This window comes from Sinohyriopsis cumingii, chromosome 13, assembly GCF_028554795.1.
Source record: "Sinohyriopsis cumingii isolate HCF-2022 chromosome 13, ASM2855479v2, whole genome shotgun sequence".
Lineage (NCBI taxonomy): Eukaryota > Metazoa > Mollusca > Bivalvia > Unionida > Unionidae > Sinohyriopsis > Sinohyriopsis cumingii.
In genome coordinates this window covers 47,119,325-47,263,503 of record NC_142973.1, presented here as the reverse complement: position 1 = coordinate 47,263,503, position 144,179 = coordinate 47,119,325, and the positions used below count along the sequence as shown (strand labels likewise).

The 144,179-nt window shown below is 35.3% G+C and overlaps 1 protein-coding gene, 1 long non-coding RNA gene and 12 other non-coding genes across 18 annotated transcripts; 8 read left to right on the top strand and 6 right to left on the bottom strand.

The window, feature by feature from the left end:
• The first annotated feature begins 54,410 nt into the window (after positions 1 to 54,410).
• Positions 54,411 to 63,894, top strand: LOC149785445 (uncharacterized). 2 transcript variants are annotated; one of them, XM_089979272.1, is made up of 2 exons: positions 54,411 to 54,543; positions 57,285 to 63,894. In XM_089979272.1, exon 2 carries the CDS (start codon positions 57,294 to 57,296, stop codon positions 59,190 to 59,192), a length of 1,899 nt encoding a protein of 632 aa, XP_089835398.1. In that variant the 5' UTR covers positions 54,411 to 54,543; positions 57,285 to 57,293; the 3' UTR covers positions 59,193 to 63,894. The 2 variants fall into 2 exon arrangements, with proteins under 2 accessions (XP_089835398.1, XP_089835397.1); XM_089979271.1 differs by lacking the exon at positions 54,411 to 54,543 and adding an exon at positions 54,694 to 54,863.
• Positions 63,895 to 76,118: 12,224 nt separating this feature from the next.
• On the top strand, positions 76,119 to 112,340 carry LOC149785439 (uncharacterized). Of its 4 annotated transcripts, none has more exons than XR_016413507.1 (3): positions 76,119 to 76,265; positions 82,235 to 82,400; positions 112,220 to 112,340. It is a non-coding gene; the product is annotated as an uncharacterized LOC149785439 (long non-coding RNA). The 4 variants fall into 4 exon arrangements; XR_016413506.1 differs by lacking the exon at positions 112,220 to 112,340 and adding an exon at positions 87,290 to 88,211; XR_016413505.1 differs by lacking the exon at positions 112,220 to 112,340 and adding an exon at positions 84,551 to 85,090.
• On the bottom strand, positions 89,212 to 89,282 carry Trnag-gcc (transfer RNA glycine (anticodon GCC)). Its single transcript has one exon. It is a non-coding gene; the product is annotated as a tRNA-Gly (tRNA).
• Trnag-gcc (transfer RNA glycine (anticodon GCC)) lies at positions 92,574 to 92,644 on the bottom strand. The gene has a single exon. It is a non-coding gene; the product is annotated as a tRNA-Gly (tRNA).
• Positions 99,598 to 99,669, top strand: Trnap-agg (transfer RNA proline (anticodon AGG)). The gene has a single exon. It is a non-coding gene; the product is annotated as a tRNA-Pro (tRNA).
• Trnap-ugg (transfer RNA proline (anticodon UGG)) lies at positions 107,259 to 107,330 on the bottom strand. The gene has a single exon. It is a non-coding gene; the product is annotated as a tRNA-Pro (tRNA).
• Positions 108,763 to 108,833, top strand: Trnag-gcc (transfer RNA glycine (anticodon GCC)). The gene has a single exon. It is a non-coding gene; the product is annotated as a tRNA-Gly (tRNA).
• Positions 112,341 to 115,396: 3,056 nt separating the features above from the next.
• On the bottom strand, positions 115,397 to 115,468 carry Trnap-ugg (transfer RNA proline (anticodon UGG)). The gene has a single exon. It is a non-coding gene; the product is annotated as a tRNA-Pro (tRNA).
• A 1,432-nt stretch (positions 115,469 to 116,900) lies between these two features.
• On the top strand, positions 116,901 to 116,971 carry Trnag-gcc (transfer RNA glycine (anticodon GCC)). The gene has a single exon. It is a non-coding gene; the product is annotated as a tRNA-Gly (tRNA).
• A 6,548-nt stretch (positions 116,972 to 123,519) lies between these two features.
• On the bottom strand, positions 123,520 to 123,591 carry Trnap-ugg (transfer RNA proline (anticodon UGG)). Its single transcript has one exon. It is a non-coding gene; the product is annotated as a tRNA-Pro (tRNA).
• A 1,433-nt stretch (positions 123,592 to 125,024) lies between these two features.
• On the top strand, positions 125,025 to 125,095 carry Trnag-gcc (transfer RNA glycine (anticodon GCC)). The gene has a single exon. It is a non-coding gene; the product is annotated as a tRNA-Gly (tRNA).
• An 8,035-nt stretch (positions 125,096 to 133,130) lies between these two features.
• Positions 133,131 to 133,201, top strand: Trnag-gcc (transfer RNA glycine (anticodon GCC)). Its single transcript has one exon. It is a non-coding gene; the product is annotated as a tRNA-Gly (tRNA).
• Positions 133,202 to 140,014: 6,813 nt separating this feature from the next.
• On the bottom strand, positions 140,015 to 140,086 carry Trnap-ugg (transfer RNA proline (anticodon UGG)). The gene has a single exon. It is a non-coding gene; the product is annotated as a tRNA-Pro (tRNA).
• Positions 140,087 to 141,519: 1,433 nt separating this feature from the next.
• On the top strand, positions 141,520 to 141,590 carry Trnag-gcc (transfer RNA glycine (anticodon GCC)). Its single transcript has one exon. It is a non-coding gene; the product is annotated as a tRNA-Gly (tRNA).
• The last annotated feature ends 2,589 nt before the right edge of the window (positions 141,591 to 144,179 follow it).

Genomic DNA, 144,179 nt, shown 5'->3' with positions numbered 1-144,179 from the left:
ACCTGATTTCACAGCAGCCACTTTCTAGAGACAATAGTCTCTGAAAACATTTGTCATCCTCCATTCATTTGTCAGCATCATCAAACTTGTGAAGCCAACTCAAAATTGTCAGGTAGGACAGCTTTGATATCAATCAGGCAATACTCTTGATATCAATCAGGCAATACCCTGATATCAATCAGGCAATACGCATGATATCAATCAGGCAATACTCTAAGAGTGCCCAGATTTTACAGTATGCTCTTTGCACAGCAGCAGAATTATTCTCCTGCTCAGACATTTTTAGCTACTGTTGGTGACCTATGTTACATTACACCTATAAATCCACAGATGTCCCGTGTGCTGCATGTGCAACTACAGTTAATATTATAGAACATTTTGTGTGTTGATTGGCATTTAATTTATTGACACATTCAAAGAAACAAAGTTGAATGAAAATATTCAGAACTATTCAAATACCCCTCACATACGATAATGCATTAACTGAGAAAATGAAAAAATGTGGCATTTAGATGTGTACTTAACCATTGGAACTGTTGCACCATAAGCTGAGTCTTGTGGTCTGTATCCACTTGCTATAGGCCCAAGTGTGGGTCTGAAATGGGTAAATGAAAACAATTTTATTCAAATTTTAATCATACAAATGTTTTCTATGAATTTATATAATGGCTGATGATCTGTTTGCTGAATCTTTACATTTTATTACTGCAAATGTCTGATGATCTGTTGCTGACTCTTGTTACAGCTTGATGACATTTAATTAAAAGAAAGAAGCAAAAACAACAAGCTTTGTAAAATTCAATAAACAATTTATTTCCCTTCGACACACAGTGAAATTTAAAAGGAACTTACACTATTGTGAATTAAATCCTAAATGATTCTAAACGTTCTATCACAAATCCAAAAGAACAGTGTCCGGAATGAATATTATTCTTGAATGTTCTGATGTATCAATAGTCTTGAATAATTTGATGTGCCAACAGTCCTGATGTACCACAATGATATAATCCAGAATGCTTTTGAAAGTATTCAAATAATCCCTCGGTAGTGTTGAAATAAAAAATGGCAATGAGGAGTTTGCAGACCTGCCAACTCTAACAAGACCTCAGTCAGGCAGTCAATTCTTTTCCATAAGCCAGACCATCTTTCAGCATTGCTTATAACAAAATGTAATGTACTGCTACTGTCAACTTTGAAAATAATATGCATTAAAAAAGTTTGGAAGTGTGATTCAAGACTTATACACAGATGGTAAACATTATGTTCAACTCAAAAGCTTGTAAAGTAATTTAGACCTTAATTACATTCAGTACAGTGTCACATACTATCATTTCAAACCCTATGGAGCCCAATGGCTTCTTGCTATCTCTTAACTTGATGTAATCCTTGGCTTTTATCTCCAACATCACATGGCTACAGCAATCATCTCTCCCACCACGAGACATACTCAAATCAACTCATTATGTCCTACAAATGTGATTGTCGCTCTTCCTGCTTTTTGCTATCAGAACGTTTTAAGAGGCTTATTATTCCCTTCAACTTGAATGCATTTCAGGAAATTCTACAAGAAATAGCTTGAGCATACAGATGTTTAGAATGAAAAAATCTGTCCAGTTTAAAGTATCTAAGGTACTCCTGTAAAGTTTGTCCGACTCCCCGGCTAACTTCGATGAATCTAATACAAAACCTAAATCTGAATCACATATTTCTCAATGTTTGCTTTTTTTATTCCTGAAGTCTGTATTTTTAGGGTCATTTCCGTAAGACTTGTAGTCAGATCGTAAGGGTTAGCAGGTCTGACTTCTAATTCCAGTAAATAATTTGAATAAATAATTCCTCTCAAATTTTAACTGAACTGAAAATGATTCCACTTATAAAAATGTCAAATATCAGGTAGACAGTAGAATTTCCAATGAAAACAAACAAGGCCCTGAACTCAAATCCAAGTAAACATATTTTTGTTTTTAAAATGACAGTCATATAATTAACCTAATCTCTTATCCTCAATTATGGACAAAGGACTGAAACACAATGCTAATTAAACATACACATCACACCCTACATATAGATACATCGAAGGCACAAAAAAAACCATGTTCCTTTTGCACTGGTTTTAAAAATTAGATCTAAGTCATTATTTTGCTTTAATAACAGTACTAAATACTATAAAACTGTCTCTTTCGTCAGTTTGACTTTAAAACAGTCTCTCTCTCTCTCATTCTTCCTCTGGTCAGTTTTACTTAACTGTTACCATCATTCGTTAAGTCCAGAGACATCATGGGATGACAAGTGAGAATCCTCTATACTCACCTTTTCACAGATTTGTGCCCCAAGGAAAGTGCACACATACTGTTATGACAAACCATATTTTTATAGGTTATTTGGTGTGAGTTCAATTTCAAGGTTTTCATCCACAGCAAATTATTTTTCTCTCTCACTTTAGATTTCTGCGCAGTTTGTTCTGCATGAGAGGTGAGGTGGGACAGAATGCAGAAAGGACTGCGATGAAGCCATATTAAATTCATTTAGTAAACAGGGTTTATTAATCCTTTTTATCATTATTTACATACGTCACTAATGATTAATGAGTGGAAATTCATCACTGATCTAGAATCAACAGCACACTGTTGTGAGAATGTTTATATATATATAATGCATATTATTATGCCATGAGCGGATCACAATTTGATATACCAATAGTACTGGTATAAACTGCTTTATACCAACAATTTAAAAGTCATTTTATTTTTAATGTGATATGTATATATGTACGTGCACATATATATATATATATATATATATATATATATATATATATATATATATATATATATATATATATATGTATATGTATATGTATGTATATGTATGTATGTATGTATGTATGTATGTATGTAATGTACTAAGCACTTAAGCATTGGGGTAAACCAGCTCAAATAGATGCACAAATCAATTTTGGGAATTTTTTTTAAAATCATTTTTTTAAAAACATAATATATATTATAATGATTAATATATATAATTTACTAAGTAGTTCATGTACTGGCTAAACCAGCTCAATCAGATGCACAAATCAATTTCAAGAAGCAAACAACTAATAATTGTCATGGTCATTAAAGATTAAAAGTATTTTTATAAGGGAGGTATCATTTTGCATAAATTCCCCACCTTCAATATCACAATATGTGTATTGAAATGGCAAAATTATCAATGTATCAACACACTGGTGAATCATTTCACCCATGTGTGTGGTGTTGGAGTGGGGTGTGAGGAGGGATGCAGATTACAAAAAAAAAGGTTTGGTTTCAGGATGCAACCTCATGACGGGTGGAGAGAGATTTGTCAGTCACTATAATAATGGAAAAGGGTGTTAGTTTTTATCCCTCCCATGACCAATACCTTAATTATGATTGTATTTAAAATTCTCATAACATACAATCTGTTCTCATATTAAATTATTTTTCTGGATAAATAGTAAAGACCAAAAGAGAATCTCTGCAAAGCAGGAAGCACTAATGTGTGTGTGTGTTTGAGTTTGATTTTTAACATAGCTTTGACAACTTGTTTTAGTCATACCACTACAATGTCTGTAGTGTGGCAGTTTATAGTGATGTCTAGCACAGGGGCATCATGCCACAGACATGTAACATCAGTCCCACCCAGTCACATTATCCTGACACAAGGCCGACCAGTCCTAACACTAGCCACTTAATGCTGAGCACTATGTGAGGCAGCTGTTAGTACCATTTTTATAGATCTTTGGTATGACATGGCCAGGGTTGAAACCCGCAACTTCCCACATCCAAGGTGGGAACCCTAACCACTTAGGTCACTGGAGTGGTCAGATGCACTAATATTTCTATAGTCACATGCAAATAAATGCCCATGTGTGTGTGTGTGTGTGTGTGTGTGTGTGTGTGTGTGTGTGTGTGTGCATGTGTGTATGTAAAACCCCTCAAACCTGAAAACCTTGGAACCACGTCGTTTTTTTTTCTTCAGTTTTGAATCATTTTTGGTTTACTGGAGTATTTGTAGATGTGAAAAATAAGTTTTGTTTTCTAAGCACCATTGTGACAAATAATTATTAGATCATCAGTGTATGTATACGTAAGTGGGCACAAAATTAAGCTGTTTTTATTAAATACATGTATTTAATGAAGAATTGGAATACATGTTCTTTCAGAAAATCACATCCTATCACATACATGCAGTGTACCACATAGAAACAGTCCTTGTCACAAGAAAATATCTGATGACAATGTGATACATTTATAACTTTACAAAAGCCCCTTAGAATTATGACTGGTACTCCACAATGTTTAAATACTCCATATAACTCATAATGGTTACAATTCAAGAGCCTGGATTAAGGAAGGCATGGAGCATTGTCCATTTCTTCATATATCTTTCTTTAACTCATGTGGCTTGTTGTTGATGTTGTAGGGTTTAACGCCATTTTTCAGCACACAATAGGCTATACATGGTGGCCATTATTAATGGTGGAGGAAGAACCCGGGAAATCCCCGGAAAGAACCACTGACCCTTGAGAAGCTACTTGCAAGCTGTCTCACATACCCACATTGGCCAAATCCAAGACTCGAACCCACACAGACAGGGGTGAGATGGCAGTGATCCGTAATGGAGAGCGATTTAGACCACTTGGCCACTTGGGGCCCCCATGTGGCTTGTGTTTATGACTCCATTTCTTGTGCCATAAACAATAATGCTCATCCTTAGCAATCAAAGTATTTTACTCTCTGTACAAGATCTAAAGTTTCAGGTCATGTCAATGAGTGAATCTGACTTTTAGAATAGTTAGTCTCCATCAGGAACTTAGCATCAAAAGTAAGGCCACATGTCAGGTTAATTAAGGCTCTCATAGTTAACTAAAAAAAGATGCAAAGATGTCCTAATATTGATCAAGTATGTAAATAAACAGTGTCGATCACAATTAGATAATACGTTGTTGTTGTTGTGGGCTTCAGCGCCATTTTTCAGCACACAATAGGCTATGCATGGTGGCCAGTATTAATGGTGGAAGAAGAACCCAGCAAAACCCCCAGAAGAACCACCGACCCATGAGAAGCTACTGGCAAGCTTTCTCACATTCCCACATTGGCAGAATCACAGACTCGAACCCATGCAGACAGAGGTGAGACGGCAGTGATCCGGAACGCAGAGCGCTTTAGACCACTCGGCTACTAGGGTGCAAAGATTTCAGATCACTCTATTGTCAGCCTTAATCTGTGTTGATGCATGTGTCGATTATTGTTTTAGTCTCGAGTGCCCTTGGGACATTTTCTGGGTCTTTGTCTCACAGAGCGGCCCATTACAGTACTTTCTAACCATAACTAATCTGTTTCAGCATGCGTCAGGAATTTAGCAGCTAAACATGCATTTTCTTTTAAATCCTAAAATTTTAATGAGATGTATTTCCAGCAATCCATGTCATTATGCTAGGAGTTATGGCCCTTGAATGTTTGTTCTCCTAATTATGCCTTTCCAACAAGAGTTTCTGTTTAAGGCCCTTCCTAACAAATGAAGAATTCTTTGTGGATGCAAGAATTCGATATCAGATCGAGTAACAAGTTAGTGATAATTTGATCAAAAGGTAACACATTTTCAGAAGTGTAAATTGGTATAATACATTTTAATTTTTAAAATGTGATGTTTGAAAAGTGTGTTTGTGTGTGTATGTGTGTGTAATTTGGATTTTTAACATAGCTTTAATAATTTATCAGTCATATCACTATGATGTCTGCAGTGTGGTAGTTTATAGTGATGTCTAGCACTGAGGCATCATGCCGCAGACATATAGCATGATGTCCCACCCAGTCTCATTATCCTGACACCAGGCTGACCAGTCCTAACACTAATCTCTGAATGCTGAGCGTCAAGTGAGGCAGCTGTTAGTACCATTTTTGCAAGTCTTTTGGTATGACTCAGCTGGTGATCGAACCTATGACCTCCCGCATTTGAGGCAGATGCTCTAACCACTAGGCCATCGGAGCAGTTATGTTTGAAATGTATATATAAATTAAACTTGTTAGATGCTATGAGATGCAATGTATTCACTTGAGTTTGCAAATTATTAGGTATATGTACAGCACTCCATCACTATCAGACCCTTCATTACAATTAGGCAGTTCAAATTGTAAAAGGCAGGGCACAGTCATCAGACCCTTCATTATAATTAGGCAGTTCAAATTGTAAAAGGCAGGGTACAGTCATCAGACCCTTCATTATAATAGCAGTTCCTGGTAATAGGGAGGGCACAGTCATCAGACCCTTCATTATAATTAGTTCTTGGTAAAAGGCAGGGTACAGTCATCAGACCCTTCATTATAATTAGTTCTTGGTAAAAGGCAGGGTACAGTCATCAGACCCTTCATTATAATTAGTACTTGGTAAAAGGCAGAGTACAGTCATCAGACCCTTCATTATAATAGCAGTTCCTGGTAATAGGGAGGTCACAGTCATCAGGCTCTTTATTGTAATTATATAGTTCCTAGTTAAAGGTGAGGTATTATCATATAGCCCTTCATTCTAATTAGACAGTTCTTGGTAAAAGGCAGGGTACAGGCATCAGGCCCTTCATTATAATTACACAGTTCCTGGTAAAGGTAAGGTATAGTCATTAGGCCCTTATTATAATATGACACTTCCTCGTAAAGGTAGGGTATAGTCATTAGGCCCTTATTATAATATGACACTTCCTCGTAAAGGTAGGGTATAGTTATTAGGCCCTTCATTATAATTAGACACTTCCTCGTAAAGGTAGGGTATAGTCATTAGGCCCTTATTATAATTAGTTCTTGGTAAATGGCATGGTTTAGTCATGGATCCCCTTTCATAAAGTAGCAGTAAAATTATATGTATCAAGTACAGTGGAACCCCACTATAACGCGATAATTGGGGTCCCAAAAATTGTATCATGTTAATAGTGGGGTCGCGTTGATGCAGGGTTTTACAGTATTTTACATTTTTAAGAGAACAACGTATTGGCACATATGCATTTATTCATGAATAATGTATATCCTGATTAGGGTATCAACACCATTTGCTATCGCATCGTTGCACAGAGGCTTCAAATATTCAAAAATTGTGTCACGGATCATTGTGTTGGAATTCAATGTCAAATATATAGCATGAACAGAGTATTCACACTGTTTACTTACTGTATGATATCGTACCATTATGGTATGCAGTTGATCCATAATACATGTAATTCCATTGCAAAAATTGCATACATATTTCAACAATGGGAAAAATAACAGCAAAAACTAGGTTTAGAAAGACAAAGCACATGTAAGGTTCATTATGTTTCAGGGTCTATGAACATACTGCTAAAATTTTATCATATTCGTTTCCATGTCCATTTATCCATTGTAAATTCCCAATAATTAACACTTGTACGCCTAATCATTTTAACCACTACAGCAGGAATAATTAACAAACAACACATGCTTTAAGCATGCACATAGCTTTTACTTCATATTTTGTGACTATCAAAAGAAACCTGTGAAAAATACTTTTATAAAATAAATTAAGCTGAACGCATGTACAATTTCATACCCTTTCAGTTTCCAGCTAATAAAGTGAACATTATTTACTGGTCAACTGATTGTGTCTAATAACACCGCCAAGCCCAGCAAACATGGCGGCTTCATTTTTTTGAGGTTTATGAAATTGTGATAATCTTTCATCAACCACCGTATTCTCTGCGGCTTGGTTGTGTATGCAGTTAAAGAAGAAACACTTCGGCTATTGTTTGAGCAATGATTGTACACAGAATTAATTGAAGACAATCACAAAGACGACTTACTGACTTTACTCATGGATCAGTAATAACATTTCCGTAACATTTATTTTGGCATAACACTTCAAGAACCTGGTGCAATTGTTCAATTTCAGAAGCCACACCACAATCATATTATATTCAATTCATAGATGATCTCTTCCCCAAAATGATAATACATTTTTTTATACACTATTTCACATACTTTGAAGGAAGAATATTTTTGTGTGTTCTCATCTAGAGACTGGTATTCAAACTGCAACTCTAGGCAAGGTTCTCATCTAGAAACACTGGTATTCAAAATTACAACTCTAGGCAAGGTTCTCGTCTAGAGATTGGTACATGTATTTAAATTACAACTCTAGGCAAGGTTCTCATCTAGAGACACTGGTATTGAAATTACAACTCTAGGCAAGGTTCTCATCTAGAGACTAGTATTCAAATTACAACTGTAGACAAGGTTCTCATCTAGAGACACTGGTATTGAAATTACAACTCTTGGCAAGGTTCTCATCTAGAGACACTGGTATTGAAATTACAACTCTAGGCAAGGTTCTCATCTAGAGACACTGGTATTGAAATTACAACTCTATGCAAGGTTCTCATCTAGAGACACTGGTATTGAAATTACAACTCTAGGCAAGGTTCTCATCTAGAGACACTGGTATTGAAATTACAACTCTAGGCAAGGTTCTCATCTAGAGACACTGGTATTGAAATTACAACTCTAGGCAAGGTTCTCATCTAGCAATAGGGTATTCAAATACACACACACACACACACACACTGTACTTAATATGTAATATTGATTTTAAGAGCAGCATACAATTTAAAATTATCTACAACTCAACAATAAGACAATTCAGGTAAAAATTTGATGGAGGTGCTTGATAAAAGGCCACAGAAAGACTTCAGAATTATCTAATATAAAAAAGTCATTTTTATTCTTAAAGCTTAATGTTAACAAAAACATTTTTCTATATGTAGGAAATATATAAATTTCAGTTTGCAAAAAGTGGCAAATGAACCATATTAAAAAGGGTGGATGGTGTGTTTGAATGTGTCCTACAAACTTATTTCAAACCATATCATAAAAATGAGTTCATATTTTAAATTCAGCACAATCAAATTATCATATACAGAAAACATTCTGTTGTCATATAGTCTACAATTTGTGGAAAGATCATCCTCTGTTGTTCTAAAAGCTCTCTCTTTTAGTAACACTTCCAAGAAAAACATTGTAACATCTTCAAAAATGTGCATGCACAAGCAGCCATTTCTGACATCTCAAGTTGATAACAGTGATGAGGAATCATCCCACCCCACCCCACCTGCAACAATGATGGTAAATTACTCAGGCAACACCAGGGGATAGATTAGGAGGCCAATGTTCTGTTGTGCAAATTAAATCATAATTCTAAATGCAGGTTGAGGCCTGAATATTTCCAGGAAATTGAACATAATTTAGTAAATGTGATATTGATTTTTGCATTGTTCCAACTCTGTGGTTTTAAAATGAGTAACAGAAAAGAGCAAAAACCAACAAGTTTAGTAAAATTTAAGAAATAATTTATTTCCCTAGAATACAAATTTAAAATCAAAAAAAGAATTTACAGTATGCAAATTAACCCCCCCCCCAAATTCTAAAAGTTCACAAGTCCAAAATTATAGAGCATTCCAAAAGAATTCCAGTGGTGCTCTGGATGAATTTGAATCATGAATGTGCTGATGTCCAATTTTTCTTGTTGGATAATTAAGTCAATGAAGTTGACAGTGAGTGATAATGTGATACAAAAGTTTATTACCATGGTATTTTAAGGCTGCATGCACCAAATGACTAAATTGAAATAATAATGACAATGACAGCATCCATTTTGCCACCCTCATAAAAAAAGGACTGTTGATCATCCAGAACGTCCTTTTGACCTGGGGGTTGGGAACCACTGATTTAGCTGATCAAGTGTAAACAATGCACACAAACATATGAAATAATCACACTGCTGATGAGCCCAAATCAATAATTTCATTTCTTTTTGCACAGCTGTGAAGCAAAAGAAAAGAAAATACCCACGATGGTGTTATAAAAAATTCTTATCTGATGAAGTTAATTGTTACGGTGATTAAGAATATATAAAATTAATTATAGTTTAAATGAGAAATATTAACATGAAATTTATTACATTAATTTAAACACATTCAATGTAAATGTTCATAGTTGTGGTGACATAATTAGCAAAGAACAAGGACTCCATAAATTTGACCAAGGAAGCCGTTAGGGCCCCATTTCTTGGAAGTCTGGAGAAAACACTGAATAAAATTCTGCAGTAAATTCTACCTACCTGCTAGATGGCTGAACAAGTCTACTGGTGAAGTTAGCAGAGTTTGTGAACACTGGAAAGCAGTAATTGCTTCTGCGAGTCTCTGTCAACATAGGATTGTAAACATTAGGAAGAAATGGCCACCACACCTGGTGTTGTGCAGGTTGATTGTAACTGTTACTGAGAAAGACAGGTTGTATGGCATCTTCATTTCTGGATGTAGAAGATGCTGATGCATAATTGCCACTTAGATTAGCACTAGGGTGGGCAGTCATTTGCAGATGTGGACCACCCAAGTGCCCCATAATATGATTGGCTGAATTCCTATCAAGTGAACTCTGGGGGAAAAAAACCAGTTGGGCTGGTTTGCTGTCATTTTCTGTCCCACTGGGATGTACCTGGTTATTACCATTTTCTGTCCCACTTAGATGTACTTGGAAACTGCCATTTTCTCCACCACTTAGATGTACCGGTATGTGGTTATTTCTATTTTCTGCTCCACTATGATGTACTTGGTTACTACCATTTTCTGTCCCACTTAGATTTATTTGGTTGCTGCCATTTTCTGTCCTGCTCAGATGTACTTGGTTACTGCCATTTTCTGTTCTGCTTAGATGTGCTTGGTTACTGCCATTTTCTGTCCTGCACCGATGTACTTGGTTACTGGATTCATCTTGGTTAAGACACTCTGAATAACATAACGCTAGCATTATGAAATCATGCCAAAAAGGAATTGTGTATTTATAAGTATTGTCAGCTGCCCAATCATGTTCAAAGTACATTAATAAATAAAAAAAGTAATAAAAAAGCAAGCACTGCAAAGTCTGTAAGTTATGGGATACGCAGAATCTTAAAACCAACATATATACAGTGAAACCTGTCTTGAAAGACCACTGCCATGTGAGACCACTTGTCTTGAGAGACCACACAAATGCACAAATGTATTGATTATTATTATATAGCATTGTGACCTGTTATGAGAGACCACTTGCTCTGAGAGACATTAAAATTTTTTGGCAGAAAGGGTGGTCTTGCAAGACAGGTTCTACTGTACATGCTCACAAGTTGATTCCTGCTGGGAAATCCTACACAGAACCAAATATGCAGTCACATAATGTACTGGCAGATCTGGATCTATGCTGCTTGTTAAGAGTAATCATTAGAACATAAAACACAGACCCTGATCTGCAGGCACGTTATGCAACTGCCTTTCAGGGTCTATTGTGCTGGGTATATATAGTACCGTTCTTTTGAAATGAAACTTTTTTTAATAACCAGATAAAATTACCCTCACTGCTTAGCAATTCATGGTTTATAAAATAACACTGGACAACAAATTTTTACAAAAGTCATGTTACTGAAATAAAATTAGTCAATTCTTATCAATTTTTATGTGCTGAACACGAATATGACAGTCAAATTGCAAAATTGGCTCTAGTTTTTTTGTAATCTGCAAGAAATTAATGTTTACATAACGAAATGCATTCCAATAGTAAAAGGTCAACTGTAATAGCCTACCTATAAAAAATCAAGTCATTGACTACATCTTAGATTTCTTCGCCTGTCTCTTGTACAGCTGTTCGGGAGCATCTCTGAGGAGTGTCCAGCAGTAGTCAGCCAGCATTGTAGTGGACCATTTTCCCTGGTATCTTTGTTCCATTGTTGCGATATCTTGATGAAAACGTTCGCCGTGTTCATCACTAACAATACCACAGTTGCTAGGAAAGAAATCCAAATGGGAATGAAGGAAGTGAATCTTTAGAGACATATTGCAGCCAAGTTTCTTATACTTCATCAACATGTCTTCTACTAGTTCCTTATAGTTTTCTGCCCTAACATTTCCGAGGAAGTTTGTAGAAACTAGGCGAAAAGCATTCCATGCTTGTTTCGCGTCACCTTCCAGCAAGTTGTTGAACCGGTCATCTTTGAAAAGCTCTCGAATCTGAGGACCCACAAAAACTCCCTCTTTAATCTTTGCTTCGCTGAGTCGAGGGAATTTTTCATGCAGGTATTGGAATGCTGGCAAAGTCCGGTCAATGGCTTTCACGAAGTTCTTCATCAAACCTAGTTTGATGTGAAGGGGTGGTAGCAAGATTTTCTGAGCCTCAACCAGAGCTGGGTGTTGGATATTCTTCTCTCCAATGGCTACATTCTGCCTGTGAGTCCATTCCTTCCTCATGTAGTGCATTTCCCTTGCTCGGCTATCCCACTCGCATAAGAAACACATGTATTTTGTATATCCTTGCTGCAGTCCCATTAAAAGGGCAACTACCTTCAAATCACCACAGAGGTGCCAGCTGTACTTGTTATACTCAATGGAATTCAGTAGCTGCCTTAAGTTATCGTATGTCTCATTCATGTGGACAGCATACGCTACTGGAATAGATGGAAGAATGTTTCCATTGTGCAAAAGCACAGCCTTGAGACTCAGTTTCGAAGAGTCCACAAATAGTCTCCATTCTTGTGGGTCATGAGTGATTTTTAAAGCATTCATGAGGCCCTCAATATCGGAACAGAATATCAGATTACTTTCCTTTCTGAAGAAAGGCTCCAATTGCTGGTGGCGCTTTCGATATGCAGTAATTGTGACATCTTCTTCTAGAAGATTCCATTGTTGGAGTCTTGATCCTAGCAATTCTGCCTTGTTCTTTGATAAGTCCAAATCACGAATCAGGTCATTTAGTTCTTCCTGTGTTATTCTGTGTGGGGTTGATGATGCACCACAGTGAAAATCTGGATCACTGCATGCTGATGGACCAGGAGAAGAACAGGTCGACTCACCTTTGTCTTCGTCAGATGAATCAAGAGAATATTCTGCTGGAGGTTCTGGAATAGGAAGTCCCTCACCATGTGGAACTGGTCTCAATGCAGACGGAATGTTTGGGTAGACTATTCTCGACTTCTTTCGCTTCGTTATTCCGCCGGAAAGAGGAGGAACCAAGCAGAAGTAACAGTCATTTAGGTGGTTGCTTGGCTCTCTCCACACCATTGGGACTGCAAACGGCATTGATGACCTTTTGCAATTCAACCACTGTGAAAGCTGTGTTGTTCATGTAGCACAGCATATATGCGGAGCCCAAGGCTTGTCTTGGTCACCAACCTTGCATCCGAAGTAAAGATGATATGCCTTCTTCACTTGAGAATTGATACTTTAATTCTGGTTGGCAAATGTCACTTCCCCACAAATATAGCAAAAATTGTCCGCGGTATTAACACACTTTCGAGGCATTACTGTTCTTTATTGTACGTAAATGGATAAAATAATAAGTTTTATGTAACAGTAGCTTGAACTGTCTCGCACAACGTCTAAAATATTTTAAATGCTGAACCTATCTGATTGGGCTTTATATAGTACACTGCTTACGTCAGCTTCAGCAGCCGCCTGGCATTAGTATAATAGGCCTACACATGTATAGTACACTGCTGACGTCAACTTACTTCAGCAGCCGCATGGCATTAGTATTGCATTGCATCAGAAAATGATGCAATCAACTGTGGATGATGTGAGCATGATGTTATTATGCAATGTTACATCATTATTCCGGATGTTGCTGCAGTCCTACTGGAGAAATTTACACAGTGAAACATAGAAAATGAGGTATATGAATATCTTCAAAACGAGAGCCAATACAAATTTTTCACGGTTATATTCGTGTTCGGCACACCAAAATACTACAGATTAGGGCCTTTTCAAGTCAGTAATGATTTCACTGTTGACCAGTGTAAACGATTTCAACTAATTTTATACCAAGTGAACACTATAGTCCTACAAGGTAAGACACATCACCAGATATTTTTGTTCTGGGTTGTGATGGGTCTTACTGCCTAATTAACGGTACTGTGTTTTGATGTTGACTAAGTGTAACAGAAGTCAAATTTTCAGAAATGTCACACACAACTGGCAACTAATAACGATGCTTTTCTACAAAGTAAAGTTATAATGTTTTTGTCAGACTTGACTTACCCTGATGTCTTTTCTCTAATAAATTCAAATTCTCACAAAAGAAATGGACCTATTTTCAAGTTTTGCTGGCCTACATTTCAGTTGGCTGGAAAGCCATGAAAGCCAGGAATGCCAAAATCAGGATAATTTGAAATATTATTCTTTAACGAAATTTAAAAAAATATATTATGCCAGTTGGAACTGTAAGCAATGTTTATTTTGTTCAAGAAACATATCCCCCACTTGAACCTACTTTAACCCTTTTTGGCATACCTCGACTATCGTCGCATTGCAAAAAATTCCAATGCATGTGAACGGAACATGAAAATGTATCCATTTGCTAGTGTCCTATTTTCATTCTGCCAGGATAAAGACAGCCAGTATGTATATTAGTTGCACATAAATTAGTGGAAGAGTGTAGATATAGGCTGCCAAAACTGAGATGTTCCTGAAAGTTTGACTTAACTCATTCCAATGTCAATCGACATCGGAACATGCAATACAAAGCCATTATTTGGGTAGTAAGACATAGCACTAAAACACCAGTTCATGTTTTGATAGTAAATGTGTATTATGTATGCTTCAATTATGTCACAAATGATACCAGTGATGGAAGCTAAACTTTAACTTATCATTGTGTCCAAGGCACTGACATGTGAATCAGTCATTTCACTTCATTATTTTATTATTTTTTATGTTTATAATTATTGTTCATTTTAAAATCCAACGATTTTTTTCTTCATTTGATAAACAGAATTTCACATGGGTACTCATTTTATACGAGATTTCTGAACTCCACCAATATTAATTTGTGCTTGTTAAGGTCTGTACTAGTCCTACAATGCAAGACCATCACCCACACTCTTTCTAAGCTCTGTACTAGTCCTGTAATGCAAGACCATCACCCACCCCCTTGCTAAGCGCTGTACTAGTCCTACAATGCAAGACCATCACCCACCCCCTTGCTAGGCTATGTACTAGTCCTACAATGTAAGACCATCACCCACCCCCTTGCTAAACTCTGTACTAGTCCTATAATGTAAGACCATCAACCACCCCCTTGCTAAAGTCTGTAATAGTCCTACAATGTAAGATCATCACCTACCCCCCAGAACAAAAATATTGGGTGATGTGTCTTACGTTGTAGGACTAAGGTCTGTACAAGACAGCTACCACTACAACTTATTTTAATATTGTCATGCAAAATGAACAACCGTTTAAGACCCATTTTAATATTGCCATGTACAATGAACTCCATGTAAGACCTGTTTTAATACTGTCATGTACAATGAACTCCCATGTAAGACCTGTTTTAATACAGTCATGTACAATGAACTCCATGTAAGACCTGTTTTAATACTGTCATGTACAATGAACTCCCATGTAAGACCTGTTTTAATACTGTCATGTACAATGAACTCCCATGTAAGACCTGTTTTAATACTGTCATGTACAATGAACTCCCATGTAAGACCTGTTTTAATACTGTCATGTACAATGAACTCCCATGTAAGACCTGTTTTAATATTGTACAATATACTACCATGTTATTGTTATTATTGTGGGGTTTAACATAATTTTTCAGCACACGATAGGCTATGCATGGCGGCCAGTATTAATGGTGGAGGAAGAACCCCGGGAAGAACCACCGACCCACAAGAAGCTACTGGTAAGCTTTCTCACATACCCACATTGGCCGAATTCTAGACTCGAACACACGCAGACAGAGGTGAGATGGCAGAGATCTGTAATGAAGAGCGCTTTAGACCACTCGGCCACTCGGGGCCCAATAATAATAATAATAATAATTATAATAATGCAGAGGAAAACAGTTCAAGTTTAATACTCCCATGTAAGACCTGTTTTAATATTGTCATGTACAATGAACTCCCATGTTAAGACCAGTTTATTTAGTCTTACTAAAATTGTTACAAAACATTTATACAAGAACTTGTATATATTATTGTACAGAACAGTCTGTCCATCTCACACAGACAGACAGACACACACACACACACAATGTCCTTGTCCATTATTGTGCAGGACATATGAAACTTGGGTCAGTTATGGTCATTTGGGTATAGATATGCACACTAACCAGCACATTCTGAATTTTTAAATCTCCCCTAGTGGTGTGGTGGTGATTTACATCCATTTTAAATTGTTCAGTCTTTGTCTCTTGTCTGAAAAATGACTGGTGTGACCAACAACTGTCAACAAGTTAGACTTGGACTCTAAGTCATATTCAGGGTCTTTCTATAGGCAACCCCTATGAAAAAAACACCCTGAGTAATAATACAGAAACCACCCACTAACCTCACTCCCACCCCAACAATGGGCATGCAAAGACAAGTTTAATTACATGCAACTGAATCTGACCCCAATGTCCATTCCTGTCACAAAAACATAGGCCAATGTCACAACTTTAAAACTACCAGTATTAAAAACCATGTGCACACTGGACAATGAAAGGACAAATTATCTGTGCAACTGTCAGTGACCCTGGGACCCATCCATGTCCCCAGAAATACTGGTGATTGACATGGCCTTGTGCTCCATCTTTAAACCCAAAGGGTCATAGCTTGCAAACTAGTGAGACCCCACCATATAACAATATACATACATATCCCACAATAACTTGCACAAATTAGTGTCCAAAAATATAGACCCTAGCATATTAAGTGAGGGCACGAGTTGCTGTTACATAGTGAAGACAGCCCTCATGTACACAACTTATCTGGGGTAGAGAATGTCACCATGTCATTGGTGACTGACCTTTGTTATGCAAGATTGCGGCTTGAATCAACACCGAAGGGAACAAAGGGACAGCTATCTTCAAAGGGACGAAGTAACTGGTGAAACTGGAAGAGGATGTCTATTCACACCCAAGCCACGGCCTAGCAGCGGGAGAAAGAAATTTGACATGCGCATGAGAAACTAGGCAGACTACAGTTCAAAGAGACCCCAGTATTAAATCAAAGCTGAGTTATGGAACTATGGGCGGGGCACCTGTCCGAAGCAGACATTTATTCTACAGGTCATTGTATGATCACTTCAGTATTCACCAAGATTGTGACCAAAACAGGTCTAGTAAGTTATCGAGTGAATTCTAATAGGTGTACTCCAAATGCACGTCATTCATAAAAGGGAAAGCAGAAATTCAGACTTGAAAAGCTTCTTAAAGAGAACCTTTCGATGCTGGTTTGGAGTTGTTTGGGTTGGACTGAGTGCCACACAAAGGTGATGAAGTTAAGGGAGAAGTTGTTATAGAGGTCACGGGACCATAAGATAGAATAATGGAAGCAGAAGTTGAAGGGAGACCAAAGAATGGAAGTGGAGGAAGTCAAAGGGTCAAGGATGTAGTCAAGGAACAGAAGGGGTACTGGAAGACCAGTCAAGGAAAAGGAAACAATACAGATGAGTAAAGTAGCAGGAATAGGTGGAAACATGTTACACATCAGATGATGATGTTGTTGTTGTAGGGTTTAATGCCATTTTTCAGCACACGATAGGCTATACATGATGGCCAGTATTAATGGCTGAGGAAGAACCCAGGAAAGCCCCGGAAAGAACCACCGATCCACGAAAAGCTACTGGCAAGCTTTCTCACATACACACATTAGCTCATCCTAGACTCGAACCCACGCAGACAGAGGTGAGATGGCAGTGACCCGTAATGGACAGCGCTTTAGACCACTCTGCCACTTGGGGCCCCATCAGATGATGAAACTGGCAGATTAAATAGGTCAACTGAGTGGAGAAACTGGAAATTTACTTGTGTTGTTTGATTATTTACATCTGTTATTAAATTGTTATTCCTCACATTTTATTTTTTGTATAATATCCACCTAGATCGTCAGCATTGCTGACTTGGGGCTTGGAGCTATATATCCATCTATTTAAATTTTTTAAATTGTACATCCTCCTATGAGATTTGCAATAATACCCTAGTCGACAACATTACAGTTGCCATGGGAATCTGATAAATAACAAAGGAATGGATATCAACAGCAAGAAGAGACTGGTGATTGGGAGGTTGTCTAAATAGTTCAATCCTTGTTTTATAATTGCCATTGGGAACAGCTGTCAATAAACTGCTTCTACAAATTAAGTTGCTTGATAACTAATCTTGAATTGATCATTAAAAACATTATTGCAAGAGGCTTCAACATTCATCATATAAGTACCAGCAAAAACATTATGTACCACATCACTGCTCTTTACATGTCGAAATTTCTGCTGTCAGTGAGACAACCTCTATGTGCCTATTCAGGAATTTAAAGCTCACCAAAAACTTTAAACTTACTTCTCATTAATGAACAATATATGTGAAACTTAATGCATTTCAATTGCCCTTGTGCTTTGTTCTCTTGCTATCCCTGTGTGTACGAGTTGGATAAACATCTGATACTTTAAGTTATGAACATAATATTTAAAACCATGTTCAGTTGGTCAAATGATCTGACATGTCACAACACTGATTGCTAACTTACAACTTACAAACGTATTTTATCCTACCCCTTGATTTGATAAAAATAACGCGATAATATAAAGCATGTCTATTTTTAACTGACTGTAACAATGCAAAAAATATTTACACAAGCCCGATTAAAACACAGCCGACACTTAATAATGTTCTGAAATGACACTTTTCACATCTGAATACAAAAGGTCATGTGGCAGTTTTAATGATTATAATATAACTGAAGTAAAAGATAATTATACTGATATGAAAAATTTCACCTAGCAGTACTTATTTATTTCTTAAGTGTTGCCACCAGTAAGCACCATTAACACTGCAATAGTTAGCATGATGAGGAAAATGTCTTCAACTGAATCATTTGATGATCTACCATATTTTTCCAATGACAAACCCATGCATGATAATGGCACATCCCCCACTCTGAAAAGTTTTGGCACATTTGTTTTAAAGATAGCATTATCCACCTACCATATTTTATAACAATGTCTTTTAATAGAAGAAATCTGGCTGTGATCCTTGTGCATGAGCTGTAGTTACTATGCAGACATGGAAAGCAACCAAGTTCTATGTCCCTGTCTTGAAGGGAATTAAAATAAAAGTGGAGAAATGGGGAAGAAATCTATTAATGACATTGACCTTGCAGATAAGATATTCACTATGATACATGGAAAAACCTAAATGTACAGCGAGTCATCCATAAACATAAAAAATCTTTTCAGATATAACGCTGAATTTAAAGCAACCATGAAATACATGTATTTACCTCTGACCTTAAAAATGAAGACTGGACCCCAAATGTGAAATGCAAAAGACCTTCGACTGACAAAATACAAGTGTACAAATTTTATTCACTGACTAACAAGTTACAGAGTGGACAGGAAAAAAGTTCATTATACCTAAAGTGTTGGCCTGTGACCTTGATCTTCAAGGTAGAAACCTAAATGTGGTACTTTACAAATATAAGTTTCATAACTGGCTTTAATGTTATTCAATGGAAAGTTAAGTATGAAGGAAAAGTTAAAATAGTGACCCATGAGCTTGATCTTAAAGACAGAACCACCTATGTTGTGTGCATCTTAAAGACAGAACCACTTATGTTGTGTGCATCTTGAAGACAGAACCACCTATGTGGTGTGCATCATGAAGACAGAACCACCTATGTTGTGTGCATCTTGAAGAAAGAACCACCTATGTGGTGTGCAATACAGTTGCTAATAATGATGGGTATAAAGTTTTATCTTTTAATCTCAAATGGTGTTGGAGAAAAGAAAGCAAAGGAGAATGGAAAACTTAAAATGCTGACCCATGACCTTGACCTGAAAGATACGAATTCTACTATGTACAAAACACTTTCTGATAAAAACTATACAAAGTGAAGTCCAATAAGCTGAAATGGATCTGAAGTTATAGAAAGCAGAATGGAAAACTTGAAATGTTGGTGTCTGATCATGGCCTCCATGACCTTCACTGTAGTACACCAAACAGCTTCTGATGATCATCCATTAATCTCAAACTTTAAAGTTTTACACCGGAATGGAAATTGTGATGGAAAACTTAAAACAGGATCCCAAATACTGCAGGCAACACACTTTTAAAAGATAATGTAAAAGTATGCCATGTTCCATTCCACAATCTCAAACAATTCTAACAAGATGGAATAGAAAGTGTTGTAGTTGCTGTTGTATGGTTTAATGCCATTTTTCGGCACACGATAGGCTATACATGGTGGCCAGTATTAACGGTGGAGGAAGAACCCGGGAAAATACCGGAAAGAACCACCAACCCATGAGAAGCTACTGGCAAGCTTTCTCACATACCCACATTAGTCGATTCCGAGACTCGAACCCACGCAAACAGAGGTGACATGGCAGTGATCCGTAACGGAGATGCATACTATATTAGAAACAAAAATATATGCCAATGCTTATTACATTATATATACCAATCAGTAAAATATAGTTCTATATAAACAAACACCTACCTACAGACACTAATTTTAAAACCAATGCAATAGGAAACATTTTTTGGGATTGCGTGCGCGCGCCTAAACCAAAATGCATCCTTGCTGAAAGCTTGTGGCAAGCTTGCGATAAGCTTGCTGAAAGCTTGTGGCAAGCTTGCGATAAGCTAGTTTGATGTTTATAAGCTAACATGGATGCTTGCGCAAGCTTGTACAAGCAAGTGCAGGCTTAGGCAAGATAGCTGGATATAACTGCTAGCTTGCACAAGCTTTCTTGTTTGCTTCAGAAATTAAAACTAGCTTGCACAAGCTTTCTTGTTTGTTTCATAAAGTAAACCTAGCTTGCACAAGCTTACTTGTTTTCTTCAGAAAGTAAAATTAGCTTGCGCAAGCTTGTTTTCTTCAGAAAGTAAAACTAGCTTGCGCAAGCTTTCTTGTATGTTTCAGAAAGTAAATTTAAACTAGCTTGCAACAAGTTTCTTCATATATATATATATATATATATATATATATATATATATATATATATATATATATATATATATATCCATTGCTTGTGAAAGTTTGAGACCATGTATCCAAGTAGCAGGCACCATCAGTGTCATGCCCCTACGAAAACAAATTCATGACTTGATGAACAATCATGAAGTGTTCATGAAAGTTCCTCAACTAAGTTCATGAACTTCAAGAATTTTGATGAATCATGTACTTGAAGTTCAAGAACACACTGATGAATTTTTCTGAACTATTATAATATCTCTGAAGTTCCTGAAATGTCATGAACTAATGGTTCATGAACAATTCAAGTTCTTTGATGCAATACCATGGTATTTCTTTAAAAAATGTATATTAAATATCTATATCATTATATTCATAAAATGTTCATGAAAATTTATCATACAAACTTCTCACAATATTAGTGAAATTTAAATAAAGGTGAATTTTTTCTTCTTTTTTTAAAATGATATACTGTATAAATGTTCATTCAGATCTTTAATTCAATACTTGTGTACTTAACCCGAGTATTTCTGGATTAATATGGGAAAATATTTTCTGGCCAGCATCAACAAAATGTATTTGCTTTAAAAAGCTTTCAATGACTTTGTCCTAACGTTTTTTTTTTCTTCTCTCCATTAATGTTATAAACTACATATTCTATTGACTTAGTCACTGGTTGCCAAATTGCAGTAAAAACCGAAATATATTAACAACGATTGTCCTGATTGGATGACTATGAAAAAAGACGTGATATGATTGGTTAATATACGCGCACGATTTCAACAGTTAAGCTTCCTCAGAAACCAAACATCATGCAGATGGTTAGGCAAAAACCTCGAACAAAAACCGTGGACTCCGTGGAATGGACAGATGAGAATATTTTCAATATCATTTTTTTAAAGTAAGTAGAAGTGCAGAGAAGCGATTTTGAAGAATATGAAGGAAATGATTTGGTGAGAGCAAAATTAATCGGATAAGCGTACCAAGCCAGGATGACCAAAATTACGGTGAGTATCTTTTTCTTGGTCATTCGTGATTATTTCAGTAGAAGTTATATGGATATTTTATTGGTTTATATATGTCATCATATTATTTATAACTAAGCTAATGACACGATTTTGTTCAGACCTAATTTAAACTTGCTCATCGAAGTTTTGAAAATCACTAAACATTATCACCCCCCCCCCCAGTTCTCGATACCAGACGTGGTACGATATCGATAGGAGTTGAGATGTTCGAGATCGTTTTCTTTTACATGACATCACTATTTCTATAATCTGATGTAATTTGGTAATTAAAAAAAAAACCTTAAGAAAATAGTTAATGCGTGAAACTGTTCACAATAAAAGTGCAAATAACAACGTGATGAAACCGGAAGCAGCTATACGCAACATGCGGAGTTGGAGTGGATGCATTAGTGACATACTAAGGGCCTATACCACACAAGTCTGGCGTTTTATCAATAAAAAATGGCGAAAATATTTGAAAGCATGAAATAACCGTTATCTGTAATATATACGGTTATTTAGTGTAACGATGTTGTCAAAAAAATTGTCATATTTTACTGAATAAAACATCCGTCTCCTGTGACTATACCTATGGCTAGACAGATTCAGTTAATATAAAACAGTGACAAAATTCTGCAGTAATATAAATGCTCAGTATTATGTGTAAGGGATTAAATCATTTTTGAGTTGGATCATATTATTCCAGTAAGTAAAGTGGGGTACAATGATAATGTGCTAAAAGCTAAAAACAATGTTGATCAGAAATTATCTGTAATTAACTAACTTTACCTTTTTTCAGACCAGACAGCAGAAAAGTAAAATTGTTAGAGGATGAAGTTTGTAGGTTAAGGAGGAAAATTTGAAAACTGGAGGATCCAAGATGGAAGAGACATTAAACTGTGACTGCTGCAACAATGTTAAAGATCCAAACAGTAATCGGATGGAACAGCTTAAGTTGCAGAAGGAGACATTCAGTAGTGACAATGGACAGGATTTGATTAAATTATAGACCCTGAACATCTTCACAAAAGAGTTATCAGACAGATAAGTCTGTGGAAGAAGATTGATCAGGAGAAACCCCAGCTGAAAGACAGCCCCATGACGATGAAATATGCTTCAACAGTTGATTGCAGGCAACTGCCCCAATATCTCTTGAACATTTTTCAAAGAAAAATTACAGAACATACAAAAAGTGTTGCTAAGGGTAAAAAAAAAAGAATATCACTTGTCAGTTTAAATTTATACTGTATTAACCCCATCCCCCATCTAAGGTTATTGTATGATTCAGGATGAAATAGGTATTTGTGACTTGTCAGGTAATCATATTTTGTTTTATAGGCACTGTTCATGAAGTCATGAATCATTGAGAAACTTTGTTCATCATAGTTCATGAATATGTTCATGCACTTGTTCATGAATGATGATGATCCAATTTGTGGACTGTTTTCAGTTCATGCACATTCTAGAATAATTCATGAACCTTTTGATGAACTTTCATGAATGGTTCTTGAACCAAGTTCATGAACAGTTCACGCCAGTTCATTCATTATTCATGATCATTTCATAGGGGCGTGACACTTGCAGCTAGGGGAACACATAAAGCTTCTGCAGACTTGGGTAAGCTTGCAGTGAATGAATAAACTTGAACAATGGAATTAAACTTAATATTTTGGCGGAACAGATTTGTTTTCCACTGCATTGCAACTATAAGATTACATTATTTAATCATTAAATATGCAGATTACTTCATTGGAATGAAGTAAAACTTTGCAATATATTATGATAATATGGCCCATTTTTTTGGAAGGGGGGAAAACACAATCATGTCTGATTTTTGAAAGCGCAGATGCTTGTAGCAAGAAATCTTTGCAAGCTTGCAACAAGCTAGTAACAAGCTTGCGCAAGCTTGTGTATACTTATTGTACTAGGTAAATAAATAACAAGCTTGCGCATGCTTGTGCAAGCTTGTGCATGCTTATGACACTTTTGTTAAATAAGCTTGCGCAAGCTTGCTGCAATGTTCCAAATACAAGCTTGCTGCAAGCTTTATAAATAAGCTTGTGGCAAGCTTGCTGCAAGCTTTAAAACAAGCTTGCAGTTTTGGTTTGGGGCGCATGCATTCATTGTGTGGTGTGAAATGTTTGATAAGGAGGTAACTCAAACTTACTCAAACTTACATCATGACATACAAGTCTAAATACATCATGACATGTATTACCATTTGCATATGCAATAAAAAATTAGGGAATTTTGGATGTTTTAATTTTGACAAAATATGCCAAGATATATTTTACACCAAAATGACCAATATCTGATGTCCAATTGGTAAGATATTATATATGTCAGATTAAAATATAATAAAAACTGCTGTACACCTGAAACCTTTATCCAAAAGCGACAAAGTCATCTACAAAGAATGACACTTTCCTGCAAATTATTCATAAATATTTGTAGAATATGATGGAACCAATTTAAAAACCTTGTATTTTAGGATTTCATGATCTTAGTGGTTTTGTGATTAACTGTTAGACCAATTTCACAGCAAGTTAACTTCTATTTGCAAAAATATCAATCAAAGAATGGTTTTGATTTCTTAAAATACAAGACTGTCTATTCCTAAAATACATGCACTTTACTCTAGACTTCTGAAAGCCAAATTCTGAAAAATGTTTCCTTACCCTGCTTCACAACACTGGTGTCACTTTTCCTTGCATGAAGTATATTTGTTGTGGCATCAAAATACTGCTGTCTTTGGTACCACAACACACACCAACATGGTATCTGTGAGGTAACTGTCCCACACAACATACAATAGTTCCTTGTGGCATACTGGGCTGAACCCATGTACATTACTGAAGAATTTGAAGAAATGGGCAATCCTTCTTGAGAGAATGGTAACTGGCTCTGAGTGAAGGTACCAGAAATAAACTTGTTACAATTCTGTGAAGGGTTCCTGATTAAATGTACATATTCCATTTTGTTGTCCTCACCATGTCTGACATCTATTTGCTCTGATTTTAAAGAACCTGGCAAAAATGCAAGATTTTGTGCTACCATTCCATAATAAGTCATTTCAGACCTGCCTACAAGATTGAATCTTGACCCAGAGTTATCATCCTTGGATCCAGAGTTACTGTCCTTGGATGAATTTGCTATCCCATTTAAATCTGAGTTTAGAGGTTGCAATCTATTGGCCCATTGTTGCCAGTGTCCATCAAATCTAGCCTCATTTCTACAACTAGCAGTCGAATGGGCAGCAGGATTGGAAAAAAAGGAAGGTGTATAAGAACTTCCATTTTGAAATGGAGAATAGTTAGAGTTGTTGCCCTGTGAACATTCACTAATGGACTCGGACTTGTTTCTGAGGTAATCTGGTCTGTAGGATGGTTCCGTTGTATAGCAGACACCATCATCATCATCAAACTCTGAGAATTCATCACCAGTGCTGCTAACAGAGTCCCACATCTCCTTTTCTCCGCTAAGTGAGACACATGTTCCAATTTCCCCAGTAATGGAGTCTGCTCTATGTCCATGACCTCCATTGCCATCTGTTTGGTAACCACTGTCACCACTGACATGGAGTTTTCTCTCTTTGCACAGTATGTCAGGTTCACTAGTCCCATGATGAGATTTGAGATAATAAGCACCATACTCGGCCCCAAATCGACTGTGGTTTTGCTTTAGAGAGGTGGTATTTTGTACGACAACAGGTGCTTGATCCCTCAACACACGTGTTTGAAGACAATTTGAATTCGGGACCAGATCTGCATTATTATTCTTTGCAATACTAATCAAAGGTGAACCAGTGGATAAACAATTTGCTGGAGAACTCACCCTCTTATGTCTATTATCTTTGGCAGAAAAATGCGAATCTCTGGATAAGGTACATATTTCACCATCAGTGTGTAAAGGAGATGGAGAGATCCTTTGGTAAGAAATGCTTTCTTCCTTTTCTTTTGGACTGAAACAAGGTGGAGGCTCTAATTTTGGATAAGTTCTAAGTTCACTTGAGTTCTGATACCCATTATTCATGTGGTCTGCATAGATCTGAGGTGTTTTAGTTAATGGTTTGTTGTTCCAACTGTCATTCTCTTTAATATTATTTGCTGGATTTAAATTGGTATCATTTGGAACATTATCACAGTCCTCTGTGGCATCATTAGTTTGATCTTTTAAGCTAATATGGATATTTTCTTTATGTACAGAGTTGCTCAGTTCTGAGATACATTCTCCAGTCCAGCTACATGTGGCTGATGCATCCTGGTCCCTAGGTGTATGAGAGAACAAGGAATCCTTAGAAGGCATTTTAATCTCTGTGTCCTTGGAAATGTTTTCCCTTTGAACTGAGCCGTCACTATCAGCATATGAATCGGACTCCATCTTTTTGATGATATCCCTTTTTGCAGTCAAACAGATCTCAACTGCCCTGGAACCATGACTAACTTCACAAGGGCATTGATTGTCTTTATCATTAAGACAGTTTCCAGCATGCCAATGTCTCTGACCTTCACCTTCTTCAGATCTGGTATATCTCTGTTGAAGAAGTCGTCTGCTATTGGAAAACCACGTTTTAACTTGGTTATAGGTCACTCCACTTTCCTCTGCCAGCATTTGCTTCTCCAGTTTATTTGGGTACGGATTCAACCTGTGCTGATGTAGCCATAATTTAAGCCTTTCTGTAGCATGTTTGGGGAGATGCCTTTTGGGTCTTATGCCTCCGGGACATATGCTTTCTGGAGGTGGGTTTCTGAAATGGCAAGTTTGTACCTTTAGAAGAATTATGCAAGGGCCTCCAAACACTTGGCCTAAAAGAGGCTGCCAAATATTATATGATTGGGTGTAAAATGTTGCAAGGTCAAAGCCTGATCAGAACTGATCTCAATGGTTCTAGAGATGTAAAATGTATATTTCACATGTTTACAATGTAAGCCAAATGTCTTGGGAGGCAACAAAAGCACAATTTTGATTCAACAGATAAAAAACAACAAAAACAATCCTAGAAAGTCTGTTCTACAATGACTCAGAGGTTTCAATAATATAAATGTCAAAAATATGTTTACAACCTTGTTGTCATGGCAATTACTTAAGTGGTTGCTAGGCATTTGTCATGGGCCATTAAGTGGTTGCTAGGCATTTGTCATAGCCATTAAATGGTTGCTAGGCATTTGTCATAGCCATTAAGTGGTTGCTAGGCATTTGTCATGGCCTTTAATCAGTTACTAGGCATAAAAAAACAACTCTGCTGAACACACAAGAATAATGTTTGATCAAAACTGACCTGCTGGATTTTGATGAGATATTATCTTCAGTATTGTTTTGTTCACCTAGTTTGGTATGAGAGCAAACTGTTGTTAGGGAAGCTACTATATACACACTAGAACTGAAACAAGCAACTGAATATCTTTTGGCAAATACTGAAATTGGTATTTATTTACTCATTTGTTTACCAAGAAAGTTAATGGTAGCATTCTGTAAACCAAACCAGGCAGAATCCTGATCCTGATAAATCACTTGAAATTTCAATGCCAACTCGCAAGTGAATCAAAATGCCAAAATTCTTCAAAGTAACACTGCTCACAACAACACAATTTCATTTCACTCTCATGGCAGTACTATTGAAAGCTGATGAAGAACACATTATACTAAAGATAACATGTATAGCCTATGGGTTATAAAAAGACAACAGAGTATTAAGATTGGAACTTCAATTTCTTCCACTGACCTCTATGCAGATGATACTACACTGTCTGAGATGAGTAAAACCAAAACAGCATTGGAAAATAACTTACAAGATGCTCTCAACAGACTTTAAGTATGGTGCAAGGAAAACAGTATGATCATAAATACTGAAAAAACAAATGCCCTACTAGTTACAACACAACAAAAATGAGCAAGACTAGATAGCAACAAACTCCAGGTTCTTTTTGACAATGTGAGCCTCAATATGACCTCTCAAGATAGAATTCTTGGTGTATTCATGGATAACAATCTTACTTGGTCTATTCACATTAAACATATTTCAAAAAAGGTTAATTCTTATCTTTGGCTACTGAGGAAAATCAAAACATACATTCCTCTTGAGTATAGGGTCATCTTTTATAAAAGTTATATTCAGCCATATCTGGACTTCTGTAATGTAATTTGGGGTAATACCTCGAATTCAAACATAACACTTTTAAGACTCCAAATGAGGGCTTGCCATTTAATTCTAGATCAAAGTATAGAAAATTTTCAGGATGCAATGAATAATATAAAGGTTTTAACAGTACATGAAAGAATATTTCTTAGAAAGGCCAAATTGATGTATAAAGTATCCAGAAAAGACATTCCTGTCTATCTAAGCAATATCTTTCACCAAAGAGATGCTGATGGCACTCCAAATTTAAGGTCCATAAGAAGAAAAAATTACATTATACCAAGGCCAAAGAAGGAATTGTTTAAAAAAAAGTTTTAAATATACTGGTCAACTGGTATGGAACAACATTCCCAGTGACATAAGACAGGCTCCTAGCATTTCATCTTTTCACAATCAATGTCTTAAATGCATGAAATCTTTAGAAAACTGAACAGTTCTAGTACAAAAAAAACGCCTGCTTTTCTGTAATTTTACATCATTTTTCTAGCTGAATATTTCAATGCATATTTTATGTTTTATATATGTTTATGTTTTCACTGATGCCTGTGCATGTATTCCAGGCTTGATACTTTGAATTTTAAAATTACTTAATTATTTAATGTCAAGCCAGACTCTTCACATCATGTTGTATATACTGTATATATTGTACATAACAGATAGAAGGCCTCAAAGTAGATTAGTTCTGTAACTAATTGAGTTACCTTCTCTAAATAAAGTCTATTATTATTATTATCATTATTATTATTATTATTATTATTATATAGTCTTGAATCAAAGCCTAATCTAGGATGCATGTCAACAGGAATTGTTCCAACTTGTCTTTTCTCAAAATTGCATTTTTATTTAGCTTCGAGTAACAAAAATGTTAACACTGAGGTTAATAAAATTTTTAACACTGATGGTAATCTAAGATGTCGATAGAAGTACAAACAGATGGAGAGGCAGACAGACATGCACACAGACATAGAAGTACAGACATGCACACAGACAGAAGTACAGGCAGACAGACATGCACACAGACATGAAAGTATGGACAGGCAGGCAGACAGACAGATATGCAGATATGCATATGGACATGGAAGCAGAGACACATGGACAGGCAGACATCATGCACACAGACATAAGTACAGCCAAAAGACAGACATGTACACAGGCATAGAAGTACAGACAGAAGACAGACAGGCACACAGGCATAGACATGCAGACAGGCATGCACACAGACATGGAAGTACAAACATACAGGAAGACAGACATGGACTCAGGGCTGGAAGTATGGCACAGACATGGAAGTACAGACACAGGCACGGAAGTGCAGACAGACATGCATACAGACATGGAAGAAACAGCAGGCACATAGACATGCACACAGAAAAAGTCATTGAGGTTCTGACATAACATGTGTGCCAAAAACAGCATAAAAATGAACCAAATGCATGAAATTTTGATATCATATTTGTAAGATTCAAGATTTTGTCTTCATTAAATACCTACTGAATTTAGAAAATTCACCCTTTTTCCCCCAAGTGAGGGACTGGGGATTCTAAGCATGTAAAATATCTGATGGTCACCCAGTCTAATTAAGTGATTCCCCCCCCTCCAGTATCTCCATATTAAAGCAGTGATCCCCCACCTCAAGTCCTCTATTACTCTATTAGCGCCATAGTAAAGCAGTGACTCCACCACCTCAAGTCCTCTATTACTCTATTATTGCCATATTAAAGCAGTGACCCCCCACCTCAAGTCCATTATTAATCTATTATTGCCTTAGTAAATCTCAATTTGTTTAAAATGCATTCATACAGTAAAACTAAAAATATTTAGAAGCATAAATACAAAACTGCGTTCACGTTTTGTTCTGAGTCTAGGAAAGAACTCATTGATGTGGCTTATGAATGCATATCAGCCTGACAGCTTTGATGTATTCCCACGACACATGTGCTCAATAGCAGTATAATGTATTAGGAACTACTTTGTAAACGAATCGTGTATACTCATGTAGTAGACACTTTACGTTTTGCTTCATTAAATTTGTTTCTGAATAAACTAAAGCAGCTGTTTCGTAGACTGCCACATACCAGCTGCTTTGCAATATTTCGCGTTAACTTTTCTGATACAATGTTTTGGATTTTGGCTAGCGACAGACCCCAGACAGGTCATAAAAATGCTGGGGTCCCTACAATGAGCATGCAAGTGACAAGGCATAAATGTATCTTCTTTAGCTGGTAATAAGAATGGCAAAAAATAAATTTAGTTTTACATACTGAATTTCCTCAAAATGTACTTTCTTAGTTCTGCAAATCTGAATTACATGAACCATGTCATGGGTTCTAAAGCTTAATTTAAAACACATTAATCAAAATTGTACTGTAATTTCAACTACCTTGCAAGTGCTTGTTGTTGTTGCTGTGGGGTTTAACACCATTTTTCAGCACATGATAGGCTATACATGGCGGCCAGTATTAATGGTGGAGGAAGAACCCGGGAAAACCTCGGAAAGAGCCACCGACCCACGAGAAGCTACTGGCAAGCTTTCTCACATACCCATGTTGGCTGAATCTGAGACTCGAACTGCGTAGTCCGAGGTGAGATGGCAGTGATCCATAACGAGAGCGCTTTAGACCACTTGGCCACTCGGGGGCCCCCCCTTGCAAGTGCAATAACATCCTCCTTACTGCACTCAAAATGAAATGAACATTAAGTTCATTAGCATCTTTTTAATAATTGCAATTGAAAGAGTTCATATTTTTCCCACATTATGAGTCCATTGATGTTCAATGACAGAACAGAAACACACATGCAGATGAGTCATAATGCTGCTCCCTTGCTGCTCAAATCAGATGTACTTTAGGTAGAACTGATACAGTTAAATCCAGTCCATAGTCACAAAATTTAGTAGGATTGACAAAACTACCAAAACTATTAATTCCAGACCAAATGGGATTAAGTTGTTGCAATGTACATTCATTCACAATATGACTCTAAATTTCAATTTTAGGTAGACCAAAACGACAATTTCTATCGAAAGTGATGTTGAGTGCACGAATAAGTTCAAATTTCTCTGGACGGAGTTATGTGTGCATTAATATTGTTGTTGTGTACTGATGAATCTGCACTTGTGTATTTAGTTTGGAATATGGCATAAATTCAGTTACTTTGTTACTTAAAGTGTATTTTTCCTTATATAATTAAGCCTTAGGTAGAATAACAAAATGAGCATATAATGAAAAAGGTTACTGCATTTTATGGAAAAATATGATCTCGTTTTGCTGGATGCATATACTGTACTCTCAAGGTCGTGCAGTATATTGTTATGTATATCTGATTAAATTTATATTTACTTTTATTTTACTGTTTGTTTAACAGCTTTAAAAATTTTTTTATATTCTATTACATGCTATTATAATATAATCTTATTTATGTGATTTGGAAATTTTTCAGAAAATATGTTTGACCTGACTAATTGTAAACACCTAAGGCTGACCTAGTTCCTGACCTTAATTAAAAATTAGCAACACCCACATGAACAAGTTCTTTTTTTAAAATTTATTTTTATTGTGGGAATAATAAGGGTGAGATCGAGGCAGTATTGGATACTTGACCCTAGACTTGTAAATAGTTTTAGTGAAGTAAACAACTTTTTTTTATATTTTATTTTTAGAGTAAAATGATTGGTTTTTGTCAGGGATATGTTGAGATTATGTGATGTAAACATGATCACATGACCATCATACGGGTACCTATTCTGCATCTCAAAATTACTGTATAACCATTGTTTTAGAGAAATAATCTCAGTCTGGGCTTAAAACACTTATGTCAAGTCGTTTTCTTCTGTGGTAGCCAGTTTTCAAGTTATATGTTAATTTTCCTTCAGATTATTTGGATTAAAAAAGATTATTTTGTTCCTCTGGAAATATTTGAGTGCTTATACAGAATTCTAGAACAAAGACATTTCTTAACAATTTTATTCGGATTTTTAAGACTGGAGTGTTATTTCTTGTGTTTCTACAAGGAACTGTAGACAACAGCACTGTACAGGATACAGCATACATCATCCCCTTCCATCTTGGATTCTTCGTCAGGACTCGAACTTGAATTCATTAGAACATTTCATTATTAGGACTTCTAAAATTTAATTTGTGGATTATTCTTGGATTATTTTTTTGGGATTTGAGTCTTACAAATGTAAGTTCTTATTTTTTCATTTTTACAGAATTTTTCCAAGGAAATAAATTTGTTAAATTTTTCAAAGCTTGTTGTTTTCACATTTCTTGTGTTACTGGTTATTTGAGCCTAAACACATAACATAAGAATATCCATCCGAACAAACTTGTTCATATTTTCCCATCCATATGCAGTAACCTACAAGTCCCTGTCTTGTTCAACTGATATACTTAACATCTGAAAAGCGTTATATTTTGCAACATCACATCATACCTTTTCCTGACCCGAAATCTCATTAGGGTTGTAAGAGGCTTTTTCAGCATTTCCTCTTTCTGTCTGTAATGAGCTTCATCCCAGAGTTTTAGCAGGTCTTCTGTATTGGTAAATTTACCATGCTGGAAAAATAAATGTATCCATTACTGGTTCCACAAATGAATGTATGATTCCCAAGAATAAATCTTGTCCTGTGATAATACAAAGCTCTTGATTTCCAAATCAGTTATCCTGAACTCCAGCTAGACTGGGACTTGGGTTGGTTAGTGATTTGGAATGATTTCCCACTTGAATCTCAGAACTTAAAGTTGGTTCTGAGTTTGAGTGATATTTTTTATAACTGTAGAGCTGATTTGAACCAAATTAGTTGAATCATAAGGGTATTGAAATAAACCAACAATTATTTACATTTTAGTCCAATTAGACTAATTCCAATTCGTTCAAAATTATTGGTTGGTGTCGGAATAAGCAATCAAATTACTGAAAATAATTTTGGGATTTTTTTTGTTGCATAACTGCAATTGTAGGATGTTTAATAATGTTTAAAATACTTAAGCAGGAAGAAAATAACTGAAGAAAAAAAAAACATACCAAGAACTCCAACTATTTCAGCAGTGACATGGTTCAGCAAATTAAGAACTCTTTATGCATTGTCTAATCGATTAAAAGTTAAAAGTTCAATACAGTGAAACATGTCTATGGAGAACATACAAGACCACACAAATATGTAATTTATGGGCAAGTGTCCTTTGTAAAGAAGTTAATATAGTGAAATATAAAAAGATATCGATTATTTGATTTATCTGCTGTGGCAGGTTTCACTTGCTTTGAATATTTCAGATTATTTGACACTTCTTGTAAAAACTGAAAATAATACATCAATGAGTACACACATCACTGAATCAAATTTATTTCTCTGAGTAACTGGTGCTATCTCTACCATGGCAAGAGGTCAGTTGTATGACATTGAAATCCCATCCATGGTATGGAAGTATGGAGGAGCTCCTCTATTCCGGTGCATATGGCTCACACTTTCTCATGACAGTCCATTTCACCACAATCCAGTAGTGACTGCCCTTTTTCCTGTGCTGCATGTGCCCCTTTGGATGATTTAGATTTTTCTCTTGTAACCTGTCACACTACCTGGTACCATACATATCTGTTTGCAAGTTACAATGAAATTGTTGTAATATCTACTATTATTAATTATTACAAAAAATATTGTTTTTCAGATCCCTGTTATTAAGCATCTTTAATTTCCAAAGTTAATGCATAATTCTGGAGAATGCAAAATAGATGTATTTTTAAAAGATGACGATCATAAATTATTTAAGAACTGTTATTTAACTGTTATTTTTATATTTTCTTTAAATCTTGTTCTTTGTACATTTAAAAAAAATTTTTTCACCACATTTATAAGAATTTTGAAACCTTTAGCAGCCTGTAATTTACTAAAAGTCAAATTCTTACATTTCTTGCTGAAGGTAAGCTCTGATGAGATTCTGACATGTCATGTAATGTGGTCCCCCAATGTTTGCCTGAAGACAACAATGTCTTGCCCTAATGTTTGCTTGAAGACAACACTGTGATACCCTCATGTTTGGCTGAAGATAACAATGTGGTGCCCTAATGTCTGCCTGAAGACAACACTGTGATACCCTCATGTTTGCCTGAAGACAACAATGTCTTGCCCTAATGTATGCCTGAAGACAACACTGTGATACCCTCATGTTTGCCTGAAGACAACAATATGTTGCCCTAATGTCTGCTTTAAGACAACACTGTGATACCCTCATGTTTGCCTGAAGACAACCATGTGTTGCCCTAATGTCTGCCTGAAGACAACGCTGTGATACCCTCATATTTGCCTGAAGACAACAATGTAGTGCCCAATGCTTGCCTGACAAAGACAATGTGTTGCCCTAATGTATGCCTGAAGACAGCAATGTTATCATACACACAGATGAACACTTGTTAACATTATGTTGATGAAGAAGAAACCCAGTAACCTTGAACAATTTGTTTCTTCAAATTTTAAACTGAGTCAAATGTTTTTTTCTCTCACAGAATGATAGCTTGAAAATACCATTTAAACTACAGTGGCTTTTTAAATTATTAGAGTTGTGTATATTATACTACAAAATCATTTAAATTGTGACAGTTGTGTATATAGCATACTACAGATTTTAATTCTGGGAGTTGTATATAACATACTACAAATTTAAATTATGGGAGTTGTGTCTAGCATACTACAAATTTAAATTATGGGAGTTGTGTATAGCATACTACAAATTTAAATTATCGGAGTTGTATATAGTATATTGCAAATGTGCCAGGTCAGATTAATCAGCCACAAACTAGTTCAATCTTAACGATGTAATATCGGGGGGAAAAAACTTGAATTTTACTGGCATTGTGTGTGTGTGTGTGTGATTGCATGTGGGGAAAAGTGAGGCTACTGAATTATCGGGAAGGATTTCTATACTTTACGGAATTTCATCAGTATTGCATAGGCACAAGTGATAGTACTGATGCCAGTGATGACATCTGTGGATTTAACAGCGGACAAACCACATTCAAACAATCGGGGGGGGGGGGGGGGGGGGGCTTTACAAGAATGTAAGCATAACATCATCATGCGACATTCATGTAATCGGAATGTTTATATAAGAAAGAAAACACAGCGTTATAATACCACAACAGAGAGACACAGAGAGAGAGAGAGAGAGAGAGAGAGAGTCCAACCGACCTTTATCAGTCCGTAAACTGCGTCGTATTCTTGTTCCTGAAACTTTTTAAATATCAATTCTTTAATATCTTCTTCTAGCTTATTAGAGGTATCTAATTCTTTTTGTGACATCTTTAATGAGCGTGATACAATTACTTTCCCACGTCACTGCGAGATATCCAGCAGACTCTCGCACACAGAAAGATATCGTAGAGTTGCAACTTATACCGCCAAAACGCACGCCCTTCTACATTATGGACAAATACACACGAGTGATTGACAGAGAACCTGACTCAGGCCGAAGCAGTGATCTTTTGTTTCTTGGTGAAGATTCTTGAATTACATGCTATAAAACGTGTAGACAATTTTTTGGACCTCTTTTTACAAGATTTCGTTTAACAAATATTGTAATAAAAACATTCCCCATAATCTACATAAAAGTGTTACCGCAAACATGTACCGAATATAATGTATATATAATGTATAATCCGTGTATCGATACATTTGCTCCGATGTGAATAAAACTTTATATTTTATTTAATTATTTATTTATTCGGCTAGTACAAAAAAAATATCAATGGAAAAATATTTGCTAACAGCATAACATGCTAGGGGACTATCTACGAATACAATCATAATGGCAAGTGCCGCTAATACATTTCTGAGAAAATTATGTAAAATCAGCGGTTTGACGATATACAATTTCGCCATGTGCTCCTTACATTTACACATAATATAATAAATTGTGCATTGAATATCGATAGAAGGGGCAATTTCTTAGAATAGTCTTAAACCCTCTCTTTTCACTTAACACTTAATTTCATAATTTTGACCCATTTCAATATCTAGCTTGAGTCCGATACATGTGAATGAAAGCGGTATATTTAATTGCCTAGTTAACATTCACGACAATATGATCTAGCAAAAATGTTCAGGATTCAGGATACATTTAATTTTTGGCGAAGAAAGTTTTAAGAAAATTTATGAGAAGTATGGCAGTGGAATGTAGTATGTCGGCGTTTTCTGATATTAAGAAAATGATCAACTGCATTTTATTTTCGTGACGAATCTGCAAAAACAATTACGTGCCAAATATTCAAGAAAAAAGAAAAGAAAAACAAAGCAAAACAGCAAAATGTTCGCATTTTGTGGAAGAAGTTTGCTGCTGTTGATGACATGCAACTTATATTACTGGTACTGCAGTTTCTACGCTGACAGCTGCATCAGCACGTGTTCAAGAACGAAAACTTAGACGTTCCACCTCATTTTATCAGTGGTTTTTATATGGTTAGCATCTAATTTAATGGATCTGAGAACAAACTGAACTTAAATGTGTGAAGTTTAGCATTTTATCTAAGCACCGTTACGGAATATTTCATACTTGTCAGTAGTAGGCACACTTGTCAGGGAATGTATAGTGGCTTCGGGTGTATTATTATTTAGACACGAGTCCAAAACATACTTTGTCCAAAATTCTATTCTCTCCTATTAGACAAACAAATACTTGGGTTTATAACCTAATTCTATTTTGGACTGGAAGAAGATGCATATATGAAACTGCTATACGTATGTATGCATACATTACCAGGTCAGTCTTCTATGTAACTTACCGTCTATACTCACTAATAAGTGTCAAAACTTCAAACAACATAGATCCTGATCTGCCGCATAATGCGCCAGTAGATCAGGGACTATGCTGTTTGTTTTACTGATTACTCCTAACAAACTGCATGGACCCAGATCTGCCTGCGCATTATGTGAAGGCAGATCTGAGTCTGATACGTTTTAATTTTTTATATAAACATTGACTTATAAGCGATTACAGACGGTAGATTCTGCGTTTGCTTCCACAAGACATGTTAATTTCTCCGACAGATGGCTGCTTTTGTCTGCGGAAGTAAACTATATTTTTGTGACTAATCTGTACATTTTCATTTTATAGTGAATATACAAAATTGAACTAAGCATGCGCCTATCGCAGAAAATGTTCAATATTTGAAACACAAGATAATAAAATTGAAAAGAGTAAAGTAGAACTTTTTCGTTTGAGTGAATCTTAAAATTTCAACTGGCATCAAGATATAGAACGTGGCCGTACTGCAACTATGAATTACATAAGTCTGGCCTTATGCACGCACGACATAGATCTAAGAGCGGTGCAATGGCATGCATTAGCATGTCCCCGTGCATAGTTGCATTACATGGAAATGCACATGCATTGCACCTAAAACCCTGTAATTTACATCTGAGTCCTTATGCACTAGCATCGAGGACTGGCTTATTCGACGTAAGAATTCATGCAATGGACATTGCATGGTTTAGAAAAGATATTTTATTAGAATATGTAAAATTATTGCACTCCTTGTGATTTTAATCAACAACAATAAGAAACATCTCTTTGAAACCTACGACATAATGCTGGGCTACAACATAAGTTTTGGATACCAATACTAAAAATATAAACAAACATCACAGTAAGCATTTTAGTCGGATATGTTATGTACAATAATCATTCTTTATATATAAAAATAACTCTATAAGAGTCATATTTTGGCTTAAAATTTACAATATCAACATACAGATTTAAATCAGTGTAACATCGACAATTGGGTCCAATGTTTTAAATGAAATTTTAGTATCTGATAAACTGGGCAAAAGTGAAATTCAAATAGTACGCTCTTTTATGCACGGGGGAGACCACGAAGACAGGTACTAGTGTAACAAACCAACCCCAAACATTACTCGATTCTCTGGTACGTCAGACTAGAGGATATTAACAACATATTACGTTACAAACATCAATATTTGTTTGCGTTACCAACTACTATGTCCTTTGATATTGTACTGAAATAAAAGGAGATGATAAACCCGATTAAAGAGAATGATCATGCAGATCATGGGTACACAAAGAGCGGCAGAGAGGGTGAACAGACCTGTTTGCTAAAACGTAATTTTTGAAAAAATAAGGCTTTCTACGAAAACGAAAAAAAAAAAAAATAAGGTCAATAACGTCAAACCGAAGCCTCTAACTAAAAGAACCCGAGAGTTTCTCTAATTGGGTTAGTTTTTTGTCGTTTGTGTTTTTCAAAATTTGTGTTTACCTGTCAGGACACTTATTTGTGGTCGCACCCTCGCTGCAGCTATAAATGTGTGAGTAATTAAATCATTAATATATCAATAATGGAATTTTACACAAGTAGATTAGCTCGAGAAAGATTAGAAACAATTAGAAAATATCTTCCTTCTCGTGACGCTCTTAAACAAAAACTGCAAGAACGTCAAGAAAACTATCCAGAAGAAAAAGAACGATTTCTTAAACCTGTTACAAAGGTTACTGAGAGAGTTGCAGAACTTACTGAGAGTCTTCTTCCGGCACTAAAACAAACTGTTGAGCAAACTGAATAGATAGCAAAAAAAAAAAAAAACTAAACAGGCAAAAACGATTTTAAGAGATCTTCTAGCTGAAATAGCTGCTCTCAACCACAACCTGCCCCATAGCCAAAACCAGAACTTGAATATGAAGAAATACTTGAAGGTGCTATTGGTGATGATTCAGAATCTAAACCAAAAAAGATAAAACTAATATAGGTGAAAAATGTAACCCAGGAATTATTGCTAAAATTAAAAAACTTAATGACATTGATTTACCTAAATTTGGATTATATTCTTGTAATCACAGAAAAAATACTTAAAACCCGGGTATGAAAATATAGATTACGAAAAATGGGAAAAATGGGTATATCGAGTATATAAAGGTATCAGCCAGGCTAGAGATAATGATCCTGAATTTATCAAATATCTAACTAATATTTATAAACTTGGAGAAAGTATACAAGAATTTCCAACGCTTAAACAATATCAGATGGCATTAGAGTTTATAAGAAAATTTGATGGTCAACCAGGTTCTTTTAGGAAGATGTTTAAACCTGAAATTATTGAAGAACTTAAAAACCCCGGTAAATTAATTGATATAGTTGCATATGGTTATGATGAAAAAGAAACATATATAATGCCTCAATTACTTCAAAACCGACTTCCAGAAAAATGGTTTGCTGAGGTATATGGAGCTGTAGGTGATTTACATAAAATCAATTTGGAATGACCCAAATCTAATACAGTTTCAAAAAGCAGTAAAAGAATATAAAGAAAAGAAAGAAGAACAAAGACGACAACAGAGGGAAGAGGAAACAGAAGATGAAGATGTTCTTACTGAACTGTTTGGAAAACCTGAACCAAAAACTGGAAGTGGATTAGGAATCTGTCCTGACAGTGTTCTTGCCGATGTTGACCGACTAAAAGTTCTGATCGGAGGAAAACGCGCAGGAAATAATTCTCCATAAATTATTAATGAAATATCTGATATTTGACGAAGATTATTTACAAGCGGTGTTATGGATCGTAATGTTTATCATTCTATCATTAATGAAATTGTCGATGGTTATTACAGTGACTGAAAGCAATTAATCAATCAACTTGTAATTTAAAAATGATTATACATTATGCTCAACGTGGGACTGTAGTAGTTAGGGTAGTAAACTCACGATTGCCAACTTACAAAGCGATTTACGGAGATGGACTTGGTGATGCTGTTCAAGGTTTATTTAAGAGAATAGCTCCAAAAGCAATACCGATTGCAAAACAATTAGGAATGAAAGCTATTGATGCAATTCTCGATAAAGGTATCAGTGCTCTTGGCAATGTTGCCAGTAAAGCATTTTCAGCAATCAAAGAAAGATTAGCTCTATTAGTACGAAGAAAAACACAGCCAGTACAATATCCCAGTACTGAAGTTATGCCCGCAAATATCAGTAAAATAATAAATCAAGCTGTAAATAAAAACCCAACAGAGTTGACTAATATACCCCAGTCAGAAAAAGAAAAAAATATAACTGCTAATCTGATAACAGGAAGTGGTCTTCGTGTTAGACGATAATAATTATAATAAAAATGTTCAATGTGTATCGAATCCAGTGTTTGATATAGACGCACCGGTTCTTAATGATGAATCTATACGCGACTATCAATATTATCCTTATGACGCACGACAAACAAATCAGCGTGACCTAACTGAGCTGCAAGTTCAGGATACAAGTCGATATTTCTTACCAGCTGAAGCGTTTACTGAAGTAGAAGGAGAAATTATAAAAGCAGATGATACTGAATATGCAGATTATCTTACAGTTAGTTTTATTAATGATGGCATTATGGCGTTGTTTGACAGTGCTACGTATATTATCGACGGAAGAAATATTCAAATTATGCAAAAAGACGTTGATGTTGCTACAACGATATTGGGTCTAGCAAGATACTCAGATGACTATTCAAGATCAGCTGGTCCGTCAGTAATGTTGCCAAAGACACTTATGACTACCCTGATAACAGACAGTATAATATAAGGCGAACAAGAAACAATGGTGACACAGCTGATGCTGCTGTGTGGCCGGTGGTTCATGGTGCTAACCCAGAATTTAACTTAGGATTTGCTGCACGTAAACCAATCTTAAAAGGATATTAAAAGGTGAACATAGAAGATTCTCATGCGCAATTCCACTATTTTTGGATTTTGTATAAAAGTCAGAATAGTTATTTCTTTGGCGAAACATACAATTGTAGTTGTGAGAAAGCTACTGATGATGATGATGCACTCTGGCGTCCAGTCGGTGATACTGGTAAAGTACTAATGACAAAACTTTCGTTGTGGATGCCAGTAATCACCCCATCGCTTGCTAAAGAAGAAACATTAATTACTTTTATGAATTCAGGTGGAAAATCATTGTTATCATGGTTGACAATGACAACAGATAGCGTTCAAAGTAGTGTTAATGGTTTAATTACATGGTATATATCATCACAGCAAGGAATTTCTGCACTACGACATATATTTATTGCTTTACAAGATGTTGCACAAGTAAACTCACAAACACATAGCCATATGATATTTGACGAATCTAATGTTAGTGAAGTTTCTTTAAGGATAAACGGACATCAAGAACCATATGAAGATATATTGTTAAATTTTGACCTCAATCATGTAGCGCGTGCATATCATCGTTTAATGATGTTTATGGGACGTGATCAAATTATAGATACTGGTTTCCAAATATCACAGTTAGATTTTACAACACTCTATCCGATCTTTTACTTTTCGTTGGAGTATATATAATTATTTAAAGAATCTGTCGTTGATATTCAATTTAAAGCTTGTGTAAACCCTGGTGGTGTTAATTACAGAGCAATTGCAGTTATACTCAGTGATAAAGCAATGATACTTGAAGGTGTTGTTGGACGAATTAGAGTTATTGACGTTCCAGTAGAAAATATGTAATTAAATCGCTAACGATATTTGTAATGTCATATCATCATGTTAGCCTTACTCTGACTCCTGGTCAGATTAAGAAGCTTCAATCAAATTCGGCAAAGAACTGCGGAATAAAAATAACACAAAAAAAAGATCTGATCACATGTGTTCAGAATAAAGTATCATTGTCAGAACGTCAACTCAGACATTTCAATAACGCCAAGCAAACAAACACAGGCGTTAAACTTAATCTTTCTGCTGGTGAAGTTAAAGACTCAATTAAAACAGGCGGTATATTTCCACTTCTTGCAACTATACTAACGTTAATAGCCGCTGCAGCCCCAGTTGTTGCAAAAGCAGTTGCGCTTGGTGCTGTTGGAACTGCTGCTGGGATGGCATTAAAGAAAGCAACATGAAAAGGCTTTGAAAAAAAGGGGAAGGGGTCTAAGATTACCAGGAACTCCTTATCGATACGGAAAATGTCTATGACTTCCAAGAACACTTCGTTAATCTTTCCAATGTCAAATTTTGATTTACTTGATGCTGCTAAAAATTAAATAATACAAGTTTCATAGGTGTTTTTATGCGTGATCAATTACCAAAACAACCAAACAATATTGAAACAGGCAGTATTAATCTCGATAATAGTTCTGCTCCCGGCATTCATTGGGTGGCATATGAGATTGATCCACGTGGAATTATTTACTTTGATTCGTATAGGTTGGCTCCACCAAAAGAATTGTTAAATTACGTAAAGACAGTAAAAACTCCAGTCGGGTATTCAACAATACCAACACAAAAATTAACCGATTCGACAATATGCGGGCGTGAAGTAATTGCTGTACTCGACACTGTGTTATCACCTTTAGTACCACCTCATAAAGTCGTACACGAGTATAAGGTAACCACCAATCGTTTTAAACAGATCTTAAAGTATAATGGTAGATATTTACGGAACATCTTCTCTGAGTAAGACTCAAGGCAAATCACAAGGCGACTTATCTAAATATGCAACCCTTGACGAGGTTAAGGATGAACTCGCTAATCTTTTGAGTCTTGCAAATGTCGACCAAAATGAAGTCATTGTTTATTAGGATAAAAAGGGACGATTAAAGACGAGTAATATTCCGTTGACAGATATTATTCTGCGGTTTCCAGATGCAACAGAAGATAACTTAGTGGTATTTACTAAAAACAGTAAAATTAAAAATTCAGATGAATCATTTCTATTAATCATGGGAGAAATTGCTGGACGTATCAGAAGAACTGGATATATTATGTACGGCGATCTCAATATGATTAAAAATGCAATTTTTAATGTGAGAGAACCAGAATCAGATGTTGTAACGAAAATATATATAGACAGCAACAACAACATATTCAGAACTGAGATCAATGATCGTTTATTAACCAAAGAATTACTGGTCTTGGAGAACCAGAAAAAAGCCATGACGCTGAAACGAAGAAATATGTCGATGATAGCAACATTCCTATGATGAACTCGTTAATGACAATCAACGATGGAATGGCCACATTTAGATCTGAATACTCTAATCATGTACAAGCGTTTATAAATTTTCCTAGAAACATAAATAGAGCCATTAACGAATTTTTTGGAAATCCACCAGACATTGACATTAAACTCTCTGACATCAAAACATTTACCGAGCATGTAGTATATACGGTAACATCTGGATCAGCATTATGGTCACCACTCAATAAATCCATTAAACATGTATATATGTAGTATCATTACTTGGTACTACAACATATACAATATCTACTACAATTTCACTGCGTTTTCCACTAACTGGATCCTCTGGATGTATGTTAGTGATGTTAGATCAAAATGATGAGAGAATATTCGTGGTGGAACCTGAAGGAAAGGGCAACCCCGTGTTGTATTATTGGTGTCTTAAATTAATTGCTAAACTACCACCTACTTAAAATGTAATGAGCTCCCCAATCAACGTTCAATGTTTTAGATAAAATCAAGCATGTGAATGGCAAACAAAACTTAAAAATATCGTTGACGAATATACAGTAAAAGTAAAAAATGTAACGCAGACGTGTAGTTGTTGTTGACATAATTGTATATTCAGCGTCTGCTGTTATTGCTGGAACAGGCGTATTATTATTAACAATAACAATGACGTCACCAGCAGTTGTAACAATTTGTGTTTCAGCTGCAACAACAATTGCTGATGATCTTAATATCGTCGTAAAAAATATATGCACTGGTACAAACAGAAATTTGCATGATTATATAATAAAATTACATACAGCGACGTTCGCATACTCCACATTATCCTCGTTATTATCAACAAGTCTTAGTGTTGGAAAAATATCAGATTTTGAGTTCACGGATATGATTAAAATCTAAAATGGAATTAATGACTTTGATAGAATGCACGCGTGATGTAGAAAATTAGGATTTAAATGAAAATATCAACTTCGAACGAGCTACTTCAGCAGATTGTCGTTAATACAACTCCGTCAAAAACAACGATGATATCAGCGAGCTCAACTAATCCAGAATTTAGTGTTAACTTCCCAACTGCAATTCCAGCGAAAGAAATAGCGCTAGCACAATTACGAGTATATTATAGCTGGCCAAATATCAGATCAAAATCATTTGGTGGATTACATGCGAATAATTCACTGGTATTTGCAAATAAAAATAAAGATGATGGAACTCCCGATTGGCAAGTCGTCAGAATTTCCACAGGTAATTATTGAATCGAACAAATCAACGATGAATTCCAGCGCAGAATCAAATCTATAATAGGAAAAGACTTTTAAAAATAGCTATTACGGTTCATGAACCAACTTTATCCGCTGCGATAGAAATAAACTCTCTAGATTATGTTGTAGATATGTATTAATCATCGTTCAGAAGTGTGTTAGGGTGGCATGAGATTCCACCTGAATATCTAGGACCACCAAAACCTCAACGAGATGATTTCTCTATTAACGAAAAACAAATGTACAAATTTTCCAGAATATCGAAAAGGATATCCATGGAATCATAATCCTTATTTACATCCTCGTCTACACAAACTTGATCCAATATACTTTGAAATTCGTTGTTGCAGAAGAAGAATTTAGATCAATTTGTGATAAAATTAAAGATGAACATATAATTCTGTCCAAGACATTAGGGAATTTATTTAAAAATTATATTCTGAAGTATCCTAATAGCGATCTGAAAAGGAAAACCATTGAAACAATACAACTATAAGATCAAATTGTATCAGATTTTGAGTATGCTAACCGAATTATTATTGTTTGTTTTAAATTGTTATATTATTCTGTCAGAAAACGTGGGAAAACCATATATTTTAAGCAACTATTTGCTAATCATTATAAAATATCTTAAGCAGATTTACTAAATTTTATATTACCAGGATTTAATCCGGACGAAGTAAAAATATGGGTCAATGATATTATCAATCAACATTTTCCACAAGTCGTTGAGTCATGGAGAAAAATAACCCTATCATCAAATATTCTCAAACACAATGAGGATCACATCAACACTCGTAGTCAATCTTGTATGTGATGCATTTGATGGCAGCTATCAAATAGATCTTGAAAAATCTAGTCAGGCTCAGCAGGGATATATTTTATATAAGTTTACGCCTGAAGTACTTCCTGGACATTTGATCGTATAAGAACCCATTAATCCGGTCTATTTGCGTTGTTATTATCCGTTATTATCAAGAATGAATTTCAAACTTACTGACCAATCCAGACAGTTACTTGATTTACGAAATAAAATGTTGAATATAAATATCAACGTAAAATCTTAGCGATTTCATGGGTAAATTCAAATTATCAAACAATTTCAATAAGATGGGATAAATTAAAATAATCTCATGGAAAAAATTATAACAATAATTTCATAAACAAATATATATTTGTAACATAATTTATTTTTCGTACTGATTTTTCGTTAATTTGATGGATTATATAGTATTAAAATAAAGAAAAGCAGTTGGATTTTATAATTTTGATAGAGTATATAGTACTAAAGGAATGAAAATATCATAAAAAACAGATTTTATTTGCATAAGAATAATAATAATCAGGTACAATAAAAAAAAAATGAATCTGAATCCCTTGACAAATTTAAGGGTAAATATTATAATCTGAATAAATATTAACTTCCATTTTCGTCACTACGTTCACTTTCAACTTCCCCTTTACTACTTTTTTAACAACATTGTCACCGTCATCTGACATAAACTTTATCAACTGACTCACGCGCGTGTTAATAATTTTTTTCCTTTCCTATTACTGAGCTAAATTTGATTTAATTTTCTCAGTCACGCTTGAGAGAGAAACGAAATTTTTAACTTCTGTATCTTTCACAGTAGCCACAGACTGGAACATAACCTGCTTGATCTGCTTTATAAATCTATCTTAAGCTGGCAGTGTATATCTATCTTCAAATTTACGTGCCTGTAATAATTCAAAATCACAAATAATTTTTTTGAATCAAGTTGAACTTTTATGCCGTCATTTTTCAATTTTTCAATTGCAGAAATAATATCATTAATAGTTTGGTAATTCATTATGATTTTATTAGAACGTTTACCTTGCACGCCAAACTGAACAGCTTCAGCACGAGTATTTTATACATTGCCTGTCTCTGATTGTAAGAGTCTCAACTTATCATTCAAGATAATTCAAAATACTTGCTATTTGTCCTAGCTAAACCAGGTTACACGAATATTTGTATATCATAAAAATATTGTAGTCATTTAACTTGAAACGATAATTATTCCCATAATAAATGGTGACATCTTTCAACAGTATTCCGTTTGAACTGTTTACCTCTGCATTATTATTATTATTATTATTATTAATGGGCCCCGAGTGGTTGAGTGGTCTAAAGCGCTCTCCGTTACGGATCATTGCCATCTCACCTCTGTCTGCGTGGGTTCGAGTCGAGGAATTCGCCCAATGTGGATATGTGAGAAAGCTTGCCAGTAACTTCTCGTGAGTCAATGGTTCTTTCTTGGGTTTTCCCGGGTTCTTCCTCCACCGTTAATACTGGCCGCCATGTATAGCCTATCGTGTGCTGAAAAATGGTGTTAAACCCAACAAGAATTATTACTATCTTTTTTGTTTACCTTCACATCAAATAAGACAGATAAATGTTTTGGTACAATTACATGGGATTACCTAAGGAATATTGTTCGCAAAGTTTGCTCCGGTTTAATGTTGATAAAATGTTGTGTTAGACTGAGAAATAGTAATGAGGTGATATTTATTTGCCACACGCCATTTTGTTATTTATATGTTATAAAAACATCTCAGATTTTCAAAGACATTTTAAAACCAACAGTAGCATCTCTCATAAGTATAACGCATGTTTTCTTCACTATCATATTGTTTGTAAAAATCACTTAGATTCAGATGTCGATTTATCCCCCGTTTTCTTCATTTATTGGTCGGTAGAGAAATCAAGATAAATAGACGCATCAGGGCGAGAAGGTGCATATAAGGGAAAAACACCTTCCAGGTTAACTGTCTTATCCTTGTTGTCTCAATATTTCATTCAAGTAATCAAGTGTCCTTGCAGTTTTCGTTCAACAGTTTGTCTCTGATATTCTTTAATATGCGCCATGTCTACTTTACTGTTCAGAAGAAAAAACAAACATCCAGAGACTTTTAGTACATGCTAAACTGTTTGCTATTACTCATCCAAGAATTACTGCTGCAGCATCCATTCTTTTATCGGCAACAATATTACTCCTGTTGTATCCATTCTTTTATGGGCAACAACTTTTGCTATTTCTGCCAGGTATTATACATGTTGTTCAAACTATTTTGAAAAAGAAATTAAAGGTTTCTGAATATATTCTGTTTTTTTTACAGTCACTTTTTGTTTGGAATGTTAAATGTCTTGCAGATGAAATTGTTTCAAACGTATGTCATTCTTGGTTATAATAAATGCATCCAAGCGTATATAGGTATTGCTCATTAGGACCAACGTTTTCGTATTTGAAAGTAAATGCGAAATTTCTAAACTCCTTTTGCTTATTCTGGCACACTTTGATCTTTAAATGTCACTACAGTATCCCGCAGCCAGCAGTAGCCAAATGATTCAGACGCTGCAGTATGTATCTATGTACTTCTTAAGTTGCAACTTTTAATACATTAGTATCAAATATATGCAATAATTTGTTAGACAGGTATATTGTTAAGCTGTTTGATATCGATCGATGAACATTTCCTTTAAACTGAATTAAATCAAAATGAGATTTAGAACAATGGTAATGAATTTTACTTGTTAGATTTTTGATCTGAAGTCCATTATTTCGGAACTAAACTCCGTTATTTAATGATTAGAGGCTGCAACTTTAGAGCACTATAAAGTTGATCTAGCTTTACAAAACCAGTATTACGTCTTGACGTAATGACCATTGTTAAGATTAAAAATACTTTGATAATGTTTTGACAGTTTTCCTCATTCATATGTAATTCTTACTGATTTCTTTGTCTTACCTAAACACAACTATTATCTCTTTAATTTTACACACACTTTGAATGTCTGATATTTTGTTCTCGATTTTTCATTTCCTCTCAGTTTTGCTTCCCTATTGTATTTTTCACATTGCACAGCTGACTGAATCTCCAGTATCAAATGATGTCACTCAATTGCATATTCATAAATGCCAATGCATTCTATGAGAGAAAAATGTTGATAGATTTCGTTATCGAGTAAAACATTATCCGGGGATGGTTAATCTTTATCAACGGCGATTTAGGAATACTGATTTGCGTTCGCTCTGTGAAGCACGCACGATAATGTGGAATCCGTTATACCTCGAGTTTTATAGGCGTAATGTGGCCACGCCTAGAGGACTTATAGCCTCAAATTCTCTCTGTAGCGTCATAATACAAGTGAGACATGTCAAGAAGCTACCCACTGTACGGATACAATCTCGTACAGCTGTAGAGCTATTACATGTGATGATCGAACTCTAGGGTTGTATATACCCCAGATTATGAGGTCAACGGTGATATCGGTTCAAGGGCCGATACTGGTTTACTCAGTGTGAGGGTCCAAATGTTCTGGATCAAGGGAATAAGGGCGCTCTCGACTGATCCTTCGGCAGGCTGAGAAGAGAGGACCACGCGAGTTCGTTCTTTCACCATTCGATGGGAGTTGTAGAATCGGAAATAACTCGTAATCATCAATTATGTATGATATTCATACCGTTATATATTCCTTTCTGAACAAACAGTTCACTGTCACCATATGTACGAAAATGAATTAAATTCTGTCTCATTGTACATGTGAAAATCAATCATTACCCATTATACTTGTTGATGGATCATACATTGTTTATAAAGTACATGCATAGTTCATATTTGTTGATAAATTCCATGCATTGATCAGACTTATTGATATATCCAATATCAATCGTGTTTGTTGATAATTCCATGCAATGATCATATTTGCTGATATATCCATATATCAATCATGTTTGTTGATAATTCCATACACTGATGATATCTGTTGACGTACGAGATCATTTGTGATTCTTTGTTGAAACTGCATCTTTTTGATCGTATCCAGTTAGGAACGATATCGTTTTGTTATATCAGTTGTTAGATTGTAGTATAATGGCTATGGTGCCAGATTCATTCATCATTCATTTAAAATATAAATTGAAATCTCCTTCAATTAACCGTGTTAAGCATTGTCGTCAGATCTAATCCTACCGGGTATCACCCTGATACAAGTATGCCATTTTTGTTGGTAGGTTAATTTTAGTTGCTACTAGATGTCAAATCGAAGTCTGATATAAACGTGATTATCAAGATCAGTAATGTGCCTTGAGAGATGCAAAATCTATAGCGTTATTACTGCATCAGTAGGGAATATAATTTGAAAAAAGTTTAAATGTCTCCATGGTTAATCAACATCAAAGTTGTTTTCATTACTCTGTTTTCATTGGTTTGTTTGCTTTTTAATATATTTATTTAGAATCAACTTAATATTTTGAATTATAATAGCTTTTATTGTTCGTTCTGTGGCGTGATCTGTTAAACTGCTTGGACATTGTCTGTACTGTAATCACCTTATCAGGTTCTTCATGTGTACCAGCTTGTTGTTTACATGTGATGCTTGTGAAAAAACTTTCTTTCATCCCTTTTATATTTTATATAGCATACATGTTTTACTTACTTCATGCTCGTTTGTACTAGCTTTTTTTTAATCCACTTCAGTAACAATATAGACTCCTTAACTTTTAAAACTCTCAATTTTGTCAACTTTGCATATGTCATCTTTTTTATTGCATATATATATATATATATATATATATATATATATATATATATATATATATATATATATATATATCCTTCAAATTGTCCATGTTTTCGGTAGAGGTATATATGTTGATCCATACTTTTGATCTGTTTCTCTCTTTGAATGCTTTGACCCGAGTAATATTTTGTTGTTTTATTTTAATATGAGATATTGGTTGTTGTTGCAACTATCAATAAACTTAGGTGAAACCGCACCTAATTTTCTCGTTTCGTTTCAAGTGAAATGCCTCTCCATTTTAAATCTTTATCGCTGTGTTAAACCTCAATTTAAAAGATTTTGTATGACCGAAGATTTATTCTAAATCATCGTTTATGTCATCTCCATTTCTTGTTTTTAATTTCTCAGTCATACATATCACTAGCATGGACCTTGAATCATTTATCTTCCTCGCACGTTTGTGTAAGATGTAGGACGTTTGTTCGGTTAACCATTATTTCAATTAAGTGTACTTTAGTTCCGTTTTGGCCCGTTTAATTTGTTCTCAGAATTGATTAATATTTGTCTAGGCAATTGCACATTCAGGGTCATACTAAGGATGTCTTAAATGCTATTCTTTGCCAGTCAATTAAAACGAAATGAGAACATCGAGAGGAAATCTTATGCTTGATAAATTATCCTCAGACGTTATCAGTACGCCATCATTTCGACCGCCAATAACATGTACTTTTATTTTCAGCATTTAGATGAGTTTATTTTTTTGGGGTGGTGGTGGTGGTGTTTCTTTTAAAAATCCCTACTAAAGTACGAATGGTTTCAGATATATGCTAACATTTTGCCATTCCGATTAATGTCTGGACTACAGCAAATGGACACCATGTGCTGTTGTAAATCTGACTTTGTACTCTATAAATTATATCTCTGGTTTTGCCTAATGAAAGTAATTAACCTTGTTAAGTTTACGAGTTCTTCAAGTTGTACTTTAGACTAAACTGAATACAAAATAATGTGTTTACCTACTTCAAATACGGCATTTATTCAATCCATTTACTCTACTGCTTTAAACTTCCTGCTGCCAGGATTAATGCTACTTTTAAAACTTATCATTATGAAATGTAATCAGCCGACTCAGCACATTTGAACGACCTTTCATCGAGATATACTTGCATGAAATCGATAGGAATATGACTTATGTTCTCAGAAATTGCGAGCATAGCATTCGTCATGTCTTTAATCCGCTGACACACCAGACGAAAGTACATCGTTGCTAAAATGTGACCTGGATCTGGCCATTTGTATTCATAATCACGTGACTACACAACTCGCTGAACCTACATTTTAATGACATCAGAGGTCATACAGTCACGTGATATGAACAACATGCCATTTCTAGTGTTGCTGTTGGAAAACAAATCGAACATATAAATAAGTCATGTAATTTTTATAGAAAAATGAAGAAGAAAAAACTTCTCAAAATATTTATTGTGAAAACAACGACGAAAATCTGTAAATGTTGCAGAAATTTGAAGAAAAAAACAACAGATTCACTACGAAGAGCACGTGTCAATGTGCTAGTCACGTGTCACCAACAAAAATATAGCTGACACGTGCTCGGTACTTCTTGAAAATGGTTTTCTCCACCCTGCTGTGTTCGTTGTTCTCAGAATAAATATGTTGAGAATTAAGTGTGTATTATATTTATTTACAAACATTAAGTGACTTCTATATAATATGTCCAAATTCTATGTACAACAGCTTGGGAAATTTCTTTATTGTCGATATCTCGTGACTATATGACCTCTGATGTCATTGACATGTAGGTTCCGAGATTTGAATAGTCATGTGACTCGGATTGCAAATGGCCAGATCCAGGTCAAATTTCAGCCAAGAATTATTTTCGTCTCGTCTGTCAGCGGATTAAAGACATGACAAATGCTATGCTCACGATTTTTAAAAAAATAAATCATATTCCTATCGAATTCATGCTGGTATATCTCGATGAAAGGTCGTTCAAGTGTGCTGGGTCTTATAGAAAGCCGCTACCCCATGCCGACACCAAATGGTGTCGGCGAATTCCAACTTTTCGATAGGGAATGCGCTCTGATCCTACACCCCAACATAAATGTCCAAATATAAAAAATGGGGTGGCAACGGTCAGAGGAAACTCGGACTACTTCCCTTGTAGTTATTATACAGTACATGTATGACGGGTCAATTTTAAACAACGATACGAACCCCTGTGGCCGAAAGTACCTAATTCAGAAGTCAAGAGACAAAAACATTGCCCCAACTGATATCATGCAAATTTCAGGCCACATAAATGTACAGTCTATAAACAGTTACTCAAACATTAGTAACAAACAACAACAGACGTACTTCAATTACCTGAGAACACCGGCCACCTAAGTAACGATGTTGTCAACCCCACCCCCACAACAAAGAAATATTCAACTGCACAGCAACAGACTGTATTATATCAAGTTCCAAAGTGTGTAATATTCAAAAGAATCAAATTATCAGCAACCCATTATACTGCTCAAGCATCGCTGTACAAAATATGTTTGTTATGAACCTCCCGAAAAACGTGAACGAGATCCCTAACTGGGTCAGCTTTTTTCAACAGGCGAATTCTCAAACAGGGCTTACACAGTTGATTGATTGATTGTTAAGTCACATTGGTGGAGATGGTAGTTTTACCATTTAAAAACTTTATTCAGTCTTTGAATAATGTGCTCATAAATACTGTTTTTATTTTTTGTGTAAGTGGTCATATTCACCAAAAAAGCAACATCCACACACGTTTCACGTTTTTTAAATAAGCAAACAAAATAAAAATAAAAAAGTAAATTAAATTACCACTGAAAACGCCAATACCCCATTTTGTGTTTCGTTTAGCAGCCTCTGAGTATTGATTTTAAGTCCTTCTCAGATAATTTCTTGAATCACGGTTTTTATCCCTCAGCGGCCTCAAAATTGACTGCTCGAGTTCCCACGCTATTATTGTTGTTGTTGTGATTGGCTAGGGTGACTGAGGTCATGGGGTACTGTCATAGGGAATATATCAATCTCTGTTGTTCTGTTTCATTTTCAGCGTTTGTAATATCCATCACATTATAGTCAAATCGCTGCTATTATTTCTTTTAACTCCTTGTCATCTAATTGTTCAAAAATTCCGCAGAAAATTGCAGTGAAAATCACCGTAATCGGCCATTTTGCGCGCCTATGTAGCAGACGAACACCAAATTGTAAACAATCCATTTCAAAGAATATTTGAAAAAGTATAAAAAGAGTATAATTTCTATTTATTTGTTGAATAAAAAATTAAAAGATGAAACAATCGTTTCACAATGACGTGTCTGCAATGTTTATTTATATTGCAAACAGTACAAAAACCGAAAGTAGTCCCAGAATGTATCCATGTGTAAAAAATTCCAGATCAATATCACGTGACCGTTTACAGCCAATCGTATTGTGGAAAATCAGTTTCATTTTTAAAAATTGGTTATATATATATATATATATATATATATATATATATATATATATATATATATATATATATATATACACTTTTTGTTTCATTCACCTGAAATTTGAGTATATCCGTTTCTGTCCAAACTTGTAACTTTGGTAAAGAATAATTTCCAGAAGTGTGCTAGTTAGCAGATATTTTTTAAATTATTTTTTATGAAAGAAGAAAATACACAATTTCTGCTTCCCTAAAAAGCTAAACCTTTCAATCGTTGCAATATAGAGTTTTACAATCGGTTCACGATAAAAAAAAAGAATAAAATTATATAGCATTGCATTTAACAAACCTTGTGTCGAAAAACTATTTTTTTAAAATGATGCCTGCACCTGCAGTATAGGTTATATCTGAATTAGATAAGGCCCGGCCCTAGGGCAAGGCGAGCGAGGCAACCGCCTTGGGCCCCGCGCTTTTAGGAAATCGACTCCGTATGTAAATTTTTTACTTGGGGTTCAGCTCACAGCTTGCTGTCTTGGGCCCCGCATGCTGCCTTTAGACCCCGCACATCCTAGAGCCGGGTCTGAATCCTAAAATGCTATTACAGAAAAACTCTATTACTTCGAGAAGCATGATAACTTTTATCTGTCAGTACATCTCTCTACTGGATGAATATAATATTAAGCTAGATGTATGTACAACGGGAAGGGTAAATCTGAGACATTATACAGAAAATAGTGTTCTTTGGAAATATACGCCCAATTCCATTTCAGTTTGATTTTCAAAATTTGCATATCACGTGTAATAATGCAATTCCTATTTTGGCTACTTTCATTTTCATCAGATTGGATAATTTTCCTAATTCCCAGTTTTATTTATGCAATCTGTTTTGAAAACAGACACATGTATTGACATCGCTGAAACATACATGCGAATGTAACTTGCATCAATGCGTTCTTCCACTCAAAGGACCCTGATACACCGAACACACTAATGGCGATGATCTCAGAATCCGGTTTAGAACCGAATAATGCAATCGCAAAACGCTCGGGCCTTACCGCAAATGACCGGAAAAACACTTTAAGATTGATTTTGCCGTACGTGTTTCTCAGGGCGTATATAATGACCGTCCAAGGAACAAGGATGTATGAGGATTAAATAAAGTGAATAATCGCCATTTCAGGGTAGGTGTAACCAAATATTTCAGTCATTACTAAAATAGTCGGGACTGAACACCTACATCGCCTATATGACTTGTACTTTATTGGTGACTGTAGCGGTACGAAAGATGCAAGAACGCCACCTGGGGAGCAGTTTAAGTCTTTCAAATTCGGAATGCTATAGATTACCGATTAGTCATCATTTTCTCATCTCGGCGTACTTTCGTTTTCCTACCTGACAGTACTTTCACTTTTTAATATGGTGTATACATCATAAGTGAAAGCAACGATTATTTGCGTTCCAAAGAACCAACAAAGATGCCACTGCAATGATAGCTATTTAGGTAGGTACAATTTTATGGCTGGTCCAAGCATTAAATTAAACATTATAAGGTGTTTGAGGCACATAACAGTCGCCAGTAATAATGCATCTGTTCTTTGCAGATCTTGTGTTTATGTCTTTGTGCATCTTTAATGTTCACGTAATTGCAGACCTCGTGTGTGTGTGTGTGTGTGTGTGTGTATTTTTAATGTTCACGTAATTAAATGCCGTGAGTCTCTTCATGTTTAACCGGAGTTGAGCCTCAATTATTTTTGTTCGAATAGAAAACTAACCCTTTAATTGACCATGAAATTACGATTTTTTATTTTTTTATCTTTAGATGGGACATTTCATATAATGCCTGTGTGTGTGTGTGTGTGTGTGTGAAAACTATTTCAGTATGTACCGTATAGCTGATTTACTTATAAGAAATGCTGCCGGTTTAAATCAAGGGATGTGAAGAATGAAAATAAATTTTTACGTGGTGTTTTATAGGTTCTTGCCTCTTTTCAGTAAAATCTTGAACATTTGCTTATCTGTATAAAATGCCTTGTGTCCTCTATAGTCGTTTAAGAATTCCCCTACATAGTTCTGTCTGCATTATACGCTCTCAAAACGATGGACGAAATAGCAGATCGTGAGTATTGGGAAGCAATGTATCTTGACAATGCTCTTAACATGTTGTTCTATGGACGAGGCAGTTCAGGCAAACTGAATTTGTCTAACGTTTGATCGAACACAAATCAATTTTGTTTTATATTCCTCTTCAGTGCATCGCGTGGTATCACAAAGAGTGGCAGTTGGTTTATACGTTAATCAAAGAAATCGTAAGCGAAAGGATTCCTTTCAAAGACGATGGGATCGTGTTTGACTTTAGTCAAACATATTGCGTTATATTCTATGACATGTTAGGATAAGAGGAAAACGAAATGAAAGTTTGATTTGCACGAAAAGGACATCATTACACGAAAAGGATATAATTACACGAAAAGGACATTACTACACGATATCATTACATGAAAGGACAATTACACGAAAAGGATATCATTACACGAAAAAGACATCGTTAATCGAAAATGATATCATTACACGAAAAGGACATTACTACACGATATCATAACATGAAAGGACAATTACACGAAAAGGATATAATTACACGAAAAGGACATTACTACACGATATCATTACATGAAAGGACAATTATACGAAAATGATATCATTACACGAAAAAGACATCGTTAATCGAAAATGATATCATTACACGAAAAGGACATTACTACACGATATCATTACATGAAAGGACAATTACACGAAAAGGATATAATTACACGAAAAGGACATTACTACACGATATCATTACATGAAAGGACAACTATACGAAAAGGATATCATTACACGAAAAAGACATCGTTAATCGAAAATGATATCATTACACGAAAAGGACACCATTACACGTAAAGGATATCATTATAACGCTAGTATTATTTACATTATTAAAAATGCATTTCCACCAAAAAGGATAATCGCACGATCTGTCTAAATACTAATATTTTGGTTATGTTAGAAACATCAGAGATACAAATCATAAGTCAAAAATTTTGTTAAACAAATGTGAACACCCTGGCTAAATTATGCTGATGACAATGCCACTTGTTAGCCACATACGTATTTCGTTATCTATTTAAAACATGCCACCTCTGATTATTTGAGACATCGCACGTGTTTGTTTTATGACTGGATTTAGATATTTTAATTTTACACGTCACCTCTTCGATGTTGTTGAGTACGACGTGGTGGGAAACACCGTTTCTCCTTTGTTGAGAGTCGTTCCATTCAAAGTGGAATTCTGCTACTTCCAGCGGCAATGATGAAGACATAAAAGTCATGTTCCACTTTCATCAAAACTGTTTGCAACCTCATTATCTTCCTGTGAGGAAATCGTACTTTGACTCTGAGGACATTGGTATGAAAGTAGATCTGAAATAAAATGTTATATTCTACAAAAGAAAATTCACAGGCATGCAATAATCTCTCTTCTTTGGATTGATCTTTTCAACCAGAGATCTAGCCACCGATTGACATTGGCTCGATTTATCTAGGGTCTTACACGAGTGTTCATTGTAAATGGAATATATGAAATGAATCAAATGTGTTGATTTGCTAACTTTGACGAGAAAAAGATTAAAATTGTTTGAGGAGCTTTATATTTCTTAAAAGTTAGCACCAGTATATTTATCACATAAGACACAACATTTGTGGAATAGTGTTGTGTTAAATGATTTTTAAGCATATTCGGATGCCTCACACATTTTGCTCCCACTTACCTTATGTCAGTTGTGAATTATCGAAACGTTATTATACCAGTAAACGATGGGAACCTATGAGCCTAAAAAAACTGTAGTGATAGGAGCATATATCGTTTTATCTTCTATCTATCTTTCAGGTCACGCAGATGGACAGAGATATTTCAAACACAGAAGATTTCCTTTCCTTAGTGAATGACCTTGCGTCGGACAAAGCAGAGAACCTAGACATATGGTCTTACGTCCAATTTTTAAACGTCTGGCTCTGTTTTGCCGACCAAGAAGAAAAGGTAATCTCCACTGGGAGTACTGTGGAGGGAACGAAGATTAGTCTTGGTGAGGAGGCGGGAGATGTAGATCTTATGTTGGTTTCTGGTAAAGGTGTTATTCCCGAATCCTGTATGGAGTTTCTCCCCAGTTGTCCTGCTTTCTTGTGCATCAACGGTACAAAGCTACCCAAGGATTTTAATAGCATGCCACTCATTAATATGACATACCTACAGTCATCTATTCTGAAGAACCTTCATAAACAAAGCTTTGGTATTTTGAGAGGAATTATAAATATACTTACGACCTCATCCGTCGCCTCAAATGGCAAGATCTCGTTTGTTAACGAATCCTCTGTTGGCAAAGAGCAAAACGTTATAACTGGAATAAATCCAGAGTTTCTTGGCTTGATGCCGTTGCCTCCAGATAGCGATAAAACAGTAGATACTATGGGCAGAACAATGTATGAGCTTGCTAGGAAAATGGAGATTAAAACTGGAAGAAAACATAAAGACAATAAAAGGCTTTCTGCATTCGATGAATTACTGAAGGATTTCTTAGAAAGCGAGAAGGAATTGATAAAATGTGGCAAAGACAACGTTCCACTTTCTATGTTGTGCTTTGTTGCTAAAACTGCGTTTAGTTTCTACAATAAGACGAATCAACCGATCTTATCAAGTGAGGAAAGCGAAACAGACTCTGAAGTTGAGCCAATTTCAGAAGAAGACGGCAGCCAAGTGCCATTAGGACCAAACGTTGGCATAGATGACCTCCCTTTAAAAAGAGACACAAGAGATCGGGCTGAAACAAGAGCCAAAGGGCAATATAGGGTTGCTCATGACCAACAAAAGATTTATTTGGATTTAGGCAAAACTGAAGGGTACTCTGAGGTAAATTCTGCCAGTAGTGACAGCGAATTAAGCTCCGAAGAAGAAACACACGATTCAAGATACTACAATGATTTAGACGAGTCGTCTGAGATGGAAGATTTGGATCTATCAGATAATGTCCCCCAAAACACTGAAAATGAACTACTTTTTGACAGATCAAGCGCAAAGATGGATACCAGGCATGAATCAAAGGAAAGGGTGAAAAGTGCAACAGAACCGGTGGCCCAGGTACTACACGACTTCAACCCTTTACATGGCAGGGACGAAAGCAGAATTAGTGCTTTCTACAAGAAGATGAGCTCAACCGATTTTGTTCCAGCTTTTAAATGTTCTGGTTGGCCAAGACCATCAGTCGATTGGCTAACAAGGCCACGTTTGTGGCCTTCAGAACGACTCGTACGTGAGATTTTTCAACTCGGGTTTCACGTAGTAGCGAAGGCACCCCCAGCTTGTGTTGTTCTCAATGATGGCAACTTCACAGAGGACAAATATTTTCGATTGTCTTTCTCAACTGCTGAGGTTCTGCTCTTTCAAAACATGTCCATTTGGCAGCGTCAGTGCCTTCGTGTGCTCAAAGCCTACCAGAAAGGAATGTTACAAACAGACACAAAACTATTGACTTCGTATCACTGGAAAACAACAGTATTATGGCTTAGTGAGAGGAAGGAATCATCTTTTTGGATTGAAACTAATCTAATATCATCAGTAATTGAGGCACTTAATGACATGGTAGGATACCTTTCAAGGAAATGTCTTCCGCACTATTTTGTACCTGAAATGAATCTTCTTATTGGCTGCAACAAGGACGAATGCAAGATTTTACAAGCACAGATCAAATGTATTGGAGAGTGCCCAGTAGAATCTCTTCGAAAATGTATTGCCCAGCCATAAATTAACGAAAAACACTTAACATTTTCAAGTACAAATATCGAATGCCTCAGGAAAATTTCACAGGAGACGGACGGCTCGAGTGTTATGAACGCATTCAAAGAAGATCTTTGCGAAGAGTTTATAGACGGGATAGAATCAGAAAAGTTGAATCCATTTTCAAAACGTTCAATTTGTAGAGGATTGAATCTAGCATTTGAGGAGGTGCAAACAATTGCCAAATATACGCTCATGAAAAAAGACACAAGTCAGTCCAAGATGGAAACCATGTCTAAAATGCTTGGTGATTTCTCCTCTTGCCTTTCCAATATCCTCCCAAAGGACAGAACTACTGATGTGAATCGTGAAGATAAGGGCAGCACTGAAGATTCAAGTGATGACAAGAAGAAAAAGATGAAGTTCGGAAAGAATGTTACCTCTTTGCTCGAGACTGTTACATCGGTGATCTTTTCCAGCAAAGGTAATGACTCTCCTGTTGCCTCTACACCAAGAAAAAAGTCAAAAGAAGGTAACAACGAGCAAGCTGATATAGAACTTGATTGAGTCACGCATGATACGATACAGAGTCAGGTAAACAGAGAGTATGAGCGATGTTTCCTCCGTTACATAATGTAGGTGTTTGTAATTATGCTGGGTCATCTTTCTGTTTTTCTATAGACTTAATCATTTTGAGGAAAGAAACAAGTTTAAATTTAGAAACTTTCCAGCAATCTACAGCTGCGTCCCTGTGGAACCTTACGTGAAAAATTGAGTACAGCAACCTACTGCTATATATGTCTGATGTATGCTCTTTACACAAGTCATGATGGGTAGTACTGGCAATGTGACTTTGAAGTGACTAATTCATTGCTAACACAAAGACAGAATCTTTGACATGAAAATGGTAACTTGTAATAGCCATAATAGCTTAAAGTTTAAGATTTGTTTTTGATTTCTACCACTGTACGCTATAGATGTTCAAATAGAAGTTTAACCTTGCTTATTACATAGAATATTTAATGCTTTTGTTGTAATGGCCAGCAAAAACGCTTTCTGATATGATAAAATACATTGTTATGAATACCTGTAGAATATTCCAGCTTGAATGTCTATACTATGCTATGAAATTGCATTACAAAGTAATGGAATTTTGTTCTACAGAGGACTGTCTGCATTAGTTGCCACACGAAAGCGCTTACTGTATTAAGTTTACGTATCCTTGATTATATGCAGTAGTTTCTCTAGTAACAGAAGAATGCTTGTATTTTGACCGCATCGCTACCATAAACAATTGCTACACACAATCAAGAATAGGTATACATCGTGTGGCAGCTTCTTCTTGAAGCAGCTGATGCCAATCCTCTACTCAAAATCTGGTTCTTCAGTTACTTAGTTGTTTGACGTACTCTAAGTAAGTAAGCTAGTTTCCGAAAATTGCTCATATTTCGATTCCAGGCAATGTCGATATTTCTTGAAACGTTCCAGTTGATAGAGGATCTGTTGTATTAGACATGTTCCTCCACGACAACGTATCACGACTGGTCCGGTTTTGGTTATATCTGGAATTGACCAGTGATGGCATCATCTTAAGCGGTGAAACTTTTGCGGTCTCAAAACTTAGCTCCAACATCAAGAGATTTTTGTACGAATGGAAAATAATCACGTGGTCCTGAAGGCTGCCAGATGTGTTTAGTTTGAAATAATTTATGGAAAGATGTACGTGTCGATAGTCATGAACTGAAATGTTTAAATTGAACGTACTGAGTAGAATTTATCTTGATCTGGAATTGTTGTTTCATTCAACTAATCAAGCAAATCCAAAATACCTGTATGGGTAAACGTCTTTGCTTAGAAATGTACCCTGCATATTTCAAAGTGTTGCGATGTCTCGGTAAATAATGTAACATCTAAATTTTCGGCTAGATGCGCAAGGTCTTGGTCCATGAAGCGATAGCTGTATGTAAAAATAGTACTTAGTGCACAACAATGACCTTTTGCTGACAAGGTGAATGAAAATAATAGATGACATGATGAAAGCATGGCCATATACTGAAAAGGGGGAATTTACCATTAGTCCGTGTGATTTAACATTATTAAGGTCTTATGCTAAAGGCAAATTGAACATTGGTTAATAGGATTAACATTAGTATGGACCAATGTTGACTAGGGAAATTTATTACAAACTCATCTGAAATGGATGTAGGGTATATGATCGTGAGCGATTCTTCCAAACATTATTTTATATTTTCCAACCCTTGAGTAAAACGGCAGCCTTAAATTTTAACTGTTACAAAATATCCAGTGTCAATGCTGAATGGAGCAAATTTGCTTCTTCACTTATTTCTTTTTTTTTTAATTTACAAATGCACTCTTTTTTGTTTTTGTCACACTAGGTTCAACATTCATCGACCTGCTACGTATTGTCGTTTCGATAAACAATGGCAGACTTTTTTTTTGTTAAATATCTCACGTGATTGTTGTATTAGGCCAAATTGACTCTTCAGTTTGTTCAAAAAACATTACTGTTTTCGTTTTTAATGCCTTAGATTTAATACACTCACACAACTGTTATCTATTATCGATTCGATAAACCTTTGCATAAAAGTGTGTTGCAAAATGTTAAATGGTATCGCTGTAAGGAGGGAGTCTGATTATTTACTTTATTTCATAGATTTAGGATTTTCTCTATTAACGCCCAAGATTTGATACGCTCACTGAACTGCTACCTATTGTTATGTGCTGCTGATGACAAGGACAGTGATACATTGCTACGCTGTCAATTACATTGCTACACTGTCAAGTACATTGCATCACTGTCAAGTACATATATATAATGTCAAGTACATTGCTTCGCTGTCAAGTACATATATACAATGTCAAGTACCTTGCTTTACTGTCAAGTGCATATATATACTGTCAAGTACATTGCTTCACTGTCAAGTACATATATACACTGTCAAGTTCATTGCTTCACTGTCAAGTACATAGATATACTGTCAGGTACATTGCTTCACTGTCAAGTACATATATATATATATATATATATATATATATATATATATATATATATATATATATATATATACTGCAGGGTACATTGCTGTTGTGCATGGTACATTTAGAGTCCGTGATTGTAAATACAAAAACAAAAAAAAATTGTCCGTGGAAATGCGGAGTGACTACAGGACCTCAGTCAGATAAAAAGAAAATGAATTGAAGAACAACATTTTTATTACAATATTTTTGATCTTTTACCTTTAAAATACTTAAATGTAACAAATTAAAACAGAAACCTTTTTGGGAAAGGTTTCTGAAATGTTTTCTTTTCTCAATCATTTTGTTTTATCTGCAACATATCGGTATACTTTTGTTTTTTGTGTAACTTGTCTTAGCCTGACAAACATACAATATTATTATCAAAAGGTTGCAAAGGCACTTTAAAACAGTAGTTCTTAAAAGGATATAGGCAAGGCATAAAACGTTCTATTCAGAGAAGCAAACACTTTGCATGCTTCATTGTACCCTTTGGATCATTATAAAAAAATCAATGAAAAGATCGAAAGAAAAATAAAAGAACATGATTTTTTTTCTTCTTCAAAACAAATCACGACGATCTAACACATTCTTTTAAAATCAACATTTGTGAATATAAAAAAATAAAGATGGGGTATTAGGTTAGTCTCTCCTCTTCATGTACAGTATTTTAAAGTTATAAATACAAATACAAAATGTTAAACATGAACGTATTTACAAGGCTGACAAAGCTGAGAGGTAATATATGACCTACAATCATATAAAACATACTGATTTTCTGAGCTAAAGAAATCATAAATATAACAAGCACGTTCATATTTTTCATTCATTATAGAGAAATCACGTTCAATCAGTTCAGTGCTGGTTCTAATGGGAATCCAAGGTTTCGTTAATGAAGAAAATGTATACCATATCATAGAATCATTGTAATCTCTCATTACTGAATTGCGTGTATACGGCATTTCTTCACATAAAGTCAGTGATATCGTCTTCCATCGGTGGTAATCCAAAGGAATCAAAATAGTTCACGATGTGGCAGTTGGGAAGATAGAATGTCACACAGTGGGTTCCTGGTTGATGTTTAATGCCCATGTTGATGAGATAATGTCGAACGTCTTTATATATTTGATGATCCGTACGTTGGGAAAGAGCTGCCTCCATGTCATAAAAATCATTTATTTTTAATGTTAAAACAGGCTTTAATTTGCCTATACCCATTCAATTATTTCTATATATGATCTTCCGTTAATGTTATTGATGTAAGTGCAATGTTAAGTTAACTGTTTAACTAACCCCACATTTTGTATCAACACTTATTTCCTGTCAAAATGTAGCTTATTATATTTGATGCATTACATTAAATAGTTTTGTATGTGATCTCTGCTTGTAGTCTCAGAAGCATTTAACCTGTGATACCAGGTTTTAGTTGACACTAATTGTCCTGATACCAGGTTTTAGTTGACACTAAATGTCCTGATACCAGGTTTTAGTTGACACTAAATGTCCAGTTGATTCTGATGGCATTAGCTGTTGATGACAAAGCTAACTTAACTTTTATCTAACCGTAATCTTTCATCACTCTACTTATCGTCTTCGTTAGGTATGGTGTTACTCAACTAAAAGTGTCATGCAATTATTGATTATTCACTTATAACCTATAATTCTTTTTGTCCGATTAAATGTGCGCAAGTAATTTGTCCTATGTTCGTTTCCTTTTCATTTTTGCGAACGTTTTTAAGTTTTCAGCAAATAGGTGACAGTATTTTACATTTCTGTTAATTACTGTTTTCACTTATTATACTATTGTCACCGTAACTTAAATAATGATAAAACTCACTATTTCTGTGAGCGAACAATGTTGTTGTTGATGTTGTTGTAGGGTTTAACGCCATTTTTCAGCACAAGATAGGCTATACATGGCGTCCAGTATAAATGGTGGAGGAAGAAACCGGGAAAACCCCTGAAAGAACCACCGACCCACGAGAAGCTACTGGCAAGCTTCCTCGCATACCAACATTGGCCGAACCTGAGACTCGAACCCACGCAGACAGAGGTGAGATGATCAATGATCCGTAACGGTGAGCGCTTTAGACCATTCGGCCACTCGGGCCCCCCGAACAAACAAATGAACATTTGTTATAAACTTTCCACATTCACATAGTTTCATGATATTTAAACATTCTGCACATCGTTGGAAATTTGTATATATTGTGTATTTTTAATTGATCAATTGGCTTTTGTAATGCTACACATATTGCATATAAAAATCTTCATTTATCTTTTTGTAGTTTTACCAATGACTTGAACGAAAAACGTTCAAAAATAATCTCATAATTTTCGTCTAGAGTTTTCAAGCGATCAACTCTTATACTAGTTTATGGTTCGTATTAATTAAAATTTGAAAAGATAAAATGTTGCATCTATTTTCTTCCACAATTTTTAAGAACGTTTTCCCAAACCAATAATTTTCTGTTCACAAGTATCTGAACAAAAATAAACTAATTTTCGCGTTATTGGTGATAATTGGAATTATATTGCTATGCTACACAAACGTCTTGAAATGTTTTTTTTTTATATAAAAAAATAGTTTCATCAAACAAAATATAAAGATGTTTTTATTTTATGATGACTTACTCCTCTTTGTTTTGAGTTGGTTGCTTAAACTTTGAAGTGATTAATTTTATATCTTCCATGTTCTGTTTTCATATTGTCCTCAGTGGTAAAAATATTCATCAGATCGTATCTTTTTTATCTGTACATACTTTTTAAGATTTGTGTTAAATCGTTTCATTCTTGTGCAAGTCCTCTTGTACATTGCGAAGATTTACAAAAATGATACTAACAGGTACCTCGCAAGGCGTTCGGCATTAAGAGGTTAGTGTTATGACTGGTCGACCTGGTCGACCTGGTGTCAGGATAATGTGCATGGGTGGGAAACAATGCTACATGTCTGTGGCATATGTCCCAGTGCTAGTCATCACTATAAACTGCTACACTACAGACATCGTAGAGATATGCCTAAAATTGTTAAAGCCACGTTAAAAATCCAAATCACACACACACACACACACACACACACACACACACACACACACACTTGTACATTGCGAACTCATCATTGTAAAGTATTTCATCAAAATTACCCGCCTCCATTAAGTCTTCTGAGTTGTAGTCAGCCTGGATAACCTATGATCACCTGTCTTACTTTAAAATATCTGCTATGAAAAAAATAATAGGTAATTCATTGAAAATGAAATATTTATGTTGTAAAATCTTAATTGTCTGACCTATATTATATTGAAATATTCCATAAGCAATGGTTGATATACAAATGAATAGGTTACTACAAATTCTAGATCTATTGGTTTCTTGCTATGCTTCGATTTGGATGATGTCTATCTATTGGATGATGTTTATCTATTGGATGATGTATGTCTATTGGATGATGTCTATCTACTGGATGATGTCTGTCTATGGTAAGCGTTCTTCTATTCCTCAATCAGTTTTGACAATGTATCTTCCCATTTCTTAATTTCATTTTGTAGAATGTATTTCCATATTCTAGTTTTCAAAGTCCTAGCAAAAGACATTTTATTGCCAGTATACTTGGACAAATATTCAATGTCTTCTTTTTCCAGAAACCCCTTAACCGTTCTGTGATAAAATTCTTTCCCTTCATCATATGTTATTTTTGATGGTTTTCGATCTTTGAATATACATATGTCATATTTATGTCAAGATCTGTTCTTGATTTCATTTTTAAAGCCTATTAATGATGGAAGGAATTTTCCTGTTGTTAATGGACTTTACAAAATAGAGAGGTACATAACAGAAAATGAAACAAAATACAGGAAGAAGATGAACTAGACAGAAAGTGGATCAGAGGAAAGTGGATACGATCCATTCACGTGCAATATAACCCCATAAGAAATAGGATGGATAGCATGATTTAGCAGCAAACTAACATCTGAAGAAATATTTTTTATAGATATTAGATTATAAACTATATGTTGATGGCAAAATCCAATTAAGAACAACTATTACATATTTCTGTTTCTGATATTCAAAACACCATAAGAAAAGTCGTTTAAAAATACTTTTAGGTCTGCGAGCGCTCCGGTGGCCTAGCGGTTAGAGCGTCCGCCTCGGATGTGGGAGGTCGCGTGTTTGAACCCCGACTGAGTCATACCAAAGACCGCCAAAGCAGGCATCAGGGTCGAAAAAAAAAGCGCGTGAAAGAGTTTTTCCTGCTAAACCAGGACCGGTATGGCAAGACAATCACAAGAGTGGATCACTAGTACTTGTAACGAAGTACTTCTCTAACTACTAACGTAGAACAACATATCATACCGGAAAAAAACATAAAACGAACAATGACTCTGATTCAGGATATCGGAAAACGGAAATTCGAAAAAACAGGATAAACACGGAAACGTACAAGGACTTTGATTCAGGATAATGGGAAATAGAAATCCTAAAGGAGTGTAATTCTAAGGAAGCGTAACCTGCAAAACAACAAAACAAGCAAATCATAATGGAATGAACATGGAACGAACAAGGACTTGGATTCATGATAATGGATTTTACTAAAAATAATGTTCAATACGTCTTGTGAAGTATAATGGAATTTCTAAAGAAATGGACCTAGTTTCATGACTTTGGAATTGAAAAATTGTTTAGTACTCCTTCTGGATTATACCCCACAAAATACAGACTGCCACACCCAGAAGACTCAGAGAGAACCAGGAAAACAATGGTGGTTAAAAGGGCTGGAGCCAAATAGACAGGAAAACGAACTAGGGAACTTGTTGGATGAAGACTTTGATGAATCACTTTCAAAATTGCCAAAGGATCAACTTTTTGAATTTGATTACAAATGTGATTAATTCAGCGAAACTCCTTTAAACTAGTTCAATCTGCCAAAACAACACTGATTAATCACTCAAAATGTTTTAATTCAATAACTCAAACAACTTGGTTTTAGCATATTGAAATTCGACCAAAAACTACAAATTGACAATGTATAACGAATTAATAGTGTTTTCCATCACGTCCGCGTGATGGAAGATTTCAATCCTCTTTTTGCACCAAGGTGCAGTCAGACGAGAAGAGCACATACTGAGATATGCTACCAGAAACTCAATACATCAAGACACTAACCCAGCCAAAATGATGATTAAAAAGTGCAACATTCCGTTCAGGCAAAAACGAGCTCTAAACCACCCAGCATGTAAGAAAATACACACACTCTGTGATGAAATTCAACTATCCGGAATTCAAGCAGAACAATACAAAATCAAAGATCCTACCCCTTGGAAAAACTGCACGCCCAAAATAAACATGTCTGCCCAGAACGTAGGATCCAAACTACAAAACCCACCAAAAATACTAACAGAAATCCAGAGAATCATCGAAGAAACTTACTGTGGATTTCTTAAAATCTACACAGACGGATCTAAATCGAAAGAACTAAACAGAACTGCTGCTGCAATAGTGGTGCCGCAACAGCAAGTTGAATTTGGTGCAAGACTCCCGGATGGCTGCTCTATCTACACAGCAGAATTCTGGGCAATAAATGAAGCCCTCAAATGGATTAAGACCTAAAACCACAGCCAGTACGTCATTATAACAGATTCTCTAAGCGTACTCAAATCCTTAGAGACTGGCACATCAAAAAGTAGAGCAAATATGCTAGAAGACACTATGTTATTCATCAGGGAGATCGAAGATAAACAACAAACCATCGAATTCCTGTGGGTACCTTCTCACATTAATCTGACTGGCAACGATAAAGCTGACCGAAGGGCGAAATACAGTCTCCTGAACATTGTAACAGAAACACTTAATTACAGTGTGTATGAGATATATAACCAGATAAGAAGCAAAATGAACAAGAAATGGCAGCAGCTCTGGGACAATACCAACAAGGGCAGACATTTATAGCAACTGCAAAAAGAGGCCACAAAGGTAATCAAGACACCTAAAATCCTGGAAATAGTGGACATCCGAATTATCAATAGGATCAAAACAGGAAAAACCTTACTCCGAAGCAGCTTTGGGAAACATCTCAGGAAGGAATTGAACCAAACTACTAATTGTCCACATTGCCCTGCTGCAGAAACACTGGACCACGTATTCAACACCTGTCCCAGATACCATAATCAACATGTCGGTTTCCAAGATTACCAAAAGAAAATTAATTCCCCTACAACATACCCTGAATTTTTGGACAAGGTACGCAACAAAAACATCGATACCACATACATGAACAGAATAAGGTACCTCAAACAAATTAACAAACATGGCAACATATAAATACAACCACAAGTAACTATTATAACAATTAATAGAAGGGCTTAAACAGTAAGGTAAGACTGCTAGCTGAAGCGCACGCCCATGGTTGTTGTTGTGTGTGTTTTTTAAATATTTTTTATATTTTTTTCCCTCATGTAGGCATGCAGCTAACACAATACTAACCACCATGGTCTGAGAAAACAACACATATATTCTCATAACTATGTATACGTATTATAAAGGTCGCAAACCCCCGCCATCAGGCCCAGATACACACGACAACAAGAGTGGTAGGATATAAACAAAATAATTCTTAGGCCCCAACCATCTTAAGACATAAGGTGACCTAAGCCAAGTCAAAAGGCCCCTCCCCCCCCCACACACAATGCGGAACTAAATAAACAACGACAACAACACGGTCCCCAATTATTAACACGACATGTAAATCCAACACTGATACTCAGACCAAACATACTAATTTATACAACAAAAGGGGCACAACATACCTTCCAAATTCAATATAGCTATTAAACAAAGAATCGTGGCGATAAAAGACCAGTCGCAAAATCAAGATCTAAGGCAATGGAAGTCGAGTCGAAACAGAAAAGCAAACTCTAGCAAAACAGCAAAACACTACAACAGCACGAAGAAGAAAGAAAGAGGGTATCAGAGAAGGAAGGAGGAGTAAAGAAGAAAACGGACATCGACTTTCAAATTGCCAATTTATATGAGGTTCCTTCGGCTGCTGAAGACCTCTTTCGATACAAGCTCTATCCCCACAATCCTAACTCGATCCTTTGTATACCACCATCAAAAATGAAAACCGAAAGTAAACACAGCGTGACCCAAACATGTATTGAGTGCCTGACACCCAGCTGATTGACAACATTTCGGAAAATCAGAAGTACACCATGTACACCAGATTCCAACTTTAATTAAAAATAGTAATGAAACTAAACAACTCAAAGGATTAGGAAAATTACACGAGTGGCTTTCACACCATTGGAATAGATTTTCTGTCCACTAGTACAACTGGACTTGATTTGATCTTACGCGCTTTGCAGTTTCTGGCCGTACAGCTTTCCTGTGGCGTTTCGCGTCCCGCGGGCCATTGACTCCTCTCCTCGGCCGGACATGTTCATGAATTAAAAAGTACGACATTCGCACATAAAAGCGGGACTGTAGTGGCTCCATTCCTACAGTCCTGATCAATTGAAAATCTCGACCTTCGAGACTTAACCAGTCCCGAAAGCACTAGTTGCGTAGGCGACTTAAATCCTTTAATTGATTGATTGACTGACCAAGGTGCAGCAAGAAAACTGAACACAACTGGATCACAATATGCTAAGGCATATTCAAAATTGGTAGCTTGGTATAACTTTCAGTTTGCCAAAGCAATACTTACCAATTATTTCCAAACCTATTTTTTTTATTTAATTACTCAAATAACTTCGAATTACTTTTAAATTGCTTAAGGGAAAAATTCTCCCTTTTAATTTATTGTACCTCGGTATAACTTTCAATTTGCCGAAGCAACACTTACAAATTTTCTGAAAACACAACTCAGATAATGTGGTTTTACTTTTAAATAGTTTAAGGGAATAACTCTCTCTTCTAATTTATTGGCATTTTATATACAACCACATACCACGAATTGATTTTGTTACTATATAAACCTTAACTACATAAAAACAATGTTTTCGATCACGTTCGCGTGATGGAAGATTTCAGTCCGATTTATGCGCTAAGGTGCAACAACATCAAAACGTAATTTGATAACAATCTGCTATGGCATATATTATAACTATAACACAAATAACAAAACGCAAAACATGCACTCATGAGACAAAAATACAAGCATATAGACACCTTATTATATTCAACACTAAATATTTTTGGTTTAACCGTATTATTCAAAAAATTTCCACACTGATAGGTTTAGATAAGGGAAACAACTATATTTGATTTGACTCAGATAGAGCCGTATTAACAACAAAACGGCACAACTACAACCAAACACGCATCATTACACAACACAATGGACTAAGCTGACTTTGGCAGAGTCACTCTTTAATACATGAACTACAGGGGATAAGGGAAAGAACTCTATCCTGGGACTTAATAGTCCAAAGGAGAGGTAGTACTACCCTAAGTTCTAAGCGAAGGAGGATAGAAACCAGGCCCACTGCCAGCCCAGGCACAGAGAAGGGAGTATATCCACCCAAACTTTCATGGGATAATTAAAACTCTATGATATGATGAACAAAACATAGATCAACCCGGACTAAATTTTATCCTTATTTATTCTTTTTGGGGACACATAACATTTATAACACATCTTTGGATGGACAAGGAAACCCATAGCACACAACACTTTTTGAAAACCAGGGTGTCACTTCTAAGTCTTAACCAACTATATATGTTGGGATGAGGCTATGAGGTGTCGACAAAGGGGTTCGAACCCCGGTAGAGTCATACCAAAGACTTACAAAAATGGTACTAACAGCTGCCTCGCTAGGTGCTCAGCATTAAGAGGTTAATGTAAGGACTGGTCGGCATTGTGTCAGGATAATGTGTCTGGGTGGGACAGTTGCTATGAGCCTGGGGCATGATGCCGCAGTGCTAGACATCACTTTAAACTGCCACACTGCAGACATCGTAGCGACATGATTGAATTTTTTTTTAAAGCTACGTTAAAAATCCAAATCACACACACACACTTTTAGGTGAGAAAATTTATGAATCAAATGAAAACCTTATAGAAACGATATATATATATATATATATATATATATATATATATATATATATATATATATATATATATATATATATATATATATATATAAGGGAAACAACTATATATGACTTGACTCAATTAGCTGGAAGCATTACAAAATTATTGATCACTAAGGGCAAAATTGTTTACTATAGCGGCTTGCCTGAGTAGGAGAAGAGGGTTTTAGCATTGCATTTTTTAAAGGCCCTCTGCTAATAAATAATATAACTTAGGTAAATATTCGAGTCTTCTGTGTTTTAAAATTTAAAATCATTATGCAGGCAATTAAAATATTTTTGACGAAAACACAAGGCATGTTCATATTGGCCAGCACAACACACGTCAAATGCGCATTATCATCAATTATGACTGCTCTTCTACTCTAGTACATTCACAGTTGTCTGTGTCAGCTGGTCTATACATGTAGGAAATTAAAATGCATACCAGAGCAGGTTATTGGTAAGGTAAATCTGAAACAAAAAGTCTTACTGAAGTCAAATCTTTCATACAGTCAAGTATCAAATTTCATTTATGGTGACTGGAGGAATCAATCCACTTTATGCTCATGGGCCTTCAATGGTCCCATTCCTCCACAGAAAGGTCTTCTTTTCTTTCCGTATTTTAAATCTAGAGGCTAATTTTCCTTCCCATTTTACTAAGTGTTTTGAGAAACGCTGTAGCTCAGTTGGTAGTGTCTCCGACTCATAATCCAAAGCTGCCTGGGTATATCAAAAGGAAAGGCATATAGTTTCCACTTCCTTTGCATAATATAGCAAATAATGTGTTTAAACGGCCGTTAAAACGCACAAAATAAACAAATGCGTTCATTCACTGGTTAATGTTTTGTGGAGTAAAAGTTTAGATATTTATATTTTAGAAATGGGGCAGTGGATTTTTGTTTTTGAAAGTGTCTAAACCACTTTAACATAATATTATTAAAAGTATTAGGACGGAATTTGTCAGTAAAATTATTAGGATTGAAATTATCTCTAAATTATATTAAAAGTTATTTTTCGTTAAATTATATTGGAAGTAATTTTCTATTAAAATATATTAAGATTATTTTTTATTTATTTCTGTACTACAGCTGTATACTATTTTAATAAAGATTGTGCCTTACGAGAAATTGCAAAACCCCTTGTAATATACAATATATTTCCCTTGTATCCAAAATTTTTAGACTCGATTGTAAGTTATGCTGAATAGGCAAATTCATTTTTGAGGAGTATGCTAGAAGATTCACGTGCTTCGTAAAACAAATAAGCTGATGTAGCAAATTGTCTGTTTGATGACGTACCACGCCATACCACTGCAGTCATTCTCTTCTATAGGAAATATATCTACTGTGTTAGTCTCTTTATCACTTGACACGGTATAGGAGATATGGTACTAATGGTATGGAAAAATGGGAACCAGCCTAAAAATGGGTGGACCTAAAATAGAGTATATATGGGTTAGGCTGACCAGGATTTGTTAATAATGTAAGTTATATTGTAGGAAAAAAGAACCTTGTTAGAGCTTATCCTAGTTGTAAGTGGGAAAAAAATAATAGAGACATTGTTTTATTGATGGAATTTTAGTCCTTTAACAGTCTTGAGTTTGGAACACTCATGACTAAAATTAGCACCTAACTCTTTGGCGCGGAATTGAAAGCATATGTTTCAAACACATGCAGGTCCAGAAAATACCGCGGCTCATATCCCTTTCTCAACACAGAAGCTGACATCCAGGTTTCATCTATACTGATAAATATAGGTTTGATCATAAGCACTCAAAAATTTTAAGTTCTTGAATTTTTAATATGGTGTTTGCATAGGTTTACTATGGGAACTGAATTAGTTCCGTGAGTCCTATACTGTTCTCCCGCAAGCGATCGTGTCAGACTCTCTAAGGTCTCACTAAACAGTTTATCTAGTGAATTTTCATCCGACAGTGACCTGTTGTAGAAAAATGAGAATAATGTTACACTGAAGATATAAATAAAAACAAACTAATGATTTTTGTAGCAAACATACATGTGAGATTTTGACCGTGGCAATCAGGTTAATTCCTAATGCAGCTGGTGGTTTTTATGTTGAAACATTACAGATTTACCTTCTGTGTGAATTTATAAATGCTAGGCTTGTGATAATTAGGTTCATGCCTTCTACCTTAAAAATTAGGGGTGTCAAAATACGAAACTATCCAGGACACACGGTACTAATTATACGGAAGAACTGTGAACCAGTCTAGAAATAATAGAGTATTTACAGGTTTGGTGGTCCATAATTGGTTAATAATGAAAATTAAAATTTTAGGAAAAATATCTTTTGAGAGCTTATCCTATATGTAATGTAAAAAAAATATTGACAAATTTCTACTGATGCAATTTTAGCATTTTTACAGACTTGACTCAGGAATACTCAGTACTGAAAGTAGCACCTGATTCATTTGGTGCAGAATCAATAACACGTGTTTCATGCACATGTATGTAAACAAATTGCCGCGGGTCATATGGTGTTCTCCACACATAAGCTTGCACCAAGGTTAGATGTGCACGAAAAATTATAGGTGTCATTATCAGCACCCATAAATTTTAAGTTATTGAATTTTGAATATGATAGTGTTTCCATATGTTTACCATTGGAGTGGAATTAGTACCGTGAGTCCTCCTGTGAGACCTAAGACATGACACTCAAAACTAGGCGCGCTGCGTCAGGTCTCACTGGATAGTTTCGTATTTTAAGGCATGAACCTAATTATGACAAGCCTAGCATTTATAAATTCACACATGAGCTAAATCTGTAATGTCGTTAGATTTACTTTGAATTAAGCTTGGAAATGGGTTGGCTTGTTGGTGACTGCCTGTCACAGTTAGATGAGCATTGGAGATCAAATGCGTAACTTGGGCTGCAAATGAGCAGCTGACTTGGCTTACGTATTTACGTGTGTCTGCTACAGAGGTAAATATCTAAAAATCTAGAAGGTTGAGGGGTGATCAAAAGTATGCTAACTTGTTATAGTACTAGTGGTGATCTTTATTGATGCATAAGGCACATACTGATTCTTTTAGGTGCCTTGTCACAGGAAAATATTCAAAATAGCTATTTTCTGTCAAAAATGAATGTAAAATATAGGGGTTGGTGGCAGTGTTGATTCAGTATAAAACGCACAAAATAAACAAATTCTTTCATTCACTGGTTACTGTTTTGTGGAAATTTAGTAAAAGTTTAATATTTATATTTTAGAAATGGGGCAGTGGATTTTTTTTTAAAGTATCTAAAACACTTTAACATAATATTATTAAAAGTATTAGGACGGAATTTGTCAGTAAAATTATAAGGATTGAAATTATCTCAAAATTATATTAAAAGTTATTTTTCGTTAAATTATATTGGAAGTATATTTCCACTAAAATATATTGAGATTAAATTTTTTTATTTCTGTACTACAGCTGTATACTATTTTAATAAAGAGTGTACCTTACGAGAAATTGCAGAACCCCTTGTAATATACAATATATTTCCCTTGTATCCTAAATTTTTAGACTCGGTTGTAAGTTATGCTGAACAGGCGAATTCATTTTTGAGGAGTAGAAGATTCATGTGCTTCTTAAAACAAATAAGCTGATGTAGCAAATTGTCTGTTTGATGACGTACCACTCCATACGACTGGAGTCATTCTCTTCTATAAGAACTATATCTACTGTGTTAGTCTCTTTATCACTTGATACAGTACAGGACACATGGTACTAATGGTATGGATAAATGGGAACCAGCCTAAAAATGGGTGGACCTAAAATAGAGTATATATGGGTTAGGCTGACCAGGATTGGTTAATAATGTAAGTTATGTTGTAGGGAAAAGAACCTTGTTAGAGCTTATCCTAGGTGTAAGTGAAAAAAATAATAATATAGACATTGTTTTATTGATGGAATTTCAGTCCTTTAACAGTCTTGAGTTTGGAACACTCATTACTAAAATTAGTACCTGACTCTTTTGTATGGAATTGAAAGCATATGTTTCAAATACATGCAGGTCCAGAAAATGCCACGGCTCATATCCTTTCCTCAACAAAGAAGCTGACATCCAGGTTTCATCTATACTGATAAATATAGGTTTGATCATCAGCTTTCAAAAATGTTAAGTTCTTGAATTTTTAATATGGTGTTTGCATAGGTTTACTATGGAAACTGAATTATTACCGTGAACCTTATACCGTTCTCCCACAAGCGATCGTATCAGACTCTCTGAGATCTGACACTCAAAACGAGGCACACTGTGTCAGGTCTCATTGAATAGTTTCGTATTTTAAGGCATGAACCTAATTATCACAAGCCTAGCATTTGTAAATTCACACATAAGCTAAATCTGTAATGTGGTTTAGATTTACTTTGAGTTAGGCTTGAAAATGGGTTGGATTTTTGGTGACTGCCTGTCACAGTTAGATGAGCATGGGGGATCAAATGCGTAACTTAGGCTGCAAATGAGCAGCCGACTTGGCCTACGTATTTACATGTGTCTGCTACAGAGGTAAACATCTAAAAATCTAGATGGTTGAGGGGTGATGAAAAGTATGCTGATTTGTTAAAATACTAGTGAACTTTATTGATGCATAAGGCACATACTGATTCTTTTAGCTGCCTTGTCACAGGAAAATATTTAAAATAGCTATTTTCTGTCAAAAATGAATGTAAAATTTAGGGGTTGGTGGCAGTGTTGGTTCAGTATAAAAACCACCAATTGCATCAGGAATTAACCTGATTGCAGCAGTCAAAATCTCACATGTATGCTTTATAGAGAAATCATTAGTTTGTTTTTATTTGTATTTTCAGTGTAAAATTATTCTCATTTTTCTGCAGTAGGTCATTGTTGGATGAAAATTCACCAGATAAACTGTCCAGTGAGACCTCAGTCAGCCTCTGCAACAAAATGCTATTCAGTGAAAGAAGATTCTAACAATCGGCCATTTTTATTCTCCAGTCAAGTTCGTAACATCACAAGATACCAATGGTAAGTAGATACACATTTCAATTTAATGATTTCTTTCATTTTTACAGTGAAAGCATAATATTAATGCTTGTTTGGTTGTAAGATTCATATGATGTAACTGTATTATAATAAAAGCATGTTTGCCCCGTAATTAATGGTCATGCAAAACATGATGCAGACTTTAAATAAAACGAATAATGTTGATGATGGTCATTTTTTTTTTTTTTGAAGCACGAGAACTGTAGTAGCCATAGATAATAAATGCTTATAGCATGGTCATGTATTCACAGTTCTTCGTCTGTCTATGAGCAAAAGTTTTTAATACTTCTACTACGAATTACACCTGCAGGATTGCCGTAAAACTCGTCATACATTCTATTACCGCATTACTACTTAGAAAACATTCCCCAAAAAGCCAAAAAGTTTCATTGTACTTTTTTAATTTCTATCATACTGCAGCAGTAATCAACATTTGGTGCATTTGTCACAGCAAATGACCTTATGTTCCAATTAATGAGACTGCCAAGCAAAAGTGGCAGACGCAGGCTTAATGTTGAAAAAAGAAATAACTGAAGGAAAAAATTAATATTGGGTTACAAAATTATCTCAGATTACCCTCATGACTAGTTCTGATATAGGACCCTATATATGATAATAGCTCTTTTATAGTGCCATTCTGATATTATGTATGATCATCATGGCAGTTATCTGGAAAAACTTGTCATTACTACTCATAAAAGAAAATTCAGATCAATATGGTATTTTCAGCAGAAACTTCTTACAATATTAGGTTGGTACTAAATAAAAATGGTACCATTCTTACATCCATTATGGTTGCCAAAATTATTTACTATCATTTTAAGTATGTGCGGAGCAAAACCTATCCTGAAAGCACAGTGTGTGTGTGTGTGTGATTTGAATTTTTAACATGGCTTTAGCAATTTTTCAGTTATATCGCTACAATATCCACAGTGTGGCAGTTTATAGTGATCTCAAGTACTGGGTCATCATGCCGCAGACATGTAGCATGATGTCTCACCCAGTCACATTATCCTGACACCAGGCTGACCAGCTTTAACACTAACCTCTTCATGCAGAGCATCTAGTGATTCAACCGAATCACCATTTTAATAAGTCTTTGGTATGACGAGGCTGGGGTTCAAACCCACGACCTCCTGCATCCGAGACAGATGCTCTAACCAACAGGCCACTGGAGCCGTCGCAGTTTGAATAAATGTAACCATGAAACATGGACTGTGCTTTCAACAGGAAGAAATTTAGCCATGACACTGGTTGATTTGAAAACCTTGTTATCAGTCAAGATTATCAGATTCAACACTTAGCAGGTAGAAACAAGAAATGGCTTTATCATGAATTCATGTAAATTCTTTTGGTCCAGGGGTGTCAGCTCCTTGGAAGGACTCTTTCATTGTTGTTGTTGTTTTGTTTTTTTGTTTCAGCTGCTGCTTTTAAATAGGAATCCAGTTTTCCAACAGTCTGAGATGTGGCTCCAGTATGCATGTAGAATTTTGACATTTGTTATATTATAATTATTATTCTTAACACGCATTCTCTGTTATTATTATTATCATTATTAGTATTATTATATTTTGATCTGTTGATATTATTATTCAAGAGAGTTCAGAGCGGACATGCAATTTTGACAGAACAGCTTGTCATCCTTGAATCCCAATGGCATAAGGGGATGACAAGCAAGGGGAAAAAATGTAGCCCTTTGATATTGGAGGCTGTGTCAAAATCTGGATTGAATGAAAAGGTGGTAAAGGTAAAATTATTTTGTCATTATTCTATTGATATTTCATTATAATTACATTTTTTCGAAAATTTAACGTTCAGAATTTTCAGTCAAAAGTGTTGTTGATGTTTATATTTCTTATAAATTAATGAGTATCACTTGCATTCATTTTATCTCAGTTACTGCAAACCTTAAAAATTGAAGTGAAAATGAAAGTTCCTCATACAACCATATTGATTAATAATGTCAGTCACAAAGTACTTATAGGTGATCATAAGGCATTCAAATGCTGTAAAGTGTATAAACAGTTTAGATTGTCTTGCTCAGTTTAACTCAATCATTTAACATCACATGATTACCTCTCATTTAACTTGATGTAAGAGAGGAGGGAAACATTTATAATGAAAAGAGTGTTTTTTGTTTTGTGGTTTAACACCATTTTTTCAGAACATGATAGACTATATATAATGGCTAGTATATTTGGTGGAGGAAGAACCCCTGACCCATGGGATGCTAGTGGCAAGATTTTTCATATGCCCATTTTGACCATGGCATGAATTGAACTTACAATAACAGATGTGAGATATTAATGATCTTAGACCAATCAGCATTCTGGGACACCCAGGAAGGAAAATAAATTGTCACTTTTCTCAGTTTGATCAATGCATAGAAGATATTTTATCATACCTTGTTAAAAGCTACAAATGGTTATTGTTACTTTTGAAACAAATGTTGCCTTTCCCATATTTAGCAAAATTAAGTCATGTTGCTAGTTGATGTTGAAGTACTTAAGTCTTGTAATTGCCAATATATCATTTAATAAATTTTCTCTTTGGAATGCCTAAGCATAAAAATCAAAATATTTTATAATTCAGAACTGGATTGGAAACACTTTTAGGAAGAAGAACAACAGACATTACTCTTGCTCAAAAGGTTTCTATAGCAAAGGTGTCTCTGGATATAACCAGTTTGTTTAAAAAAAAACGTATTTGCTTGTTTTTTTGCCTTGTTAATTGTCAACATTTTAATTGCTTAAAATGAAATTGTTTTGTGTAAATTTTATTCATAAATTTTTTTAAAATGCATTTTTGGTCCATTTGTTTGCATAAAGCATAAGTGAAGCTAACATAACAAAATAGGCATCATTTATTTGCTAATCAATTGCAGGTGCTGGAATACTCACTCAAAAGAACAAAGTTTCTTTGGACTGTAGGTGGGTCAGTCCCTTTCACTAGATAATTAAAATGATAAGTATTAGCTGTTAATTAGTCACACTAACTTCATACATGTTTATTTAAATCTAGCCTTTGGCTGTTATGTTGATTGGCCATGGCTGACCAGAATATGAAATGAGGGCATTCTGGAGGAAAACGAGGCATATCATGAGGATACATCATTGGGAGAAACGTCACAATCCTTTGAGAATTTCACATGTATTTCACCTGAAAGTTCAGGTCCCATAGAATCCTGCATTTGTATTTGTAGAGGTCTGTGTTATGAGCAAGTTAGACATTTCAGCTGGAGAAGCAAGTGGCTAAAATGTACAAATAATATACTCTTCCTTCTCTAATTAATGATTAGAAAACTTTAATTATAGCCAGATGACTTGCACTGCCAACAAATGAACGTCATTATGACTCCTGAAATTACATATTAAAACCAGGTCATGTAGTCAGTCAGGTAGGCAGTTCTAAATGGAAATTTGAAGTTAGAAGGGCATAAAAAGTGATGGTTTTAGTTTAGGGAAATTAAAAAGTAATTGTAAAAAAAAGCTTACAGTTCATTTGAATAGCGTATTTATAGGTCTTGCAGAAAAAAAACTGAACAGTTGTTGCCTGCTTTTTTTCTGAGCCAGATATTGCAATGTACTATTTTGAGTTTACGAACTTTAGCTGCATATTATGTGGCTCAGATTTAGTTATGAAGGGTCAATGCCTTTATTTTCCTCAGATGCTAGTTTATATTAATAAAGGTTTTGGACCCATCTGGTGGCCTAAGTGGTTAGAGCATCTGCCTCAGATATGGGAGGTTGTGGGTTAGAAACTTGGCAGAGTCATACCAAACACTTGTGAAAATGGTACTAGCACATGCCTCAGTTGGTGTTTGGCATTAAGAGGTTACTATTGGGACTGGTTGGCCTGGTGTCAGGATAATGAGATTGGGTTTGGACATGATGCCTCATGTCTGCAGCATGATGCTTCAGTGATAGACATCACCAAAAACTGCCACATTGCAGACATAGTGATTTAACTAAAATTGTTAAAGCCACATTAAAAAGAAATAACACACAATAAAGGTTTTGCTCTGTCCATCTGTGTTTATGATAATTCAGTGAGAGTTTAATTTAAAGCTCTTTAAATATTCCTAATTTTTTTCCATGTATGCATTGTTCTGGTTTCCTACTGATAGCTGCAATTGACTGCACAGATCATGATTTAGACTAAGTACCTGTAGGTTGCAAGCAGGACTATTCACTTGTAAAGCTGAATTGAACTTTGTATTTTGAAACAAGTTTCCAGTGATTATAATTTGAAACCAGTCTACTCTGCCTTCAGAAACCATTTTCTTCTTATTCAAAAATGTTAAAGAAATGCATTTATGTCCAGGATCAAACCAGATTAAAAATAAATTCATGTGGAAAAATAAAAATAAATTCATGTGATTTTTGGGGTGAAGATATTCTTCTGCACAAAATTCTTTTCATTAACAGTAAGTTCTTTATAGCTGAGACTGATACACAGTGACTGGAAATGTTTTGTTTTAGCCACCAAATAACACCCATTAAAAATTGTTATGTAAATGCGGTTCCCATTGTACATTATTACTTGCTAAGGGAGGTGGATTTGTGGAAGGATCCAGAGAAGCATCATTCACAGTACATATGTTTTTAAACCATGTTGCCTATATACTTGATTATTAAGCTTAAAAATAACGATATCCTTTTATTTGCAAAAGATATGATAGTGGATCTGTGTCACTTATGTGGACATGTACCAAATATTTGGAAAATTAGGAGGAAAGATGAATTTTACATTTGTGTGGAAAATGTGCACCATAACTTTCGCATACCACTTCTACAAATTTTAAGTTGATTGAAAAATGCATTGCTATGAAATTTTCAATAATAGTTGATTTCATTTGCACATTTTTATAGTTTAAAACAAACTCATTGGGAATATAAGAATGTAAAAAACAAATATTTTAGTAGCATTTTCTTTTGTAACAATTTATCATAAACTAGCAAATATTTATCATAATGGAATGCAACAGTTGATGGGTTTTTATACTGTTATTAGAAAAATGTTAAATTCTACTTAAGATAGAAAGGTAGTAGATATTTCCGATGGAACACTTTTACAGGTAACTTCAGCCTGCTACCTACATAAACACAGCAAGGTTAATGGAATTAAGGTAAATTCACTTCTGCTATGCCTTTGAGCTTACAGCTCAAATGACCAGTGTTCCTAATTTGCATATAAATTTGGAATGGATGGTATATGGCAGCTCTCAGGAGTTTTCTATCCTAGTGTTATATACTGTCCCTAGTTTTGTTGTTGTTGTTGTTGTTGTTGTAGGGTTTAACGCCATTATTCAACACACGATAGGCTATACATAGCGGCCAGTATTAATGGTGGAGGAAGAACCTGGGAAATCCCCGGAAAGAACCACCAACCCTTGAGAAGTTACTGGCAAGCTTTCTCACATACCCACATTGGCTGAATCCGAGACTCGAACCTATGCAGACAGAGGTGAGATGGCAGTGATCCGTAACGGAGAGTGTTTTAGACCACTTGGCCACTCAGGGCCCCGTCCCTGGTTTTAACATAAGCCTTATTCATACTTCCACTACATGTATACTTCTTCAAAGCCTTATTGACCTTCAGCATCTTTTATTTATTGAAGTTCCAAAGTTCCATATATTTAGAAATGGAAATGGAAGTGATTTGTAAGTGAACTCTACAGGTTTATATAAAATCGACTAAATGGGGTTCACTTTCATGAAGACAAGTGTGGCAAAATCTTGCACCAAAGTAGAGCACATTATAATCACTCTTTATCCCCATGAATGACCAACTGCTATTATCATCAAAACTGGGTGGCTTTCAATAGCAGGAGGACCATGCACATGTATGTAAAATACATGTATAGATGTAAATATATATGTATAGATCTAAATTAACAGTTATGTTTTTATGTCAGTATGGATCACAAGTCTGTTATGTTTTACTTGCAGCTAAAGCAGTGGGGAAGCACAATAAATTTCCGTATAAGAAGATAGCTGCAGGGAAGATGAGGATTGAGGGGCTGCCAGAGGATGTGTTGCCACTTCAGCTTCCCTCCCATTATGGAGAAAGGAGACTGAAAACCTTTCTTAAATGTCAGGAAATTAAAGTGCAAAAGTAAGAAATCTTATCTTTGAAACAACCCAGAAAGTTATTTTTGGGTTGGAAACATTATCTTGTCTGTTTTTGATGTCAATATAATGTCAGCTTCCCTGCAAGTTTTACCAAGGTCAGATTGTTATAATTTTCTTCATATCATTTTTCTGCTATAAATTTATCATATACCTTTTTAAAAACCAAACTTACAGAAATAATTGCAATTTAAGATTCATCTGTATGCTAGACTATATATCTATCGATCTGTCTGTCTGTCTGTACCATTTTACCAGCACTGAACAACATTTCACCAACCACACACAACTTCATAGAGTCAGCACCCATTGAAATTCCACCAGTCTCACATACCAGGCCTAAACAACATTTCACCAACCACACACAACTTCATAGAGTCAGCACCCATTGAAATTCCACCAGTCTTACATACCAATTTACCAGGCCTGAACATATTTCACCAACAACACACTTCATACAGTCAGCACCCACTGAAATTCCACCAGTCTCACATACCAGTTTACCAGGCCTGAACATATTTCACCAACCACACACTTCATACAGTCAGCACCCATTGAAATTCCACGAGCTTCACATACCAATTTACCAGGCCTGAACAACATTTCACTAACCACAAACAACTTCAAAGAGAAAGCACCCATTCAAATTCCACCAGTATCGCATATCATATCACCACCAGTGCAGACCACTTCACAGTTCACCTCCACAATCCATAAATGAATCTACCAGTACACAAGGGACATATATAGAAACCATCAAAAGACTTACAGATAACCAAGTAGAACAAACAGAAAGTCATTCACAATGGACAAAATCAAAAGCAAATCCTGGACCTCCTTACGTGTGTTTGAAAAGAAAATTGGAGCATAAAAATTTGGGTATCCTGGAATTAATACTTTCTCCAGAGTGTTATACTTCAACTAAATCTGTCTCGATATTAGTAACATCAGTGATAAGGACTATTCAAGTCATGAATATTGAGCATGTTTCCCCTAATACAGTCAAGTTAAATTTAATATTGTTTTCAACTATATGTTATATACTAATTTGTCTTTGCTATGCAATCTAACTCTACTAGAGTGGTGGTGTTGTCAACATTATTGCTGATGGTTTGCTGAAAACTCAGTTTAAAAAGCATACAGAAAGCTTAAGTTTTACAAACATTAGGAAAGATTTAACAAGGAGCCAGGAGGCTGAAACCTTGGATCAGAAGAGAAAATATGTGTGTTTCCAGTCAACCGACTATCCCTGTTTTTCACTGCCGACCCTAGAACTTTCTTCCCCCTGGGTAATTTTTTTTAAACTTCCGAAATTATTTTGTACATCTAATTGAGTGGGTTGAGCCCAGCACATGTACTTGAACTGCTTAGAATATTATATATTTACTATTCATTATAATATATATGTTTCAAATTTTAAAAAAAATACCCACCTACCATAATTTTAAAATGAATACAATAACCAGGTCATGTATATATTAATACAAATAAGCATTCACATTGTCTTTTGTCTGCTGCTAGTAACTTTTTAAAATCAAGCTTACATTATTTTAAGAGTGCAAATTAAAACTAATAATTGAAAAATAAGGGCACAATCACCAGATCTTAATCAAGTTTTGGAAACCACACAGGGTATATAAATATTAAATTTGGTCTGGTTTAGAACTTCAGTTTTTGAGTTATGTACTTGAATGTGAAACACTGATGGACAGCATAATACCAGTATTTGTCTTTCTCAATGGGGGGCCCCGAGTGGCTGAGTGGTCTAAAGCGCTCTCCGTTACGGATCACTGCCATCTCACCTCTGTCTGCGTGGGTTCGAGTCTCGGATTCGGCTAATGTGGGTATGTGAGAAAGCTTGCCAGTAGCTTCTCGTGGGTCGGTGGTTCTTTCCGGGGTTTTCCCGTGTTCTTACTCCACCATTAATACTGGCCACCATGTATAGCTTATCATGTGCTAAAAAATGTCGTTAAACCCTACAACAACAACAACAACAACTTTCTCAGTGGTGGGAGGGACATAAAAAATACTAGCAACTTGTTGTCTAGAAGAGACATATAAACATTCTGGTACTAAAGTTACAACTCGTCAGAATATGTATATATGGTGAATTATGTAAATTTATTTACTTTTCAGAAGTCTATAGTGTGAAAGCGATCCACGCACAGAGAAAGAGAAGAGGCAGACAGATTTTACTGTACTCTTTATACTGCTCCAGTGGCCTAGTGGTTAATGCACCCGCTTCGGATGCGGGAGGTCATGGGTTCAATCCCCGGCAGTCATACCAAAGACTTACAAAAATGGTACTAACAGCTGCCTCGCTTGGCGCTCAGCATTAAGAGGTTAGTGTTAGGACTGGTTGGCCTGGTGTCATGATAATGTGACTGTGTGGGACATCATGCTACATGTCTGTGGCATGGTGCCCCAGTGCTAGACATCACTACAAACTGTCACACTGCAGACAATGTAGCGATATGACTGAAAAGCTGTTAAAGCTACATTAAAAATCCAAATCACACACACACACACACACACACACACACACACACATACACACACACACTGTAGTCCTCTACTGACAACAAACCTGAACATGAATATTCAGATGGGGGGAGGTAATATTGCTCTCATGATGCTTTTCATTTACAGTATAAACCTTGCAATAAACTTTACAATTATATAGAAATATTGTTGCTTTTATTTAACTCTACCAAATTTAAAGTTAAATAAACTTTAACTTACTAAGCTACAGAGAAAAACGGCCGAGAAATGCTGAAGGAAAACACCTTTAAATCTTATCAAGTGTCATATTTCATGCATGATTCTGGAAACAACCATTATATTTATGATATTCAGTGTTCAAACTTTGATCAGTCAATGAACAAGGTGTTACTCATATGCCATAAATAAAATAAAGCATCTCATGGTTTGTCAGAGCTTTCAGGTTATCGTGTAAAGGGCCTGACTCCCAATCGTTTAAAATAATGTTATCGACTTTTTCCAATACTCAGGATGTCGTAGCCAAAAACAGTTCTTGAAATTTCAATTCGGTAAAAATTATAATGAACTAAGTAAAAATGACAAGAACAAAATCAATCAAGGTTTCATTCAAAACAATGGATTCTAATAGTAAGAACAATTGATTCTAATTATCCATACGTAAGCATTAATCATTGGAGATTACATTAGCAATGATTAAAAAGGGTGATTAAAAGAGAATAATTTGAACATAGATGCATAAATGACTTTAATTGAACTAATATAAAAGACAAGAACAAAATCAATACCAGGTAAAACTAAATTTAATTTTATACTATTCTTAAAACATTGAAAATTGTAGCAGTAAAGGAGATTCTTTTTAAATGGGTGCGTTTTTTTATATGGCGTTCTTTTGAAATATGGCGATCTTGTGAAAAGTGGGGGCGTTTTGACATGGTGTGATTTTGAAATGTGAGCTATATTGTGAAAAGTGAGGGCATTTTAGACGGGAGCTAGTTTGCATTGGGGCGAGTTAATGTGTGGATATATATATATATATATATATATATATATATATATATATATATATATATATATATCAACACAGCTAATTGCTCTGTCAGAACTGAGGAATAAAAAAGTAAAATATGGAGTATAAATTTGGAGTTTTGAGCTTTGTCAATGCTGTGAAACAAGTACATACCGGTAATGTTTGGGGTATGCTAATCGAGTCTTGGATTTTGTTTAAAATATTTATAAGACGATGGATAGGAGGGTCTATAAAAGTAACCTGAATCAGTGTTTAATCGATTAAGTTTTCCAATGAGGTTAGTTCTTACTGTTGACTCAAAATGACCCGAAAGGCTGACACCGCTTGAAGGATTACCTATTAAGAACCAGAGTACCATAAATGGGTCATTATATACCTGCCATATAATGCTATTTTGCGAAAACCTTTATTCCTGTTTCATTCATAATGACATTAACATCGGACCTGTTAACCAGAAGCTGATAATTACCTTTTTGGTCTCATATGCAAGCCAGTCTGATTAAAGTCATATCTTCACTTTCCAACGTGATGATCTTGACACGACCCTTAAATGGTCATGTTCTGGTGACCCATGTTATTACCACAGTAGCTAATTTTATCAGCCAATCAGGTGAAGTCTTACATCTTCACATTTGGTAGGCTGAGTAGTATGACTGAAGAGCATCAATGTGTGCCCAAAAATTTGATTCACTTTCAAATTTCTGAAAGCTGAATTTCCATTGGCTAATTCAAAGGTCACAGAACATGACCCCTAAGTAATAATAATAATATTAATAATGACCTTATTTATAGAGGGTAACACAATTAGCTAAAAACTAATCAACATTGAGGCCCTCATACAAAGGAATTTATTTATTTAAGCTGCATCTCTGAAGCCACTGGATATACTGGGTTTGGAAGAAGGAAATAGAGTGGGCATTTCTAGTCTCAACTGGAATACTATTCCAGAGCAGAGTTCCAGAGTATTGGAAACTTTTTTTAAATAACTCCTTATTTGGTTTGGGAATTTTATACTGTTTGGTAGACATGGATCGCAGGTGGGGAGTATTACCAGGTAGCCTATACTGGAATAGTGATTGTAAATATTCCGGAGCACTATTATGAGATATCCTGTACATTAATTTGGCTTTTCTCAAACAGATTCGGTCTTTAATAGGTAATATTTTTAACCTACAAGCTAAACTTTCCTTGCTTTCTTTCTGAATTGATATTAGCCCAAATGCTCTTTTTTGAAGATGTGCCAGCTTTGCTACGTTTTTTTTCATTTGAATTACCCCATACTGTACTACAGTAGTCCAAATAGGGTTGTATGTAACTGTTATAAAATAGTTTTCTGTGTCTTTCAGGGAGAAAATGTCTTATTCTACTGAGAAGCCATAAACTTGAATTGACTTTTTTACTGATATGTTTGATATGTTCAGTCCATGATAGGTTATTATCTACCAGAACACCAAGTAGTCTGTCATGTAAATATGCTAGCCAAACTTCATTTGAATTACAGCAAAAATGAAACACAAGCTTTCTTGAGTTTCCTATCTGTCAAGGTCTGATTCAGCATCTGTGTCATCGACAATATAAGCATCAATTTCAACTTCCTCTGCCTTAGCATCATTTGCTTTGAGAAGCGATAAATATCTTGCAGTTCATCATCTGATACACTACTCTGAATGACGAAATGTTCATGCACTGCATGACATGTTGCATCACTGGCATTTTATTGTGCTGGATTTTTGTATAGGGACTGAATTTTTGGAAAGCATTTTCTATAAGTTTCTCATATTGAAGTTTGAGCAACAACAAGCATTTGATTTTTCCACGCGTATGCATTTTGAGACATAAGCATCAGAAATGCCAACATTCTGTGGTATAGTTCTGTGTTGAACTTATTTTGTATTTGGTACAGGAACATATCATTGCACAGAAGGCTGTGAAAAACCATGTTACACAAAACAATTTTCATTATTGCATTGGTTGATGATGTTTTCATTATTTAGTATACTATACCCATGATCTCAAATTATAGAAAAAGAAGAAAATCTGTTGTTTTATACTTTGTTTATTTGCCTAATTCAGTAATGACTGCAGCAAAGTTTTGCATTAAACTGTTTGTGCAACAGCGAGGCACCATTACACGGAATCTTGTGAGACAAGGTTTTGCAAAAACTTGGATTTTTTTTCCTTTTTAGATATCTGGCTGAAATAAATTTTAATTTTCAGTATTGTTACTGACTACGTTACCTATGATCCTAAATTTTGAGAATAAAGAAAATTCCGTGGTTTTGTAGTTTGTTATTTAACTTAATTCAGTAGGAAAATTAAAACAATTTGCAAACCACATTGTTTCTACACATCTAGCAAATAATAAATATCATGTATTGATTCCTTACTTTACAGTTGCCATTTTTGTAAGAGAAAATATTAATTACTTGCTTGTATGTTTTTGGTTTAATGCATAATAGTTTTTATAGATTTTTACGAAATTGTGATTTGGATGCAACCCAAATAGTCTCCATTCTAAAACAAGCTCAGATACTAGAATAGACGTGCCCGGTGTATTAAATTAGTGTGTATTTCAGTTTTAATAAAAAAGTAAAACAAGTTTAAAATCTTGTTAAATTAAACAAATGATTAAAAAAATTTTTAAAAATCACATTAAAATCTTGTTCTTTTTAATGCAACCTTATGTGCACAACTAATAGCTTTGGTATTGAATTCCAAGGGGTAGACATGTACGAGACTGACTTGTATGAAGATAAAAACAAGAGTAACACACTAATATATAAACTTGCATACAAATAGGTTTCGATGCAGGCAGTCAAGTATCATTAGTGAATTTTCTTGATTTACACAAAAATGTAGACGCCCATGGAGACAATCAAAATTATTCAACACGCGATACAGAAGATAGAGAGTGGATATACAGGGAGGTATTTTATGCACATATATATGTAGACAGACAAACATTGAGACAGATATTAGCGACTGAATCTATGCACCTTATGATCCCTCATAATGTTTTGTAAAACCAAATAAATGTATTGTTTGAGAAAAGGAATATAAAACATAGAAGTAAAATTTGACAAGACTACATGAAAATGTACCATCATCTGTGGCATCAAGATATGATTTTTCCAAGTCTTAAAACGGTAAACCCAAACTTGTAGGGTTTGAATTGTTTTGTTTGCATACAAAAGAAAAGTGGGTGAAAATTACACTGCCGCCAAAAATGTGGTGCTGTGATGGGCTATGCTCACTAGTAAAATAATTTTGCATCGGCCGGGAATCGAACCCGGGCCGCCCGCGTGGCAGGCGAGCATTCTACCACTGAACCACCGATGCACATGTTATTGTGTGTTCCTAAGCCCATATCTTGCTGACTGTTTCTTTAACACAACTGCCTAATGTCACTTAAACGTCTATGTCATCTAATTCCCTAGGCGTTGATTTATTGATTGACTGCCTAAGGGTCACAATACATGAAACTATAACAGACTGATACAGCATTTTTTATTTCTTTTTTAGTTTTGAATCCCTGACGATAAATTGTTCACAAACAATTTTCATATTGGTGACAGCCACATTCTTTCTCACTTGCATGTATCTTCATCAGATTCCCTTGAAATTCATTTAAGTAACGTAATGCCCATGAACGCAATAAAATCATTCCAAGGATGTCGTCTATAAATCAAACTCGGTACAGATAACAGCATGCCTCCTCCAAAACAAGATTTAAAAGGATAAAGAGAACGACATCTTGCTATTTCTGTAATCCGTCTTTGCCTATCAAAATGTACAATGTAGTGTCAAACTCGAAACAAAGCCATATTAATATCGTTGCATATCATTATTAGAGTAAGAACAAACAATTGTAGGCCTCTCCATTTTCTGCAAGTGTAATGGCGATCAGTTTTTTCCTTGAAAAAGTCGTTGAAGATGCGAAATGAATTTGATGTTAAGATAGGAAGCAATTAAAAGGTGTCAAGAAACATGTTTTCGTATTTTAGATATTAATGCACGCCATATAGCTACGATGTCGTAGCCTCAACTTAATTTGTTGTGGTTGAGATAGGAGTAAGGGTACTAATTATTAGTACTACACGCCATACAGACTTTCCTTTCCTAAAGATTGATGTACTGCTTGGAGCAAACCCGAAGTGATGATTGCTAATGCGCCTTAATATGTTTGATTCTTTTGAAAATGAACTGTAAAACTATTGTAAAGACAGTGAACTAGAATGGGAAGTTTTGCATCCATCGATACAAATCTACATGCAGTCATGCATAAACCTGGTATAATAGCGGGATGCCCGTGAATGAGGATTACGATTTAATGAGCGATCTCTCGTGATCCTACTTATCAATTCAGGTTTAAGTATATATAAAAATAAAAATATATTGGCTGCAATTAATATTTCTTAGATCCAAATGACTTCATTATAAATCCAAAATGCTGTATTATAACTGAGCAGTAATATTTAATAGCATTTGTTTTCATTGCGAAACATGTAACCAAAAAATAATTATTAAACCAATTGAGTCTTCGTCGTCGCAGGTTTTACGTATCTCAAATTATGTTAGTATCAGAAGGAAGAAGTGCGCGAACGACAAAAAGCTCTTTTCTATTTTTAACCCCCAACAACACTCGTATAGTGTCTGATGAAGGCGATGTCTATCTGCACTAGAATGAACCTTTTGACTCGAGTCTCCTGCAGCTGCTTTATTCTAATCTATGGTTGTTAGGCACTGTCAACTTTCATTGCAACACTGGCATGCATTTTAATGTAATTTAGTGAACTGACTTACAGTCTACCATGTTGCTTCTAGCACTTCTAAAGTATGACAATACTTGGGAATTAATATGCCTGGCGCGATATAAAAAAAATGCTGTATATAGGAGGATTAAAAAAATTGAACATTTCTCCTTTGCATTGAAAAATAAACATGAAAATTGAAAAGCTTATTAAATAAAAATTAACACTTAGTTGTTTCCAAAAGGCAAGATGATTGTCGTTTGCTTATGTTTATATTAGCCTTTAACAGAACAAAGTCATTCTACAGCAAGACTGTTATGGTAAAAGCAAACTATGACTGTATGTGTTTGAACATTTGTGGAATCTTCCATGCATAAAAATGCCATATTCATTTTTACGTATCTGCCAATAACATTGTGTATGAAGGCATGACCATCATAAAAGTAGCAGCAGGTATTACATGGCCCTAATATGTATGTGTAACTGTCGTATCACTAAAAGACAAAACAAGTCATTATAGAGATTGTAACGTAGATAATTTGTGATAGTTTATAAAATGAGAAGAGATTCTGTGGAAATTGACGACAATGATAATCGTGTTGAAATTTTTGTAAGACACGTTGAGAAAATAAATACATCAGTTGCCTAATCTGCAGTTAAATTGTTACTATCTCTCTGGTCACGAGTCGTCCACTGCTTCTTTTTATATAGCCTTTTTCTTTGGGGTGATCTTCTGTAAAAGTTTTAAGAAACAGTTGACATTTATTACGTTGTTATCTAATTCGAATGCATAATTGCTGATTGACTTCTGTTGTCCGCACATACACACAGGATGATTTGAGTCTATTGGTCTTGAATCAAACGCGGGCGCCCGCGTGGCAGGCGAACATTCTACCACTGAACCATCGATGCACATATCACATTTAGTTCGTAATCGCATATCGGCTGATCGTTTCTTTATCTCAACTGCCTAATGTCACTTAGATGTCTGTGTCATCTAATTCCCTTGGCGTTGATTTATTTATTGACTGCCTAAGGGTCACATTGCTTGCTATTAGAACAAACCGATACGTTTGATTTTATCGTTTTGAATTCGGGGCGATACATAGATAAATTTGATAAATAGTCTACGTCTACAATAAGGAACTACATCTTCCATCAACTATAAATAACAGAAAAATCATCCTAAGAGAAAACTGCGATCGAAAAACAAATTATAGCAACACTAAATTTCTTCTGGGCTTGAATGATGGAAAGATAATTCATAAATTATTGAAATGCATATGTATGCTTTGACACTTTTTCTTGCAGACGCTCAGATGGAGAAAATAATTTTTACAAATTATATATATTAACATCGTACTCCAAATGCTTGTTGTACAATTTTGTAAAACGAGATGAAGCTGAGAGGATCACGAGGGCATCTCCTTTAAGAAATCTGTTTCTGAAGTTAGGATGTTGCCGTGTATGGTTACAACATGGTATAGATGATAGAAAATCTTTATCTTCAGATTTTTATAAATAGATTCATTTGTATTAAAAAACGTGTGCCAGGCGGTAAAGGCATTATGGGGAAGATTCTCGTTATGGGTGCGAGAAGTCTCCGATTAAAATCCCAGACGAACCCATTTCCTTTAGTACACATGTACAAAGCTTTTACTTCGTATCTATGCAAATTATTGAGGCCATGTAAAGAAATGTTTTCTTGTCGTTGGTTTCATTACTTGATTTGAGAATTCCTGGCAAAATGTACCAGTATTTCAGTTTTAAATTGCCCATTCGGTCACGTATAGAACACAATATGCTTCGATGGAGGCAGTCAAGTATCATTAATAAACTTTATTGATTTACACAAAAATGTAGACATCCCTCTAGGCAATGCACCGGCCGGGAATAGAACCCGGGCCGTCTGCGTGGCAGGCAAGCATTCTACCACTGAACCACCAATACACATAGTACTCATCGTTCGTAAGCGCATATGGATGATCGTTTCTTTACCTCAACTGCCTAATGTCACTCAAAAGTCTGTCATCTAATTCCCATGGCGTTGATTTATTGATTGACTGCCTAAGGGTCACAATACATGCTACTAGAACAAACCGATGCAACATTTAGTTTTGTAGATTTGAATCTCTGACGATAAATGGTGTACAAACAATTTCCATATTGGTGACAGCTACATTCTTTCTCACTTGCATGCATCTTCATCATATTCCCTTTCATGAAATTCAGATAAGTAAGCAACAACACGCCCATAAACACAATAAAACCATCGTAAGGATGTCGTCTATCAATCAAACTCAGTACAGATTACAGCATGCCGCCTCCCAAAAAGATATAAAAGTGTCAGGAGAACGACATCTTGCTATTTTCTATAATCCGTCTTCGTCTATCAAAATGTACAATGTAGTGTCGAACTAGAAACATAACCATATTAGTGTCGTTGCACATCATTATTGGTGTGAAAACAAACGATTGTAGGGCTCTCCATTTTCTGCAAGTGTAATGGCAATCAGTTTTTCCCCCTGAAAAAGTCGTTGAAGATGCAAAATGAATTTGATGTAAAGATAGGAAGCAATTAAAAGGTGTCAAGAAACATGTTCTCTTATTTTAGATATTAATGCACGTCATACAGACTTTCCTTTCAGGTGTCCTTTCCTAAAGATTGATGTGCTGCTCGGAGCAAACCCGAAACGAAGATTGATAATGCGCCTAATACAATTGTGTTTGTTTCTTTTGAAAATGAACTGCAAAACTCTTGTAAGACAATGAACTAGAATGGGAGTTTTGCATCCATCGATATAAATCTGCATGCAGTCATGCATAAACCTGGTAACATGCCAGGATGACCGTGAATGTGGATTATTATTTAATGATTGAATTTGTGTGATTCTCCTTATCAGTTCGGGTTTAAGTATATATGAAATAAAAAATCTATTGGTAGCAATTAATAATACATCGATTTCTGTATTATAAATCCAAAAAGCTGCATTATAATTGTGCATTTCCTAATGTAGGCAATGTCTATCTGCACTAGAATGAACCCCGTGCCTCGAGTCTCCTGTAGCTGTTTTATTCTACCATGTGATTGATAGGCACCGTCAGCTTTCATTGCAACATTCGTAGGCATTTTAATATAACCTCGTCAATTGATTTGCGTTCTCCCCTGTTGCTTCTAGGACTTCTAAAGTATGACAATACTTATGAATTAATATATTTGTTATGCTTAAAATGCTGTAAATAGTAGGAGTGTAAAAATGGAATATACCTCTTTTGCATTGGAAAACGAACATATTTATTTGCAATTAGCAAGCTGATTATTATTTGCTTATTTTTATTTTATCGTTTAACAGAACAAAGTCATTCTTTAGCAAGATTATTATCTTAAAGGACAAATATGGCGGTGTCTGTTTAGACGGATTCTGATTCTTCCATATTTGAAAATAGTACATTCATTTTTACGTATTTGAGTATAAAATTGCGTCTGAAATCATGACCATCATCAAAGTAGCAGCAGGTACTGCATGGCAGTAAAACATGTATCGGTAATTGTCATATCACTAGAAGACAAAACTCGTCGGTATAGAGATTGCAGCGTATGGATTTTGCAACAGGTTATAAAATGAGACGAGATTGTTTGGAAATTGACGAAAATGAAACTGGTGATGAAGCTTTTGTAAGACACATTGAGAAAATAAATGCATCAGATGCTGAATTTTAGTTAAATTGTTACTAACCGTCTGGTCATGATATCTCCACTATTTTGTTTATAGATCTTCTCTTTGGCGTGATCTTCTGTAAAATATATGAGAAAAAGTAGACATTTATTACGTTGTTATCTAATTTAATGTATAATTGTTGATTGTCTTATATTGTCCGCACATACACACAGGATAGTTTGAGTTTATCTGCCCTTCCTATAATTATTCTCTCTCAAACAACCTACAGGTAAAACCCGTTATAACGCGATGCTCGGGAACCAAAGAATGACATCACGATATAAGCGGGATCGCGTTAATAAATTATTTGAAAATCTTCATTGTGCATTTCAATATCATATTTTAACTGCCGCAGAAGTTGGCACTATAATGGGCGTTTCAATTTCATCGTTACTTTTCAATGCACAAAAGGAATATTGAAATACATCATATTCTCATCAGTAAAATATTATTGCATCGGCCGGGAATCGAACCCGGGCCGCGAGCATTCTACCACAGAACCACCGATGCTCATATTAAATAATTGTTTCTATTCGTGTATCGTTCGACCATTTCTTTACCTCAACTGCCTAATGTCATTAGTATGTCTGTGAAATCTAATTCACTAGGCGTTGATTTATTTATTGAGTGCCTAAGGGTCACAATGCATGGTACTAGAATAAACCCACACAAAACATATTTTTAGAAGTTTTGAAACCGCGTCGATAAATGGTGCAAAAACAATTTCAATATTGGTGGCAACAACATTCTTTCTCACTTGCATGCATCTTGAACAGATTCCCTTGCATGAAATTCAGTTAAGAAAGTACCTGTAATTAAATTCCCGTAAACGAAATAAACTCATCCCAAGGATGTAGTCTGTAAATCGAATTCATTACAGTTAACAACACGCTCCCTAAAAAACAAGAATCAAAACTAATTTGTATAATCCTCGTATTTACATAATTTTTATCACGCCAGACATTAATTCCTAAGTATTGTCCTAGTTTAGAAGTGCTAGAAGCAACACGAGAGAATGTAAATCCATTGCCTAGATTAAATTAATATGCATATGAATATTGCAATGAAAGTTGACGGTGCATATCAATCACAGGGTAGAACAAAGCAGCTACAAGAGATTCTAGTCAAAAGGTTCCGTCTAGTGCAGATAGACATCGCCCACATTAGGAAATATACGAGTGTTGCTGGGGGTAAAAAAAAAGAGTTGTCGTTCGTGCACGTCTTCTTTCTGATACTAGCATACTTTGAGATACGGAAAACTTGCGATGACGAAGAATCGTTTCGTTTAATAATGATATTTTGGCGACATGTTTCGCAATAGACAACAACGCTATTAAATATTACTGTTCACAGTTATAATGTTGCTTTTTGAATCTATAATGCAGCCATTTGGATCTACGTAATATTAATTGCTGCCAATAGATTTTATTTTCAAATATACTTAAACCCGAATTCATAAGGAGGATCACAAGAACTCGATCATTAAATAATAATCCACATTCACGGGCATCCTGGTATGGTATCAGGTTTATGCGTGTCTGCATGTAGATTTGTAACGATGGAGGCTAAACGTCCTATTCTAGGAAACTGTCTTTACAATAGTTGTACAGTTGATTTTCAAAAGGAACAAACATATTTGTATTAGGCGCATAAGCAATGTTCGTTTCTGGTTTCCTCCAAACAGCACATCCATCTTCTGGATAGTACAGCTGAAACGAAAGCCCGTATTATGTACGTTAACATATAAAATAAAAGAACACGTTTCTTTACACCTTTTGATTGCTTCCTATCTTTTCATTAAATCCATTTCACTTCTTCAACGACTTTTTTCTTGGGAAGAAAAAAAAAACGATTGCCATTACACTTGCAGAAAATGGAGAGCCCTACAATTGTTTTTTCTTACTCTAATAATGATATACAACGATTCTAATATGGCGTTGTTTCGAGTTCGACACTACATCGTACGTTTTGATAGACAACGACAGATTATAGAAAGTAGCAAGATGTCGTTCTCTTCATCCTTTTAAATCTTGTTTTGGAGGCGGGCATGCTGATAACTGTACTACGGTTGATTTATAGACGACATCCCTGGAATGATTTTATTGCGTTTATGGGCATATTGTTAATTACTTAACTGAATTTCATGCAAGGGAATCTAATGTGTGTGTGTAATTTAGATTTTTAACGTTGCTTTAACAATTTTTCAGTCATATCGCTACGATGTCTGCAATGTGGCAGTTTATAGTGATGTCTAGAGCTGGGGCATCATGGCGCAGACATGTAGCACGATGTCTCACCCAGTCACATTATCCTGACACCAGACTGACCAGTCCCAACACTAACCTCTTAATGCTAAGCGCCAAGCGAGGCAGCTGTTAGTATCATTTTTGTAAGTCTTTGGTATGACTCGGCCGGGGATCGAAACCACGACCTCCCGCATCCGAAGCGGACGCTCTAACCACTAGGCCACCGGAGCGGTAGAGAATCTGATGAAAATGCATGCAAGTGAGAAAGAATGTTTCTGTCACCAAAATGGAAATTGTTTGTGAACCATTTATCGCCACGGATAAAAACTGCAAAAAAAAAATATTGTATCGGTTTGTTCTAGTAGCAAGCATTGACCCTTAAGCACAAAGTCAATAAAATCAACGCTCAGTGAATTAGACAACTCTGACATGTAAGTGACATTAGGCAGTTGTTATAAAGAAACGATCGGCCGATATTCGCTTACAAACGAAAGGTTATGTGTGCATCGGTGGTTCAGTGGTAGAATGCTCTCCTGCCACGCCGGTGGCCCGGATTAGATTCACGGCCGATGCATAAATATTTTACTAATAACAATGTGAGCATAGCCCATGATAGCACCAAAAGTTTGCGGTAGTGTAATTGTAGCTCACTTTCCTTTTGTATGCCAGCGCTACAAATGAAATCTCCAAACCCTTCTAATTCTGGGTTCATGAGTTGAAAAATCATATTTTAATTCCACAGACGATATAACATTTCCTTGTAGTCTTGTCAAAGTTTACTTGTATGTTTTATATTTCTTTCTTCAAGCAAAATTACTTCGTGTTACAAACATTATGAGGGTTCATTAGGTACATATATTCAACCAACAATATTTGTCTCAGTGCCTGTCTATCTTCATATCTATCTGTATACCTACTTGCCTGTCTGTCCGCCTATCTGTCTATTGCATCGCCTGTTGAATAATCTTGATTGTCTAAACGTCTACATTTTTGTGTAAATCAACAAAATTCACTAATGATACTTGACTGCCTCCATCGAAGCATATTGTGTTCTATACATGACCGAATGGGCAATTTAAAACTGAAAAAACTGGTACATTTTGCCAGGAATTCTCAAATCAAGTAGTGAAACCAATGACAAGAAAACATTTGACGCGTGTTTCTTTAAATGGCCTCAATAATTTGCATAGATACGAGGTCAAAGCTTTGTACATGTGTACTAAAGGAAATGGGTTCGTCTGGGATTTTAATCCAGTACAGTTAACAAAATGCTTCCTCCAAAACAAGACTTAAATGGGTCAAGAGAACGACATTTTGCTGTTATCTATAATCCGTCTTTGCCTTTCAAAGTGTACAATGAAGTGTCGAACTCGAAACGTGACTATATATTAGTATCGTTGTGTATCATTATTAGAGTAAGAACATACAAATTTAGGCCTCTCTATTTTATGCAAGTGTAATGGAATTAAGTCTTTTTCCATGCAAAAGTCGCTAAAGATGCGAAATAAATTTGATGAAAAGATAGGAAGCGATTCAGATCTAGATACAAACATGTTCGGTTATTTTAGATAATCATGAAGACCATACACGCTTTCGTTTCAGTCGTCCTTTCCTAAAGATTGATATTCTTGGAGAGAACCCGAAAGGATAATTGCTTATGTGCCTAATACACATAAGTATGTAACTGGGAAAATCAGATGTGAAATTATTGTTATGACAGTGCACAAGAATGGGAAATTTTGCAGCCATCGATACAAATCTGCGCGCCGTCACGCATAAACCTGATAGCATGCCAGGATGGCCGTGAATGTGGATTACGATTTAACGAGCGAATTTATGTTATCCTCCTTACCAATTCGGGGTTAAAGTATATTTGAAAATAAAATCTAGTGGCAGCATTATAGATCCAAAAAGCTGCAGTATAACAATAGTAATAATTTATAGGGTTAGTTTTCATTACGAAGTATGTAACCAAAATATAATTGTTAAACTAATTGAGTCTTCGTCATCGCATGTCTTCCGTATCTCAAATTATGCTAGTATCAGAAAGAAGACGTGCACGAACGACGACTATTTTTTTTACCCCCCCCCCGCAACACTTGTATTTTTACTAATATAGGCAATGCCTATCTGCACTAGAATGAACTTTTTGACTCAAGTCTCCTGTAGCTGTTTGATTCTACCCTGTGATTGATAGGCACCGTCAACTTTCATTGCAACATTCGTATGCATTTTAATTTATTCTCGTCAACTGATTTACATTCTCCCATTTAGCTGCTGGCATATCTGACGTGCTTAAAATGATTTAAATAGGAGGGTTATGGAGATTGAATATTCCTCTTTTGCACTGAAAAGTAAACATGGAAATTGAAAAGTTCATTAAATAAAATTAACACATATTTGTTTTCAGGAGGCAAGATGATTGTCGTTTGCTTATTTTTATTATAGCCTTTAACAGAACAAAGTCATAGTTCAGCAAGATTGTTATCTTAAAGGACAAATGTGGCGGTGTCTATTTAGACGGATTCTGATTCTTCCATATTTGAAAATAGTACATTCACTTTTACGTATTTGAGTATAAAATTGCGTCTGAAATCATGACCATCATCAAAGTAGCAGCAGGTACTGCATGGCAATAAAACATGTATCGGTAATTGTCATATCACTAGAAGACAAAAAAAAAAAAAACAAACAATAAAAAACAAAAAAAAAAGAAAGACACGCCAATATAGCGATTTCAGCGTATGGAATTTGCAACAGGTTATAAAATGAGACTAGATTCTTTGGAAATTGACGAGAGTGAAACTGGTGCTGAAACTTTAAGACACATTGAAAAAATAAGCAACAGTTGTTCGCCCGTATCTATCTGTTGATAATATAGCGGCTGGAATGCAGGTCAAATACGAAGGAAGAAAATGGAACACGTTTTGTCATAATAGGCTCGTTGGTCTAGGGGTATGATTCTCGCTTAGGGTGCGAGAGGTCCCGGGTTCAAATCCTGGACGAGCCCGGTAATTTTTTTTTTTTTTATACAAACTTTTTTGTCTGTAGCTTCCTAATAAATTGTTGAGATCATTTTTAACAACAGCCAGGCATAAAGTACGTTATTGTCAATATAAAAAAAATAAATGTATTCATTTTGGTATTCCTGCAAGATTGTACTCGTATTTTATTTGCTTAAAAAAAGAAAGAATTAATCAGACAGTCAAGTACCACGAATAAAGTTTGTTAGTGGAATTTCGACGTGGATGTTTGTCAGAACATTAATGAAAACTTTATTTACATGTAAATGCTTTACTCATTCGCACAATCACAAATGAAGATGCCCATTAGGTCACTAGGTCAATCAACATATTTTAGAAATTAGTACGATATATATATATATATATATATATATATATATATATATATATATATATATATATATATATATATTGGGAGAGAGAGTCGAATAGCTATTTGGGGAGATAAACAGATTTACTCATTCTCAAGAAGGAAGATACACATCCGCACAATCAAACAGGCAATATCCTAAATACATCTCACTAGAGTATGAATTAAAATTATCTAACGCGTGTGATATTATTCTTTATATGTTTAACTCATTATAATAACCTCTATATGCCGTTACTGTGTACTTAGATGCGAATTAATTACTACGTCGATAAGGGTGTGTGTCTGTTGCGAACAACTAGTAGAGTCTTGTTTTATAGAAGGGGATTACCATAATTCTATACATGTATTTTCTAATCTTCCTTGATGCATTATTGTAAATGGCTGCTTGCAAGTGCTACTTCCAATTCTATCAATGTATGTTGTATTTTCATTGATGCAAATTGTACGTGGCAGTTTGCAAGTGCTACTTTCCTTCTGCATTAGTGTCAATAGCTGCTTGCAAGTGCTACATTCATCATTCTAGTCATGAATTTTCTATTCTTCATTGATGCAAGCTGTAAATGGCTGCTTGAAAGTGCCTAGATCTACTTTCCTTCTGCGTCCTTGTATATTGCAATTTGCCTACTATTTAATTGATTCTGCAGTTTGTCGTATGGCAAATGCTGTGTTAGTTATCAAAAGTTTTAACATTCTATTTATAAACTTGCTGTATCACAAGTTACACAAATTCCACCTTCTAAAATCATGATTATAATGTAGCATCAAGCATGTTGCAAGTTAGAATCAAGGAAGTTAGCATAAAATAATGCCTCATTATGACAACAGATGGCGCTGTGACACATCAATTTCTTGCAATAAAACTACTCCCCTGACCCTAGCAACAAGAGGTTATACCACCTCACTGCATGTTTGGGCATCTTATTTAAAATATCATTCGAATTAAATTACAGCAGCTGATGTCTCAGAGTATTAACATTCGGAAGAGAGGTGACCTGCAAGTAGCACAAAACAATTTAAATGTATCAAATTGTATACAAACAGACGTATTTACACAACGTTATATTTAGCTGACCATTCCCACCCCATTTTATTTGAACATTTTGTCTGTTTAATTTACCGCTACCGCAGAATAGGGTAGCCGCTTACAAGCAAGATTTAAGGCCCTAATTTGTTTATTTATTCTTATTCACAATGTTATCAGTTTAGAGCATATATATTATTTTAGAGTGCAGTGCAAATTCTGCTTTGTGTAGCAGTAAAGACCTCGTAAGGTTTGAGCAAAGTGCAGATAATTGCACCTCGAGGCCATACTTTCATTTCTTCTTTATTCGATCGATCGATCGAGAGTACATTACAGAGATGAGGATTTTGTTTATTCTCCCAACCCTATGTAATTAAATTTTACTGTTAATCTGCAGTTGACAGTGGCACTTTATATATATATATATATATATATATATATATATATATATATATATATATATATATATATATATATATATAACAAAAAGTAAGGTAAATAGTCAAATTATACAGAATTCTTATATATGGCATGGATGATTATGCAGTAGCCAGCAAGTATTGTCACTAGTTGTCTGTGACAAGTATATCATATCTCCAATTTCATTTTAAATCTTCAGTTCCAATACAATAGCAAGAGGCAAATGACTTGAAACAAGGACATCACATACAAAGCATACATGCTACAAAAATATGAACTTATTTCATTATATAAGAAAAGAAATTCTAAGAGTATGAAATATATTTTCTATATGTAAACATAAAGAACAGTACCATACAATTAAGAGATGCTTTATTTCGACAGATATCAAACTGGAAACTACATTTTTAAATCATTTAAAACCGTATTCATCCATATATGAAGCGATATTTATAGTACAGATAAGATGACTGATCAGACTCCTTTGGTAGCAATTATAAAAATATATTGAATATAAATAACATTGATACCGCTACCAATAACCAGCTCAATTTGTTTGTATTATTACTGCTACAGTCCAGTACTAAAAGTGCTTGATACATTTGGATATGAAATTACTGTGGTAGTTAAAAAAGATTAATACAAATTTATACATGTATCTTCTACAGGTGTGATTGTTTTCTGTTAGAAGAATAAACCCCCCCCCCCATAATTTTCTAAACATCTCGTAAAGATTTTAAGGCTAGTCACAGCTCAGGCTGTTGTAGCATCCAACACCCTTACACCCCACATAAACGTCTTCATTTGCCTGTGATTTTATCATTATTTTATCCTGTTTAAAATATAAGTTAATATTGTCATGACACAAAAAATATCAGTACAATACAACTATGCAATAAAGCAAAATAAATAAATAAAAACAATATACAGTCCTATGTTTAACTTTTCATAGGAAATATAAGAGAAAAAAAAGTTTAATTTAAACCGACATTCATAAAAACAATATTGTTAGATGAATTAGTCTGAAACAAAAATTATCATAGGGGTAGGCAGTTATAAGGAACACATACCTGGATTGTCTTGTTACATTGTTCTGACAGATTTATTTGCCAATCCCTTTTGTTTTTCACTTTCACATGACTAAAACATGAATGAAACAAGCTTTCACACAATCTGGCTTTTGGATTGGACATACACTCATCACTGCCAATTCTGAGGAATTAAAACTGTAAATTCTGGATTGGCCAAGACACATTACCTTTTGTTTACCACATACATTTGTAAATTATGACTCCAGAACAGTCAGGTTATATTCCCTTGTGTCTGTCTAAAGAATTTATCTCCAAAAACATTCCATTACTGGATCTGTATTCAATATATACACTGTACAAAAATGCTCACTGTTTGGAGAATTTATTTTGCGGGAAATAAAAAAGTTGTTTGCACTTGGTATGAGCAGAAAAACATTAAAAGGATTTTATTTTATTTGCTAATTTGTTATTTCTGATACTTTGACCTTCACAAAACTATTATATTTATGAACCTGAGATGAAATTTTAACTTTGGCCTCTTATCCCTAATGTATGTGCCTTGGAACAATGGATAAGGTAAATTCCATAATTTAAATGTCTTAATCACTAAGCAGAGAGAGAGAGAGAGAGAGAGAGAGATTCATAAGTAAGTTAGTTTCTTCACAGAATAATAGAAACCACTAACCAATTTCTGACCGCAGTTGTAAGATCCTAGCAGAACGTAACAGCTACTTTATAAGCATGCAAGTCATTGTAATGTGAGTTATAGGCCCCCAAGTACTATTCCTCAGAGAAGACACAAAACTGGGTTTTAGAAATTAAAGAAACAGCATGTACCAGTTTGTTACTTTGTGAAAAATGGTGTCATTATGAGAAAATGGAGATACCTGATGTACCTGCTTGTGATGAGTGGTCATTGAACAAACAAATTGTTCCTAAGTCATATAGACAGAACATGCATAGTCTAGCCCATAAAACTGATTAAGTTGGTCATTTTGGTGTAAATAAGATTTATCACAAGATCCTGAATCATTTTATTTGCCGACAATTAAAAGTGATGTTTATAAGTACTATATATCTTGTCACATTTGTCAAATGGCAGAAAATCCCAATCAGAAGATATCTAAGGTACATCTGCAACCTATTCCTGCATTTGACCACTTGACAAGCCATTTAACAGAAAATGGTAGACTAAACGCCTGCTGAATTAGATGACACAGACATGTAAATGACATTAGGCAGTTAAGGTAAAGACACGGTGGGGAGATAGGCCCTTATGAATGAAAGGAATAATGCGCATCGGTGGTTTGCAAGAGAATACCTTTGTGATTTGCAACAACAATTTCCTGATGCGTTTCAAAGTTACACTTTGAATAGAGCTTACAAAGGAAATGAAAATATAAGGAGCATTTTGGGCGAGATCCAATCTTCCGAGTATCGACAAGCCTGGTTTTTAAAAGTGTAAATCGAATGGCAGTAAGTGGTGAATGTTTCTAATTAATTCAGACCTAGCAATTAACGTTAAAACAAAATCAAAATTGTAAAGTTAAAAATATAGTTCATATGATGCGTAAACCATGTTTTATGTGATGCATTGTTTAAACTGTATAAAGAGAATGCAGAGGAAACCAAAAGGCATTTAATTTATTTACTTTTAATGAACATTCTTCGGGACCATTATGGTACATAGATACATTCGCATCTATCTGTCTGTCTCTATGTATAACTGTATGTCTGTCTCAATCTCAATCCATTGTAAACCTGTCTGGCTGTTTGTCTGCCTATATCTATTTTGTATTGCCTGTTCAAGTATTTTGATTCTCTTGACGGGTATCTTCCTTCACTGGAATGATTAAATAGATATCTATGTATCAATCTATCGATTCACCGATAGCTTTATCTGTCTATATATCTTGAAGGGCATGCTCCTTTTTTTGAATGAGTACATTTCATGCACAACTAGTAAAGTTTCAAAATCTTAGTTTGACAGTTGATTTTCAAAAGAAACAAACATAATTCCATTAGGTGGATTAGGTAAGGTTCGTTTTAGGTTATCTGTAAGCAGCACATTAATCTTTCGTTAAAGATATGATAGGAAATCTGTACAAATATTATTAATTCGTCCATTAATATTTTGCTTACAAACCAATTCCGGATAGACTTTGTTCTATTTACAACATCCTTGAAAACGAATACCGTTATCTACTAAAATGCATTTTTTAGATAGATGTGAGATGAAATTCAAGCGGACAAGACCTTTGAAGAGACTGGCAAGTGAGAAATCATGTGGCTGTCTCCAATGTAGAAAGTGCATCGAATCAAAAAAAGAGATGTGTTGTGCCGGTTTGTTCTAAGAGCATGCATTGTAACCCCATAGTCAGTCAATCAATAAATCAACGCCTACTGAATTAGATGACACAGATATGTAAAAGACATTAGGCAGTTAAGGTAAAGACACGGTGGGGAGATAGGCCCTTATGAATGAAATGACTAATATGGTTCAGTGGTAGAATGCTCGCCTGCCACGCGGGCGGCCCGGGTTCGATTCCCGGTCGATCCAAGAATTTTTTATAATTTAGAATGTTTGGATAATCCAATATTTGTAATAGCTCTTTTTGCCCTAGTCTAATTTTCGTTCACTTTTGTGTTTTATGCCAACTCCACAACTGAAATCGGAACAGTCCTTGCATCAGAAGCAATGGTATCTCACACTGAATGTCCCTCACTTCATGGAAAAAAACTTGGATGTTCATTGTAAAACTACTTGGTCTAAAACGGCTTTCTATTACACTGGGGCAGATCCTTATCTTGTCTATAAGGAGTTTTTAATTGGAACTGTAGAAAGAGCGTAATAACCTTCTCTTTTCAGTATGAGGTTAATCTTTAAATCCGGATGACAATGATTATTGCCATTAATTATTTTAACACAAGAACATTTCAGTGTACTGAACGTGTTATCATTATTTAATATATGACACTAGAATACTCGTTTAGAGATGTCTTCAATTTATTTCAACATTTATGTCTGTCTGTAAAAATCGTTTCACATTTTACCTTCTCCAGCCAACTTTGACTCGAATTTATTTGAACTGATTTCAAATCCAGACTGAAAGGACTGATAATATGTTCACATTCACGTTGATTTTGTGTTATTTAGAGATTATTGTATCAAACAAGCATTGCCCTCACTCTCCCCCCTCCTCTCTCTCGCGCTGCCTTTCTCATTCTCTCTCTCTCTCTCTCTCTTGTTATCACACAAGAGTTCAAAGTTTATGCCTGCACAATGTCATATCTGGGAAAGTCATCGTTAGAGATGTAAATGTCTAGATGATCAACCTGTCTTGGTTTTAAAGACGATGAAAGGATACTTTTACATTCAGAATGTGTGCATGGTCCTAAATTGTACTAGCGTTTTTCGCTGTAACCTAATTGTCGCTCACTTATGTTTTGTATGCCAACGCCCAAACTGAAAGTCTTCCATCAGGAGATGGGGCTTCTCACACAGAATGTTCCTCGTTTGATAGATGCCACCTGAATCCAAAATCCAAAACCAAATATGTTGTCCTTGAGGATGTATTAAACTGCATACCATATCATTCACAGAACAGTGAACGTCGCATCTATCTGTCTGTCTCTATGTATAACTGTATGTCTGTTTCAATGTCAATCCACTTTAAACCTGTCTGCCTGTTTGTCTGCCTATATGTCTATTGTATTGCCTGTTCAAGTATTTTGATTCTCTTGATGGGTATCTTCCTTCGTTGGAATGATGAAATATATATCTATATATCAATCTATCGATTGACCGATAGCTTTATCTGTCTATATATCTTGATGGGCATGCTCCTTTTTGAGAATGAGTACATTTCATACACAACTAGTAAAGTTTCAAAATCTTAGTCTTTCGTCATCATTAAACTATTCAATTTGCTTCAGAACAAGAAGACAGAATAACTTCAAATTACTTTTGTTTTTACATTCATCGCCAGGCTTTCTTCTCCAGTTACTTGTCGATATTATGTCCAAATAATGAAGATAATGACCCAAATATAAGTCCTTATTCCAAGGACAAAAAAAAACTGTCGCAAATGACCAAAGGAAAAACTGATTTTAATGAATTTTAATCATTATTGCATAGGATAAGAAGGAACTTAGTGTCACTATAAAGTGTTTTTTTTTTCTCTTAGTTTTCTCTGACGATGGTGTTTTCTGACATATGTAATTGTGGTTAAGATTAGTCTTTCTTGTATACATAAACTGGTTCTCTAAATTCAAGAATGAAACTATGCAATCAAAACTGGCAGAAGTTAAATAATTATTAGCATACATTTTGATAAGGATGTCTAAAACAAACTTTTTCTGTATGGGTGTGGAGGTTAACTTTGTTCAGAGGAAGATAAGAGTGCAATGAAAAACTATGCTAATCCACTGGTCCATACAGTAGTTATATTTGTTCAAGAATTTCCGTACATCCTCTGAAGCTGAAGTCGTAAATGGGGTTCTGGGAAGTTAACTTCCAATTAATTGTACTTGACTAACTATATGAAAACCTATTTCAAGTTTTGGAGAAATGACAATTCACCAGCGTTTCCGAAATCAATCCGTCAAAAGTATTGCATTTACACGAATAATTGAAAATGAAATATTTCATTCATGGCTGTCCCGAGAGATTGCTTCAACCATTTACCAGGATACTACAAAATGAGTATTAACTTTGATTTCCAAAATGGTGGGCTCGTCCGGGATTTGAACCCGGGACCTCTCGCACCCAAAGCGAGAATCATACCCCTAGACCAACGAGCCTCACATGGGAAATAATCGTGCCATTATCCGCCTTTATATTTGTCCTGCATACGAGCCGTACCTTATCTACAGCTTGCTTTCAGTGCGCTGCTGTTACTCAGATCCTTGCACATGAAAAGATTATATCATAGATGAAACGTACATATTTCATTTCCTTGTGTACATTTCATGCACAAATAGTATTGTTTCGAAATATCAGTCTTTTGATATCATTTACTATTCAGTTTGCTTCAAAGCTAATCTCCCAAATCTATGAGACATACACATATAAGTCCTTCTTCCAAGGAGAAAAAACTGTCGCAAATGACCCATGATCAAACTAAATTTAATGAATTTTAATAATCTTTGCATCATTTAAGATCAGATGATAGGAAGGAACTTAATGTTCCTATAAAGTGTTTTCTTTTTCTCTCTTAGTTTTCTCTGAAGATTGTGTTTTGTAATATATGTAATTTATGGATGACATTATTCATTGTTGTATACACAGACTGGTTCTCTAAATTCAAGACCGAAACTATGCAATCAAGCTGATTGTTGTTGTGGGTAATAAATGAAAAGTAATTAGTTGACTTTGTTTAGACTAACATGCTTTAAGATAAAGTCGATTTCCGATGACGAAGACATATTTAGAATTAAAATGATATTTTATTTGCATGCTTCTAAATGAAATCCAACTCATCTGAATTTTACTGTTGATAATAATCAAGAGTTTCAGATCTACATAATATTAATTGCTGCCGATAGACCCTTGGACAATTCGTTGATCAAACAGCATTCTCCATTCGCCGGCGTCCCCGTTTGACACTTGGATTATGCATAAAGATGAATGCATGCTGATGTATGTCGATGGAAGCCAAATTTGCCATTCTAGTCGACGGTCATACCATTAATTTGACAGTTGATTTTCACAACAACAAAAAAGATAATTCCAGTAGGTGGATTAGGCAAGGTTCGTTTTAGGTTCTCTCTAAGCAGCACATTCATCTTTCGTTAAAGATATGATAGGAAATCTGTACAAATATTATGAATTCGTCCATCAATATTTTGCTTAAAAACCAATTCCGGATAGACTTTGTTCTATTTACAACCTCCTTGAAAACGAATACCGTTTTCTACTAAAATGCATCTTGTGGATAGATGTGAGATGAAATTCAAGCAGACAAGACCTTTGAAGAGACTAGCAAGTGAGAAATCATGTGGCTGTCTCCAATTTAGAAAGTGCTTCAATCCAAGTAATCTAAGCCGTTTCAGAATCAAATAAAGAGATGTGTTGTGTCGGTTTATTCTAACAGCATGCATTGTAACCCCATAGGCAGTCAATCAATAAATCAACGCCTACTGAATTAGATGACACAGACATGTAAATGACATTAGGCAGTTAAGGTAAAGACACGGTGGGGAGATAGGCCCTTACGAAGCAAGGGAATAATGTGCATCGGTGGTTCAGTGGTAGAATGCTCGCCTGCCACGCGGGCGGCCCGGGTTCGATTCCCGGCCGATGCAAATTTTTTTATATATAATTTTAGAATGTTTGCATAATCCAATATTTGTAATAACTCTTTTTGCCCTAGTCTAATTTTCGCTCAATTTTGTGTTTTATGCCAACTCCACAACTGAAATCGGAACAGTCCTTGAATCAGAAGCTTGGATGTCTCACACTGAGTGTCCCTCGCTTCCCGGAGAAAAACATGGATGTTGGTGCAAAACAGCTTTCCATTACAATGGGACAGATCCTTATCTTGTCTATAAGGAGTTTCTAATTGGAACTGTAGGAAGAGCGTAATAACCTTCATTTTTCAGTTAGAGGTTAATCTTTAAATCCGGATGACGATGCCTATCGCCCTTAATTATTTTAACACAAGAACATTTCAGTGTACTGAACGTGTTATTATCATTTACTTTATGACACTAGAATACTCTTTTAGAGATGTCTTCAATTTATTTCAACATTTATGTCTGTCTGTAAACCTCGTTTCACGTTTGACCTTCTCCAGCCAACTTTGACTCGAATTTCATTGAACTGATTTCAAATCCAGACTGAAAGGAATGATACTAAGTTCCCATTCACAATGTTTTTGTGTTATTTACAGATTACTGTATCAAACGATCATTGACCTCTCTCTCTCCCTCTCTCTCTCTCGCTCCCTGTCTCTCTCTCTCTCCCTCTCTCTCACTCGCACTCTCTCTCTCTCTCTGTCTCTCTCTCTCTCGTTCGAAATCACACAAGAGTTCAAAGTTTATGCCTGCACAATGTCATATATGTAGGAAAGTCATCATTGGAGATGTAAATGTTTAGATGATCAACCTGTCATGGGTTTCATTACATTTCAGAGGACAACAAATAGAACTATAATCAGCCTGCAATTTCAAAACTCTACAACGTCATTAAGAATAAATGTACGACATACTGTTATATCTACAATTACACCGTTTGAAAGATAAACTGTATCCTCATGCGCAAACATGCACGCACGCAAACATACATATATGTGTAAACAACATACAATCATTTTTTTTTTAAAAGGCAAACTGTTATCTATACTGTATTTCTACTGTGTGATTGAAGTTTCTCCTTAATTGCGGGTAGGAGATTGGACCTATCTGAATAATGTCTTTTTTATCAATAACATATTGAAGGCTTATTGTGTATATGGTTGTAGATTATAAAGTAAGATTATTAATTTTGTATGAAAACATCTTTATTTGGATTTCAGATCAGATCATTAGTTTTTCCTCAGGAAATCCTGGTGTACCAGATATTTGGCATGTTCTTTACTAAACCTTTAGTATTATACATGATCTTGCTGCCAGCGTTGAATATTATAGTAAACGAAACAAATATATTTGCAGTAGATGCATTAGGCAAAGTTGATTGCAGGTTTTATCTAAGCAATACACCAAACTTTAGGATAGGAAAACTGTACCAATAGTGCGAATTGCGTCCATTAATGTCTTGCTTACAAACTAATTCAGGAGGGATTTTATTTGATTCACAACCTCCTTAGAAATGAACACCATTTCTCTACTTGCATGTGTCTTGTAGAAAGATCTAAGAGCCATATATATACAGACGCTGGCGGCCTTCATTTGATTGCAAGTCGATGAAAGGGTACTTTTACGTTCAGAATGTGTGCATGGTCCTAAATTGTACTAGCGTTTTTCGCTGTAACCTAATTGTCGCTCACTTATGTTTTGTATGCCAACGCCACAACTTAAAGTCTTCCATCAGGAGATGGGGTTTCTCACACAGAATGTCCCTCGTTTGATAGATGCCCCGTGAATCCAAAAATCAAAAGCAATTATTTTGTCATTGAGGATGTATTAAACTGCATGCCATAGCATTCATAGAACTGTATGCCTGAGAATGTGCAGAAATGCATTTCTGCCTATCGAAACAAAAGCACACCTGATGTTTCTATCCAGAACTCAAACCTGAGTAAATCATAAAATAGGGAGTTGCAAAATTAATGCTAAAACAATTCTCTGGCAATCAAGAAGTCTAGTAAAAGTAATGCCACCAATGTCTTTCATCAGTACATTTCGGAATTAGAGCTACAATGAAATGATTTTGCAATATTATCAGCCTATTACAAACCCAGTTTGAAGTGAGACAGAAATGTGACTCGGATTGAATCTTGAAAAGGTAAATAAAAGTCAGACGGAAACTTGCAGAAAACATGGAAGTCAGACGATATTTTTGAATAGTAAATGGAAATCAGACGAAGTCTTGGAAAAGTATGTTTAGGTAGATTTCTGAACACAAGGGAATTCGACTGCTGTATTCCGAATTCAGTACCAAGGTATTGTTATATTTATCCGAAAAGTCACAAACCGGTCTAGAACTGGACTATGCCAAGCGAAGTTCGGACAAGTGGCACATTGTTTCAGATTGTTCAAGACAGACTGAGCGTGTTGCCGAGCGGATTTGTTTTAATCGAAACACTTTGGCGCAGAAACACTATCCATATTTTAAAGATACAAATGATTTCCTAGAAAAAACTGACCAAACTTACAGCCTCTTAAAACTGTATACTTGGAGAAAGAAAAGTGTGCAACGGCCATAAATTACCATTTTTGTACGTTAGGTGTATTGAGGATAGTTTCCTCGTTTGGACCCATGTGGAGGAAAAATAGTTTCCTCACTGGATATAACAACCAACATTCATCAATTAAAATTAAAACGAAAAAGAAATGGAATAAGGAGTAGATTTCCTAAATTTGACATTATACAACAAAATAAACTTGCAAACGGGAATAATCGGGACATTAGGATATATTTAAAGGAGATTCATCAATTGTTACGTTAAATACCTTTCCTGTAAGGCATGGGTTCAGGAGCATTGTTAATTCCAAACACATATTTCCCACACGATTTTGCAACATCAACAAGATTTAATGACGCTTGTTCGATGTATTTCGAGAAATAAGTTGAAAAATCAAGCAAGTGGTTAAACAGAGACCTGAAGTTTTAAGAAGAATAAATATTCTCAACAAAAGAAAACTAACAATTTCGTTTTTTGTTAGTTAAATTTGACGTTCTTAGTTTTTCTCCTTTATATTCCATACAACTTTACAAAACAAAAAATAACAATTACGATCTATGTTGGTTTCAGTCCACGTTCTTTTTTTCTTTTACATTCCTTAAAAGCTTGCAAAACAAATGTAACAAGTACGTTCTTTGTTGGTTAAAGTCGATCTTTTTTTCTTTCTTACATTCTTTACAAGGTTACAAATTAAAACTAACAATTATGTTCTTTTTTGGTTTCAATCGACGTTCCGCATCTGCAAGATGACTTATTGTTGTTACAGCACTGTGAAGATAACAATTCCAAAATGTTGCACCGTATAACTGTAAATATAACTTGATCAAGCATATTTATTCTCAATAGGGTTGTCAACTTTTGAAAGCTGAGGCTGATTGAAGTCCTGAAGATTGATCTCTGAAAGGTAAAGAAATGCAAGACAGGTTGATCATCTAGCCATCTACAACTACAAATATAACTTCCCAACATATGTCACATACACAACGAGAAAACACCGATATTATTTTCACCGAAAGCATAACTTAGAAAGAAAATTATAATATATTCAATTGAATTCGAATCGCAATTATGCGACTATTTATTTCAATTGAAACCTTTAAAGCGAGAGAAATCACTGGCCGCACATGGTGTCTGAAGCCATACACTGCATTATACTCCTCAGCAAGAGCAGAAGACCTCTTCCAGGACATGGTGATGATCACAATTTTTGCACGATCAGTTGCGTTCAAAACATTTAAAAGAACGGAAACCCTCTTCAAGCACATGGTACTTATTGGAAATGTAACACGTGCAGTTACATACGAAGCCAGTGAATGAACAGGAGCCGTGGTGATGCATAGTTATAGCAGAAACAGTTGCATTTGAAAATCCGAGAAACAGAATAAACTCTCTAGCCGAAGATGTTACCTACTTATGATATTGATCAAGTGGTAGTCGGTATTTATCACCTTCAAACACACACAATAAGAGAACGGGAGTAAAATGAAATTTGTTGATTTTGAAATAAGGACAGACCAAGTTTCATGAACATGTCTTACAATTTTAGAGCGAACTAACTGAAGACATTTTATTCTTAATTCTTACTGATTATATGGACAGACATACATTCGCAGAGTAAATGTGAATTTTTTTGAACATCAAAGTTTTCCTAATTTGATTTACTTGTTCATCTTTGAACTGCAACGATAAAACACTTAATTGACCATATGCCTTTTGTATGGTTTCGCTTTCTAATGAACCGAACACTTGATTGAAAATTCAGGCGTGAATATGCTTTGGCGCATCATCTTAAACTAGTATCATATACTTACTTTAAAACATAATCTGGACACTAGAATAGTTTTAAAGGAGGTTCATCAATTGTTACGTAAAATACTTTTCCAATAAGTCGTACGTTCAGGAGCATTGTCAAATTCCCAATACATATCTCCCACACGATTTGTAACAATCAACAACATTTAATGATGTTTGCTTGTTGCTTTTCGTGAAATAGGTTAGAAAATCAAGAAAGTGGGTAAACTGAGACTTGATGTTTTAAGAAGAATAAAGATTCTCAACAAGAAAAATCACAACCTACCAATTACGTTCTTTGCTGATCCCCGGTCGAGTCATACCAAAGACTTACAAAATGCTACTAACAGCTGCCTCGCTTCGCGCTCAGCATTAAGAGGTTAGTGTTAGGACTGGTCCGCCTGGTGTCAGGATAATATGACTGGGTGGGACATCATGCTACATGTCTGCGGCATGATGCCCCAGTGCTAGACATAACTATAATCTGTCGCACTGCGGACATCGTAGCGATATGACTGATAAATTATTAAAGCTACGTTAAAAATCCAAATCACACACACACACGCACACACACACGCACACGCACACATGTTCTTTGCTGGTTTTAATCGACGTTCTTATTTTTTCTTCTTTCCATTCCTTACAACCTTACACAACAAAAGATAACAATTACGTTATTTGTTAGTTTCAATCGATGTTCAGCATATGAATCAAAGTTTGCAAGAGAATATTTGTGTGAATATTTGTGTGATTTGCAACAACAATTTCCTGATGCGTTTCAAAGTTACACTTTGAATAGAGCTTACAAAGGAAATGAAAATATAAGGAGCATTTTGGGCGATATCCAGTCTTCCGAGTATCCACAAGCCTGGTTTTTAAAAGTGTAAATCGAATGGTAGTAAGTGGTGAATGTTTCTAATTAATTCAGACCTAGCAATTAACGTTAAAACAAAATCAAAATTGTAAAGTTAAAAATATAGTTCATATGATGCGAAAACTGTTTTATGTTATGTATTGTTTAAACTGTATAAAGAGAATGCAGAGGAAACCAAAAGGCATTTAATTTATTTACTTTTAATGAACATTCTTCGGGACCTTTATGGTACATAGATTCATTCGCATCTATCTGTCTGTCTCTATGTATAACTGTATATCTGTTTTAATCTCAATCCACTGTAAACCTGTCTGCCTGTTTGTCTGCCTATATGTCTATTGTATTGCCTGTTCAAGTATTTTGATTCTCTTGATGGGTATCTTCCTTCGTTGGAATGATGAAATATATATCTAAATATCAATCTATCGATTGACCGATAGCTTTATCTGTCTATATATCTTGATGGGCATGCTCCTTTTTGAGAATGAGTACATTTCATACACAACTAGTAAAGTTTCAAAATCTTAGTCTTTCGTCATAATTAAACTATTCAATTTGCTTCAGAACAAGAAGACAGAATAACTTCAAATTACTTTTGTTTTTACATTCATCGCCAGGCTTTCTTCTCAGTTACTTGTCGATATTATGTCCATATAATGAAGATAATGACCCAAATATAAGTCCTTCTTCAAAGGCAAAAAAAAACTGTCACAAATGACCAAAGGAAAAACTGATTTTAATGAATTTTAATCATTATTGCATAGGATAAGAAGGAACTTAGTGTCACTATAAAGTGTTTTTTTTTTTCTCTTAGTTTTCTCTGACGATGGTGTTTTCTGACATATGTAATTGTGGTTAAGATTAGTCTTTCTTGTATACATAAACTGGTTCTCTAAACTCAAAAATGAAACTATGCAATCAAAACTGGCAGAAGTTAAATAATTATTAGCATACATTTTGATAAGGATGTCTAAAACAAACTTTTTCTGTATGGGTGTGGAGGTTAACTTTGTTCAGAGGAAGATAAGAGTGCAATGAAAAACTATGCTAATCCACTGGTCCATACAGTAGTTATATTTGTTCAAGAATTTCCGTACATCCTCTGAAGCTGAAGTCGTAAATGGGGTTCTGGGAAGTTAACTTCCAATTAATTGTACTTGACTAACTATATGAAAACCTATTTCAAGTTTTGGAGAAATGACAATTCACCAGCGTTTCCGAAATCAATCCGTCAAAAGTATTGCATTTACACGAATAATTGAAAATGAAATATTTCATTCATGGCTGTCCCGAGAGATTGCTTCAACCATTTACCAGGATACTACAAAATGAGTATTAACTTTGATTTCCAAAATGGTGGGCTCGTCCGGGATTTGAACCCGGGACCTCTCGCACCCAAAGCGAGAATCATACCCCTAGACCAACGAGCCTCACATGGGAAATAATCGTGCCATTATCCGCCTTTATATTTGTCCTGCATACGAGCCGTACCTTATCTACAGCTTGATATCAGTGCGCTGCTGTTACTCAGATCCTTGCACATGAAAAGATTATATCATAGATGAAACGTACATATTTCATTTCCTTGTGTACATTTCATGCACAAATAGTATTGTTTCGAAATATCAGTCTTTTGATATCATTTACTATTCAGTTTGCTTCAAAGCTAATCTCCCAAATCTATGAGACATACACATATAAGTCCTTCTTCCAAGGAGAAAAAACTGTCGCAAATGACCCATGATCAAACTAAATTTAATGAATTTTAATAATCTTTGCATCATTTAAGATCAGATGATAGGAAGGAACTTAATGTTCCTATAAAGTGTTTTCTTTTTCTCTCTTAGTTTTCTCTGAAGATTGTGTTTTGTAATATATGTAATTTATGGATGACATTATTCATTGTTGTATACACAGACTGGTTCTCTAAATTCAAGACCGAAACTATGCAATCAAGCTGATTGTTGTTGTGGGTAATAAATGAAAAGTAATTAGTTGACTTTGTTTAGACTAACGTGCTTTAAGATAAAGTCGATTTCCGATGACGAAGACATATTTAGAATTAAAATGATATTTTATTTGCATGCTTCTAAATGAAATCCAACTCATCTGAATTTTACTGTTGATAATAATCAAGAGTTTCAGATCTACATAATATTAATTGCTGCCGATAGACCCTTGGACAATTCGTTGATCAAACAGCATTCTCCATTCGCCGGCGTCCCCGTTTGACACTTGGATTATGCATAAAGATGAATGCATGCTGATGTATGTCGATGGAAGCCAAATTTGCCATTCTAGTCGACGGTCATACCATTAATTTGACAGTTGATTTTCACAACAACAAAAAAGATAATTCCAGTAGGTGGATTAGGCAAGGTTCGTTTTAGGTTCTCTCTAAGCAGCACATTCATCTTTCGTTAAAGATATGATAGGAAATCTGTACAAATATTATGAATTCGTCCATCAATATTTTGCTTAAAAACCAATTCCGGATAGACTTTGTTCTATTTACAACCTCCTTGAAAACGAATACCGTTTTCTACTAAAATGCATCTTGTGGATAGATGTGAGATGAAATTCAAGCAGACAAGACCTTTGAAGAGACTAGCAAGTGAGAAATCATGTGGCTGTCTCCAATTTAGAAAGTGCTTCAATCCAAGTAATCTACGCCGTTTCAGAATCAAATAAAGAGATGTGTTGTGTCGGTTTATTCTAACAGCATGCATTGTAACCCCATAGGCAGTCAATCAATAAATCAACGCCTACTGAATTAGATGACACAGACATGTAAATGACATTAGGCAGTTAAGGTAAAGACACGGTGGGGAGATAGGCCCTTACGAAGCAAGGGAATAATGTGCATCGGTGGTTAAGTGGTAGAATGCTCGCCTGCCACGCGGGCTGCCCGGGTTCGATTCCCGGCCGATGTAAATTTTTTTATATATAATTTTAGAATGTTTGCATAATCCAATATTTGTAATAACTCTTTTTGCCCTAGTCTAATTTTCGCTCAATTTTGTGTTTTATGCCAACTCCACAACTGAAATCGGAACAGTCCTTGAATCAGAAGCTTGGATGTCTCACACTGAGTGTCCCTCGCTTCCCGGAGAAAAACATGGATGTTGGTGCAAAACAGCTTTCCATTACAATGGGACAGATCCTTATCTTGTCTATAAGGAGTTTCTAATTGGAACTGTAGGAAGAGCGTAATAACCTTCATTTTTCAGTTAGAGGTTAATCTTTAAATCCGGATGACGATGCCTATCGCCCTTAATTATTTTAACACAAGAACATTTCAGTGTACTGAACGTGTTATCATTTACTTTATGACACTAGAATACTCTTTTAGAGATGTCTTCAATTTATTTCAACATTTATGTCTGTCTGTAAACCTCGTTTCACGTTTGACCTTCTCCAGCCAACTTTGACTCGAATTTCATTGAACTGATTTCAAATCCAGACTGAAAGGAATGATACTAAGTTCCCATTCACAATGTTTTTGTGTTATTTACAGATTACTGTATCAAACGATCATTGACCTCTCTCTCTCCCTCTCTCTCTCTCGCTCCCTGTCTCTCTCTCTCTCCCTCTCTCTCACTCGCACTCTCTCTCTCTCTCTGTCTCTCTCTCTCTCGTTCGAAATCACACAAGAGTTCAAAGTTTATGCCTGCACAATGTCATATATGTAGGAAAGTCATCATTGGAGATGTAAATGTTTAGATGATCAACCTGTCATGGGTTTCATTACATTTCAGAGGACAACAAATAGAACTATAATCAGCCTGCAATTTCAAAACTCTACAACGTCATTAAGAATAAATGTACGACATACTGTTATATCTACAATTACACCGTTTGAAAGATAAACTGTATCCTCATGCGCAAACATGCACGCACGCAAACATACATATATGTGTAAACAACATACAATCATTTTTTTTTTAAAAGGCAAACTGTTATCTATACTGTATTTCTACTGTGTGATTGAAGTTTCTCCTTAATTGCGGGTAGGAGATTGGGCCTATCTGAATAATGTCTTTTTTATCAATAACATATTGAAGGCTTATTGTGTATATGGTTGTAGATTATAAAGTAAGATTATTAATTTTGTATGAAAACATCTTTATTTGGATTTCAGATCAGATCATTAGTTTTTCCTCAGGAAATCCTGGTGTACCAGATATTTGGCATGTTCTTTACTAAACCTTTAGTATTATACATGATCTTGCTGCCAGCGTTGAATATTATAGTAAACGAAACAAATATATTTGCAGTAGATGCATTAGGCAAAGTTGATTGCAGGTTTTATCTAAGCAATACACCAAACTTTAGGATAGGAAAACTGTACCAATAGTGCGAATTGCGTCCATTAATGTCTTGCTTACAAACTAATTCAGGAGGGATTTTATTTGATTCACAACCTCCTTAGAAATGAACACCATTTCTCTACTTGCATGTGTCTTGTAGAAAGATCTAAGAGCCATATATATACAGACGCTGGCGGCCTTCATTTGATTGCAAGTCGATGAAAGGGTACTTTTACGTTCAGAATGTGTGCATGGTCCTAAATTGTACTAGCGTTTCTCGCTGTAACCTAATTGTCGCTCACTTATGTTTTGTATGCCAACGCCACAACTTAAAGTCTTCCATCAGGAGATGGGGTTTCTCACACAGAATGTCCCTCGTTTGATAGATTCCCCGTGAATCCAAAATCAAAAGCAACTATTTTGTCATTGAGGATGTATTAAACTGCATGCCATAGCATTCATAGAACTGTATGCCTGAGAATGTGCAGAAATGCATTTCTGTCTATCGAAACAAAAGCACACCTGATGTTTCTATCCAGAACTCAAACCTGAGTAAATCATAAAATAGGGAGTTGCAAAATTAATGCTAAAACAGTTCTCTGGCAATCAAGAAGTCTAGTAAAAGTAATGCCACCAATGTCTTTCATCAGTACATTTTGGAATTAGAGCTACAATGAAATGATTTTGCAATATTATCAGCCTATTACAAACCCAGTTTGAAGTGAGACAGAAATGTGACTCGGATTGAATCTTGAAAAGGTAAATAAAAGTCAGACGGAAACTTGCCGAAAACATGGAAGTCAGACGATATTTTTGAATAGTAAATGGAAATCAGACGAAGTCTTGGTAAAGTATGTTTAGGTAGATTTCTGAACACAAGGGAATTCGACTGCTGTATTCCGAATTCAATACCAAGGTATTGTTATATTTATCCGAAAAGTCACAAACGGGTCTAGAACTGGACTATGCCAAGCGAAGTTCGGACAAGTGGCACATTGTTTCAGATTGTTCAAGACAGACTGAGCGTGTTGCCGAGCGGATTTATTTTAATCGAAACACTTTGGCGCAGAAACACTATCCATATTTTAAAGATACAAATGATTTCCTGGAAAAAACTGACCAAACTTACAGCCTCTTAAAACTGTATACTTGGAGAAAGAAAAGTGTGCAACGGCCATAAATTACCATTTTTGTACGTTAGGTGTATTGAGGATAGTTTCCTCGTTTGGACCCATGTGGAGGAAAAATAGTTTCCTGACTGGATAAAACAACCAACATTCATCAATTAAAATTAAAACGAAAAAGAAATGGAATAAGGAGTAGATTTCCTAAATTTGACATTATACAACAGAATAAACTTGCAAACGGGAATAATCGGGACATTAGGATATATTTAAAGGAGATTCATCAATTGTTACGTTAAATACCTTTCCTGTAAGGCATGGATTCAGGAGCATTGTTAATTCCAAACACATATTTCCCACACGATTTTGCAACATCAACAAGATTTAATGACGCTTGTTCGATGTATTTCGAGAAATAAGTTGAAAAATCAAGCAAGTGGTTAAACAGAGACCTGAAGTTTTAAGAAGAATAAATATTCTCAACAAAAGAAAACTAACAATTTCGTTTTTTGTTAGTTATATTCGACGTTCTTAGTTTTTCTCCTTTATATTCCATACAACTTTACAAAACAAAAAATAACAATTACGATCTATGTTGGTTTCAGTCCACGTTCTTTTTTTCTTTTACATTCCTTAAAAGCTTGCAAAACAAATGTAACAAGTACGTTCTTTGTTGGTTAAAGTCGATCTTCTTTTTTTCTTTCTTACATTCTTTACAAGCTTACAAATTAAAACTAACAATTATGTTCTTTTTTGGTTTCAATCGACGTTCCGCATCTGCAAGATGACTTATTGTTGTTACAGCTCTGTGAAGATAACAATTCCAAAATGTTGCACCGTATAATTGTAAATATAACTTTATCAAGCATATTTATTCTTAATAGGGTTGTCAACTTTTGAAAGCTGAGGCTGATTGAAGTCCTGAAGATTGATCTCTGAAAGGTAAAGAAATGCAAGACAGGTTGATCATCTAGCCATCTACAACTACAAATATAACTTCCCAACATATGTCACATACACAACGAGAAAACACCGATATTATTTTCACCGAAAGCATAACTTAGGAAGAAAATTATAATATATTCAATTGAATTCGAATCGCAATTATGCGACTATTTATTTCAATTGAAACCTTTAAAGGGAGGAAATCACTGGCCGCACATGGTGTCTGAAGCCATACACTGCATTATACTCCTCATCAAGAGCAGAAGACTTCTTCCAGGACATGGTGATTATCACAATTTTTGCACGATCAGTTGCGTTCAAAACATTTAAAAGAACGGAAACATGGTACTTATTGGAAATGTAACACGTGCAGTTACATACGAAGCCAGTGAATGAACAGGAGCCGTGGTGATGCATAGTTATAGCAGAAACAATTGCATTTGAAAATCCGAGAAACAGAATAAACTCTCTAGCCGAAAATGTTACCTAGTTAATGATATTGATCAAGTGGTAGTCAGTATTTATCACCTTCAGACACTACAATAAGAGAACGGGAGTAAAATGAAATTTGTTGATTTTGAAATAAGGACAGACCAAGTTTCATGAAAATGTCTTACAATTTTAGAGCGAACTAACTGAAGACATTTTATTCTTAATTCTTACTGATTATATGGACAGACATACATTCGCAGAGTAAATGTGAATTTTTTTGAACATCAAAGTTTTCCTAATTTGACTTACTTGTTCATCTTTGAACTGCAACGATAAAACACTTAATTGACCATATGCCTTTTGTATGGTTTCGCTTTCTAATGAACCGAACACTTGATTGAAAATTCAGGCGTGAATATGCTTTGGCGCATCATCTTAAATTAGTATCATATACTTTCTTTAAAACATAATCTGGACACTAGAATAGTTTTAAAGGAGATTCATCAATTGTTACGTAAAATACTTTTCCAATAAGTCGTACGTTCAGGAGCATTGTCAAATTCCCAATACATATCTCCCACACGATTTGTAACAATCAACAACATTTAATGACGTTTGCTTGTTGCTTTTCGTGAAATAGGTTAGAAAATCAAGAAAGTGGGTAAACTGAGACTTGATGTTTTAAGAAGAATAAAGATTCTCAACAAGAAAAATCACAACCTACCAATTACGTTCTTTGCTGATCCCCGGTCGAGTCATACCAAAGACTTACAAAATGCTACTAACAGCTGCCTCGCTTCACGCTCAGCATTAAGAGGTTAGTGTTAGGACTGGTCCGCCTGGTGTCAGGATAATATGACTGGGTTGGACATCATGCTACATGTCTGCGGCATGATGCCCCAGTACTAGACATAACTATAATCTGTCGCACTGCGGACATCGTAGCGATATGACTGATAGATTATTAAAGCTACGTTAAAAATCCAAATCACACAAACACACACACACACACGCAGACGCACACATGTTCTTTGCTGGTTTTAATCGACGTTCTTATTTTTTCTTCTTTCCATTCCTTACAACCTTACACAACAAAAGATAACAATTACGTTATTTGTTAGTTTCAATCGATGTTCAGCATATGAATCAAAGTTTGCAAGAGAATATTTGTGTGAATATTTGTGTGATTTGCAACAACAATTTCCTGATGCGTTTCAAAGTTACACTTTGAATAGAGCTTACAAAGGAAATGAAAATATAAGGAGCATTTTGGGCGAGATCCAGTCTTCCGAGTATCGACAAGCCTGGTTTTTAAAAGTGTAAATCGAATGGTAGTAAGTGGTGAATGTTTCTAATTAATTCAGACCTAGCAATTAACGTTAAAACAAAATCAAAATTGTAAAGTTAAAAATATAGTTCATATGATGCGTAAACCATGTTTTATGTGATGTATTGTTTAAACTGTATAAAGAGAATGCAGAGGAAACCAAAAGGCATTTAATTTATTTACTTTTAATGAACATTCTGCGGGACCATTATGGTACATAGATTCATTCGCATCTATCTGTCTGTCTCTATGTATAACTGTATGTCTGCTTCAATCTCAATCCATTGTAAACCTGTCTGCCTGTTTGTCTGCCTATATGTCTATTGTATTGCCTGTTCAAGTATTTTGATTCTCTTGATGGGTATCTTCCTTCGTTGGAATGATGAAATATATATCTATATATCAATCTATCGATTGACCGATAGCTTTATTCCGTCTATATATCTTGATGGGCATGCTCCTTTTTGAGAATGAGTACATTTCATACACAACTAGTAAAGTTTCAAAATCTTAGTCTTTCGTCATCATTAAACTATTCAATTTGCTTCAGAACAAGAAGACAGAATAACTTCAAATTACTTTTGTTTTTACATTCATCGCCAGGCTTTCTTCTCCAGTTACTTGTCGACATTATGTCCAAATAATGAAGATAATGACCCAAATATAAGTCCTTCCTCCAAGGACAAAAAAACTGTCGCAAATGACCAAAGGAAAAACTGATTTTAATGAATTTTAATCATTATTGCATAGGATAAGAAGGAACTTAGTGTCACTATAAAGTGTTTTTTATTTCTCTTAGTTTTCTCTGACGATGGTGTTTTCTGACATATGTAATTGTGGTTAAGATTAGTCTTTCTTGTATACATAAACTGGTTCTCTAAATTCAAGAATGAAACTATGCAATCAAAACTGGCAGAAGTTAAATAATTATTAGCATACATTTTGATAAGGATGTCTAAAACAAACTTTTTCTGTATGGGTGTGGAGGTTAACTTTGTTCAGAGGAAGATAAGAGTGCAATGAAAAACTATGCTAATCCACTGGTCCATACAGTAGTTATATTTGTTCAAGAATTTCAGTACATCCTCTGAAGCTGAAGTTGTAAATGGGGTTCTGGGAAGTTAACTTCCAATTAATTGTACTTGACTAACTATATGAAAACCTATTTCAAGTTTTGGAGAAATGACAATTCACCAGCGTTTCCGAAATGAATCCGTCAAAAGTATTGCATTTACACGAATAATTGAAAATGAAATATTTCACTCATGGCTGTCCCGAGAGATTGCTTCAACCATTTACCAGGATACTACAAAATGAGTATTAACTTTCATTTCCAAAATGGTGGGCTCGTCCGGGATTTGATCCCGGGACCTCTCGCACCCAAAGCGAGAATCATACCCCTAGACCAACGAGCCTCACATGGGAAATAATCGTGCCATTATCCGCCTTTATATTTGTCCTGCATACGAGCCGCTACCTTATCGACAGCTTGATATCAGTGCGCTGCTGTTACTCAGATCCTTGCACATGAAAAGATTATATCATAGATGAAACGTACATATTTCATTTCCTTGTGTACATTTCATGCACAAATAGTATTGTTTCGAAATATCAGTCTTTTGATATCATTTACTATTCAGTTTGCTTCAAAGCTAATCTCCCAAATCTATGAGACATACACATATAAGTCCTTCTTCCAAGGAGAAAAAACTGTCGCAAATGACCCATGATCAAACTAAATTTAATGAATTTTAATAATCTTTCCATCATTTAAGACCAGATGATAGGAAGGAACTTAATGTTCCTATAAAGTGTTTTCTTTTTCTCTCTTAGTTTTCTCTGAAGAGGGTGTTTTGTAATATATGTAATTTATGGATGACATTATTCATTGTTGTATACACAGACTGGTTCTCTAAATTCAAGACCGAAACTATGCAATCAAGCTGATTGTTGTTGTGGGTAACACATGAAAAGTAATTAGTTGACTTTGTTTAGACTAACATGCTTTAAGATAAAGTCGATTTCCGATGACGAAGACATATTTAGAATTAAAATGATATTTTATTTGCATGCTTCTAAATGAAATCCAACTCATCTGAATTTTACTGTTGATAATAATCAAGAGTTTCAGATCTACATAATATTAATTGCTGCCGATAGACCCTTGGACAATTCGTTGATCAAACAGCATTCTCCATTCGCCGGCGTCCCCGTTTGACACTTGCATTATGCATAAAGATGAATGCATGCTGATGTATGTCGATGGAAGCCAAATTTGCCATTCTAGTCGACGGTCATTCCATTAATTTGACAGTTGATTTTCACAACAACAAAAAAGATAATTCCAGTAGGCGGATTAGGCAAGGTTCGTTTTAGGTTCTCTCTAAGCAGCACATTCATCTTTCGTTAAAGATATGATAGGAAATCTGTACAAATATTATGAATTCGTCCATCAATATTTTGCTTAAAAACCAATTCCGGATAGACTTTGTTCTATTTACAACCTCCTTGAAAACGAATACCGTTTTCTACTAAAATGCATCTTGTGGATAGATGTGAGATGAAATTCAAGCAGACAAGACCTTTGAAGAGACTAGCAAGTGAGAAATCATGTGGCTGTCTCCAATTTAGAAAGTGCTTCAATCCAAGTAATCTACGCCGTTTCAGAATCAAATAAAGAGATGTGTTGTGTCGGTTTATTCTAACAGCATGCATTGTAACCCCATAGGCAGTCAATCAATAAATCAACGCCTACTGAATTAGATGACACAGACATGTAAATGATATTAGGTAGTTAAGGTAAAGACACGGTGGGGAGATAGGCCCTTACGAAGCAAGGGAATAATGTGCATCGGTGGTTCAGTGGTAGAATGCTCGCCTGCCACGCGGGCGGCCCGGGTTCGATTCGCGGCCGATGCAAATTTTTTTTATATAGTTTTAGAATGTTTGCATAATCCAATATTTGTAATAACTCTTTTTTGCCCTAGTCTAATTTTCGCTCACTTTTGTGTTTTATTCCAACTCCACAACTGAAATCGGAACAGTCCTTGAATCAGAAGCTTGGATGTCTCACACTGAGTGTCCCTCGCTTCCCGGAAAAAAACATGGATGTTGGTGCAAAACAGCTTTCCATTACAGTGGGACAGATCCTTATCTTGTCTATAAGGAGTTTCTAATTGGAACTGTAGGAAGAGCGTAATAACCTTCATTTTTCAGTCAGAGGTTAATCTTTAAATCCGGATGACGATGCCTATCGCCCTTAATTATTTTAACACAAGAACATTTCAGTGTACTGAACGTGTTATTATCATTTACTTTATGACACTAGAATACTCTTTTAGAGATGTCTTCAATTTATTTCAACATTTATGTCTGTCTGTAAACCTCGTTTCACGTTTGACCTTCTCCAGCCAACTTTGACTCGAATTTCATTGAACTGATTTCAAATCCAGACTGAAAGGAATGATACTAAGTTCCCATTCACAATGTTTTTGTGTTATTTACAGATTACTGTATCAAACGATCATTGACCTCTCTCTCTCCCTCTCTCTCTCTCCCTCTCTCTCCCTCGCACTCTCTCTCTCTCTCTCTTTCTCTCTCTCTCTCTCGTTCGTTATCACACAAGAGTTCAAAGTTTATGCCTGCACAATGTCATATGTGGGAAAGTCATCATTGGAGATGTAAATGTTTAGATGATCAACCTGTCATGGGTTTCATTACATTTCAGAGGACAACAAATAGAACTATAATCAGCCTGCAATTTCAAAACTCTACAACGTCATTAAGAATAAATGTACGACATACTGTTATATCTACAATTACACCGTTTGAAAGATAAACTATATCCTCATGCGCAAACATGCACGCACGCAAACATACATATATGTGTAAACAACATACAATCATTTTTTTTAAAAAGGCAAACTGTTATCTATACTGTATTTCTACTGTGTGATTGAAGTTTCTCCTTAATTGCGGGTAGGAGATTGGGCCTATCTGAATAATGTCTTTTTTATCAATAACATATTGAAGGCTTATTGTGTATATGGTTGTAGATTATAAAGTAAGATTATTAATTTTGTATGAAAACATCTTTATTTGGATTTGAGCTCAGATCATTAGTTTTTCCTCAGGAAATCCTGGTGTACCAGATATTTGGCATGTTCTTTACTAAACCTTTAGTATTATACATGATCTTGCTGCCAGCGTTGAATATTATAGTAAACGAAACAAATATATTTGCAGTAGATGCATTAGGCAAAGTTGATTGCAGGTTTTATCTAAGCAATACACCAAACTTTAGGATAGGAAAACTGTACCAATAGTGCGAATTGCGTCCATTAATGTCTTGCTTACAAACTAATTCAGGAGGGATTTTATTTGATTCACAACCTCCTTAGAAATGAACACCATTTCTCTACTTGCATGTGTCTTGTAGAAAGATCTAAGAGCCATATATATACAGACGCTGGCGGCCTTCATTTGATTGCAAGTCGATGAAAGGGTACTTTTACGTTCAGAATGTGTGCATGGTCCTAAATTGTACTAGCGTTTCTCGCTGTAACCTAATTGTCGCTCACTTATGTTTTGTATGCCAACGCCACAACTTAAAGTCTTCCATCAGGAGATGGGGTTTCTCACACAGAATGTCCCTCGTTTGATAGATTCCCCGTGAATCCAAAATCAAAAGCAACTATTTTGTCATTGAGGATGTATTAAACTGCATGCCATAGCATTCATAGAACTGTATGCCTGAGAATGTGCAGAAATGCATTTCTGTCTATCGAAACAAAAGCACACCTGATGTTTCTATCCAGAACTCAAACCTGAGTAAATCATAAAATAGGGAGTTGCAAAATTAATGCTAAAACAGTTCTCTGGCAATCAAGAAGTCTAGTAAAAGTAATGCCACCAATGTCTTTCATCAGTACATTTTGGAATTAGAGCTACAATGAAATGATTTTGCAATATTATCAGCCTATTACAAACCCAGTTTGAAGTGAGACAGAAATGTGACTCGGATTGAATCTTGAAAAGGTAAATAAAAGTCAGACGGAAACTTGCCGAAAACATGGAAGTCAGACGATATTTTTGAATAGTAAATGGAAATCAGACGAAGTCTTGGTAAAGTATGTTTAGGTAGATTTCTGAACACAAGGGAATTCGACTGCTGTATTCCGAATTCAATACCAAGGTATTGTTATATTTATCCGAAAAGTCACAAACGGGTCTAGAACTGGACTATGCCAAGCGAAGTTCGGACAAGTGGCACATTGTTTCAGATTGTTCAAGACAGACTGAGCGTGTTGCCGAGCGGATTTATTTTAATCGAAACACTTTGGCGCAGAAACACTATCCATATTTTAAAGATACAAATTATTTCCTGGAAAAAACTGACCAAACTTACAGCCTCTTAAAACTGTATACTTGGAGAAAGAAAAGTGTGCAACGGCCATAAATTACCATTTTTGTACGTTAGGTGTATTGAGGATAGTTTCCTCGTTTGGACCCATGTGGAGGAAAAATAGTTTCCTGACTGGATAAAACAACCAACATTCATCAATTAAAATTAAAACGAAAAAGAAATGGAATAAGGAGTAGATTTCCTAAATTTGACATTATACAACAGAATAAACTTGCAAACGGGAATAATCGGGACATTAGGATATATTTAAAGGAGATTCATCAATTGTTACGTTAAATACCTTTCCTGTAAGGCATGGATTCAGGAGCATTGTTAATTCCAAACACATATTTCCCACACGATTTTGCAACATCAACAAGATTTAATGACGCTTGTTCGATGTATTTCGAGAAATAAGTTGAAAAATCAAGCAAGTGGTTAAACAGAGACCTGAAGTTTTAAGAAGAATAAATATTCTCAACAAAAGAAAACTAACAATTTCGTTTTTTGTTAGTTATATTCGACGTTCTTAGTTTTTCTCCTTTATATTCCATACAACTTTACAAAACAAAAAATAACAATTACGATCTATGTTGGTTTCAGTCCACGTTCTTTTTTTCTTTTACATTCCTTAAAAGCTTGCAAAACAAATGTAACAAGTACGTTCTTTGTTGGTTAAAGTCGATCTTCTGTTTTTCTTTCTTACATTCTTTACAAGCTTACAAATTAAAACTAACAATTATGTTCTTTTTTGGTTTCAATCGACGTTCCGCATCTGCAAGATGACTTATTGTTGTTACAGCTCTGTGAAGATAACAATTCCAAAATGTTGCACCGTATAATTGTAAATATAACTTTATCAAGCATATTTATTCTTAATAGGGTTGTCAACTTTTGAAAGCTGAGGCTGATTGAAGTCCTGAAGATTGATCTCTGAAAGGTAAAGAAATGCAAGACAGGTTGATCATCTAGCCATCTACAACTACAAATATAACTTCCCAACATATGTCACATACACAACGAGAAAACACCGATATTATTTTCACCGAAAGCATAACTTAGGAAGAAAATTATAATATATTCAATTGAATTCGAATCGCAATTATGCGACTATTTATTTCAATTGAAACCTTTAAAGGGAGGAAATCACTGGCCGCACATGGTGTCTGAAGCCATACACTGCATTATACTCCTCATCAAGAGCAGAAGACTTCTTCCAGGACATGGTGATTATCACAATTTTTGCACGATCAGTTGCGTTCAAAACATTTAAAAGAACGGAAACATGGTACTTATTGGAAATGTAACACGTGCAGTTACATACGAAGCCAGTGAATGAACAGGAGCCGTGGTGATGCATAGTTATAGCAGAAACAGTTGCATTTGAAAATCCGAGAAACAGAATAAACTCTCTAGCCGAAGATGTTACCTACTTATGATATTGATCAAGTGGTAGTCAGTATTTATCACCTTCAGACACACACAATAAGAGAACGGGAGTAAAATGAAATTTGTTGATTTTGAAATAAGGACAGACCAAGTTTCATGAAAATGTCTTACAATTTTAGAGCGAACTAACTGAAGACATTTTATTCTTAATTCTTACTGATTATATGGACAGACATACATTCGCAGAGTAAATGTGAATTTTTTTGAACATCAAAGTTTTCCTAATTTGACTTACTTGTTCATCTTTGAACTGCAACGATAAAACACTTAATTGACCATATGCCTTTTGTATGGTTTCGCTTTCTAATGAACCGAACACTTGATTGAAAATTCAGGCGTGAATATGCTTTGGCGCATCATCTTAAATTAGTATCATATACTTTCTTTAAAACATAATCTGGACACTAGAATAGTTTTAAAGGAGATTCATCAATTGTTACGTAAAATACTTTTCCAATAAGTCGTACGTTCAGGAGCATTGTCAAATTCCCAATACATATCTCCCACACGATTTGTAACAATCAACAACATTTAATGACGTTTGCTTGTTGCTTTTCGTGAAATAGGTTAGAAAATCAAGAAAGTGGGTAAACTGAGACTTGATGTTTTAAGAAGAATAAAGATTCTCAACAAGAAAAATCACAACCTACCAATTACGTTCTTTGCTGATCCCCGGTCGAGTCATACCAAAGACTTACAAAATGCTACTAACAGCTGCCTCGCTTCACGCTCAGCATTAAGAGGTTAGTGTTAGGACTGGTCCGCCTGGTGTCAGGATAATATGACTGGGTTGGACATCATGCTACATGTCTGCGGCATGATGCCCCAGTACTAGACATAACTATAATCTGTCGCACTGCGGACATCGTAGCGATATGACTGATAGATTATTAAAGCTACGTTAAAAATCCAAATCACACACACACACACACACACACGCAGACGCACACATGTTCTTTGCTGGTTTTAATCGACGTTCTTATTTTTTCTTCTTTCCATTCCTTACAACCTTACACAACAAAAGATAACAATTACGTTATTTGTTAGTTTCAATCGATGTTCAGCATATGAATCAAAGTTTGCAAGAGAATATTTGTGTGAATATTTGTGTGATTTGCAACAACAATTTCCTGATGCGTTTCAAAGTTACACTTTGAATAGAGCTTACAAAGGAAATGAAAATATAAGGAGCATTTTGGGCGAGATCCAGTCTTCCGAGTATCGACAAGCCTGGTTTTTAAAAGTGTAAATCGAATGGTAGTAAGTGGTGAATGTTTCTAATTAATTCAGACCTAGCAATTAACGTTAAAACAAAATCAAAATTGTAAAGTTAAAAATATAGTTCATATGATGCGTAAACCATGTTTTATGTGATGTATTGTTTAAACTGTATAAAGAGAATGCAGAGGAAACCAAAAGGCATTTAATTTATTTACTTTTAATGAACATTCTGCGGGACCATTATGGTACATAGATTCATTCGCATCTATCTGTCTGTCTCTATGTATAACTGTATGTCTGCTTCAATCTCAATCCATTGTAAACCTGTCTGCCTGTTTGTCTGCCTATATGTCTATTGTATTGCCTGTTCAAGTATTTTGATTCTCTTGATGGGTATCTTCCTTCGTTGGAATGATGAAATATATATCTATATATCAATCTATCGATTGACCGATAGCTTTATTCCGTCTATATATCTTGATGGGCATGCTCCTTTTTGAGAATGAGTACATTTCATACACAACTAGTAAAGTTTCAAAATCTTAGTCTTTCGTCATCATTAAACTATTCAATTTGCTTCAGAACAAGAAGACAGAATAACTTCAAATTACTTTTGTTTTTACATTCATCGCCAGGCTTTCTTCTCCAGTTACTTGTCGACATTATGTCCAAATAATGAAGATAATGACCCAAATATAAGTCCTTCCTCCAAGGACAAAAAAAACTGTCGCAAATGACCAAAGGAAAAACTGATTTTAATGAATTTTAATCATTATTGCATAGGATAAGAAGGAACTTAGTGTCACTATAAAGTGTTTTTTATTTCTCTTAGTTTTCTCTGACGATGGTGTTTTCTGACATATGTAATTGTGGTTAAGATTAGTCTTTCTTGTATACATAAACTGGTTCTCTAAATTCAAGAATGAAACTATGCAATCAAAACTGGCAGAAGTTAAATAATTATTAGCATACATTTTGATAAGGATGTCTAAAACAAACTTTTTCTGTATGGGTGTGGAGGTTAACTTTGTTCAGAGGAAGATAAGAGTGCAATGAAAAACTATGCTAATCCACTGGTCCATACAGTAGTTATATTTGTTCAAGAATTTCAGTACATCCTCTGAAGCTGAAGTCGTAAATGGGGTTCTGGGAAGTTAACTTCCAATTAATTGTACTTGACTAACTATATGAAAACCTATTTCAAGTTTTGGAGAAATGACAATTCACCAGCGTTTCCGAAATGAATCCGTCAAAAGTATTGCATTTACACGAATAATTGAAAATGAAATATTTCACTCATGGCTGTCCCGAGAGATTGCTTCAACCATTTACCAGGATACTACAAAATGAGTATTAACTTTCATTTCCAAAATGGTGGGCTCGTCCGGGATTTGATCCCGGGACCTCTCGCACCCAAAGCGAGAATCATACCCCTAGACCAACGAGCCTCACATGGGAAATAATCGTGCCATTATCCGCCTTTATATTTGTCCTGCATACGAGCCGCTACCTTATCGACAGCTTGATATCAGTGCGCTGCTGTTACTCAGATCCTTGCACATGAAAAGATTATATCATAGATGAAACGTACATATTTCATTCCTTGTGTACATTTCATGCACAAATAGTATTGTTTCGAAATATCAGTCTTTTGATATCATTTACTATTCAGTTTGCTTCAAAGCTAATCTCCCAAATCTATGAGACATAAACATATAAGTCCTTCTTCCAAGGAGAAAAAACTGTCGCAAATGACCCATGATCAAACTAAATTTAATGAATTTTAATAATCTTTGCATCATTTAAGACCAGATGATAGGAAGGAACTTAATGTTCCTATAAAGTGTTTTCTTTTTCTCTCTTAGTTTTCTCTGAAGAGGGTGTTTTGTAATATATGTAATTTATGGATGACATTATTCATTGTTGTATACACAGACTGGTTCTCTAAATTCAAGACCGAAACTATGCAATCAAGCTGATTGTTGTTGTGGGTAACAAATGAAAAGTAATTTGTTGACTTTGTTTAGACTAACATGCTTTAAGATAAAGTCGAATTCCGATGACGAAGACATATTCAGAATTAAAATGATATTTTATTTGCATGCTTCTAAATGAAATCCAACTCATCTGAATTTTACTGTTGATAATAATCAAGAGTTTCAGATCTACATAATATTAATTGCTGCCGATAGACCCTTGGACAATTCGTTGATCAAACAGCATTCTCCATTCGCCGGCGTCCCCGTTTGACACTTGGATTATGCATAAAGATGAATGCATGCTGATGTATGTCGATGGAAGCCAAATTTGCCATTCTAGTCGACGGTCATTCCATTAATTTGACAGTTGATTTTCACAACAACAAAAAAGATAATTCCAGTAGGTGGATTAGGCAAGGTTCGTTTTAGGTTCTCTCTAAGCAGCACATTCATCTTTCGTTAAAGATATGATAGGAAATCTGTACAAATATTATGAATTCGTCCATCAATATTTTGCTTAAAAACCAATTCCGGATAGACTTTGTTCTATTTACAACCTCCTTGAAAACGAATACCGTTTTCTACTAAAATGCATCTTGTGGATAGATGTGAGATGAAATTCAAGCAGACAAGACCTTTGAAGAGACTAGCAAGTGAGAAATCATGTGGCTGTCTCCAATTTAGAAAGTGCTTCAATCCAAGTAATCTACGCCGTTTCAGAATCAAATAAAGAGATGTGTTGTGTCGGTTTATTCTAACAGCATGCATTGTAACCCCATAGGCAGTCAATCAATAAATCAACGCCTACTGAATTAGATGACACAGACATGTAAATGACATTAGGCAGTTAAGGTAAAGACACGGTGGGGAGATAGGCCCTTACGAAGCAAGGGAATAATGTGCATCGGTGGTTCAGTGGTAGAATGCTCGCCTGCCACGCGGGCGGCCCGGGTTCGATTCCCGGCCGATGCAAAATTTTTTTATATAGTTTTAGAATGTTTGCATAATCCAATATTTGTAATAACTCTTTTTGCCCTAGTCTAATTTTCGCTCACTTTTGTTGTTGTTGTTGTTGTTGTTGTGTGGCTTAACGCCATTTTTCAGCACGATAGGCTATACATGGCGGCCAGTATTAATGGTGGAGGAAGAACCCGGAAAAACCCGGAAAGAACCATCGACCCACGAGAAGCTACTGGCAAGCTTTCCCACATGCCCACATTGGCTGAATCTTAGACTCGAACCGCCGCAGACAGAGGTGAGATGGCAGTGATCCGTAACGAAGAGCGCTTTAGACCACTCGGCCACTCGGGGCCCCCGCTCACTTTTGTGTTTTATGCCAACTCCACAACTGAAATCGGAACAGTCCTTGAATCAGAAGCTTGGATGTCTCACACTGAGTGTCCCTCGCTTCCCGGAAAAAAACATGGATGTTGGTGCAAAACAGCTTTCCATTACAGTGGGACAGATCCTTATCTTGTCTATAAGGAGTTTCTAATTGGAACTGTAGGAAGAGCGTAATAACCTTCATTTTTCAGTCAGAGGTTAATCTTTAAATCCGGATGACGATGCCTATCGCCCTTAATTATTTTAACACAAGAACATTTCAGTGTACTGAACGTGTTATTATCATTTACTTTATGACACTAGAATACTCTTTTAGAGATGTCTTCAATTTATTTCAACATTTATGTCTGTCTGTAAACCTCGTTTCACGTTTGACCTTCTCCAGCCAACTTTGACTCGAATTTCATTGAACTGATTTCAAATCCAGACTGAAAGGAATGATACTAAGTTCCTATTCACAATGTTTTTGTGTTATTTACAGATTACTGTATCAAACGATCATTGACCTCTCTCTCTCCCTCTCTCTCTCTCCATCTCTCTCCCTCGCACTCTCTCTCTCTCTCTCTCTCTCTCTCTCTCTCTCTCTCTCTCTCGTTCGTTATCACACAAGAGTTCAAAGTTTATGCCTGCACAATGTCATATGTAGGAAAGTCATCATTGGAGATGTAAATGTTTAGATGATCAACCTGTCATGGGTTTCATTACATTTCAGAGGACAACAAATATAACTATAATCAGCCTGCAATTTCAAAACTCTACAACGTCATTAAGAATAAATGTACGACATACTGTTATATCTACAATTACACCGTTTGAAAGATAAACTATATCCTCATGCGCAAACATGCACGCACGCAAACATACATATATGTGTAAACAACATACAATCATTTTTTTTAAAAGGCAAACTGTTATCTATACTGTATTTCTACTGTGTGATTGAAGTTTCTCCTTAATTGCGGGTAGGAGATTGGGCCTATCTGAATAATGTCTTTTTTATCAATAACATATTGAAGGCTTATTGTGTATATGGTTGTAGATTATAAAGTAAGATTATTAATTTTGTATGAAAACATCTTTATTTGGATTTGAGCTCAGATCATTAGTTTTTCCTCAGGAAATCCTGGTGTACCAGATATTTGGCATGTTCTTTACTAAACCTTTAGTATTATACATGATCTTGCTGCCAGCGTTGAATATTATAGTAAACGAAACAAATATATTTGCAGTAGATGCATTAGGCAAAGTTGATTGCAGGTTTTATCTAAGCAATACACCAAACTTTAGGATAGGAAAACTGTACCAATAGTGCGAATTGCGTCCATTAATGTCTTGCTTACAAACTAATTCAGGAGGGATTTTATTTGATTCACAACCTCCTTAGAAATGAACACCATTTCTCTACTTGCATGTGTCATGTAGAAAGATCTAAGAGCCATATATATACAGACGCTGGCGGCCTTCATTTGATTGCAAATCGATGAAAGGGTACTTTTACGTTCAGAATGTGTGCATGGTCCTAAATTGTACTAGCGTTTTTCGCTGTAACCTAATTGTCGCTCACTTATGTTTTGTATGCCAACGCCACAACTTAAAGTCTTCCATCAGGAGATGGGGTTTCTCACACAGAATGTCCCTCGTTTGATAGATGCCCCGTGAATCCAAAATCAAAAGCAATTATTTTGTCATTGAGGATGTATTAAACTGCATGCCATAGCATTCATAGAACTGTATGCCTGAGAATGTGCAGAAATGCATTTCTGTCTATCGAAACAAAAGCACACCTGATGTTTCTATCCAGAACTCAAACCTGAGTAAATCATAAAATAGGGAGTTGCAAAATTAATGCTAAAACAGTTCTCTGGCAATCAAGAAGTCTAGTAAAAGTAATGCCACCAATGTCTTTCATCAGTACATTTTGGAATTAGAGCTACAACGAAATGATTTTGCAATATTATCAGCCTATTACAAACCCAGTTTGAAGTGAGACAGAAATGTGACTCGGATTGAATCTTGAAAAGGTAAATAAAAGTCAGACGGAAACTTGCCGAAAACATGGAAGTCAGACGATATTTTTGAATAGTAAATGGAAATCAGACGAAGTCTTGGTAAAGTATGTTTAGGTAGATTTCTGAACACAAGGGAATTCGACTGCTGTATTCCGAATTCAATACCAAGGTATTGTTATATTTATCCGAAAAGTCACAAACGGGTCTAGAACTGGACTATGCCAAGCGAAGTTCGGACAAGTGGCACATTGTTTCAGATTGTTCAAGACAGACTGAGCGTGTTGCCGAGCGGATTTATTTTAATCGAAACACTTTGGCGCAGAAACACTATCCATATTTTAAAGATACAAATGATTTCCTGGAAAAAACTGACCAAACTTACAGCCTCTTAAAACTGTATACTTGGAGAAAGAAAAGTGTGCAACGGCCATAAATTACCATTTTTGTACGTTAGGTGTATTGAGGATAGTTTCCTCGTTTGGACCCATGTGGAGGAAAAATAGTTTCCTGACTGGATAAAACAACCAACATTCATCAATTAAAATTAAAACGAAAAAGAAATGGAATAAGGAGTAGATTTCCTAAATTTGACATTATACAACAGAATAAACTTGCAAACGGGAATAATCGGGACATTAGGATATATTTAAAGGAGATTCATCAATTGTTACGTTAAATACCTTTCCTGTAAGGCATGGGTTCAGGAGCATTGTTAATTCCAAACACATATTTCCCACACGATTTTGCAACATCAACAAGATTTAATGACGCTTGTTCGATGTATTTCGAGAAATAAGTTGAAAAATCAAGCAAGTGGTTAAACAGAGACCTGAAGTTTTAAGAAGAATAAATATTCTCAACAAAAGAAAACTAACAATTTCGTTTTTTGTTAGTTATATTCGACGTTCTTAGTTTTTCTCCTTTATATTCCATACAACTTTACAAAACAAAAAATAACAATTACGATCTATGTTGGTTTCAGTCCACGTTCTTTTTTTCTTTTACATTCCTTAAAAGCTTGCAAAACAAATGTAACAAGTACGTTCTTTGTTGGTTAAAGTCGATCTTCTTTTTTTCTTTCTTACATTCTTTACAAGCTTACAAATTAAAACTAACAATTATGTTCTTTTTTGGTTTCAATCGACGTTCCGCATCTGCAAGATGACTTATTGTTGTTACAGCTCTGTGAAGATAACAATTCCAAAATGTTGCACCGTATAATTGTAAATATAACTTTATCAAGCATATTTATTCTTAATAGGGTTGTCAACTTTTGAAAGCTGAGGCTGATTGAAGTCCTGAAGATTGATCTCTGAAAGGTAAAGAAATGCAAGACAGGTTGATCATCTAGCCATCTACAACTACAAATATAACTTCCCAACATATGTCACATACACAACGAGAAAACACCGATATTATTTTCACCGAAAGCATAACTTAGGAAGAAAATTATAATATATTCAATTGAATTCGAATCGCAATTATGCGACTATTTATTTCAATTGAAACCTTTAAAGGGAGGAAATCACTGGCCGCACATGGTGTCTGAAGCCATACACTGCATTATACTCCTCATCAAGAGCAGAAGATTTCTTCCAGGACATGGTGATTATCACAATTTTTGCACGATCAGTTGCGTTCAAAACACTTAAAAGAACGGAAACATGGTACTTATTGGAAATGTAACACGTGCAGTTACATACAAAGCCAGTGAATGAACAGTAGCCGTGGTGATGCATAGTTATAGCAGAAACAGTTGCATTTGAAAATCCGAGAAACAGAATAAACTCTCTAGCCGAAGATGTTACCTACTTATGATATTGATCAAGTGGTAGTCAGTATTTATCACCTTCAGACACACACAATAAGAGAACGGGAGTAAAATGAAATTTGTTGATTTTGAAATAAGGACAGACCAAGTTTCATGAAAATGTCTTACAATTTTAGAGCGAACTAACTGAAGACATTTTATTCTTAATTCTTACTGATTATATGGACAGACATACATTCGCAGAGTAAATGTGAATTTTTTTGAACATCAAAGTTTTCCTAATTTGACTTACTTGTTCATCTTTGAACTGCAACGATAAAACACTTAATTGACCATATGCCTTTTGTATGGTTTCGCTTTCTAATGAACCGAACACTTGATTGAAAATTCAGGCATGAATATGCTTTGGCGCATCATCTTAAATTAGTATCATATACTTTCTTTAAAACATAATCTGGACACTAGAATAGTTTTAAAGGAGATTCATCAATTGTTACGTAAAATACTTTTCCAATAAGTCGTACGTTCAGGAGCATTGTCAAATTCCCAATACATATCTCCCACACGATTTGTAACAATCAACAACATTTAATGACGTTTGCTTGTTGCTTTTCGTGAAATAGGTTAGAAAATCAAGAAAGTGGGTAAACTGAGACTTGATGTTTTAAGAAGAATAAAGATTCTCAACAAGAAAAATCACAACCTACCAATTACGTTCTTTGCTGATCCCCGGTCGAGTCATACCAAAGACTTACAAAATGCTACTAACAGCTGCCTCGCTTCACGCTCAGCATTAAGAGGTTAGTGTTAGGACTGGTCCGCCTGGTGTCAGGATAATATGACTGGGTGGGACATCATGCTACATGTCTGCGGCATGATGCCCCAGTACTAGACATAACTATAATCTATCGCACTGCGGACATCGTAGCGATATGACTGATAGATTATTAAAGCTACGTTAAAAATCCAAATCACACACACACACACACACACACACACGCAGACGCACACATGTTCTTTGCTGGTTTTAATCGACGTTCTTATTTTTTCTTCTTTCCATTCCTTACAACCTTACACAACAAAAGATAACAATTACGTTATTTGTTAGTTTCAATCGATGTTCAGCATATGAATCAAAGTTTGCAAGAGAATATTTGTGTGAATATTTGTGTGATTTGCAACAACAATTTCCTGATGCGTTTCAAAGTTACACTTTGAATAGAGCTTACAAAGGAAATGAAAATATAAGGATCCTTTTGGGCGAGATCCAGTCTTCCGAGTATCGACAAGCCTGGTTTTTAAAAGTGTAAATCGAATGGTAGTAAGTGGTGAATGTTTCTAATTAATTCAGACCTAGCAATTAACGTTAAAACAAAATCAAAATTGTAAAGTTAAAAATATAGTTCATATGATGCGTAAACCATGTATTTATGTGATGTATTGTTTAAACTGTATAAAGAGAATGCAGAGGAAACCAAAAGGCATTTAATTTATTTACTTTTAATGAACATTCTGCGGGACCATTATGGTACATAGATTCATTCGCATCTATCTGTCTGTCTCTATGTATAACTGTATGTCTGCTTCAATCTCAATCCATTGTAAACCTGTCTGCCTGTTTGTCTGCCTATATGTCTATTGTATTGCCTGTTCAAGTATTTTGATTCTCTTGATGGGTATCTTCCTTCGTTGGAATGATGAAATATATATCTATATATCAATCTATCGATTGACCGATAGCTTTATTCCGTCTATATATCTTGGTGGGCATGCTCCTTTTTGAGAATGAGTACATTTCATACACAACTAGTAAAGTTTCAAAATCTTAGTCTTTCGTCATCATTAAACTATTCAATTTGCTTCAGAACAAGAAGACAGAATAACTTCAAATTACTTTTGTTTTTACATTCATCGCCAGGCTTTCTTCTCCAGTTACTTGTCGACATTATGTCCAAATAATGAAGATAATGACCCAAATATAAGTCCTTCCACCAAGGACAAAAAAAAAACTGTCGCAAATGACCAAAGGAAAAACTGATTTTAATGAATTTTAATCATTATTGCATAGGATAAGAAGGAACTTAGTGTCACTATAAAGTGTTTTTTATTTCTCTTAGTTTTCTCTGACGATGGTGTTTTCTGACATATGTAATTGTGGTTAAGATTAGTCTTTCTTGTATACATAAACTGGTTCTCTAAATTCAAGAATGAAACTATGCAATCAAAACTGGCAGAAGTTAAATAATTATTAGCATACATTTTGATAAGGATGTCTAAAACAAACTTTTTCTGTATGGGTGTGGAGGTTAACTTTGTTCAGAGGAAGATAAGAGTGCAATGAAAAACTATGCTAATCCACTGGTCCATACAGTAGTTATATTTGTTCAAGAATTTCAGTACATCCTCTGAAGCTGAAGTTGTAAATGGGGTTCTGGGAAGTTAACTTCCAATTAATTGTACTTGACTAACTATATGAAAACCTATTTCAAGTTTTGGAGAAATGACAATTCACCAGCGTTTCCGAAATGAATCCGTCAAAAGTATTGCATTTACACGAATAATTGAAAATGAAATATTTCACTCATGGCTGTCCCGAGAGATTGCTTCAACCATTTACCAGGATACTACAAAATGAGTATTAACTTTCATTTCCAAAATGGTGGGCTCGTCCGGGATTTGAACCCGGGACCTCTCGCACCCAAAGCGAGAATCATACCCCTAGACCAACGAGCCTCACATGGGAAATAATCGTGCCATTATCCGCCTTTATATTTGTCCTGCATACGAGCCGCTACCTTATCGACAGCTTGATATCAGTGCGCTGCTGTTACTCAGATCCTTGCACATGAAAAGATTATATCATAGATGAAACGTACATATTTCATTTCCTTGTGTACATTTCATGCACAAATAGTATTGTTTCGAAATATCAGTCTTTTGATATCATTTACTATTCAGTTTGCTTCAAAGCTAATCTCCCAAATCTATGAGACATACACATATAAGTCCTTCTTCCAAGGAGAAAAAACTGTCGCAAATGACCCATGATCAAACTAAATTTAATGAATTTTAATAATCTTTCCATCATTTAAGACCAGATGATAGGAAGGAACTTAATGTTCCTATAAAGTGTTTTCTTTTTCTCTCTTAGTTTTCTCTGAAGAGGGTGTTTTGTAATATATGTAATTTATGGATGACATTATTCATTGTTGTATACACAGACTGGTTCTCTAAATTCAAGACCGAAACTATGCAATCAAGCTGATTGTTGTTGTGGGTAACAAATGAAAAGTAATTAGTTGACTTTGTTTAGACTAACATGCTTTAAGATAAAGTCGATTTCCGATGACGAAGACATATTTAGAATTAAAATGATATTTTATTTGCATGCTTCTAAATGAAATCCAACTCATCTGAATTTTACTGTTGATAATAATCAAGAGTTTCAGATCTACATAATATTAATTGCTGCCGATAGACCCTTGGACAATTCGTTGATCAAACAGCATTCTCCATTCGCCGGCGTCCCCGTTTGACACTTGGATTATGCATAAAGATGAATGCATGCTGATGTATGTCGATGGAAGCCAAATTTGCCATTCTAGTCGACGGTCATACCATTAATTTGACAGTTGATTTTCACAACAACAAAAAAGATAATTCCAGTAGGTGGATTAGGCAAGGTTCGTTTTAGGTTCTCTCTAAGCAGCACATTCATCTTTCGTTAAAGATATGATAGGAAATCTGTACAAATATTATGAATTCGTCCATCAATATTTTGCTTAAAAACCAATTCCGGATAGACTTTGTTCTATTTACAACCTCCTTGAAAACGAATACCGTTTTCTACTAAAATGCATCTTGTGGATAGATGTGAGATGAAATTCAAGCAGACAAGACCTTTGAAGAGACTAGCAAGTGAGAAATCATGTGGCTGTCTCCAATTTAGAAAGTGCTTCAATCCAAGTAATCTACGCCGTTTCAGAATCAAATAAAGAGATGTGTTGTGTCGGTTTATTCTAACAGCATGCATTGTAACCCCATAGGCAGTCAATCAATAAATCAACGCCTACTGAATTAGATGACACAGACATGTAAATGATATTAGGTAGTTAAGGTAAAGACACGGTGGGGAGATAGGCCCTTACGAAGCAAGGGAATAATGTGCATCGGTGGTTCAGTGGTAGAATGCTCGCCTGCCACGCGGGCGGCCCGGGTTCGATTCGCGGCCGATGCAAATTTTTTTTATATAGTTTTAGAATGTTTGCATAATCCAATATTTGTAATAACTCTTTTTTGCCCTAGTCTAATTTTCGCTCACTTTTGTGTTTTATTCCAACTCCACAACTGAAATCGGAACAGTCCTTGAATCAGAAGCTTGGATGTCTCACACTGAGTGTCCCTCGCTTCCCGGAAAAAAACATGGATGTTGGTGCAAAACAGCTTTCCATTACAGTGGGACAGATCCTTATCTTGTCTATAAGGAGTTTCTAATTGGAACTGTAGGAAGAGCGTAATAACCTTCATTTTTCAGTCAGAGGTTAATCTTTAAATCCGGATGACGATGCCTATCGCCCTTAATTATTTTAACACAAGAACATTTCAGTGTACTGAACGTGTTATTATCATTTACTTTATGACACTAGAATACTCTTTTAGAGATGTCTTCAATTTATTTCAACATTTATGTCTGTCTGTAAACCTCGTTTCACGTTTGACCTTCTCCAGCCAACTTTGACTCGAATTTCATTGAACTGATTTCAAATCCAGACTGAAAGGAATGATACTAAGTTCCTATTCACAATGTTTTTGTGTTATTTACAGATTACTGTATCAAACGATCATTGACCTCTCTCTCTCCCTCTCTCTCTCTCCATCTCTCTCCCTCGCACTCTCTCTCTCTCTCTCTCTCTCTCTCTCTCTCTCTCTCTCTCTCTCTCTCGTTCGTTATCACACAAGAGTTCAAAGTTTATGCCTGCACAATGTCATATGTAGGAAAGTCATCATTGGAGATGTAAATGTTTAGATGATCAACCTGTCATGGGTTTCATTACATTTCAGAGGACAACAAATATAACTATAATCAGCCTGCAATTTCAAAACTCTACAACGTCATTAAGAATAAATGTACGACATACTGTTATATCTACAATTACACCGTTTGAAAGATAAACTATATCCTCATGCGCAAACATGCACGCACGCAAACATACATATATGTGTAAACAACATACAATCATTTTTTTTAAAAGGCAAACTGTTATCTATACTGTATTTCTACTGTGTGATTGAAGTTTCTCCTTAATTGCGGGTAGGAGATTGGGCCTATCTGAATAATGTCTTTTTTATCAATAACATATTGAAGGCTTATTGTGTATATGGTTGTAGATTATAAAGTAAGATTATTAATTTTGTATGAAAACATCTTTATTTGGATTTGAGCTCAGATCATTAGTTTTTCCTCAGGAAATCCTGGTGTACCAGATATTTGGCATGTTCTTTACTAAACCTTTAGTATTATACATGATCTTGCTGCCAGCGTTGAATATTATAGTAAACGAAACAAATATATTTGCAGTAGATGCATTAGGCAAAGTTGATTGCAGGTTTTATCTAAGCAATACACCAAACTTTAGGATAGGAAAACTGTACCAATAGTGCGAATTGCGTCCATTAATGTCTTGCTTACAAACTAATTCAGGAGGGATTTTATTTGATTCACAACCTCCTTAGAAATGAACACCATTTCTCTACTTGCATGTGTCTTGTAGAAAGATCTAAGAGCCATATATATACAGACGCTGGCGGCCTTCATTTGATTGCAAGTCGATGAAAGGGTACTTTTACGTTCAGAATGTGTGCATGGTCCTAAATTGTACTAGCGTTTCTCGCTGTAACCTAATTGTCGCTCACTTATGTTTTGTATGCCAACGCCACAACTTAAAGTCTTCCATCAGGAGATGGGGTTTCTCACACAGAATGTCCCTCGTTTGATAGATGCCCCGTGAATCCAAAATCAAAAGCAATTATTTTGTCATTGAGGATGTATTAAACTGCATGCCATAGCATTCATAGAACTGTATGCCTGAGAATGTGCAGAAATGCATTTCTGTCTATCGAAACAAAAGCACACCTGATGTTTCTATCCAGAACTCAAACCTGAGTAAATCATAAAATAGGGAGTTGCAAAATTAATGCTAAAACAGTTCTCTGGCAATCAAGAAGTCTAGTAAAAGTAATGCCACCAATGTCTTTCATCAGTACATTTTGGAATTAGAGCTACAACGAAATGATTTTGCAATATTATCAGCCTATTACAAACCCAGTTTGAAGTGAGACAGAAATGTGACTCGGATTGAATCTTGAAAAGGTAAATAAAAGTCAGACGGAAACTTGCCGAAAACATGGAAGTCAGACGATATTTTTGAATAGTAAATGGAAATCAGACGAAGTCTTGGTAAAGTATGTTTAGGTAGATTTCTGAACACAAGGGAATTCGACTGCTGTATTCCGAATTCAATACCAAGGTATTGTTATATTTATCCGAAAAGTCACAAACGGGTCTAGAACTGGACTATGCCAAGCGAAGTTCGGACAAGTGGCACATTGTTTCAGATTGTTCAAGACAGACTGAGCGTGTTGCCGAGCGGATTTATTTTAATCGAAACACTTTGGCGCAGAAACACTATCCATATTTTAAAGATACAAATGATTTCCTGGAAAAAACTGACCAAACTTACAGCCTCTTAAAACTGTATACTTGGAGAAAGAAAAGTGTGCAACGGCCATAAATTACCATTTTTGTACGTTAGGTGTATTGAGGATA

Bases quoted from the DNA above. Each gene is read 5' to 3' on its own strand.
- LOC149785445 (XM_089979272.1), top strand. From the start codon at position 57,294: ATGGACAGAGATATTTCAAACACAGAAGATTTCCTTTCCTTAGTGAAT.